The following is a 144,179-nucleotide window of genomic DNA, read 5'->3' as shown; positions in this document are numbered from 1 at the left end:
AGTTCTTTTTCTAGTTCTAGCTAGTTGCTAAATTTTATGTTTTTTTATGTCAGCGTTTACGCTTAAATTTAGGGTGTCAAAAGAGGTGGAAGTTTTGACGCTACTTAACAGCTATTTCGTTACCATCTATTCCACTGTGACTGGGTAACTATAGATAGGATATGTATATTCCTTTTTGACATGCTTCATAGGTTTTGGATTGGATTTGATTGTATACATCGGTTGGATTTGTTGATTTATGGATACTTAGAGGCTATACTGAGAGAGTCTCTAAGCATTAAATAGTTATTATGTGTTATTCCTTTATTTTTGATTGTGTATTTTACTGCTTTGTTTACTGCTAGTGCATCAGCTGTATAAATAGAGCATTCCTGTGGAAGTATGTAGGAAGTAGTTGAATTTTCAGTTATTATTGGCATCTCAACGCTGTTGTCTATTTTATATAATGTCGCAGTATAGATGTGTTTGAAGTTATGGTATTTTTGTATTGTGTTATGGAAAATATTTCTGTACATATTTGGGCGTGTGTTTTTTTTTTTTTGTATTATGGTATATATATTATTTAAGCTTATGTCGATGTACATTGTCCACGGGGGAATGTTCAGGCTCGTTCTTTTTACTTATTGTTGTAGGTCTTTTTGTAATTCTTCAGCTTCTTTTTTCCTTTTTGCTAGATATTTATTTGGTAGGTCGTAGGTTGTCTGCATTTTAAATGTTCTGGTTGTATAGAATACAGTAAATTTTATAATAAGTTAATTGTTGGTAGGAATGCGACAGAGACTAGAAAGGTGTGTTTTTGGATTCTTTCATATACATTTCATTTTGATCTCAGCCAAAAAAAAAGCATAGCCACAGCATTATACAAACCATTAACGTTTCATATAATTATAGCAACAGAATATCGCGTGAACGTAAAACGCTATTCATAAAAAATATGGGTATAATAAAATTTTCTGCAAACCGAGCACTGTATTATAGTTTCAACAACGATTGTTTCAATATTTTAGATTCTGAGCGAAGCGATGAATATATTGATTTTATAATGATGTGTGTTTTTTTTTTTGTGTGTGTCTGTCATCACATTTTAGGACAGTAAAAGTGCTTGGATTTTCTTTAACAGTAACTTTTCTGATAGGAAAGTGAATCTAGTACTTTGGAGATCAAAAGTAAAAATTTCCCAGTAGTTTTCAAAAGCGACATGAAACACGAAAGAAAAATTAAGGAATAAAAACGGGAATTTTTACGCAAAATCTATTTTCGAGAAAATCTATTTTGGTTTTTGGAGTAACTCTAAAAAAAAGACCGTAGGTACATGAAATTTTGACTGAATTTTTATATTAGAATTTTCTATACACCATAACATTTTCCAAATATTTTGACTTATTTTGAGCTGTTTACGAACATTTTCAGTTTTCATATTTTTTAGTTTTTTTTTATACAAATATCAATAAAATTTTATTTGTTGGGTAAAAAAGCTTGAAACTTTAATACAAGGCTCCTACTATATTATTGTTACAATGACATTTGAAAAATATTAAAAATCCTTAGTCACAGTTTTTATTTATAAGCATTTAAAGTTCAGATATTGACAAAATACGAAAAATCACGAAAATTAGCAAATTATTTTGAGTTGAGAATTCAAAAAATTTTTCTTTTTAAATCTAAGATTTGAAAATGTAATACAAGATTATCCATAAGTTTGTCTACCTTTATCAAAAAAAAATGTCTACAAGAAAATCAAATTAAATTTTTATGAGCGTTTTAAATTCATATTTTTACAACATTTGATATTCACTCGATATTTCATGTCACGATTTTCTTATTTTGTTGTAATTACAAAACGTATGACTGTAGATACTTGAAAATTTCACTGAATATTTGTATTAGCATTTTCTATACACGATACAATTTCGAAAATAATTTGACTCTTTTTGAGCTGTTTACGAACATTGTCAGTTTTCAATATTTTTAGTTTTTTTTTCTATAAATATCAATAAAATTTTATTTGTTGTTTAAATAAGCGTGAAAATTGAATGCAAGGCTCCTGATATATTGTTACAATTACAGTTAAAAATATTAAAAATACAGAGGCACAATTTTTTTTATAAGCATTTAAAGTTCGAATTTTGACAACATTTATCAAATTAAAATTTAATAATCATTTTGTAGTTCAAAATGTTCAACATTTATAGCTAAGGATTGAAAATTTAAAACAAGGCTCCACGTAAATAGGTTATATTATATAAATTACTTTATTCACAATAATATCATCAAATATACTTGGTAGTATTATAGGCAAACTGACCGTTTTCAATAAGAATCGTTTTTCTTATACAATGATATTATTATATCATTCTTTCATTATCTATTCACTCTTTTCATTCAATGTTGTAATATGTAATATTATATGTTAATAAAATTATTGTCGCTGGATATTAGCATTGCCGTAAACGTGACAAGGACTGTTGCGTAGAGGCAACGTATAATAATTTCAGCACCTGAATATATTTAATATCGGTTGTCGGTGGATTGTGTTAGAAAGGAGTGAAAGAGACTGATTCTCCAACTCATTTTTCTTGGGATAAACTTTAGTAACGAGCTTTTTTTTATTAGTTTATTTGTTTTATAACTATTCCATAGTATGAACATAATATAGCATACCTTTATAGTTGTATAATTATTGTTGATGGAACATTTACATTGTTGTATTATTATTAATAATTTGTCAGTAGGTAGGTAATAATAATCAACTATGCTAAATGCTCTGCAGAGGTCGAAGTGGCTCAAAATAAGTGGAGGGATGCTCTTTGTTCTCATATATTATTATGGCTTAAACAGTCATACACGCCTTTGTGGGAGGGGAGGTAGTTTAATTCTTGTATACCTTTTTTTATAATACAATTTTATTTATAGTATAAGTACATCCAGAAAATATGAAACAAAAAATAGAAATTCTACATTTTTTTTAAACATGAATTGTATTTATTAACTTTTGTAAAAATTAATCAAAAAAGTTGTAACTTTGAACTCTAAAACCGAAAAGATAATGAATATTATATCTTATTATCATCATAAAATTGTAAGAAATTACGTTTAGATTTATTAGAAATAGTTGTCATATGACCCAAGCAAACAAAAAGGCAATATTGTTTCTTATAAAAAAAGTAACAATATTAATATAAACATCATTGTTCATTGTATTATTGTAAAACTGATTAAAAAAAACAATCGTGAAAATAAACATTTTATGAAAAAGTCCAATACCTAACCTAAATCAATAATATTTGTATATAATTATCAGTGGGATGTATTATTTTTTACAAAATAAGTGGAGGGGTGAACCATATCCCTATCCCCCAAATACTTCGACCACTGTCTATGAAAGAAAACAAAACATAGCTAAGAGCATAGCTAAAAGCATAGATATTATTTAGGAACTAGATCATATTATATATTATTATATTATTATTAAATTATCGATAAATTCGAATGTACAAATAATAATTGTTTCTTGATATTTGACCAATGAGGCGGTGCATTTTGAAAATTGCAGGGCAGCATATGCAACATCAGCTTCTGCCACTGTATAGTCAAAGAGGTCAAACTCTATGGGAAAAACGCACATTAATAGCAAATAAGAGCGAAACATTTTTTACCATAATTCAAACATAATATTATATTACTACATGCGAGGGGCACGTACTTTATTAGTTATTACTACCTATAACATAAAATATTATGTGTTATGTGTGAACATTATCTATATAATATTATATCGACACAATAATAATATAAAAACAAACACAGAAATCCTAAACGTCCACGCGAATTACGCGAGTAGAATATCATTGGATGCGCACAGCAATAATACAATAACACACGCTGTATATAATTATACAGCGGGATTCGCGTCAAGTATGCTCACCCACATTTTTATCTTCAACCATGCGCAGTTCTTAAAAATCTGATTTTTCGAATTTTTAAACATAGTTAAGACTATATTTTTAAATTCTTGAGATATATTGTTTGTACAACTTATGGAGTGCACTGTATAGAGATACAAATAACATGTTTTTTTCAAATGAGAGCCCCCCCCTTCCATTCTGCTGTAAATTTTTTAGCAGAAATTTTTATCAAAATATTGAATCAAAATTATAAATTATTGGTTCTCATTAGAAAAAACAAAAGTTTTTATCGCCATAGAACATTCCTTAAGTGTAGTACAAAAAATCTCAACAATTTGAAAATATATTCTTTAGTATTTACGAATTCTGTATATCAGAATTTGAATAAATTTGTTACAAAAGAAAAAAATCAGACGCATCATTATAACAAATTACAGCTCGATTTTCGAGAATGGACGGTCATCCTAATATAAATCTTTGGCATTGACAAAAGGGATACATACATATATATATATTATGTGTCATGACTCACGGACTGCGGTAATCCGAACGCATTTCTATCAGGCGGATAATAACAATAATTATCATTATTATTATATTCCAGTAAAACAAAACAAAAATTTAAAATGCACAGCCTAATGATGCAATATTGTTCGTCTTTCACGGGACAGCAGTCAGCAGCAGCTGTGGCGTACGGTGATATTACATTATAATATATCATTATATGTTTCAGTGTGTTAATAACAGACCACATTGTGTTCGTTTGTGTACATTTACGCGTGTCCGTGTGAACTATTGGCGTCCCTATACGTGATGAGAAATCCGAATAAAACTCTATGGGTACGTGTTTTTCCGACATTTCCTATAATATTCCGAGATTTATTTCCCGACGTCTACCTGATATTTTGCCGCTCACTATACTTGTACGCGTAATTCGAAAAACGTGCGTAAACACACCTTTTATGGAGGGCTGCCGAAATGATATCATTATTTCCACTCGGATTACATGACCTCGATGTTCAGTGCACACTCACTCGCTCTTGGGCATTCGACGATTGTGGTCCACTGTCATTTTTAATGGCATTTAAACAACTAGTTATTTCAAAATAAAATTGCCCTAAATTTTGGTTGTGACGTTGTACTTTACATTTTAAAATAAAAATACAAATTAGTGTTACATAATACGTAGAGATGCAGCCGTCCAGGTATAATCGCGGTGCAACACTCATCCAATGCCCGAAAACTCTGATCAATTATATAGGTATTGAAAACCTAACGTAGCACGTTCTATTCGTACATTAATATTAATATCTATTGTACAAGCACATTTGAAGTATGTGTATGTTTTGTGACAGAGTTGTAAAAATACATTTAAAATACTCTCGATGCTGAAAGTATTAAAATAAAATCAAGAAAGTAAAAAGTATTTGGATGCTATTTTACTGAAATTCACAAAATTTATTTGTGGGCGTAATTGCATAATTTGATATCTAGGCAACATTTATTTATAATATTATAGTTATATTTGTTCATACAATGTGGTCATTATTTTTATCTATTGTTTAATTTTTTTATCACATTATGACACAGTTAAAAAAAATTTACTAGCAAAGAAAATAATGTACTAGGTTTAATAAATCTTTGAAAATATACATATAATATTATATACATTACTTTAGATATTAATCTTCTATACTGACATACAGTAGGTATAGTGTATTATATAAAATGTATTAGGTACTATATACATTCCACCTATTTAACTAAGTGTATGAATAATAATAACTCATTTGTATGTTTTTTATGTTTTTATGTTAATTTAATAGCAATTATCTTTCTAATGTTTTATTTCTTTACAAAAATACCAGAATTATACTATAATAGGTACTTAACTGTAACTCTGCCAAAACAAACGTAAACAAAATGTCTATTTCAATAAATTTTACTTTTAAATACGCTTTTTCAGACGGCGAAAATGCGTGAGCCTTGCGTTGTTTTTATTATTTTTATCAGTAACTACCCCAACTCGAGTAGGTAGGTATCTATATATATATTATATACTGCTCGCCAGGGCGTGACCCAATATTGTCAATTATTGTGTTTGAGCGTTAGACATGAGCCAGTCGAAAATATCCTTAGACTCAATTATGCTGAATCACCAATAGATAATTCACAATATAGTTAACAAGCTATAAGTTATTACAAATACCTATGTACATAATATTATAACTCAGTGGCGATACAGGATTTAGAGGTTTTTGGTGGGCTGATATTTTATTATAATATTACCGTTTTATTATATTATTAGAATTATAGGAGAGACTAAACTAGAATCTCTCGTAAGTTTTCCATGCCCGTAGTGGCGTAGTCACATATAACATTTCAGACCTTTGCAGCAATCTTCATACAAAATACAATTTTAATACATGGTTACGTCTTACGCAATAAAATATTACGTAAGAATGAAAGTATTTTTAAATTTTCCTTTAATTTCTGGGAAGATGCAGTCCCTTATTGCCCACCCATCGGACTAAGCCACTGATGCATGTATAGCATATTGGATTTCATTAAATATAATATATTAATATGATGTAATAGTAATATAGTATTGTGGGTGGTTGAATAAGGAATAAGAATAAAATCGCAGAAACTCAACAGACGTAGGTATAATCAGTAATCATGTGCATTGGTGTACAAACTGTCACTTTTAAACTCAACCTAAAGATATCTTTTTTCATTTTTATGAATTTAATTTAATCGTCCAAATATAACTGCAGAGATTGATTTATTTGTTATTTTTTTTTGAGGCACGACGGATCTACGAAACGCCAGTGGATAAAAACAATATTATACGGTGAACGTCATTACTGTACAAATACAAAGCTTTCCACGCAGTTAACCTGTTTTTGTTGATAAGAATCCATACAGTAGAAAAGAGTATATCAGTATATACTATTACATAGGTACTTATTGCATAAAACTTTTTGTTTTAAATATACGAAATACGAGTTTAACGTAGAGGTGCAAACGAAAATGTCGAAACAAACATCGATGCTGTATACAAATCTAAAAAATATAGCATTTTATATAGTATAACTTATATCTTTACTATATAACTTACTATATTGTACTAATAGGTATATGCGTAGAAAAAAAATGCACGAATTCCCGTTATTATATAGAGTTATTCGCCAAACACGATAAATCCTATTTTTTATTTAATAATAAACTTATTAAAATATTTTAGATTTTAATTATACCTACTTAATGACCTTATAATCAAATACTTAGATTTTTAATGCCATTTAGGGAGTGTCCTCAGGCGATTTCAATTTCTTATTTTCAAATGAGTATCACCCTTTTTCTTGCGAGTTGTTTAGTCAGGTAAAGTACGGTGTATAAAATGGCAATTATTATTCAAACTAGTACTTATATACTCTGACAACTTTACAAACTATAAAAACTTGATTGATTAATTCTAATTATGTACTTTAAATTTTAAATCACCTTTAAAATATCCTTGTACCATTGATTAAATATACATTATACATGTTTATTTAATCAATGCTTGTACTCCCAAAGTTATAAGACTCGAAACTACACCTACGAATTTTGATTTGGATAGGTACATCAACATTTTCAAAAAAGTTATCTACTTAACAATTTACAGAAAAAAGTATGATTCACAATAAAAAAACACACCTCAAGAAAGAAGTTTTACTTCAAAAAAAAGTTGGTATCACCAAAGAACACTGCTTAATGACATACAACATATTAGTGTTTATTTGAAACTATGTTCATTAAGACGTCGTATATGTTTAAAATACAAAAATCAGAATATTTGTATGAATGTATTAGTTAAGTATTTATTATAAAGGAAAAAATGAAAATAAGCATTATCAGTGAATCACTCTGTAGTCTGTATAAATAGTATGGTATATAGGTTTATTAATCGTGTGTGTGTGAGAGAGAGTGTAGACGAGAGGTGATTTAAAGCCTTAAAGGTTACGATACAATATGGTGTATACCACGCACCGTGTATAACTTGGTGCGAAAAAAAAACGAGAAAAAATAATAGTCGCGGGGGCGGTTGCCACCGAGTGGTAGAAATAAAGTGATTTAAGGGTGTGTGCGCGCGTATGGGCAAAGGGTGGAAGAGACGGTTCTACGTCGTGGCTTGTACACACACTAGCATACATAATATAATATATTGATGACGGCAATAATGGAAAACGAGGAGAAAAGGGAAAAAGTCACTTTTGTCGCGTGGGCGAGCATTCAATTTGGCGCGTATGAAAAAAAAAAACCTATATGGGCGTCGTGAACCGAAACGACAAAGCTCCAGTAGCATATCGCCATATCGGACACAAAACAAATATTCCCAAAAACATATCATTATTATACCTACCGTGGGTTTATATCGTAAATGTTTTTCGAGTGTTGTAAAATAATAAAATATAAATTCATTCCGTTTTTAGCGAGACCGACCATATAATATCTGCACGAGTAGATGTCAAAAGCTCTTTGGTGAGTAGGCCACCTACCGAGTTACCGTAAACGTTTTCCACACTACATACATAATATTATACAGGTAGGTACATGTATTGTTCGAGAAAATGTTTTTTATATGCTATATGTTGATCTGTTATTTTTTTTCTGATGTGTGTATAATAATAAACCATAGTAAGGTAAAGCGTTCGATCAAAAACCATTCGTAAATCTCAAGGGAAAAGCCGGAGATGGAGTGTATGTGTGCGTGAGTGTGTTTCAAATCACTGTAAACATAAATGTGTTCATCAAGCATGCTCACTCCCATTTTTTCCTTTTAATAATAAATTTATTCGAATTCCGATTTTTGGAATTTTTAAATATACCTTCTTAAATAGATAATAAATAGTTATATATTATGTTATATAATATTTAATCTAGTTCCTACGAGTACTTACTATACAAGGACAATTTTTAAAAATTACTAATTTTTAATATTATATAATTACTAAAACAATTTTCATTTCACCACAGCTCCCATATTTTCCAAATCCTTTTCATGGACCGATAGATAATAATTTACAAAATTTACAGTAGAATTGGGGGGTTCTCATTTGAAAAACAAAACATAAGTTTTTGTCTCGACAGGACACTCCTTAAGAAGAATAAAAACTTTCATGAAATTTAAAAAATAGTCTTAAGTGTAATTAAAAGTTTCCAAAAATCAGATTTTTAATAACTGCATTATTTAAAAAAAATGGGGATGCTCAATTTTTAAATCATAGAGAAAGAGAGAGAAGGTACCTATTATTTCATCCGAAACGCTAACGACCAGCAGCTTAATACCCAAAAATTTTGATCTTCACGATTTGTCGAATTTATCACATCGCACTAAGTTACTTTTGAGCGCGCTAAGTCTTTTCTATTTTATTTCGTCCACCCCAACCCCTTTGTCGTCGACGAAAACTCTTCTTGTGACGCCGATCTCTTTTTTACTTCATATTATATACATCTACTATGGTACATGTATGCATCATAAACATATATATTACACACTCACGCACACATACATACATACATACATAGACACACACACACATACACGTCTCATATAAGTCCCTCCGGTTGTAGGTGATTTATGACATCCGATCTTGCGTGGCCGTCATTCCACTTATTTTTCACTCCGGGCTTCGCGTCCGAATTTGGTCATTCAATGTTCTTTTTTCTTTATATTTTCTCTCTTTTTTTCTGATCCCTCGTCGGCCGCTAGAAAACCTTTTCCGTTGTCGGCGCCGATATTTTAGTGACCTACTCTGTAAATCACATTATTATACGTATATTGGTATATTATTAACATTTAATAATAATAATAATAATATATACCTAATATGATTTACAACCTCTTCAAATACCTGGTAAATGGTAATAGCGTTTACTTTATTACATTTTATAATATTATTATATTATGGTCGCAATTTGTAACAATATAATATATACTTACGGGCGAAAAATTATTTCGGTCTTATTCTACATTATATTATAATTTTGTATTTTATAATAACCGTACTCCGTCGTAAGAGCGACGTTCCAGTTAATAACTTTTTTTAATATCGAGGGCATGAAAATAAGTCGACATCCACGATGTACGGGTTCTGTTCGTATAATAATAAATTAATATAATAAACGTACACAACGATTCTCCACTACAACGCACGACGTGCTTTTGCAGCGTGTGATGTTGACAGCGACCCACCTAACCTATATAATAATAATTACGTGTTATAATATATTTTCTCGAACGGTATTTATTTTTTTTCTTTATCGATCAAAAAGTTCCGACGTCTCAGTCGTTCTTATAATAATAAAGCTGTTCGACTCGGTTACTGGTATGTATTTACATTTCTATAGAATGTAAAATGTAAATTATCAACCAACAATAAGGCGTCGAATGTTATTGCGCCATTGCGGTTCCTATCGAACGATAGTTATAAAAATAATTGGTTGACGATGGTTTATAAAAAATAATTATGCTGTGTAAATTAAATTTTGCTCGCGCGCGTGTTGCATTTTTTTTTACTTCCTGTTCAACTCTTTAGTTCAGGTTTTGTGTAATCTATACTACGTATAAAGAAAATAACTCAGTATTTTATTGAGAAGTTTCATTTGCAATTTAGTTAGTACCTATAGGTACCAATGGGAAATATAATAATTATTTAATATATTATATTTCGTACACGTGCAATTTGGCGAGAGAATAATATACTTTGCCCCGCGAGAGGTGCGTAGGTATGTCAAATGTGTACGATAAACATAAATATAATATATTATACAGGGTGATTGACGAAAAATTCTCACCCTCCTCCCCCCCCCCCCTCACTCTTTTCTCCTTAAATAATGATTTTATTCAAAATTCTGATTTTAGAATTTTAAAGTAAGTAGGAACTATACTTAAAGAAGATACTTTCAAATTCTTGAGATATTTCCTACTACTTGCAGGAGTATTCTGTGGTGATACACACTTCTATTTTTCAGATGAGAAATTTTTCTTATTTTACTGTAAATTATTTGGTGGATAATTGTTTTGATAAATGTTGATCACCTTATTCAAAATGTAAGTGAGTATTCTTCCAGTTACCTATTAATATGATTATATTATGGATAATAGTATTTAAATATGATTTTACAAAAATATAAGATATACCTAAATGGCTAAATCTATGTAATATTATTGAGTACATATTGTATTACTCAATGTTAATATTTAATCTATAACTTACAAGTTACAACACTGTGCGCAGACAATTATTAACAATTATAAAGTATTACCTAGTGTATTAATATTAATTACCACAGTTTTAAAATCTGTTTGCCAAATGAAATCATACGAGAACGAATAATTCGTCACACAAAAGGTATAATGTTAAAATGTCGTGTGTTGAGTTTAATAACGATTTCTCGATTATTCACCGCAAAACAACTGTACAACTCACTCTTATAGTCTTATTTTTATGCTGCACTGCAACAATACATTTTGATTAAAGCATATTATAGGTACAGTATTTTTCTAGTATATAGAAGATATTTACTATTTATAACCTAGTCTGCAGTTTGGTTGTCTGTAACTGTATTTTGTTTTCCCGACAGTAGGTAGGTTATCGACTTAACTTTTATGTCATGCAAGTCTCGAATATCGGGCAAAATAATAATAATAAGGTCCTATTATAATATCTTACGGAAGTGACAATAATATACTTTTAAAAGTTTTTTTAAATATTTTCAAATGTAAAACAAACGAATCCAAACAGCGTTAATGTAGGTCAAATAATATATGCTTATATGTCCATATTTTACTATATTAGTATAATATATTATATGGGTTACATATGGGCGCGTACGTTTGTACATAATATAATATATACTTACGCTATGATATTACGCTTCATGAGCTTTCACGAGTGTGTTATATTATTTTATTTTTTTTAGTGGTTATCTTTACAGTGAAAACTCACTGTGTTAAAAAGTATATTATTGACTTTTTGGACGATTTAAAAAAAAAGTTCTTACTTTTTAAAATAACAAGACGTATAGTTCATTGCTAAAATAATTAGGTACTCTGTTGAAACGATCTATACGTGTTTCCCGTACAACGAATAATACTAATAAGATAATATTATATTATATATAGTGTATTGTGCAGTAGTATAAAATATATAATAATAAGGGTAAGTTGTGATGTAATAAGAAAATATTACTCGTATTTTTTTTTTTTTTTAATTAGGTACCCAATTTAATCGGGTAATATCATTACGTATATATATATACTGTAAATAATGGTTTTTTGGGATGAAAATTTCCTCCGTTAAAAATTAAACATACATTGGAGGTATACCTATAGGTACCTGCAATTTAATAACACTATTATACTGCAGAAGAGAAAAAAACCACGACGAAAAATTGTTTGTTGATTATGATACCTACCACTTACTACGTCCCACCCCCCCCCCCCCTGGAACTTTTTATTAATAAATATTTATAGTAAATCGGTCTACATTTTTCTTGCCAAGCGTAGCTCTTTCTCTTTGTATATTATGTAGGCACCTGCTTCAAACCGTTTCATCTTTTTACGTTCCACAAACCCGAGGATCGTTTTTACAATAAGCGAACGATCTAAAGGTTCGCATGGCAATAAACTTAAGAATGTAGATTGCATCATATCGGTATAATACCTCTATATATACGTATTTGTACAGTATATATATATAGAGCGTTGTGCAGTGTATTACCAACTAACCCAAATAAAAGTCATCGGTGTACATTTAAGGAGAGAGGAATCCGTGGCTTGTTATACCGAGGTGAAGATCGCGTGTTTTTCGAGAGTTTATAATGTACAATACATATATTATAATACCTATTGGAAGTACGCTTTTCTTCTAGTTGTGTCTTGTGCGCGTGTGTGCGTGGTCTTATATATTGCAGTCGGTGGGATATAATCGCGGCTAATGGTATATCTTTGCATGTCATAAGTTTTCTCGTAAGTCTTTTCGCAGTGTGTAAAGTGCAGAAACGGCTTATATTATATTACACCAAATTATACGTCTAATTAAAACAAAATTATATATTTCTAATCCTGTGGTGTATTATTGTATAAATGTTATGTTTTATTGGTTCTAAACAGAACAGGTAGTTCTCACAACGAATGACGCCATTACAATAAATATAAGTAAGCACTCGGTAAATAGTAATAATGCGAATTATAATGTAATATAAAATAAAATGTTAAAATATGTCTTTGAAATATATACTATTATGTGACTGTCGGTGTTCATGATTCTTAAAATATCGTTTATCGAGTTCATTTATTTTAATGATGGTGACATTCAATACGAAACACCTTGCATTATATTCTACAACATTCTACTTGGCCTTTTACGCTATTATTATATCGTCGTAACAATTATCGTATATGAGTATACCTAGTGTGACATTTTCAAAAAAACTTTTGGGTGGTCGTAACTCATAACCATTATTGTTCGGATTAATGTGGATTAATACGGTTTAAGTAGTTAAGTTAAATAGTTCAAGAAAAACTGCTTTGGAAACCATGTAGTTTATCTAATTTTTAGATAGTAAAATACTTTTTAAAGTATTATTTAATTTGATAGAACACTCCTGTTAGACGATGCTACTAAATGTATGGATAAAACTTGGCATAATACATAAATGTTAAAATTTGTCGATAACAAGAAATAATTGTAATAATTCATACCAATTATTGATTGTAAAATCATTCATGTCAATAATTATTACGAAACAAATAATTACAAAATCGAACTAACCGCAAAAATTACATAAAATTTATAAATTAATCGAGATTCTGTTAATTCAAGTGGGTAGTTTGAAAAAAAAATACCGAAATACCGAAACAATACACAATGTATGTGTTATTATCACGCAAATAGGTAGGTAGGTACCGACGCTTTTGGATAAATAATAGCGACTAGCCGAATTGGTTCCCGTTCGGAAAAAAGTGTTTAATTAAGTCAAGCCTAATTTGTTCCCGTTTAAAAGGTATTTTATTAAGTTAAGCCAAATTCATTCCTGTTTTTGTCTGACAACTTCTGAAGTCTGAAATTATTTTTTTAACTGCCCTTATTATCAGTTTTATCACTCGAAGGTGTCGAAGACTGTTTTTATTATGATTTTATGGCCACGAAACCACATGCTGTCCAAAATTGAATCAATTCTTTGACTACGTTCATGATACATATACATAATGACAGACAGTTCATTTCTACCGACAATTTGGGCCGGATTTGACAAAAATATTTATAGGCAGACTACAAATTGTTGCGAATTGTTCAATTAAAACACTAAATAAAGAATTTACTCCCAAAAATAAATCCCATTCTAATATTATGAAGACATTGAACAAACTTTAAATTTGCAAGGTCGTTTAACCTAACCTATCACCTTAACGATTTTAAATTGTAGGTATTATATTTTATTATTTCTACTTTGTAACTTAAGTGTTGACTGGTTGACTTCTACTTCAATGATCGCTAATGCACATTTGTAACCAAGCCTATACTTTAAAGTTGACAGTCCTAATCCTGAAAAATTGAGAAGGAAAATTTGCGGTTTAATTAAACGGGAACCAATTCAGCTTAATTTAATATAATACCTTTTTCAAACTGGGACCAATTCGGCATGTGGTGTTGGGGCTCGGGAGTCAATTCTGTACCAGCCAAATAATAATAATAAGGATTTATTGAGCGATGCACAAACTTCCATCTGGACCAACAAAATATGGTATGATGTTTATAATTGAAATTTTATTTGGTATGTATTGACCAGTTACTGCAGTATATTATTATTTGTAACAGACGTATATTAATATCGATTATTAATACGAATATATCTACGACGAAATAGTTGTCTGATGTACGGTTTGTAAGTATCTATAATACATTATTTACACATCAATAAATCATAATTCATAAATTCATAATATTGTCGGAATAAACAATATTTGTTTAAATCCTGTTCTTTGGTAAATTAGATATGTATTTCATTTACACTCAGTCTTCATAGTCGAATGTAACATCACGCAGACCATTATACTCATATTTATCCAGACAAATTTGTTTTAACTTTATCATTGATGATAATGAATTTTTCCGAAAGCATGCAAAGGTAACTAGTCAATAATGTTATGTATCATGCAACTAGATGTGTTATAATATTACACACATTAAGTACAATGTACTTATGTACATGCTATTTAGATAGTACCTATAGTCTATACATAATAATATAATATACAATTCAAAACATAAATTATTTACTATTATTCTATAATACAACCACAGTGATAAAACGAATATTTTGTCAATCGAGATAATAATATTAATATTATATTTTAACCTTGTCATAGCTATAGGTGACTACTATATCAATCAAAGTTTGAAAAGTTAATGATAAAAATTAATTTGACGAACGTTAAAATATACCAACTTAATTTGATTGTTAACAAACAATGTGTTTGAAGATTAAAGTTAATGTACCGAAAATTGTTAACTTAACCCAGTTAAAAAGAAGTTAATTTTTATTTTTTAATCCCCGCCTGGATCATATTATGTTTAAGTAATTGTAGTCTAACTTTAAATTTTTTTATAAATATTAACTAAATATTTAGGGAAATATTATGCAATCTACTATTTCCTCTTATTGCACTACAATGGTTTGTACAATAATTATTATAAGTTAGTAATACATTCATAAAGTCGACTAAATTGTTTAATCTAGGAATTTATTTTATTTGCTTATTTTTATTTAAAATTATTGTGTACCTACTACTGCAGATTAAGCAAATCATAATTAATACATTTATTTAAGGAATCATTATTTAAATTAACTGGAAAAAGCTAAGTTATAATACAAGAGATATACATATTAAATAACAGTTAACTTTATAGAAAGTTAAATAAGTAAAAAAAAATAAAGTTAATGCTAGTTAATGCTCTCTTAAAAAGTTAGCATTAAGTTATAGCGTAAAATAAGTTATCATACACAGATATCGGAAATAGATCCAATTTCGATGGTAAACTTTAAAGTATTTAATTTTTGTATTAGCTGTGTAAGTAGTTTGTTATTTAAAACTATTTAATAAGATTATAGCCGCATTGCACGGGTTACACATACGTACATTTTATAATTTAAGTAACTTTGGAGAGTTATAGATACTATATAGTCATAATATAATTAACGTAAACAAAAAAATAAGCCAACTGCTCCAATTGAATTCAAAAGAAAAACCCCAATGGTTTCTATTCAAAACAAAAATTATTTCTAAAGAAAAGTCAAAATCCGTGTTATGTAACTATCTATTATCTGTATTTACCATAATATTATATTATATTCACAAAAGTTACTTCTACACTTTAATGACAGATCATGTATCACCCATGTATTATTATTATTATTATTATTATGTTATACTTATTGAATTCTGCTGTTTCCAACATTTTACATTTTTCATTCGGGTAATTATTTTTTATACTTTTCACTTTTCATACTCCAACTAACTTCACGAACCTCAATTATCACTCTATCGTCTATACCCATGAGCCTAGTATGTAAACCTGATACGTTGGCGTATACTGGCGCTTGGAAATAAAAAAAATTAATAGTCCATTAAAACTGTTAACGACACGCCGTGGGACTACGGGATCAATTGCCCTCTCGAATCCAAAATGATTGATTTGTTACTATTATGTTAATTAATCAGTTTCTATACATTACCTACTCATCCTCTGTAAATATTAAAAATGTATTGTAGATTATTGTTAAAAATGCGCAATATCCTATACTATCCTGCAGGCCTCAGTCTGATCTTAATTTGGCTTGCCTCCTTTTATCGTTATATCTGAATACATCGGCGGAAATCCATTGAAAAAGTTGGGGAGACTACGATTTTTCTCATCAACGAAAGTCCCCCGCACCTCATCATAAATAATTCTTAATAAATTTTTAATTTTACAATCAAATATTTGTACTGTACCAAATATTTAAAATCATTTATTAACCAAAATTTTAAATTCCCAGTAGTTTTCAAAAGCTTGCCGGGAAAAACAAAAAAAAATTAAATTAAGGAAAAACGGAAATTTTCATGCAAAATCGATTTTGGTTTTTTGATGTACCTAACTCTAAAAAAATAACAGTACCTACGTCCTACGTACATGAAATTTTCACCGATTATTTATATTAGCATTTTCTATACACCATTCAAAATATTTTGACTCTTGTTGAACTATTTATAGACATGTGGAATTTTTAATTTTATTATTTTTCATTAATGTCGATATTCATTTGGTCAAAAAACCTGAAAATGTAATACGAGGTTCCTCATAAGTTGTCGTAAGTGGAAATTAAAAATAAAGTTGAGCGTAAATTCACAATAATTTTTTACGAGCGTATATAATATATAGTAATATTATTGAGTCTTCGCTTAGAATCGTATTTTGTATACAATGGTTTTATATCATTAAATTCAAATTTAACACATCCAGTACAGTAACTTAAAATAAATAATTTGTTGATTTTTAAGAATATATATGAAAATAAAACTACAAAAATGTCTATATACTTTTGCAATAACTTTTTTGTGGGGGGGGGGGTCTTAGCCCCTCTCATTTCTGTCTATGTTTGTATACGTTTCGCATAATTATGTCACCATTATAAACAAGCATGAAGTATATTATTTTCGACATTCTATTATTTTGTTCGATTACGGTGACGGCAAAAGTAGGTAAGTAAAATATTTTTGGAAAAATCCTGTTTTAAAATTATAATCCAAAGGTACATTGAATAGGTAATATAACGCTGATATAACTCAATATACCAATATCAGACAAGGGGATAACGGATATGAATTAAAATGACATTTGCACGCTGTAATATACTAATATATAGGTAATACCTATAGGATATTTAATGATGGGTAGCTAAAAATGAAAAGACTAATATTTATTTCATTTTATTATAATTATTTTTAATTCCAACATTTTGAATAATTTATTGCTAATGCTATATAATACCTGAATAGGACATAGGTACATGGTTTGTAGTATAGCCTATTGAATTGCATCGCATTAATTGATTTTAAATACAATTCGATGACGGTTTTCCGAAGACTTATACTGTAGTAATAGTTGAAAAAAAATTTTAATTAATTGACTCATAAAAACACTAAACACATTTTGGAAATGTAATATTATACTGTTCAGTAATTTAAATTCGTTTAATATTGACCAAAAAGTTAATGAAATTAATGGAAATTTGACACGATACAACAAAAAATTAAAACATTTTGTACCTATATGAATGAAAATAGGTATGTTTACAATAGTCTCTTTTATGATTAACAATATTAGTATATAATACGAGAATTATAATAGAAAAACTGTTTGTTTACTACCGTGTTCTCAACCGTCGGAAATCGGAATGAAGGTTAAGCTTTTCGTAGTATTCAATTTAAATCAACCCTATTTCTATACATAGCTATAATATTATACATTAAACATTAATGAAATAATAGTGTTATGAAAGGATTGACTGACACGTGAAGCTTTACTGCGAAATAATACTGTTAAAACCAACTCTTTCATCAAAAATGTAATTAAAAACGATACCTGGCTACTAAATTACACCGTAATATTTAAATGCCAAATTCGAACGATTGCCTGATATTATATACCTATATGCCTACTTTCGTTTTTAAATCCTATGGACACGCTAATATGTATATACATCTCTCCAGCTGTATTGTGCTCGGGTCCGATACCATAGCTGCTTTTACAATATAATAATATATGTTCCTAGCTTTAATAATATCAATTTGATGGTAATATTTTATGGCACTTTATCTTACGAAATGTATTTATCATTCGTGTAATAACAATTATATAGGTAATCTGTTTCGGAAGTGAAAACAACGTTACTATAATAGTACTAATAGTAGGTAGGTAACACAGATTATGGTCCAATAATTGTATTAGTATTATCGTTGAGAATATAGTATATAGTATTACTCAATGGTATTATTTATTTATTATTATTATTCTTTATTGACGGAAAAAATTCCATTTCTAAAATATTCTATGCATAAATACATTGAATTTAAAAAAAACTATAACTAGTACCAATAGTTGGTACTAGCTATAGTTTGTTTGCATTAATTATTGCATAAAAATTAAATTATTCATAAACATACAAATTATATAAACATATCAACACATAAATTGATAACCGTAATTTACAATCAACTAAAATTTACTTCTGCAGTGTTTCCTATGGTGATCAGCATATCGGCGGCCGATACAATATAACAATATAAATAAATAATGCACGCATAGCACACGGAGAGGAGTTTGTTACGATATTATTATTGTTGTTGAATAAATAATCCATTTAAAATTCACTAAATTAATATAGATAATGACGATAATGTATGTAAAATATAAGCTACCTATTGCCCATCAATAGCGTATTTGATGATTTAAACATTATAATATTATGCGTATCATAATACTGTTGTAGGTATTATATAATACTATTATGTTATGCAGTATACCGATTCTATGAATAATAATAACAATAATAATATCTGATCAATTTCCATCGTACTGCAAGCTATTATAAACGCGAGCGATGAAACACAAAAGTGAAGATTTTCAGGAAAACATTAAACGAGTATCGATCGTCGTAGTCGTTATTACAACTTATTGCGAAACGGCGATTGATTGGGATGGTTATTCAAATACTCTATTTTTTTTTCAAAGTTTTGACTTCTATATTTAATTAAAATTGACGAGCTAAAAATCAATTTTTCAAATTATTTACTCTAATCAAATCGGATATTACAATGGAATAAAAATATCAATGGAAGTACAAACGATTCATAAAAATGACAAACAGTTTTCAATTATTTGTTAACAATTTATTATTATTTTAAACGTTTTGAATTATTTATAACTAACGCTATATCAAGTATAAAATCACTAAATTGCATGGCATTAATTGATTTTAAATAAAACATTATTATGATTTTTCTAATACTTTTAGGTATAGTTTTATTATCTATTAAGAAATAGAAAAAAGTAATAAAAAATAACAATAATAATTGACAGCTGATACAAACATTACACATATTATGGAAACTTCTAGTTATTTTGGGTATGGTTCAATAATTTAATTTTTTTTAGTAAATCGAAAAAAAAATGTAAGTCAGCCATTATAACCATTAACATCGGTAGGTAAAACTGTAAGAGAACCATTAAGCTTTCAATAATAAATTACAATACAATAAATTATGTCTCTATATTATTATTACAATTTAACATTTACTTTGTATTCACTTTTAATTAGTTGCCAAAAACAATAAATTTATTAGATTTAATAAAAACTAATTCGATTTTTAAAAGTTTTTTTTTTAATATTACTATTAAGTCTTAACTAATAACTTGGGCTTGATAAAATGTACAATTAATTACTGGGTTGAAAAATGAAATAACAATGAAAACGGGGCAGATAAAAAACTGGCTGAACATCCAAAATATAATTCATTTATTTACTATTGTTTACTTTAATTTTTTTCTTATATCAAAAAATATATTTCAGTAAAAAACGATCATAATTCATAAATACGAAAATAATGCTAACATTTAATATAGTAGTATAATATATAGGCAATGAATATTTATCATAATATTAATACTATCTAAATATAGTATAAACTATTAAGTAGCATAGTAAATATAGTTAAACACGAGAAATGTGTATATGGTACATAACACAATATTTGTCTGTTTAGGAAAACTTTTAACCAAAATCAACTCTCTATACCCACTGAAAAGTCAATATTTCTCGATATTCGCATAAAGAACACGTTATTATAGAGAAGTAAAAATATTTATTGCTCCTGCAGATTTCATTAAAATCGGTCCACCAATAAATATGACGGTACTACGCACTATTAAGGCAAGCGAAGAAAATTTACTGATTGGAAACACGCCCTTCTATTATTCGTGTACCTAACTATAAAATGTAATAATCGTATTACGTTGTAGGTATCCAATATTACGGAAATACGGGGCATGGTGCGTTTTATTTTCTATAGTCGGAAAATGTTGTGACCTCGTCGTTTCTAGGCTACATTAATAATTACTTATTGAAAACGATTAACCAATGTCAAAAGAGTTTGGTATCAGATATCACAAAATTCTCGACGCCTGAAATTAATATTAATTATTTTCAACCCCCGAAAGAGAAAGTCAACATGGTATTATTTTTTACGTATTTTACGTCAAACATTATTTATATTATTTTCAAAACACTGGCTGTATCTTTTATACGATATTTTTGAGAATTTATCAAATTATTTTCATGGGGTTCTACGAATTGAAATAATCAAATATAAAGTTGCAAAATGAATACAGGGCACCGTTCAGAGCATCGTCGTAAATGTTATAATATAGTTTTTAATTAATTGTATAGTCGCGACTCGAAGAGGCTAGGTGGAAGAATCATCTACGGAAGGAGATCGCAATATTTGATTATGTACAAAGTAACTATACGCAATAAATAGTACCCGTTATATATTTGTGTTTGTGTACATAGCTGGCAATTTATTGATTTCAATAAACATATAAGACATTTTAATATATATCATAATAATATTAGGTATATTATATTATAGCCCTATACTAATATAATTTGCCTTACTTTGTATAATGTGCGTGGACATCAATGATGTGGCCATACGCCATACAGATGGACTTAACTGCAGCTTACTACCTACTTGAATGGTTCGCAGACTATCGCTCTATATGGTGGTAAATTAAAATCTATTACAATACATTTAAAATTAAAAGATCAATGGGCATGAATAATTTCACAAGTATAAAATACGACGAACGAATTCGTGTTCAATAATTCGTTAATTTATATATTATGATGCAAAAGGGCAAATTCACGTAAGCTAATACAATGAAAAAAAATTGTTTTCTAATCGTACGGGTTTCCAAAACACATATAATGGATGGGACGCACCTCTAGGATCATATTATTAGCTCTGCGGTGTTGAGTCCGTTGGTTGCGTTGGTTGAGTCACGAATATTTTTTTTAAATATCTCAAATCATGAAAATAAAAAATAAAACTATTTTCTTAAATATTATTTTTGGAATCCAGTATAGGTATCAATTAAAAGTTCTGTACTAAGCTGATGGAACCGAAAAAATCACACTAACAAAATCAGTTTAAATGAGTGGGGGTTGCTATTAAAATGTATACTGCTTCTTCGTGGTTTATTTGTTTGGGGATAAAAAACAAGTCGTACACATTTGGAAAATGGACATGTAAATCACATACTAAATACTTCAAAATTAAAAAATATGGAATACGTATTTGGGAGTGAATTTATATTACATTGACCTACTTAATAACGAGGTGCTACACCTACTATAATTAGCAGAGTGACTTCCTCGGTTTTTAAATAGAAATGTGTAGCTAATCTTCTAGAAGCTTCTCCACCACTTATCTTTATTATTTTTCCAGTCATTTTAATATGCTATCTACCTATTTTTTTTATTAATGTTTAAAAGCCTGGCAATTACAGCCATTAGCTGTTTGTAGGGGGAGGATTGGAACACGTGTGTGTATTTGTCACTAAAAACTAGGGTGGTCACCGGGAACTATAGTGACACAGACCAGTGCTTGCACTCAAAACACGTGATGTAACTGAATATAACCACCGCGCCACACCAAGCCACAATATGATACCTACCTATTGTTTTATATAATATTATACAAATATTGGATTGCATCTACTCGAATACTAGCCATCGTACACAAATATCCAAATTTATATTTTTCGGCCGTATACAGAATTATCTAGTTGCTTTATTCGTTTTGCATTTCATATTGTACCATTGCTTAGTTACAGTAGTTTAATAAAACGTACCTACCCAATTAGTTTTAAAGAGGATGCCACATCCGGATATTTTGTCTCCGTCTTACATACGCACAACATAGCAAATGTTCACAATTATCCATTTTACTCTGTTATTAAAAAATTTCAAAACAATGTGCAAAATTATCATCTAAATAATAATCTCGGAGGCTAATATTGATCATTTAATTTTGAAACAAGTTATTATCATTTTAAAATTTAAAATTTACAAGAAATGTAGCTTTAAAACGCTTATATAACTTGCTTCTTAATAAAATATTAATTAGCCTCCTTGACACTTTAGATATATTAATTTTAAATTTTTCAAATCATTCACTTTAATTTTAAAAATAACAGAGTAAAATGGATTATTGTAAACTTAAAATTTGTTATGTTTTAAGACTACGGAGACAATACATCCGGGTGTGGCGTCTTCTTAACAAGCTTATATTATTAAAACTTATTTGTTCTTTATTTTTTTTTAACAATACAGCGACTGACTCAAGACTGAACCATAAAGCTGATTGATTTGTACAATAAAATTAGACTAATAGAATACACAAGTTTATAATTCAATATAAAAGGTATTACTATACTTATTGTGCATTGTGATATTGATTTATTATGTACATTGTACATGAGATCATAAAAGCGTTAAAGTAGTTGTTTCTTTATGGCCTGTAATTTTATGTTCACATATTTTTCTTACATAGATATTTGGATTTTGTGAGCCTCATTAAAATAGTTACGATTTTGACTGAAAGGTTTCGTGAAAATCGAAACATCAGTAATTGAATTATTGAAATGTTCTATATGGTACCCATTCATAATATTGTGTTCTGCAACTAATACTGCAACTTAATGCAATTAATACTCGGTTAAACGTGAAAGTGACACGTCTATTCCGTTTGATGAAGTAAACCAATCAAATATTTAAACAATATATTAATAATTATTCTGCATTGCTAATAAAGATAATAATATTACACTGAGAACTATAGGGCTATAATAGACCGTATTATAATAATTCTTAAACAAAATGTAATTATATTGTACTGATTTAATACCGGCTTGAAAATATTTTAATAATAATAATAACAATATAATTTATTTACCTAATCCGTCCAATACATTCTTCGAAGTCTTCTGGTGATAATAAGAGCAGTCAGAAAATTTGTTTCAGAAGTTATCAGACACAAACAGGAACCAATTCGGCTTAACTTATACAATACATTTTTTAAACGTGAACCAATTTGGCTTAAATTAATTAAACACCTTTTTTCAAATGGGAACCCATTAGACTACTCCCTATATTATTTATCCGAAAGCGTGGGTACCTACCTACCTATATGCATAATAATAACACATACATTGTGTATTGTTTCAGTAAACAGGTGATTCATTTTTTGTGATACAAAAAATATATTTGGATATTCTGACCTGAATATCGATCGCCGTTGAATGAAAATAAAAACGAGAGTGAATTTAATTTTATTCGTTGTCTTATATAATAATTTAATATTATAACGTAAAATTTAATTTTACAATCGAATAATAATTCGTATCATTAGTTTTATTTGAACATATAGATATAATAATATAGCAAACATTCATCACGTTAATTTAATTTCATTGGTGACTTTTTTTTCAACTGTAATTGTATGAACGTCGTAGAAAAAAATTATTATTTTAAATAAAAAGAAAACGAGTTCCTACAATATTAAAAAAAAAAAATGTTTTAAATTGATTGTTTGAAAAAAAAAGTACCATTAGTTTTCTTTCAGTTGTAGTTTTTTGTAATACAATTATACTTTCTTCTCATTTTTGAAATATATATTAAAATATAATATATGAAATGTTTTAAATAACAATAAAACTCTATATTATATGTTTTTAAACAAGTCATAATGCAGCAAATATTCTAATTTTGTACTATTTTTTTTTCTTTTTCATAGTAATTCATGTTAGTAAATTACATAATATTACCTATAGGTACAAAGATCAATAACATAAACCATCATCGTTTCTTTAATTGGTTTTCAATTTCAGTTGGATATCTTGAATTATTTATTTATTGAAAATTGTTATACAGCTGTAAATAATGCGCATGACTTAGTAACATTAAAAAATACAAAAATCGTTTTTCCGCGCTTAATGTACTTACTTATACACAGTGTGATGATCTTCATATTTATACGTTCATTGAAACGACGGCTTTAATTATGTTTTACACCGATATGTCTACTTCAATCGTCGTCGACACTATCATTGTAGTCATTGTCCTGCATATATAATTATTAATTACCGTGTACGCACACACACTCGCACAATCACTCTGACACATTCGTTTGTAGTCACAATGGTGTCTAAATTGACTGCGGTCGGACTTATATTATATTATATTATACGCTCGGATACCATATTATAATATATAACGCACACGCACAGACTACTACATAGAACATAATATTATATACTATGTGCATGCAAAATAACGTATGGTGATGCCTATTGTTGACTTAACCATTCAACATATTATTATTATTGTATCATTCGAGATTGTATCATATCTCTTATCAATACCAAATACATTATTAAGAAGAAGCTTACGGCGCAAGGTCGTATCCAGAATTTTTTTCCGGGGAGTCTGGATACGGCCTTGCCACGGCGGATAGACGATATTATAGCATATTAGCATCGCACACAAATCCTAGCCAAAATTAACATAGTAAATAATACTTTTGAAAACCGCAGACATGCCCTTTGAACTCGTGCAGCTTCGTCTTAGATGCACGCATGTTAAACCGTGTAATTTCAATACCTACACAATAATAATATCATAACGTACACGAATATCCCAGCTTGGAGACGTTGATGCCATCGCAACTATATTATAATATGAGTTAGGTGATAAAAAGCAGAATAAAAACGCGTTTTCTTCTCCTCGTCGTCCTCCTCGCCGTTGCAAAAGACGTTTGTACCGTCGAAGATAATTTTATGACGACGGTTGAAGTCCTCGTCGCACATAAACGATCGCTGCCGGCGAGACAAAAAAAGGCGGGATATTATTTATTTTTTTTTACGTCTGGCGATCAACCCTCCCACCCGATTTGTCCGTCAGCGACGGTATATGGTCGTCTCTGTGTGTTCGAGTTTCCGCGCGCGCTTTTCCGATCGATATTGCGTTTTGTTTCGCCGCCGCCGACAGCTATTACGGCGGAGGGCGGCGACGGTTTTCGTGAATGTGCGGCCGTCGTATGGTGGGGGGGGGGGGGGGGTAGAGGAAAAAACACGCACGCCGCGCGCGCACACACACACGCCGACGCTGCACAAACGTATATATCACGCGAAATCTTTCGCTACCGTAATCAGTACTTCCTTGACCGCCCACGCAGCAATATCGTCGTCGACGTAGCCGCCGCCAACGCCGCCGACGCCGACGCCGCAGCAGTCGTCGAACGGCACCGTCTTTATTTGCGCTGTCCCGGTAAGCACTACTCGCATGATTTATTATAATAATAATATAAGAACAAAAGATAATGATAATAATATGTTAGTACGGTATTTGTATGGACCTATGTATATATTAGGTACATTGTATATTAATTGTACAACATTAAAATAATAAAATATCGTCGTAAATATAGCAATATAGGTACATGCCAATATTACAGCGATGTATTTTATATTATTATTTCCACGGAGGTATTGAAATGCAATAAACATTATTGTATTATTGTTATTATAATATTTTATAATATGCAATTAAACTATACAGCAGCAGCGTACGCGATTCTATAGTGAATATTTTTTCGTTCGATTTTCGTCGTGTGAATAGGTACACTAATAACAGACAGATAGATACGGGTGCGTGTAGTAGTCGTCGTTATCGTAAACGGTGTTAGTTCGGTAACATACAATGTGTAGATAGGTTATTTAAATTTTTTTATTTTATATAGGTCCGTGTAGCTATATTATATTAATCAAAGGTGTAAATAATGTATACTCAGCAGACGTTTTGGCGCGAAATACGATCGGTTTCCGTTTCTAACGTGTAATAATAATAATATAGTATTTGGTGTGTAGTATGATTGGTGTAGGTCGAATGTTTTTTTTTTCTTTTTGGGTGGGGTGTGAGACTTTTACACGTGTGGTGCGAAAAGTCCCGTCGGCCAAAGTTCGTTATATTTAAACGATCGTTGAATTATTCACACTTCCGCCTTAGCTCCGCCCTAATTTTGTTTAGTATATAAATTATACAGTGTATGTATTTAAATTTAAATTAATACTATAATGAACGTTTTTGAGCTTAAAAATAGCACCATTTACATTTATATATTACTATTATTTCCTGTGTTTTTTTTTTCGTGATACCGTCAATAATATAATATGATATAATAATTAATAATACGAGACAAAGAAACCGTTAAGGCGTGTTTTAAAATATAGCAATAGTTGCGTTCTACATCTTACTAGCTATTGCAGGGTGATTCACCCGATATGCTCATTGCTCACCCTCATAATTTATTTATTAAGTACCTAATGAATTTATTTGAATTCTGATTTTTGATATTTTTAAATTTACTTTTATAGATCATAATTTCAAATTCTTAAAATTGTTTGTATTATACCTTCTTCAGGAGTGTTCTGTGATGGTTTAAACTTATGTTTTTTAAATGAGGATCCCCTTTTCAATTTTTACTATAGATTATTTAGTGGATCAATTGTTTGATTCTTAATGTACATAATTCAAAATTTTAGTTTCCTAATTATTAAAATGTCTATACTAAGGTTAATAGTCCTTAAAAATGGTTTTCCGAAAATATAAAATATATGTCATAGTATTTATTATATTTGGACCATTTTTTAGAAATCATAAATTTTGTTAGATTTAATATTAACTGTTAACATTTTCAAATTAGTTTATTCCCCATATTATATATTTAATCATATTCATTAACTACACATGTACCAATTTCATTCAGTTCACAAAGATAAATAATTCAAATACTATACTCCTTTGAAATTTAATTTTGATAGGTACGTCAACATTTTCGAAAAATTATCCACTCAATTATTTACAATAGAAAAGAGGATTGTCATATTTAAATTAGGAGTTTTATTTCCACAGGATACTCCTTAGTAATTAAATAATATAAAAAATCTCAAGAATTTGAAAACATGGTGTTTATCTTTAAGTATAGTTTAAATTTCCAAAAACCAGATTTTGAAAAACTTCATTGACGACAAAGAAATAAGAGGTGAAAATCTTTGACAAATTACCCTGTATATACGGGTAAATACTACGTTCCTATTAAATAATTCTTGAAATTATCTCGATTCTTGATGAAATTTAATTTCAACCATAAACTTGATACCTACCTAATTCGTTTCATTACTTTTTGTTTTTGATAATCGTAAATATTTTCAGGGTTCACATCCTGTAAGAATTAGATAATTGTTGTAATTTTGTAAATAAGTAAAAAGTCAATTTACTATTTACTACCAATACTTACGTAGAATTTCTGAGTAATTTAAATTATTATTGGAGTACCTAAGTACCAACTGAGTATTACATTTTAAATAATGGGACCTCCACTCAAATTGGATTTTGTTGTTACTTTGAGGCAGTATAAAAGTGAAAAGTTCCCAGTACTTTTCAAATTAATCTGGAAAAATAAAAAAATACGAAGAAACTGGAATATAACGCGAAACAAGTATTTACGACTAAATACATTTTTTTTTTATTTGTTATAATTCGAATATGAATAAATATAGAATTCAAAGAGTTGAATTCTTCACAAAATATTTATATTTAAACTTTCTAGACATAAGATAATTTTCAAAAGACCTGTTTTAGATTATGTTTATAACACAGACATCTAAGAAAATATTTAGTCGAAATTTAATCTCTTTATGTGTATCATAATGAACCTATTCACAACGTTCTATATTACACGATGTTGCCTTATAAATCAATAACAATTATAATATAATATTATGATAGGTATAATAATATTAATATTATTATTATGTAACGGTATGAAATTTCTGGAAAAATTTGTTAACCCTATCGTATTAGGTACTATACTATACAATAGTATTAATTAAATTACAAATTTGAATATAAAAAAAATTATAAAATATCCTAATATAGAAATAGGCCGCCTCGTAGTTTATCTCAGTGTCGTTTTTCGTAGATATGCAATGATCTATCATTGAATTAAAATATCCATTACACTATTACAGACCTACTCAATGCATACAATGTACACTCAAAAGTCAACTGTACAGCATTAGCTATTTCTCCGGTTTTTTATCTTATTTTAATAGGTACCTATACGTAAACGAAAGTTTTGTAATATTAAAATATCATAAATACTTGATATTATTATTGCAACAGAAGTCTTTCCGAGTAAATGGTAGAGTACAATTATTTAAACTATAATTTAAACTAAATAACCAATAATAATTAATAACACATACCAGATTAATGATGTCTAACAGCGGCTTAATTATATATAATATAAATAAAAATAATGATATAGCCTGCGTCACTGTGTGTTAATATAATATCTCGTATAATATTATACCTGGCTATATTGTATGTTATATACTCTGGTGATTTATTGTTTGCTATAGTAAATTCAAAATTTGAATGTATAAATTTATCACAAAGAAAAATTGTAAGATAGATTTACATTTTTATGGTTATTTAAGTTGTATGTTACACCTTTATGTAGGTATGAAATTATAAACGAACCTGTTTGTACTGCCGGCATATTTTAAGTATATGGGTATAATATGTGTGTGTGTTACCCTAGGGGATTGGTATATAGAGTAAATTATGTATAATCTGTATAGTATATATGTGCCCAAGGCTCCAAAATGCTAAACGCACTGCTAATTAAAACATCGCAAAGTTGATTAATTAATAATCCCTCTCACTTGTTTAATATAATTTTAATTATGGGCGTGTAGGTAATTACTAATTTGTTGTAAAAAATAAAACAGATATAGGTATGTTTAGTTATATAGATATCTAAAAATCATAATAATTTCTTAAATTATGCGTTAAACCATTATAATAGGAATTTTATCTGTCTGACTGTGTCTGGGGATCAGCGGCTGTTTAAACAAAACAATTTTAAATCATTCAATATTATTCCAATGCTATAGGTATGTAATATGTATATTAGAATATATTTTGTAATATACCATGTGAGTAAATTAAACATCCCGAATATAAATTTAAAAAAACAAGTTATATATTTTATACATATAATTTATAAAATCTGCATAATGTTAAATTAAATAATTTTTTTTTTAATCCTCGGAAATATTAAAATTAAAAAAAACTCAGCTAATCCTCAGTCTGGAGGTGCTTGGAGGTTGTGTTTCGGTTATAATGTAGCGTCGACCGTACATTTTGTCCATTAATGTTTATTAATGTATTTTTTTTTTTTTTTGACATTTTGCATAAAGATCTCACAGAATAGTCTTTGTGGCCTATAGGCGAATGGGGAGAATAGATATTGTCGTGTTAATATACCTACCTCATTAGTCATTAGTCAATTTTCTATAATCGGATAACTATGTAATATATTATATAGGTACATTTAACACACTAAATAATATATTATAATATGTGGTAATATTATAAGCTTATGCCACAGTCAAACAAAATTAATGATTTTGGGATTTTAGATGGGTAATCTCAAAGTGATTTTACCAATATTTAAGCATTAACATTTAAAATTGTATACTATATATTTTGGTTTATATTAATTCCAAAAAAAATATTGAATTGATAATTTAATTTTAAATTTATTAAATTATTTTAAGTACCTACCTACACTGCAAGTACTTTAGAACTATTGTAATATTTTGAATACAATGTACGTGTTCCTTGAATATAGTTATTATTGTTATGTATTTAAATAACTTTTTCATTATATAATTTTCGTATTGAAAAATGTAGATTGATCACATCTGATTAACCAATTTTATTATATAAACTTAACTATAATATTATATACATGTTATATCATGACGTGTATGTTATATTACATACATATTATTTTTGAATTATTATATTTGATACAATATAATTAGGATACTATGAATATAAATTTATTATATAAATAAGATAACTTAAATACATATTATACTATTCCATTCATATTAATACATTTCTCATTGTTGTAGTATTCAACACATTTTTAAATTATTGTTCCTCATCGCATCAATTCATGTAAACAAAATATTATTATTAAGTAAAGAAAACTAATAGCTTCCAATTTGTTTTTCAAATTCAATATTAAATTTATCATTGCTTTTACCTATAAATTCTTCTTAATTATACACATTTTAATATTTTATACACTGTTATTTTCTGTTATTATCTCGACATATCACTTCAATGTTATTACGATATAAATTAAACACCCGCTTGCATTGGTTAGTACAAATTGTAAACAATGTTTATGATTATTAGATTCTATATATTCTATTCAAACTTTTTTTGAATGGCTATTTTTAAACAACACTATTAAAATACACAAAGTTTGAAAGTTCAATGTTCATTAAATTTAGACTTTTAAAATAGTAAAATTAATTACTTATGACAAAAATTCAAAATTTGAAGCAGAAAGATTATAAAAGATATTAACAACTAATAAACTTTGAACAATAATTAAAAAATATAATTCATACCAATACTTATATTTTTATAATAACTATTGGAAAAAAAAATAGGTAGATATAAATATATAATTTTTGATTAAAGCTTTATGCTATAATAATATGTTTATACCACTCCTAATTTAAAAATAAAATAGAAAAATCTAATTCAGTAAAAACATTGATCATTGTTAAACCATGATACAATCACAATTTCTTAGTATTTACTTGACAAAATAAATTGAATAAATTAACTTAAAATTAATTTTTCCCAGGGTTTTTAATAAGTTAATTATTGTTGTTATTATGTTTTGAACTGATACAATACATAGTTTTATAATGATAAATTAAGGAGAGGTAAAGGTAGGCACTTACTATATTGGATGTCATTTCTAAAATGTTTAATTATTTTATAGTGTTCACTACATTTTATGTCATTGACTTATGTGAATCACATAATGTGGTCAATGTATTTGTTTTTAATTTTTTATTATTGTTTTTATTTGTAGATACGTTTGTGAAATATTAAATGCTCATTTTTTATATGCTTAAATAACTTAATGTAATATCATAATTGGATGAACCAATAATAACTTCTAATGAAATGATGTTGTTGTTTTTGAAACGATCGTTTATTAAAAACAAATACACAATATTCATGTGACATTGTATGATTGTACATATTTAGAGTAACATGAAAAAAATTATCATAATTTCTGATAAAGTCGATCAAATTTTATATTTCAATGTAACTCGAATGCAATTATAGTGCTAACATGAATTAATTTTTAAATTTCTTCTCTTAAATACTATAAATAAGCAATTTCTAATTCCAAAGTGATGTTTTATTTGTTTTGGTACTACTATAGTTTATAAATTTAAAATTATATTATGAAATATAATAAGGTGTATTACTCAGTACTCAGTAGTCACTGGTCAGTATATTTATTTGTAACAATTTATGGTGTTATTGTACTGGTAAGAATATAAAACGCAGCATCTTAGTTGCGTTCCGTTAAACTATAATATTGGATTTTTATTTTATTTTCTGGTGTTCTTCATGGTCCATTGAGTAGGGTCCTGACTTTGATAGTATATGTAGCAAGATATATCACGTAATATTATAAATTCCGATAAACATGTATGGATTTTGTTCTTGATTCCTGGTTGATAAACAATAATGTATAAGCAAGTTGTCGGTTGTCATCATCACGGTCAATAAAAACTTATTCCAAACGAATATTTTAATTGTTTTTTCCGATAAGCATTAAATTCCATTGACTGTAACACAACAGAAACGATGTATTTTTGTTTTTAAATGATTCTATTAATGGAATAGTAATGTTAACATGCAAATCAAAATTAGAAATTTTAAGTAAAATTAAAACAATGGATGCCGATGGCACATTTGAATATTGTAAAAAGTGTTTGCCAATTATTTACAGTTCGCGACCTTTTTAACAATTTATTATTATTTATTACATGCTTTTAATATATTTTTTTGATACGAACAGACAATTACAGTGAATTACCTATACTGAAGTATTAAAAGCTATTGGTTTAGAATTTTAAATGCGTGCCAGGATTTTAAAACTGATTTAATTTATGTTGACTTCGGAGTATCTATTCACAGGGCAATTCAGAACATTTGGCCCCTTGAAACTCGTATTAACGAGTCCGTGAATCGAGTTTTATTCGACGTTTTGCATTTTATTAGATCTACGCTCATTGTTAATAACAATTACACCTGTTTACGGGAATATATGTACGTATTATTATATTTCTGATTTGCGTTAAGATTTGAACGATAAATGACATAGAAACATCATAATATTCATAATGTTAGTATAGCGTGTATCCTAATACAACCAATGACTATATTATTATGGTATTAACATCAATGAATTAATTATTTAATATTAACGAGAAATAAACCCAATTTTATATTTTTCATAATAAACTTAGGATTGATTAGGAGCTACGGTGAATATAAAACTACCTGTAATCTATACTATAATATAATAGAATCCAATAAAGGTCATATGAATTCGATTATTCGATTTTCATACATCGAATTATTTCTATCCACCCTCGTTGAACACGGTCGTGTTTATTTACCACAGTTACAATCATACCAATAACCATTTTTGATCTCTATATATAAGACCTTAATAGTTAAGACATAATATTATATTATAGTTTGTCGTAACGCAATAAATTGGAACTTGAGAATAACCATGGTTTTGTTCGAGGGAAATCAAACGCAGGCACACATTTGTCGACAATTGTCGGCATTTTACAATATTCTTATTTACATAAAATACGCGTAATTTATTCCAAGTCGAACTACGCAAATAAAACACTCCGTGTGCAACCCGATGCGAATTTAATAGAACACTTTTTCCGAACCACGCTTTAGTATTATTTCCGTTAATTAAAACATTTAATAATATGTGAAGTTTTTTAGTCGGAGTAAAATATCAAAACACGTGCTGTTTCAGGTTTTCAAACAGTAGTAATATTTACATAAAAATGTATGAATAATCAAATGCGTTTAATGTTTGCAAATAATTACATTTTTTTTGTCGGCAATAATTTTCATAGGTTATAAAACTCCACGATGGTATTGAAACTGTATAATATTATAATATAATAACTATACATATACTGTACGTAAAAATAATCAAAAAATAAGAAAAAATACCAAAAAGATAAATGAATGGTGTATTGATTTTAAATTATCGCATAAAACAAAATAAGTAGGTATTAATGTTTTATATAATATTCTTTATATTGAAGACTTTATATTGAATTAATATAAGGTGTTAATATAGAGTGTAATAACTAATCGTCCACTGCAGCATTATTTATTAAAATATATAGTTATAATTGTATAAAACATTTTACCTAATTAAATATAAATAATATTATTAACGTTATAACATATTGATACGTTTTTATATAGTAACAATTTAGATAGGTACTTAGGTTTAAGTTTTAATTTTATCGTAGCCCATGACTCTTAGATTGGTACCTGCTAAATAGGATTTAGTGAAAATAAAGTAGGTAATTTTTACTGTAAGTATAAGTACATCATTTGTATTGAAAATATATTAAAAGGACGCCACTCGGGAATTTTTTGTCTCCGTCTTACAAACGATTATTATGGCAAATTGTACGTTCACAATAGCATATTTTGTGGCGCGGTGTTTCCATTCAGTCACGAATGTGCTCTGAGTGCACGCACAAGCCAGCGTCACTAGTTCCCGGATAGGTGACAACCCGTGATTTTTAGTGCTAATCCTTGCCACACATACACATACGTGTTCAAACCAACAGTACTCTCCTCCACAGTAGCAGGCTAATGACTTCAGTTTTCGAAGCCTTTATGTCAAAAATAAAAATTATTGAAAAAATTGCACATTTTACTCTGTAATTTCTAAAATTAGAGTAAATTTACTTCTCATAAGATTTAAAGGTAAGAATATTATCTAAGGCATCTTGGAGGATTTTATTTATATTGTTATTTTTAATTCCTAAGTAATAACTATGATCATTTTAAAATATACAAAAAATGTACGGGTGAAAAATGATCATAAATTGCTTCTTAATAAAAATATCAATAAAAGCCTTCGAGGTGCCCTAGATCTTACCTTTAAATTAAAGTGAACGTAAAATATGCCACGTTGTACGTTTGTAAGACGGAGTCAACAAATGCCCGGGTTGTGTCTTCTTAATCACTCTTCCTATATGGACCATCTGTAACTGATGTATAATACCATATTATATTCCAAAATTCAATTTATGTTATTAGGCGTTTTATGCCTTTAGATTTTCTTCCAACTTTTTTGTTTCTATCGATTTAAAATATTTCTTTATTCCGATTGCAATTGGTTATTTTTTGTAAAATATATTTTCATTTGCACTAGTACAACTAATTTTTATTTCTTTTTTTGAACAAATTCGATTTACAGCGCATAATAATCTTTTTAAGTTTGTTTTATGTTATATATTTCATTTTTTGTGTCAATTGATATAGCTACGTATTAAACTGATACATTTTCAACACTGTATAGTATTTCGATCTGGAGCACATTATTATAACGTGCTTAAAGTAAAGTCGAGAGGATTTGTACAGAAGAAAATTTAACAAGGAACAGACTTTATTTTTGCTGTTGTAGTATCAGAGAGGCGGATAAAATAAACAACAATAAACGACAACGGGGACCCAAGAGGCCAAGAAAGTTTGCACACCGCGCTGAGCTACTGCTTCCAAAAGCCACGGCGGGTGTCCTGCTCAGGCGACGGTGTAGTTTTCGATTTTCATTAAAAAGTACGCTTATAATTCTAAAATTTGTGCGCACGTTAATTAATGTGAATTAATTCCCAAACCAGCCATGAATACTATTTTATTTCAAATTTCGACAATTTGTTTTAACTATATTTTTTGTACAAAAGTGCAGCAAAAAACAACATAATTTACGACCAAAAAAAAAAACTATTTAATTTCTATTTTTAATTGGTGCGGCGTTTGCGTATTGTAGGTAAACGTGTAGGGCCTACACGTATACCTATAATATATACAGTGTAGGCATACATTTTATAATAATTTCGAACAAGTACATTTATAAATACAATAATATATATAAAATGCATGTAAAATATACGACATCGGCGACGTGAATTGGAAACGCAATACTTTTATTTGTGCTATAAGCAGAAGTTCAAACAACACTCGTGACCTTTAAAAAAATATATATTATATTATTACTGTTCTAAGTTCTTGTTAACGCCCAAATATTTTTTTTCCGCCCTTCGCTACGAACACGTGCCAAATGCGCTAATACGCGTTGCTTACTTAGGTACCTATATTCAAAAACCTGACTTTGATATGATTATAATATTGCATTATATTGTAAGCAATTATAGTTATATGAATTTAAATTTAATCATTTTTACTTAAAACTTTCTTGATACATTTTTGCAAGATTTAAACTTTAAAAGCTTTTAACGCTATTTTATAATTCCAACATTTTGCTAGAATCAAGTGTCTTACAATTATTATTTTTCGTATCTTTTTGCTGTATTATATTTCTAAAAATATTTATATATAATGCCTATATACAACAATCAATAATGGTTTAATAAATAATTTATAGGTAGGTAGGTACTAATCATTTATTTAATAATAGACTTAAGTTGAAATGAGTTTGTTATGATATAAATTATAATATTATATTATTGGTGCCTTTCAACACAAATTATCTTGTTTTAAGTACCTATAATAAATGCTTATAATACCTATAATATAAGTTATAATTTAAGAATAATAATATCAACCGACAATATTATTTTGAACGTCCTGAGACGATAAAATTCATAAGTCTGGTAATAGAATCGATGATTTAACCACAGTCTGTACAACATATCATACTCTTTATATATTATAATATTGTTATTATGCTTGTGCATTGAGCAAACCGCTTTGTAGCGCCCGTAATACTCGCGAGTATTACAGCAATATCGTCATTAGGTGCGCGTGCATAATATATTACGTTATATAATTTTCGACAAGTCTGAATTCTATTTCGAATATAATAATATATAACAAAATGATACACACTATAAAAAATATTATGCATAATTTAATATAATATTCTGTACGTGTCTGTATTTGTCACAACCACGGGACCCCTTATTATTGCATGCAATGACGCCCGATGTTAACAAGTTGTTTTCGCGGCACAGAAAATAATATAATAATATACGAAATTATAACGTATTTCCCGAAAGTTTAACGACAACCATATTATCACGTCACACACGAACGTTATGCCAGAATGCACGTTTTAAAATATACGTTTATATAATATTTATAATATATTATGTGAGGAATGAATGACGTGTGTAGTTCTGAACGGTTTGGTCTTCGTAGGCTGCAGGAGTGCAGTGTACGTTAAATTTTATACAAATAATATGATAACTGGAATAGACAATAATGACGTACTAACTATAATAGGTTGTTCAGAATATCCCTAGTCCTGCGTGGCTGTGTCAGCCTATCAGAAGATGGCTATGCAGGTGAAAAACAATGTGAGTTCCTCAATATCGTAATCCATAAAAATAATTCTAATTTAATGTCAACAGTTTAAAAATGAACCATTTTTCTCATAAATATCGAAGACTTGAAATGCGTTTTAATTTGGTTGGTTTTTATTCAATTTTAATTTATTGTTTTTAATTGTTTGAAAAATTAGGTTTAATAAAAATGACATAAAAACTAATTTAAACATTTGAATCTCCACAAAAAATATATTTTTTTTTTTAACGAACATCATTTTTGATATGAATTACTAATTAGTGAAAACAATATAACTAATATTCAAACACGCATTGATTTGTAACCGAGATGCACATTTCACATTATTATACGGGACTATGATATGGGACATACCTATAGTGTATAATATTATACTATTATAGGTACATAGGTACATAATACTACATTAAATTGTATCAATGGCGACAGTAGTTATGGTTTGATCAGCACGTGTAAACGTCGCCGTCCTCTACATCCGCAAAATATAAAACTTCCTGTGCGTATAAATATCGTTTAATCATTATTATAATCCATTTTATTATAATATATAATATCGTCGGATGCAAAAAGATCGAATTCTCTTAGGTTTCTCGCGAGCACAATAATAATATTATATTCGTATCATAATATTATTTTACCTACGGGTACAATCACATATACGTTTGTATATCGCTTAATTATTCTATAGGCGTGCGGAGGAGGCGCAGCATGTAGGATATATTGGGGCTTTGGGGTATTTTGAGAATAAACTGAGTTTTCCGGTTACGAGCGGTGGGCAAGAACGCGTGTGTCGCGTGCGCTAAATACCGTATTTTATTATTATTTCATACGGTATACATTGATAGGGGAGGGAGCGGGGAGGTTAAGTGAGGTTAGGGTTATCATAATATAACATACACGTAGTACCTATATATAATATTATATACTGCAGGTTAGGTTAGTATATAATGATATTTTTTTAACCGTGAACGCCCTCTCGATAGGTAGGTAATATTATAATAATATCTTATCCGAGCTACATTATTATATACGGCAATTTTCCTTTTGTTTTATAAACTTTTAAGGATATCGCATCCGCGATATTATATACTAGCTAGCTATATATTAGTACCTATATATATATATATATATCTGATATATATATATATAGGTATATTTCCTTTATAACTCAAACACGTTTACTTTATAAAAGTTATAAAAAAATAAAATATATAGTAGACAGTGATAATAAAATCATAATAATAATATAATGCCCGGGGATAAGTTATCGCCCTGTTCGCGATAAAAAAAAAATAAAAAAATATTTATATTATAATATAATAGGTAGAGGGTTCGGAAAAGAAAAAAATGAAAAAAAGGTACATACCGGCGGCGGGTGTATAATACGCGTAGCCGCCACTAGCCGGTGTTTTTGCAGTGTGTAGTGTGTACAAGTAAAATACATATATTATGCATATATATATATTAAAATATATTATGAAGAATAAAATATTGTGTTGGATGGAAACATTCGCATCGGACAAATTGCATGTAGTTCGTCACGGCACGCTGACCAAACGATGGTGCGATGTTTAAAACGATATCCCGTCGTCGTGACGTCGTGTCTCGCGAGCTCGAAATATATTATAATATTTACATTTGCCCGGTATGATAATTTATCTATCCATATATTATATAATATTGTATGAAGACGCAGGCATTCGGATGTTTGCTCGAGGTAATTTCTGGAAATGCCAGTCGGATTCGAAAAATTATTTTTGCATTTGATAGACCAATTTATTCTTAAAGAAGGTTATAGGCTATTTAATATCACGCTACGATCCTCATGAACCGAGGAAAAGGGCAAAATTTCAGATGTCGCGTGGCCGTGATATTAGATACGGTATAGTTTTTTTTTTTTTTTATAAATAATTGCCATTGGTAACATCTTACAGACTATAATAGTAATAAATAATAATAGACATAATATTAGTAGACGTAAATATCAACTCTCAATCTCTTCTGTTGCACTGTTTACAGCGGAATTGCCATTGGTTGCGCGGATCATAATAGTAATAGTATGAATTTGTATTATTTAAGATTCTGAACGAAGCGAAATATAGATGTTACAATGATGTGTGTTTTTTTTCCTGTCTGGCTACATTTTAGGTAGTAAAAATGCTATGATTCTAGATCAGCATCTTTTCTAATAGAAAAGTGAATCTAGTTGCTACTTTTGGAGGTCAAAACTGAAAATTCCTAGTAATTTTAGAAAACGTCAAGAAAAACAAAAAAATAAGTGAAAAACAAGTGGTAATTTTTATGGAAAACAAATTTTTGAAAAATTCAATTTAATTTTTTTGGTGTAACTCAAAAATAAATAACCATAGACCCTTGAAATTTTAACCAAATATTAATATTATCATTTTCCATAAATAGCATAATAATTTTCGAAATATTTGAACTCTTTTTGAGCTAGTTATAGCCTTGAGAAATTTTTCGAATTATGTACATTTTTTTAAAATTATTCTGGATAAAAACTTTTTCACTTAGTAAAAAATCTTGACAACTTAATGCTAGGTTCTTTATAAATTTCAATAATGAAAATTCAAAAATATTAGAGATACAAAGGCTCAATTATTTTGTATATGCATTTAAAGTTTAAATATTGACAAAATTCATCAACATTTTCAAAATTTTCAAACTATTTTTCAATTGGAAATTCTTTAAAGTTTTTCCTTTTATAGCTAACATTAGGAATTTTAATAGAAGGTTCCTAACAAGTTCTACTATATCTATAAAAAAGAAAAAGTACACCGGAACGTTACGCTATTATAGGCATGAATAGATGAGATATTTTCGATTTTTATTAATTTATTTTTGTAACTATTAAATTTGATTATTTATACAAGTATGCTCGGCTGACACAATATCCCAGCTCAGAATCGTTTTTCTTATACTATGATTTATCATTGAATTCAAATATAACAGATCCATTACAACGACATACTTGACAACTATACTGTATAGCAGAGCGGTATCCACTTATCCACCTTTTTTGTTGTTGTATATACATTATTAGTAATTAATGTGTATATAGTTGTAATTTGTTTGTATATTAACCTGTTTCAAATTTTATTGTTTGACAAAATTCTACTACAGTACCATCGTTGAAAAATAATAAGTGTACAAATAGAGTAAGAAAAAAAGATTTCATAATTTTTTCCCGGACGATGAAAAAACCACCAGATTGTTTAGAATTAAATTATACACGTACGCACAACGCACCTCGCATAATCACAAGTGAATCTAACGGGCAACGCCGGGTGGTATGGATATAAATTATAATATAATATAATTTACACTTAAAAAGACATTTCTTCCACAGCGATGTAAACCCAAAAGGAGTTGAACAATCACAATTTTTTTTCCAGGCAACGCCGGATAAATCAGCTACTATGAAAAACTACCGGATTGTATCCGTTAATATACTGCTCAAATGTTTCAAATCTTAGTGTTTGACAAAACTCTACTAAAGCATCATCGTTAAAAAATAACTTATCATGTAAAAAAAGAGTATGAAAAAAAAATTTGTCTCAATTGATATTTGTTTTCCCGGACAATGAAAAACCACCGGATTGTATCCAATCCGCTGTGGGTTGGATTAAGTAAAACCGACAAACTTGGTACAACTTTGTTACTTTACAGTTTACAGTTATAAATTATATGGGTCCACGCCGGGCGGGATGGCTGTAAATTAAAACATAATATGATTTACACTTAAAAATACATTACCCAAAAACAATAACAATTTTTTTTTTCCGAGAAACGCCGTGTAACTCAGCTTGTAATAATATACAGCAGGTATAGGTAGGTATATAGATACTACTGCGGGTATATACCGGCAGCTGCTGCAGGTATATTCGATCGCCATAATTTTTTTTATTACTTATCGTTTTGACGGCTGCAGCAGTATACTAGGACGATTTCAAAACGCTTATTATTGACTTTTCACACCCAATCACCGCCCCCGGTCCATTTCCACGCAAACTGACTACATGTGTGTGTGTGTGTGTGTGTGTGTGTGTGTGTGTGTGTGTGTGTGTGTGTGTGTGTTGTGTGTGTGTGTGTGTGTAGAATACATATTATATATATGTATATTATACACACACGAGTTGCATTAGTTTTTGTACGTATGTAAATGGTGTGTAATGTATATATTATGATAATGATAATAATAATATTATATTATGCTGTTCACGACCTCGAGCGGACAATTAACACGCCGCTAAAATTCAATTACGAAAAACCGACAGTAGAACGCGAGAGCGTTATACCAATTCGCAAATCGTAATAGGTCTATATTATCATTATAATATTAGAAGTACGTTATATTCATAGACCTTATACTATGGTTATTATACTTACAATTATATGATTATTATATTATAACGTGCGTTATCCAATAATGCGTCGCCGCGCAGACAATAATACAACCACAGAATATAATAATATACAACTATCTGTATTCTGTGATGATAATATTATTATAGTATTATGCGGTTAAACTATGATGGTTATGCGCTCGCGAGTGTGTGTTGGGTCTTGTTTATGTTTTTTTTTTTTACACCAACCTTTAAGTCCGATCGCTGCAACCGTATCACGATTGTTTTAACACCAAAATTAAACACGGTAAATATCGTGTTTTACGAATAACGGGGTCGGTTATTATGTGCATATTATGATAGTTCGTGACAAATTGTATAATGATATAATCGCATATAATATAATATATCATAATAATTATGTGTACAAGCACAGCTTTTAGTACTTCCGATTGTTTCGTGTGTTTCTATATTATATTATAAAATACGTCATGTATGGTGGCAACTATATCAGTTTCGGTGTTGTGGTTATTATTTCTTCGATATTTTTCACTCTCTCGCGGCGGCGCTCGTTAAATAATGTATCTATTCCTCAATATAGTTAAAGTTACATAATATTGTGGACGATCTCTTTATTGGCAATTACAATGTATAACCTCATTCGAATTCATTAATAAAGTTAAGAAACTAAACTTAGTATGTGATAAAGGATTTTTTCATTTCGAAAATATATTTGCTGTATACTCGTACTAGATACTCGAAAAATACAAAAAAAATATATAGAAAATAAAAACTCTTAAAGATTTATTTGTATATAATACACTTAAGCTTTATTAACTGAAAGAAAACACTGAGAAACCGTATTAAAAAAAAAAAAAAAAAAACAATGGCATATATTTTTGGAGTTTTCTTTTGTATCAAATTTTTCAATTTAAAACTTTTCTTGTTATTTCTTTTCTAATTCAGTTCTTATAATTTTTTTTTTATCCTTCTTTTTATGTTCTATAGAACTCCATTTATATCAAACGATCATTATTACAAATTTTATAAAAAAAAAAGGTGAAAAAGAATATGTATTAATAGCATTAATTTATTGTGCCAAAAAAACTAAATAAGAACACATAAATCTTTAAGATTCAATGATAGCTAAGTTACTACTGAAACTTTATAGGTAGTTAACATTTACACAAATTTAATTTTTATATGGGGTGGAATGCTAAAATATTTTACGCCAAACAAACAAGTTGTTCTCTCCCCACAATCACTTAAGATTATCTGCTTACCTTTAAACCTTTAACAATATGTTATAACTGTTTTAAGTTTATCTCGCCATGTTTTATTGATACATTAATACATTACCATTATTATATACTCGAATCCGTCCTCAATTGAAGATTCAGTCTATTGGTGTAAGGGTTGTCACATCCACAATAAAATAAATGACAATATCAAATTATAAAATATAAGGAAATGGTGTTAGCTAAATTAAAAAAGAAAAAAATCACCAATGGATATCATAAATTAAGGTGATGGGTAGTATTATATATTAAGCCTTTTCTGCTATACCATGTATAACAGTGGATTTTATTTTGGGGGAATCCAGGGGTACTTTCTCCGTTCTCCCTGAATTGAAAAACATGAACGCCTTCCAAAAAATTCTTAGACATGTAACTGTTATAAACTCTGATACCCCCCTCCCTCTCACACCAGAAAAAGTTTAAAATATGCGAAAGCAGTGTGTGTAGAGACTAGAGTTGAATATTATATTCAACTTGTGAATAATATGCGTACCTTAGTTACCTACGTTACCTACGGTAGGTAAAATGGGAAGTTGCAGGCAAATTTTTAGGTAAGTAACGTGTTACTGACATTTTTTTAGCAGCTAGGTACATAATTTAAATTTATGAAACACGAAACAACATAGAAACCCGGCTTTAATCGATTTTTAACAAATAATATAAATAAATAACGGTTAACCGCAATTTATAATAATATGTGTAGTTTACTGCAGCTGGAAGTTGATGAAAAGTTGACAAAAACATAATACGTCTTATGCATTTTGAAAATTGAATTATGAATAATTATTATGTGACAATAAATTAATTTATATATTACAAACATTTTATAGAAGACTAAATGCAAGTTTTGGAGAGCTCAGCCCCCCCCCCCCCCCCCCACCCACCAAAACACACAAGTCACACTAATTTCACTAATTATCGAGGGTCAATCCTTATTTTATATAATTTAGATAGTCTCTTTACATCAATATTAACCATATTATAATATTATATAACGTATTATTCATTTATATCAATTTTAAAATAGGGTTTGATGTAATCGAACTTTAAACCACATAATGTATATTATTATAGTTTAAAGAATTAAAATCATGTTGTATTTCAAAGACATATCACATTATTCATCAACTCTAGTATCTACACCCAACATATAATTGCTTGACTGTCGAAGTATTTATCTGCATACTTAAAATAAATTAATTCGTCCTCCAAGTAGAATGTTTATGGCATAATATGCTTTCTTCACGGGATTTAAAACACTACAGGTAATACAATAATTTATAATTGATAAATATTAATTCATGAATATTCATAATTTATTAAAGGACAATTATTATTGTTAATCATTTTTAATTATATCATTATATCAATTCAATATTACATAGTTATTTATAAAACAAGTTTTTACACAAATAATGTTTAAAAAGTAAAATGCATTCCTATTTCTGCTTTCGACGGATTAATTAATTTTAATTATACATAATATATGTACATTATCAAATATTTATAGGTTATAACTTATCTATTTATTAAATTTTTTAACTTGAGTCCATTAAAATAAGTACTTATTAAAATAAGTAATTGCCTGATGAATTAAATTTAAGCTGTTATATTTTTTTTTAATTCCATAATGTAAATACCATTATAATATATTATTATTCATTATTAATATCAACATATTTTATGTTAATTGAGTTTTTTTTATATAGCGGATAAGTTTACAACGTGATCTCGCAATCATCCTCAACCTAATATAAAAAATTTACATAAATTAATACTTATCTACGAGTAACTTAGTATAAAACAATAAATTAGTATGTTACGGAATAATTAAAATTGTAATAATATTAAATGTCTAGTACAAACAATAATATTGTAATATAATAATATAATAATAACAATATTGTAATATTATAATATAGCCTCAATTGAATCTACAATTTTAAGAATATTTGTTTTTTTTTTCAATTACGATTAAAATCTTTCAGATAAAATAAGTTCTACGAATGTTTCATTTATACTTCGAAATGGAAATTTAACGCATTTAGGTAAGTACCTATGATATTTTAGAGAGGTTAAAATTTTCCAATTATTTTCGAGATTTTTAATAAAACTATCGCTGGTTTAACAGTAAATTGTTCAGATTATTTGATTGTTTTTATACATCAATGGTGTTAATGGCGTGATATAACATTCAGACGTGGTCAAATGGATAGGTACCTAGATTATATTTCAAAGAGCTTAAACTGTAATACAAACCATTAGCTAATCTGTAATATAATAAAATAGAGGTGATTTCAAAAAACTATTTTTTTAATAATAAAAAACATAAAAAGGACACTTTTTTGAATTGGCATCAAATTCAATGATTTAATTAATGAATTGTCTTATATTTATATTAGTTCAATAATAATTTATTACATCGCTTTCAAATGTTTAGTAATAATAATAGTAATTATTATAATATTACAATAAGCTCGCGTTGAGGTGAGCAAAACGAGACATTTGACTAATTACACGATAAAAATTAAATCTGTTTCAAATGCTTGTTAATTGTTTTTCAAATACAATAAATTAAACAATTTGACAACCGTATATATGTGTTGTGTATATTATATTATTAATTTGTTATACTTTATACAAAAATACAAAGTATAATATCGCTCACTTTGTAACATATACAGAAAAAAAATAAGAAAAAAAGTATTTGCATTAAAATTATATTACTCATTGTCCATTGGTGGGTTTGAGACGATACCACGACTTGTACAGCAAAAAACGCTTTCAATTTGTATGGTTTCTATACATATGGGTAGGTATAAAGCCTAGTTTATAAAAACATCAGAATAACGTTTTAAATTTTACCTCATTATTTTCTCTAAACATTTAATAAGAATTTGACCTATAGCAAGTACCTAACTAGAGTGTATATAGTATTTAAGCCAACATTTTTTACCGGTATAATAATTAGATTCGATCCGTTGAAACCTTTGAAGTTTTTTTTTATGATATTATAATGCATTATATACCACGGCACGTATCGGGTCAAAACTGGCAGTATTAGCTGTAAATGGAAGCCATGCGGACGAACTTTCGACCAACAGTACGTCAAAGTATTTTAAACTATATTATATATTATTATATTGTCTGTTATACAGAGTGGTTTTTGAAGTATGCTCACCCACATTTTTTCCTTTAATGTACACTCATTTAAATTCTGATTTTTAAAACTTTTAAGTACTTAAAAAATAAACATCTTTTAAGACGATATTTTCAAATTCCTAATGTTTCTTGTACTATACGAAATGCTCAAAATAAATATCTGCTGAACTGTGTGAAAAGGAGGGTTCGTATTTAAAAAACAGAAGACTTTACTGTCACAGAATCGTCCTTAAATGGTACATAAAATCTCAAGTTTTCGAAAATACCTGTGGTCTTCAATATTATTTATACACTTGGCGTAGGTATTTAAAAATTCAAAAAATCAGAATTTTAATATAATATGCATAATTTAAACATACATGTAGGATGAGCGTGCTTAAAAAATCACACCGTATATTATATTTACTATCGATTTCAATTATTATTTTCTGTTAGAATTTACATCAGATAAATTGGGTTGAACGATAGTATAGTTTGAAACGTATAATATTATGTGGTAGATATTATTATGTTCGCGTTCCGTGTGGTTCGTATTGTTGTTTCAATGACTATAAGTACGTATTATTGTATACGGTAATAGTTGTGGCTTTTTTTTACAGTGGTAAAATAAAGGGTTGTTTTTAAGTTGTTTGTTGCCCGAACAATGATATAATCAGAGCGGAAATTTGGGATCGTCCATTACTAAGAAATATAAATTCGTATTTTTGTTTTCATCCAAATAAAAATACAATGTGACGCGTGTGTTCCGCCAAAACTACTCACCATAGCTAATGACTTTGAACACCGATTTAGTGACATTAATTCTTAAACGCGTATGGCTCGCCTTGCAGTATACCGGGTGTTCCATTTAACGTAAGCCACACATTATTTATTTCAAAAACTCTTAACGATTTTGAAAATATTTTTTTTTACATAATTTTAAGTCGTTAAAAATAGAGTTTTTACCGTTTTTATAGTTATCATTTTTTTAACGACAATAACACGCACTCTTTATTCGTTATTCCAAGGCAGAATATTATTTGGAGTACTTTGATGAAGAAAAATCGAATTTTATACGAGTAGTTTATGAGTCATAATATTATATAAAGTTTAGATGAGTGGGGTGTTCAGATAAATATTGGTCCACTACTCCACTCATCTAAATTTAAAATACTTATAACTAATAAACTACTTGGTTCTTTGTATATATCGATATAATCCGAATAATATTCTGCTTCAAATACGATATTAAAAAAACATATTTTTGTCATCCAGAAGAGTAAAAAAAACTATTAAAAAAATGATGATTATTAATATTTGAAAATATTATAATTTTGTGTTGTTTTGTGTAACGATTTAAATTGATAAAAAAATAAATATTTTCACAAACGTTAATAGTTTTTAAAACAATACGAGTGTCTTACGTCAAATGGATCACTCCGTACACACCTTAATATTATGTGTATTGCACACGAAAGCGGTCTGAAAACCATATTTCAGGTTTTTGTTACGGGTTAATCTGCGAGCACAAAAGCGGTACAAAGTTGATATTTCGCAAACTTCGGTCGTTGAAACAAACGAATTTCGTCGCGACGAAACAACGCCCGTGCGACGTAATATAATACAAAATATTCATTATCATATTTCGTATTTATGCCACGAACGGTATATTGGTAGGTAGGTATGGTACCTATATAGTATAATAATATATGGATACCTGTATACTTGCGCATATATAATATTAGGCGACCGTCGTCATATTATGTTTAAGAGTTTTGAGCGGCTACGTTGATAATAATATAATATTATAATCTAGTCGAAAATCTGTTTGCTGCAATGCTACACAGCATATCATACTCAGTAGACAACTACAAAAACGTTAGGAAATATAATGATTATTATATGATCGTAGCTACAATAAATGTATATGGATATCTACGATCTTAAACATATATAACAGTGGCCTCGTTTGAGAGGGTGGTACGGTGGACTGCATTTCCCCCGTCTGGTTATAAAATAAGTCCAATTGCTGGTTGTTGGTGAAATAACAAAACTATAATTTTTTTCAATTTTTATCAAACATAATTAATATTGTGGAAAGTGTAAACACTATTGTTAAACTAATTAATATTTATAGATTTTAGTTCAAACAGATTTATAAAACAATATTTAGAAATTCTAAATATTACACATAAATTCATTCATTATTTCAAAAAAAATTCTAGAATAGATAGTATCAGTGAACTATTTAAAAATTTTTGATTTTTCAATTACGTTTTAGTAGGTAGTCGTGTTTCTTATTGTAATTATTTAATTATTTCGTTCCATCTAAAAAAATATAATATAACGCATTTGAGGTAGGTATATCGTATACCTACCATAATTTATTCGTACCTTAACGTCTTTTTTGCTATAAAATGAGACTTTTTTTGCTTTAGACACATATAAATTTATGTAAGATCGGAACTGTATCGAGATATAAATGTAAGTTGAAATTAGCTTACGAGCGAAGCTATCTGATATTTTTTCATCAGTTATATGGGTTGGTCAAAACTTTTGCGCCCTCTTATTAAACACTGAAATTACGCCACTGACTATAATATGAGAGTCCGTGTGGTCCGTGAGTTTTTCTGTATCTCCTATCGGTATTGTTGAAAGTACTTATTCAAATCTTTCGAGTAATAGGAGTAAACTATTTTATTGGTAATACCTTTTAAAAAATCTGTTGGCCGATTTTTTAAAATCGATTCAAAACCTTTCCGTATATCATGATATTTTATTATGACTTTTCGAGCCCGCGAATCAGCTACCTATATTATTATGTCCGTCTGCCACGCGACGAAACGGCGATGTTTTCCACGGGTCATTCACTCAGAACAGATACTGTAATATAATAATATAAAAAAATAAATATACTCTATATACGCGACCTATTATATTGTGTACCTATACATATAACAGCTGCGGTAAATGCATATCATAAGATATATATGCCACGCGTATAATATATGCTATGATAATAATAATATGTACCTAGATAACTATAATATTATATAGAATCATCATATTGCACATTTGGCGTCGTAAAGCCGACACGGGAAAACGGCGACAATACTACACCGGTATATACGACCCGCCCACGACGACGGTCAGTTACATATTTTTTTGTTATACCTAAATAAAACAAAATACATATTATTGCAATCGTATTATTTACAGTAACTGATTTATACAGGTTTGGCCGGGCTGGCGTCTGATTCTTATCGCGCGCATATAACTACCTATCCCATTATAACCCGTCCGCAGCGATCGGTCATTCGCGGTTAGTGGTATATAATATATAGGTACCCGCCTATATAATATTACGCGATAGTATGCATCACGAGTCGCTATTATATTAATATGGCGAGGTCGTGGCCGCGAGTTCTTCTGCCTCAGAAAATATTATGGATAGGTAGCAGGTGCGTGCGTATAATGCGTAGTAATCGGCCTAAAAGGTTTACTCGCGAGGGTCGTTATGATATTATATTATGATGGTGTGTATAATTATATTATATACCTATAATATACAATCGACTCTCGATAGTTCAAAGTTGACGGGACTTGTCAAAATGTTCGAATTTCCGAGTGCAAAAAACAATTCTAATTACCGAGTTATGAAAAAATATGTCGTAGGTACTTACGTACGATAATAATTCGATAGTTATTAGTTAGGAAATAATAAGTTACATTAATACACAATAATTGTGAGGTAAATTATAAACCTTAACACATTTACATACATTTTGGTGAATACACTTCTTTACATACATTTTGGTGAATACACTTCGATTTGCCAAGCCTTGAACTTCAAATGTTCGTGTGTTGACTGCTAGTTTTCCTTAAAATTTTACTACGAATTATCGAGGGTACCTAACGCATAATTTTTATTCGATTGACAGCGAGATTTTTAAGGAAACGATAATTTATTTCAAATTACCGAAGGTTTCGAACTATCGAATGTTTGAATTATCGAGAGTTTGCTTTATATATACAATTTTATATACACATACACAATTTATACGATGATGGTCGATAATTTTATTATTAGTATAAATCATAATATTATCCGAATGCACTTATAGTGTATAGGTACACCTCCCCACTCGTAAATATAAAATACAATATTACGTCGTCGTCGTATCGCGTGTAGGAACGTGTTTTACTGGCACGACTCCCGTACATCGATGACGTAGGTACCTAGCTATAGTAGTTATAACTATATTGTGGAACGCGTGCAGCATACACGGGGTGGTCGTCGGGACCATTCGCCAACCCACTTCGATCCCCCGCGGGGAGATTTTCTCTCCGGTCGAGTATGTAAATCATATTATTTTAATATATTATGTGTATGTATATATGTGTGTGTGTAGGTATTGTGTATCATATAGTGGAACGAACGCCAATACCGTGTCTACCCGCCGCCCACCCCGAACGGGTAGTGTACGTGTACCACTTAAAAATATATTGCGTGGTTTAACACACCACTGCGTGGGCGCAAAAGTCATATATTTTAAGGACGTGTAGAATATAGGGTATACTGTATAGGGATTGTATTTTCCTGAAAACCCCATCACTACAGGGGCGGTCTCGACAAGCCCCGAGATGAGGGGATAGGGGTAAAAATAGGTTGCGTACACATCTCACATTTCTTTCCCATTGATATGTAGCTGCCTACCTATACACATGAAAAATGTTTGTGGTGTACACTTTATACTTAAATATATTAAATCATTTTTATTTATGTTTTTATGACCGTATCATGATGAAGTCGAGTTGTTAGGTACCTACTACGTATTCACACAGGCCATGCAGGGAGGGCGACTCACCCATCGCCTCTCCTGTAAGACCTCCTCTTCATCGCTATCGCTTAACCGAACGCAGTTTACAGGATTTTTACACTCATACATTATACAGAGTCTGAAAGTCCATATATCGTTTGCGTAGCACTATTGTTCATTTCGGCCATTTTCGTAAGAGGGTTGCGAATCGTTCGATTTTTGGGTCATACATCATGTGCGCACGACCGTTCACCTTACGTAAAATCATCGTACATCAGCATATATTTTAACCATAGAACTGGAAGAGATTTGAAATACTTGCCCAAAAGTCGTTTACTATCAGTTTAACATATTTGGCGATCATATAATATTTGATTTTCAAATATTGAGTAAATATATTTCTGTTTAAAAATATAAAAGCTCCTGTCCCGATTACGACAAGATTAAACAATTTGGGTGTAAGGGTGACTCGTTACCACGAAAAACTCGCAGATTTTTATTAGGTCAATTATGTTTTACTATTTAATTATGACTATTGTTTAAAATTGTATTATTGAATATCCAAACAATTATTTTATTTTTATACCAATTTATTACACTATATATTATGTGAGTTATAACAATAATTTATGAACTTTCAAGTTCAACCAGAATTTTGTATTGGACATTTTTTTTTAATACTTGATTAGTTTGTGAACTTTTCAATATTCGTTGTACCCTTCTATCGTTCGATATAATAATATATGTTAATTCGCAAACGATGTACGATATTTTGGCACACAAACAGACGATGCGCAAACGATTACCGTGAGGCATGGAAATCTGACGCAACTGAATTGTATATAGATATAATAATGTAGCCTGTATTAGGGTTGGGTTTGCCGGGCGCCACTGGTAACCATACCACATGTACCTATACACAAAACTCATCGACTGCTTTGGCATAGGTAATCGCGTACACCTATATAATAATGGCTGTAATATCATGTTACCGTTCAAAATTAATATGTCGACTTTTTTTTTCGATATTTCACGCAGCTGTGAGAACCGACAGTGATCAGCGATCAGTCACTGTCCACTGATCACGCTCGACGTCCGCTATTACCTATGCCTTTATGATGATAATAATAATAATATAGTATAGTAAATACATGGTATATAATATGTATAATGTGTGTGTGTGTGTGTGTGTGTGTGTATGCGTGAGTGTGTGTTATACTGTTATATACTGAAATATTATAGCCATATAAGGCGTGTACACCATGGACGGAATTCAAATCTATTTTGAATATTTTAATATATTCTACCAAAGTGTATATTATAATATAACAAATTACGAATAATTTTAACCTATCCTCTAGTAGGTACCTATATAAGTGGTGGTTTCAATAATATATCGAAAAATAGATACTGCATTTTTCCGATACCAGAATATGTTTCGGTTTTATATTTAATCGGAAAAGTATATAAACATTGTTAGTAGGTATAATATTATAACATAGATATATTAAGGTTTATATAAAAGCTAATTATATTATCGGTCGATAATGAGCGTGAGACATATATATTAGTTACGTGCCCATTATATACTATGTAAATATTATTGTAACTTTCAACTTAGTAAATTATAGTAAATAGTATAATATCTTCAAAGTTTAATAAACTTGTGTGGCTATCGGTTATTTAGGTAGGTATAATATATGAGTTTGACCTATACCACGATGATATAGAGATATTATAAACACAGAGAGATTGTAAGGGAAACACTATATTTTCGAAAAGTTTTAACGTCTTATGAAATATAATATTTTTACAACATTTTAAGTTATTGTATGATGGTAGTATGGAACACATTGTTTTTATTTCATATTCCAAAACAGAATAATTTTTAAAGAATTCCAATAGACCGAAATCAAATTTTGACCGAGTAGTTAATTACCTAGTTATATTAGTTAATTAGTTATATTAATAACTTATGATTAATTATTTAAAAAAATAGTAAAAAAAAGGTTTATACTTTTCTAGAAAAATATTGTTTGTTTTACTTTTAAAGAATCGCCTTGTATTTTATGGTATCGGATACGCGTTATTATATGAACATCGCGTATAACGTATTATACGGCTGAATCCCATATAAGGTCGATCGACTGTTGTGCGTGGAAGGTACCTACTCGCATTTATCAGTTTTCATTTTTATTTTTTAACCTCCTGAAAAATTGAGTGCGTTCGATATTCTGCAGACTTATTCCAAACACGAATAATAGGATTGATTTGCATGTAGCTGATGGATATAATATTATTATATCCCATAAATAGGTACACGAAAAAAAAAATATAGATACTTCCTATATCTATATTATATATAATAGTATAGGTAGGTACATATTATAATAATATGTTATTTGTGCCGGTTTACTCAGTATACTTAACTAAAAATATTCTACTTTATACTATTGTGTTTTATTCCATGTGTTTAATTAACACGTACGTATTCGGAAGACAATAGCTCCGTATATGCGAGTATATGACCTATAATGTGTTTTCATTTTTTTCGGACGTATATTAAAGAATATTATTCACAGCATTGGTACTGACTAAAATGAAACATGTCTATTATATGTTTACAATATTATGTGTTCAACTTTTTAAGTTAACACTAATAATTATATGTGCTATTACTGCATGACGTTGCATTTTATTCGTGGCTTTTCCAATGGATAGAAAATGTTCAAATACATGTTAATTTCATAAAAAAATTAATTTTTAACCCTTTTTTAATTTCTCTGCGCAATAAAATGAAATAAACGTATAAAGTTTTTTTACACCTTCGAAATTTGCATTTTTGGTACAGCCAGCTTATACACGTAATATTATTTTTATCTGTGTAAGTATTTTCACATTTCCATGTATTTTTACGAAATTCGTAGGTACAACTTTTGACGGTCCTAAAAAGTAAATTTTGAAGGTATAAAAAATTTTAGAAGTCATGTTGCTTGGAAAAAAATGTTGACCTTTATGCGCAGATAAAAAGAATTGAAAATTAATTTTTTATCAAAGTAGGTATTGTTTATGTGGTAGGTTTTACCGTCCTCTCTTCTGCCTGGTGGAAAAATCCCAAATAAAATGCAAGGCTAAATAATTCACGGTGTTACCTTAAAAGTCGAACATGGTATAATATATTATTTAATACCAATTGGAAATGAGTAATGACACGACGTGCCTACTGTATACCAACAGGCTACAGTATATAAACCGATTGTTCAAAGATAATAAATTATTATACATATTTTTAAATAATTAATAGACCAATAATAGTATTGAAAAAATAATTAAATTAATAACACAAAAAACGACTTGACAACTCAATTTTTAATTGAAGTTATATTTATTACAACATCCAACATCGCTATAGGTATGTTATACATATACCGAATAATAAATTGTTGAGTACTGTTATTGTTAGAATAATAATTAACGACAGAAACTGCTAGGAGTTGCATATATACGTGTGCATATTTTTCTTAAGACAATTCATTTTTATAAAATATTATACAACATGAATATAATATTATTACAATAATATATTATTTCTCCGTGGAAGATGTTTTATCAGTCACATTTTTCCCACGAGACCCGCGATCCGCACTTCACAAAATTATTCCAAGTAACCTATATTTTCCATGCATAAGTAAACCATATTTTACTGTTGACTTTAAACTACACAGAATTCATATTATTATTTTAACCTAGAACCGACAGCGGTTTTTCACCTGTATAATCACTGAAATTAAAGTAGGTACCTATGAATTTTAATATTGTTGATTTTAGTTCAAGAACTTAGAGCAAGTGCAATTTGTATTAGGTACCTAGGTTTAGACAGGTACACAGCAAACACATTGCACATTATAATATTATGTACTAATATTAATATATAATACACACGCAGTTGTACAGCTAAAATCGAAAGCGTAGTTATAGTATACTTAAATTATTGTGCTTGATTTACCTCATTTTCAATATTTATAATTAACCAAAAATCTGCATTTTTTAATTGTAATGAAAAAGTAGTGCATGTAATATTAAATACAAAAATAATTAATGTTTGATAAAAAGTTCATAATTATATTATTTTCATTATATAGTAAAAAAATCATTGAAAAAGCAATTGTAGGTAAAAGCTATTACAATTTATTGTTCAACACGTCTTATTTAACGAGAGAGGAAAATAAATATTTTGTTAAGATTTTTATTTTCAAAAAAACAAATTGGGTCAAATTCAATTCTTACTATACTCGAAAAACTCTAACGACTATAATTATAAACGTATTTTATGTACACAATTTATATTCTACAGAAAAATAAAGTAAATAGTTTGTTGATTTAACGTGCGATGTTATTGATTATATTATTATGGTTTAATAACAGTAAATTACTAATTACCACATAGTTATGCTCATCAATCATGCGCGGAATAATGAATCATTAATTATGAACCAAAACAAATTAGGTGTGCAATTTGTAAAATCTAAAATTATACGACACAAAATTTAATCACACTTAGTTTTCTAGGTGCGCCTAAGTAAGTACTAACGTCGAAAGTCGTTTGACGATTTGAAAAATACATTTTATTTATAAAACAAACAAAAAATGTATGCGTACCGTCTACATGTGAATCAACCGAGACTAAAATACGATTGTTGGTATATTAAGTTTGTTTGAAATAAAAAAAATAAAGTGATATTTTGTTTCTATTTTTACTACTCGTCGCACTATAAACTATTGTGGGTTCTATCTTGGCCACTTTGCGTGTTTTTACACGAATGATTTTTATACTGCGGTTATATATTATAATAATATGTCAACCGTTGACCCGTGTGATGTTATGTAGTCTGACGAATTTTAATGTAGGTATTAAGTAAAAGGGGCGGGATATGTTTCTGTGAAATTTAAAAAAAATGTATATGGTGTACCAAAATAACCAATAGGTAGGTAGGTGATCAAATTTCTAGTTATTAAAAAGGAAATTAACTCACAATCACGGACGACGTACACATGGTGCAATGGCGTATATTATTAGTATTTTTTTTATATTATAACTTATAAGTATGAAAATTGCAAAATATATAAAACGCATACAAATAATAAACAATATTTTACTAACTTAACGAAATCAAATTTTCAGCAGGTATGTAACGATTGGAGTTGATGAATGATGAAATATAACAATTCTTTCGACCTATATGTACATATTTTAGGTACCTACAGCGTTGTAATGCAACTAACGTGCCAACCAATAGCATTTAATCGGTTCTCAACAGAAATCAATGCACAACATTATCGCACAAGCATTAAAAAATTTAGGTGTACCTACAACTACTATCGTATGAAAAACTCCTCATTAAAATTGAACTGATTAATATAGCATTCCATTCAAAATATTTTATCTCTTCGGTGTGTAAATAAATTATAGTTCTCTCCTTAGTCGGTGTGGAGACGGACTTGCATATTATAGGTACAATACTACTACTACATTACTATAGTAGGTACCTACTCTTGTTCTACCTGTATATGGTAACACGAAATAATAATATGTAGGTAGGTACATAATAATGTATATTACACTCGAGTAGGTACATACCTAATAAATGAACAAAACTGAAGAATTGGTTAATGATCAACAAACATCATTATAGTCGAAACAATATAATAATAATTAATTGGTACCGCAATTGATATTTTGTTAATTTTTAGAATGCGCTTTCTAACAGTTAAAAATTATGTGGCCGATTTCGCACTGAACAAAAAAATCATTGTGTGTACATATACACGCATTGTACGCCAATTATGCTAATTAGTAATTAAGGTCCTACAGGCTTCAACAGTACCTACATTATTAATCAACACACAATTCAGTATTTATTTGGTTGTTATATTCATCCAATAGAAATGTAGAAAAATATATTTTATTTAAAAAAAATTTGTGATCGTTGTAAGGATACAGATTTATCATTTATGTTTTATTTTAGGTACTATATGTATTATGTTATATTACACAATTTTTTTTATATGCAATTAAAAATATTTTAACTTTTAAATTATCAAACATATATTATTATATAGTCTATGTTATAAAATAAAAAATGTCCCAATAATAAATAATATTTTTGGATTGCAACAAAATAATTAAAATTGTTATTCTTTGTTTAAATATCTAATTTAGCCGGAATTCGGACTTTAAATGACGATAAAAAAAATTGTGTTCAAATATATTTTTAGATTTTTGGGTTTAAGAATAATCTACTTATGAGGACCCTGGTATTGAATTCTCAAGTATTTCAATCGTGCGAAAAAATTGTTATTCACGTTTATTGAAGAAAAATTAAAAGAATTAAAAATATCATAAAAATAGATGAAAAAGAGTCAAAACATTTGAAAATTATAGCAATTATGTATAGAAAATTCTAATATTATAAACATTTGGTGATAATTTTAGATATATGGTTTTCCTTTTTTGATTTACAACAAAGCGAATAATTGATTTTATCAAATACCCACACTGGTTTTGCGTAAAAATTTCAGTTATTCCCTTAATTTTTGTGGGCGTTTTTCCAGTTGTTTAGAATAGTACTGGGAATTTTTACCTTTGACCTCCCAAAGTACCAACTAAATTCACTTTTGTACTAGGAAAAATATTCTAGTCGAAAAAATGTCTTCAGACACAACAAAAAAACATTATTGTAAATCGAATGTATTCATCGGTCCGCTCAGGATCCAATATGATAATATTATGTAGGTTTGTATTCTTGTTGAAAAAATAACCAAAAGCCATTAAATAAATGGACTTTCTTTCCCTTTTCAGAGGTAATAATAAAAGGAACTTATTAATTATTCATATTATGATAATATTATACAATATTCTATAAGTAATGTACTACATTATAATTTTTCATATAGTAATATGTATATAGTTTTATCAAATTATATAAATTGATTTGTTTCAAAAACAAATGGTATTTTATGTTCTCACACGTTAAAAATATAATGTCTTATTGTACGAGTATAATAGGTACGTATCACATACTATTATTATGTGTATAATATTATGTTATACAGTGTACGCGTCAGATATAATACTCGTTTTGGCCGTCTATACAACCACATGATAGAACACACGTGTATGATAATAATATTAGCCTAGCGTCGACGCTGTATCGAATCACTAGATATACGTTTAATAATATATTGTCATTTCAATAATATACGAGACTATTTTGCGCGCTAAGCATTGTTAATTGCAATTTATTGTTTTGACTATAATATGTTTGCAATAAATTATTTAGTGAACGCATCCTGCAGGATGTCCAAAAAGGTCTAGAAACTACATACTTTAGTATACAACTAAACACAATATATTATAAATTGTATAATATAATATTAAGTGTAACAGGCTGCAGTTTTCAGAAGTGATGACATTCAGACGAAATTAACGCGTGGACGCGTAGTGTAATTGTAACGACGTTACTTACTTATTTGTTTATATAATGCGTTACGTAATTTCGTTGGAATTTTTCGAGTACCTAAAGAAAATGTTATGGAAATTATTTTTGATAAGTAATTCCTAAAATACAAGGCGTTACCGTTTTGAGTATCAAAAATTTAAAAAAAAATTCGTTCCTAGATAATATATATTATAAGTAGCATGCTACTAGATATTTTTCATCTGCAAGGAAAATTGAGGAATTATATAGATATGTTTTTAAGTACAGAGCAGTAGAAAAATATCTAGTAGCATGCTACATTTTGTTAGGGATTTAAGAAATTATTTTTTTTTATTATTGTTGTTGATTTTTTGTTCTTGTGGCAATATATAAACAAAGCGTAACGAAAATCAGTTGGCAAAAAGTTGTATCCAGCCCAAAAACATATATACCTACTTATATTGTTAAAAATATTAAATAATCAGAAAATACTATATATTTTTTTTTTTTTACAAGAAATTTACAATTTGTTCTTAACTAGAACAATAAGCAAATGTGCATAGGGTATTTGCATATGAATTTTTTGAGGGAAGAAACCAACCATTGGAGATACTACCTATTTTGTGTTCTTAAGTTTTAAGTTAAGCTAATTTTAATTATTAAACAGAAGGTCTCGACACCATCTTCGCTTAAGCCGTCTAGGTGGATTACCTGGAATAGACAAGTTTTTTAATTAGAGGATTAGGATGAAGAGGTAGTTTGGTGTGAAATCTTTTTTAGTAGCATTTTGCTTCGTCAAGTACTGTTGTTATTCTTAGATCATTATGAAGCGTAAGATTGAATACAAAGGTACAAAGGGGCATCTGTGATTTTTCTTAGGGCAATGTTTTGAAAAGCTTGAATTTTTTGAATATTTGATTTTTTGCACTACCCCAGAGCTGGAGCCTGTAGGTCCAGGGTAGAAAATACTATATAGGTAATAAATATAAATATAAATATATCTATAAATATCTTTTTATTACTTTCAAGATTTTACTCATCAAAATTCAGTTTTCAATGTTTTGGAGAACATACATTTTACTTGCACATTATTTAATTAACTCTTATCGAAGTACATTTATTCTTTTTTTTGACATCTCGTTCAGACTATTCCTGAACACTATTCCTACTTGCGTTGGTTGTCGATAGCCATTTGATGACAAAAGAGTGTACTGTGTACTGTTTTTTTTTTGTGATACACTGATACCTAATAACGAAGTTTCTTTTCAGTTGTTTTTATTGAGTAAGGTTATTTAATAACAATTGTATTTAAGTACCTTATACTCATAAGGTAACTTCATTACAATTTAAAAATAACATACTGAACACCGATAATAGGTAGATTCACATGGACTATGGAAAACAAAATAAAACAAATATGGTTGACACGCGTATTAAAAAAATGTTGTTCTCTACAAACTAAAATAATACTGTGATCGTAAAACAATCATAAGTGGAATTCCATCAAAATTTCAACGGGGGCTAACCTTTTCCACATCAATGTGGCTTCGATACCACACAACTAAAAAACTGTATATTTTGGGGACTAACCCGAGTGGTTGAATAATTGTTGCTAAAACAAAAATATAATACCATTTACCTAATAATATGTGGATTTTAAACAAATTTATTTCATTATTTATTCGTATATTGACAATGGCCATTTATAGAAATTAACATCTATAACACTTTCTATTTTTGAGACTTTACTCGTCAATGACTTTATTTGGCATAATTTTGATACTCCGGTAACATATATATTATTATATAAATAAGGTTAAAATGTAATTTTATAATCACAATTATCTATAGTATTATAATAATACGCCAAACAAATAATTGTATTTTGCTGGTGCCGAAGTGGATGATACTATGTATCTATAAAAGGTATATTATGAAATTTGAGAAATTTTAGGCGCCGGTAGAGTTATTTGATTGCGTTATGTTATACCGACGGTGTCGCATTACGAAAGTGAAAATTTGAACTTTGTTCAATGTGCCCATTATATGGTGCAGATAATAATATATATGTATTTATATTACCTATATATCATACTAAATATAGTCCAGAGACCTGTGCGAGCCCCATCCATATTCTCCATATCCATAGGTAATATAATATTATATGTAGGTATTTAACTTCCGAATAACTATACTTATACGTTCCGAACACAAATGAATAAGTGAAAAAATCCAACCCAAACGTACGATGTATGTAGGTACAATAATATACAAGAAATGATACGTTTTTAACACGGACGTGTGAGGTACAGACGATATAAAAAGGAATATTACATGAGTCGCTTCGAAACTGTCTTTTGAATATTGAATGCTTACTGCAGCATTTGTCTCGAGCCCCACTTGAAACGCCATCGCTTAAATTATTTATTCCGTCGAAATATAAGAAAAACAGGAACAAGTCGAGAATGAGTTTATTTTTCACGGTAATAATAAGTACCTAACGATAAAATATATATTATTAATAAGCTTATAGCGCAACATCTCTGCATTCGTATTATATATAAACGACACGACAAACACTGATAAACATGGTACCAATCAATATTAAAATTTATATTATAGGTACAGGTAGTATAGGTAGGTGCAGGTCGATTCTACAGACAAACTAATTGTATCAGTCCACTTTGGTATAGTGACTGTCTATAATATGCCTATATATTGTAAAAGTTATTCTTTAAAAAAAGCATTTTTATAAGATGAAACGTTTATTTTATCGCTTGTACAACAATAGTAAATAATACTACAACTTTACTGTACACTTTACGCTGTTTAAATTTAATATTTGAAGTCCATGTACGTATAACCCTACTATTCTATTCAAATTGTTGATTTTTTTTTTGTTTTGTTAACATTTTTTTTAACTTTTTCAATCGTTTGAAGGCAACTCATATTTACAATTTCATATATTACCTGAAGACTATATGAATATTTTTCTGAAAATTTTACAAAAACATCAATTGTTGAGTCAATTGTCCGTATAGTTATTATTTAAATATTATAATATCATGTAAATTGTAAAGTTTAGAAAAAGGAAGTCAGTTGGCGGTCGAATTCAAATATATACCCTTTAAAGTTTTAAAATTCTACTCACAGGTCACAGCTTTTAAAAACTTAAAATTCTTATAAATAATATAAGTGAAAAAAGGATCAAGACATATACATGCTTAATTATAATGTTTTTGTTAAGGCATCTCTAGGTCAATTTATTTTTATCCTTCTAGTAGGATTTCCTGGAATAGAAGCGAGGGGATTTGGGAGATAAGAGGATTTTCGTAATTTTACTGTTAAGTCTATTGTTGTATTGATGGTATAGTCATTTGAGTGTGGGGATATGTAGGTCGTTGTATAAATTAAGGTTAGAGACATACCACGGGCATTCAGTAATTAGTCATAAACTATTCGCCTGAAATTCTTCCAGTGGGCGACAGCTTTGCTAGACCCCAGATTTGGATGCCGTACGAGCAAATATGATAACTATTATAGCTTTATAGACGAGCATTTTATTTTTGGGACAAGGTTTGTACTTTAACCCTCAATGTTGAGTGTAAAATATTCTGGTAGGTAGCAAATTCGATCTGGTTATTAATAGTATTTTAGGAGGCCAAAAGTGAAAAATGCCTGGTTTTTTCCAAAATAATCTGAATAATCATAATCATAATTAATTAACGCCAACCTTAATCTATGTACTCTTCAGATAATAATGAAAATATATTTTAAGTTTCATGAAGATTGGTCCAGCAGTTTCGGAGGAGATAGAGATAACAAATTGCATTGAACTAGGAGATAGATGGGCTACCCTTCACGCCATCCAATTATTTACAGTTATTAATTCATACAATTAGATAAATAATTTTATTTTTAATGATTTGAGATGTCTTATGTTGAGATATATATTATGTACATAATAAATTAATACTATGCAAATTATATCAGTTTTCAAAGTAAACGCATCATTAGTTTTAATTAAAATAATATTGGAATAAAATATTTATTTTTGATGGTATCTATACCTAGCCACCTAGGTATTCTAAATATGAATGAATGAATGTTTTTTTTATACTTATGAAACTATTCGTGATAACAGTTTATAAAAAGATATATAGAATAATATTAAAAAATAATAAAAAATATATATATTTATTTTTAGTAAATTTAAATACTATAATAAATTATAATACATATTATATTAGGTAATACCGAACTAAAAATAAAAAAAATAGTGGTCAACGTTTTAAAAAATATAATTATATTTTGACATTGGTTCAACTGTGTGTTCTAGTAGTTTTAAATTATATTTAAAAAAATTGACCATAACAATATGTAAATAAACAAGTATTTTTCATTTTTATTTTGACTCCATTTAATTTATCCCCTATTTTTTTTTCTTTGTTACTGATGATTCTTTTTTTTATAATCATTAAAAAGATACTAGACATCAGTAAAAAAATACTCTTTACATGAGTATAACAATGACATAATATAACAATAATGTAAAACGTCCATAAGTTGTTAGTTGCAACTTATCATAACAAAATATACATAATATAGGTATTTCTTTTCTTTGCTCTGTTTCACATTATAAATATAATGTACTTATGTTTATAGTGTAATGCTAATGACCAAGTTGTCGAAGCAGAAATTGTATAAATTTCAAGACCAATAAACAAAAAACAAAATATAGGTATGTACAAATAGACAATAAATAATATATAATGGTATGTAACTAATATTATAACTGCGGCGTACATTTCTGTGATTTTAACACATATAGTCGATGCTATAACCACCAGCAAAATAAGAAGTTTTTAGACTCTGCGTTACTTTTTAAAAAATTGATACGGTTTTTGAAATAATTTTGTCTCATTATTTGAAGTAAGTACCTAATTGATTATAAAATTTAATGTTTGAAAATATTACATAATATTTTCTATGTTATATCGTTACGCCTTTTTTAGGCTTATTTTTTCTTAAACGACACGTTTTTTAATATGTCATTGAATTATTCTAAAGCTGTGAATATTGCGAAAACTTGTATAGGTTCTATTTGAGATAATGATGATGAAGAGTGATTACTGATTAGATACCTACTGATTACTGCAGCAGTTAAATGAATCACTTTACATATGCATAATGTATCCTATAGGTACTGACGTACTGTACCTACCTATCAACTGTATTATTTACACGTTTACATATTATTATTATTATTAATATTATATTACTACGTTGTGCTATTGTGTGGCCCAACTATACGGCGGGTATGAAATATGAATGGTTATGAATGTTATGATGATGAATCACGTGGAGGAGAATACCTATCTGAATATCTCAATAATAATGTATATTATAGTGTCAGCAACGACATGGACAATGGATCGCGATGGTATTATAATTTATAATATAGGGATATAATTGATATAATATATAGTTAGGTATAATACATCTCTGAATGACAACATAAAGCACGTCTTACCTATAACGAGGAAAAAATATCACAGACTAAGCGTATCTACTCGCGCGTATATCATAATATTATATTATAAAGGAATACGATTGAACGAATGGACAATTGCGCTTGTGTTCATAACCGTTTGATAATATTTTGAAATTAAATTGTTTTAAATAATATTAATATAACACAGGAAGATATTGAAAATATGTTTCAAATCCGTTTTTTGAAACATGCTCTAAACGTGTAGGACACTGACACACTGTAGGTAGTTAACACATATAATCATCGATAGGTATACACGAAAAGAGCTAAATGTTAATTTTGAGGCCATAAACATTATTTTTATTAAAGATAATAATATTGACACAATGATAATAAACAATTTTTTGCAAATCATTAAATTTGTTAACATAGTACCTACGCCGCCGAAATGGAAATTGTTTCAAAATTATGTTCACATACAGTCAATACATGTTTTTGTCCAGCTCTTGCTATTTTAGAAAATTATTGGTCGGAACGCAAAAATTCAGAAATTGTTTTTTTTCTGAATTGTATAAATATTAGGTATCTAAAACTATATTTATTTGGAAATTTATTTATTCTGAAACGTATTAGTTTTGAAGTAAAGTCGTTTGAAAATATTATTTAATTGAAACTTATTTCGTAGGAAAAGTATTTATTCGAAGCTGTATACCGTATACAGTAATATACATTTCCAGCGAAATATTTTCCATGTTAATAAGCTTCTGAGCAAATACAATTTCGTAAATATTAATAATAAATAAATTCTTCAGTGGGTATTACAGTTCCACCAATATGGTTTATAGTTTATATACGTAACACGTAAGTATTATGTTTCCTACTGAATATTACGTTTTCCAAGCGCGTTTGTTTCCGACATGATATATACTACAAACGGATTACGATTCCAGAGTAATATGATATTGATACGTATGGAAAAGTGCGGGTGTCGCTCTGATGTACAGACGTACAGTATAGGTTACAATAGTGCAGGGTCATTGTAATGGATGGTGTTAAATTTGAATTCAATGATATAAGTATAACCCATCATTGTATACGAAAAACGATTCTGAGCGGAGACGTTTGTCAGCCAAGGATATTTTAGAATATAATTTATATTTAGATTATTATATATTATTGATACGGTAGATGGTAACTGGAATTGATATTATTTGACATTTGTATATAACAATATACCTACTTTGGAAGTTTCAAGTACCTCGAATACTATTTTTAAATTATAACAGAAAACTAAAATCCTTCTTCTTCGTTTAAATACCGTCCAAACTTGACTTAAACTGAAAAAACTGTGTCTATAATATCCGCCACCGTGGTCTATATATTTTTGGATTTTTTGATTACAGTGTGAACTACTTACATGGAATCTTATTTTAAATTGTTTATCTTTAGCTAAGTATACACATTTAATATTTTATACATTTTTAACTGCAAAATACTTTGTACATTTTCAATTTAATATATTTTGCCAAAATTTAAACCTTAAATACAGGTATAAAAACAAAATCTTGCCCATGTATTATTAATATTTTTAAACTGATAATGTAACAATATGCGAGGACTGAGGAGCCTTGAATTAAATTTTAAAGCTTTTTGACCCCACGAATTCACTGATATAAGAAAAAAAACTTAAAAATTTGAAATATTCAAAATGAGCCAAAATATTTTGAACATTTGATTAAGTATTGGAAAATCATAAAATAAACATATGGTGTAAATTTCAAGTATCTACGGTAATTTTATTTAAAGTTATACCAAAAATCAAAATCAATTTTTACGAAAACCAACTATGAGTGAAAAGTTAAAATTATTTTCCTTAATTTTTGTTTTGTTTTACCTAGTGCTTTTAAAAACTACTGTGAATTTTAAATTTGTCCTCCCAAATATTCATTTTCTCATCGGAAAAGATATGGAAGCGGAAAATCAAAGCATTATTTCAACTACTTATCGTGTACGAACAGACACAAAATAAATTTTAAAAAAAACACACATAACAGTGTGATTGAATCTAAAACTCAATTCCAGTAGACCACAATAAAAAATTCCGTCGAGTAAAGTCGGGATAAGTTTCCGACGAGATATTTTTCAACAAAAACTGTTCTAACGTATTGTGCTGATCTATTATAACATTTTGATATTTGAATATTTGATGACTACCGCGGGTGCCTCCGCAGCTGAAACGCGCGACAGTGGTACGAAAAATGGCGCGACCGCGGCCGGCGACGGACGACCACAACTTACTGATTGCGGCATTCACTGATAAGATCGATAACAGCGGACAATAGTTTGTTGTTATTATGGTTCCCCGAGATTTCGTTTGATGTTTTGTTTTTGAAAAATATATACTATTGTTTACTCCTCTCGTTCGCTTCACGTTTGTGTTGTTTTTATTTCTCTCACACAAACTGTCCGTTCCACTTATCGCGGTTGTCACGACGTCCTGTCAGAGTCAGACGCACGCGCACACCGATCGATATCCACCGTTGTTACGCTACATTATCGTTAAGCATTATCATAGTCGTCGTCGTCCCGTGGCCCTCCGAATCGCCGCCGAATGACGGCTGCCACACCGGCGGTGGTGTTCGCCGACGGGCCTGCTGACACGGAACGTCCGACGGCCATTAAAACTGCTGTAAGATTTCCGGGGCGCCGGTGCGGGTGACGGACGGGACACGATTGACGTCGTACCCAATTGCTTGTGTCGTCTGTAGTTAGTGGATACTTGGTCGTTGTTGCCGAGGGAAAAGGAATACCTACGTGAGTAATAATACTTAGGTTCTACACGTCGTTCGTTTACCGTAGGCAATAATATCATGCCGTAGGTACCCCAATCCTGCGATGACTACTGACGGCCAATCATATTGCGACCTATTGGTTAGACGATTCATACGGCTGGAACTCATAGATCCCCATTTGCCTGCCCGGACCTCTTTGGATTCGACCAATGACACTTTCTAGTCACTGCTTAAAGTACCCATAACATGCCATACCTATAATGTTACTATAATTTTATATTAAGTATGTTTACTCAACATTTGGAATTAGGACGATCATTTTCACACTGTTCACTTAATTTTATTTATTTTTTGTTAATTTTTATACCAATAAGTTTGAAGTTAAAAGCACTATCTACCTACCTACTGTATTTTGTCAAAAATCACTCCTAACATTTTACAACATAATATGGTGCTTAAAGAATACTTAGGTACATTCTTAAATCTAGCCACTAATTATTATAATATGCATTATGTTACTAAACCATTAATTTGATTGTCGATAAATAAAATCAAATACCTTTATCTCTCAAATTTGTGTAGGTACAGAATTTAATTAAATATTTAAATTGAATACCCCCCACTTACCTAATTAAATCATTTTTTTTCTTGTTACAAGTTTTATTTTCATAAAGTTATTACTAAGTTATGTACTTAGGTATTACGAATGACAATTTATTAGTTATTCATAAAATATAGGTAGATGCATCTTACTAATATGTTTTCATGCTTAGATACTCTTCTAATAGCCATCCCTACTAAAATAGGTATAGATACCTCGTTATATAATATACCTATTTTTTTATAGTTAAATAATCTCACTTTTAAAACTGAACACAGATATAATACTAGACAAATATATAATCTCAAAGTACCAACCATGCACAGAAAATTAACATAAACCATTACTTATGAATCGGTCTAAAAATGTACAGTACCTGTATTATCATTAAAAATTAAACATAGCACCTAACTTTTTCAAGATTCTTGAAAAAAATTGCACTGGATACTACTAGAACAAAATATAGACAAACATATAGTACATTTTAGGGCTATTTCATATCTTAATGCATTAATTAGATGATGACTTTGGTAGTTAATGATAAAGTTTTATAGCTTTAAATTGTAATATTTAATTTCAAGATTTTATACATTATATTACATTATACCAACATAAATATTGTAAAAAAATGTATATATGTATTCACTATTAAATTATTTTGTATTTAAAATTGTGAACTCATGGGTACTCATAGCTTCTTGAAGAGTAAATATAAAAATAAATAAACAAAAAATTAGTCTTAAAATACCTATCTATGTTTTTAAACTAGTAAGTTTTACACCTATAAATTATAATTAATCTGGTTGTTAAAACATATTCTTAGGTTATCTATTAGATACATCTCATTTAGTCTTATGGCATAAAAAAGTACATTTCTGTTATGTCTATAATGTCTCAATACCTACCCAATTTCAATTTTAATATCATTACATAATAATAATAGGTATGATATTAAATGTATTGCATCCAAAAATCCATCTCAACCTTAATTGCTCTTTAATTTGTTACTTAAAAACCCATTAAATTTGTTTTTCGTAGTAGTTGACTCTGATTAATTACTCACTTGTTTGTTACAATAGTCCATGAACACAACGTGAACATAACGGCCAATCGGTCGCAATGACAAAGAAATTTGAGTTCAATTGGCAGATCCCAGTTCCTGATGTGTTGCTACAGGGTTGTTTGTTCGACCGCTGGTCTGAAGAAAAAGATAACGTTGAAATCGAAAATGGCTGTTTATTTAAGGTTGACGAATATGGATTTTTCATCTATTGGAAAAGCGAAAATCGAGTAAGCAATATTTTAAAACAATAAATACACAATAGTACTAACATTTTTTTAAAATTTATTTGAATACTTTTTCTTAAATTTTTAAATATAATATTTTCCTCAAAATGTATTTTTTTATTACAATGATTTTAAATAACTCAAATATTTATCTAATTGCATTATTATTTTTGTTATTTAATCATTAATAATTAAGTATATTTATAATTGTAATTTAGATTTTTCTAAATATATTTCTCTATTTTTAGGATGGGGACGTCATTGAGTTGTGCCAGGTCAGTGACATACGCTCTGGAGGATTACCTAAAGTAAGTTATTTTTAAATAAAAATTGTTGACTTTAAAATTAACATTATGAGGCCACAATTTTTTCACTTGTTCTCTGGCCTAGTTTTGAACTGTTCCTTAAAAGGGTGCCATACTCGCATTTATTTTCTTCATCTAACAAATGTAAAGCACAACAAACCCAACTTTTTGTTGTTAGCTATAAATTATGAATTGACCTAATATCAAACTTGAAAGTAAGAACAAAGAACATTATCTATGTTTATGTGTGAGTTTTTCAATATTTCAATTTTTAAGTAAGGAATAAGTGTAATAATGAAAATAACTAGCTTAAAAATTAGAACATCATAGAAAAAAACAATATTTACGTATAGATAATGTTCTTGCCAATAAGTTTTCTATTAGGTAAATTCAGTCTTATATTAAAGCAAAGTACACTATATTGGTTCTACTGATTACAAAATGTCTATGTTGTACTTTTACAAGATAGAATGTGTGTGTAAAAATGTGAAAACTCACACTCAATGTAAAATACTTGTATTGTTTTTAGGATACCCGACAACAGCAGCAGTTGATAAATAAACATGGTGATACCTTGGAAGAGAAATCCTTAACTATATGCAGCAACACGGATTACATCAACATAAATTATCAGCACGTTATTTGTCCAGATGCTGCTACAGCTAAAGTAAACAATACTGAATAATTACATCATTTAACACTATTTAATTTATAAAATTATGTATTAATATTAAACTACCCAACAAATTATTCAAAATTATTTTAATGATAATATTACCTAGAACCTTACTACGCACTTTAGAAATTATAAGTTAATACAATGCAAAACTATAGTGTAATGAAAACACTGAGAGCTGCATTATATTACTCAACCAAATCCTTGCAAATTGTTTGAAAAAAAATGTATATCAATTAATATCTTAGTATTTTAATGGTTTTTCTATATATTTCTATATTAGCAACGTTTAACATATACTAGAGTATATTATTCATATCAATAAATATTAAATAGTAACTGATAAATTATATTACAGTTCTTTACCAAATATTAACTTGATAGGCTTCTTATCCACAAAAAGCAATAGATTTTAATTTAATATATTGGTTGCATCATTCACCTTGCAAAAATAATTTTAACGGGATACAAGATACCTTTTCAAGTTGTACAATGCACAAGTTCCATTTTCACAAATGTGTTTTGGAATCATCCACATTCGAGTAACAGTTATAACTGTATAACTTATTAATTCCACAGGGAAATAATAAATAAATCACAATTATATTACATTTTTATTTACCTTACTTAATATTACAATACTGAAGCGAATAAGCTAGTAATTTATTGAATATGTACCAAATGATACAAATAATTAGTTCATACTACCAGGGCCGCATTGGACAAATTCAGCCCTCAAAGTTTTCTGTACTTACCAGCCCACTTACAAACTGGAGGCCCTTGGGTACGTTCTTATTTCATGCATAGTTTTTTATTTTATAGTCTATTTCTTCAACTTTTAACTCTTAACATATTTTCAGTCCGCGCGGCCCCTCGTGATTTGAACGGCCCATAATTGTTGCGGCCCACCGAGTTTTACTCGGTAACTTGCAGGGCCAATCCGGCCCTGTATACTACATTTGAAATCATTTTGTAGTTAATTATTGTATGTATTATATAATTCTTCTTATGTGTAAAAATTTTGTCGAAAACCTTATCGAAAAGTTAAATTATTTAACTTTATTTAAATATTAATCTACTGAATTGAATTATTATTTTTATATATTCGTCATCATCAATTTAGAAATCAACATTTATTGTTTATGATCATGTCATTTTTATTTTTGAATTAAAACAAAATATAACATTATTTTAAATACAACTAATATTATAAATCTAAAAACTATAATAGTACAGTAGCAAGTAAAATAGGCAACAATTTTCCAATTTAAAATTGATTATTTTTATTAATAAATATAAACTATTAACTTATAATAATTTAATAACTAAAAATGAAACTTGAACTAATATAGATCTTTGATTACTAATTTTATAAATTAATTTGCTTATAAATAATAATGTTATTAATATTTTTTTATTTTAATAGTTTAAAATTGTAATGAACAATTTTAAGTATATGAATTTGTATTTAAAATATTTTACGATAAGTATTAAATAAATTCCTGATTATTATGTATATTTTATTTCAATAAAGCAATGGCAAGAAGGTCTTCGTAAGATTACGCATAACAACAAAATGAACAACGTTTGTGTACGGACCAATCTTATGAAACAGTGAGTTTATAATACTTTATGTTACATAGAATATACATTATTAATATGAAATAAACTTATTTTGTGTTAATATTAATATGTTATAGTTGGATGCGATTAGGCATGTTGGTGGATCCGAAAGGTAAAGTTCCTGTAAAAGTAATCGCTAGAACATTTGCTTCAGGTAAAACTGAAAAAATGGTTTACCAGTGTCTGGCTGATCTCAACTTGCCTAGTGGAAAAGTATAGTAGATTGAATAATAATTAAAATAATAACAATTATATCTGTATTAATTTTATTAATATTTTAGAATGATACTATTGAGCCATCAGATTTCACATTTGATAAATTCTATGAACTTTATCACAAGATATGCCCTAGAAATGATATTGAAGAACTTTTCCAGTCAATGTAAGTATAAAATTATAAAATTATTTTTACAGTGTCAATATAAAAAAACTTGTTACGTTTTTCTTTGATTTATTTTTTTTTCACTTTGATTATTTTATATAAAATCATGCTACATTTTTATATAATACAGAGTTTAATCTGGAAAACTACAAGGACTCAAACATTAATTTGACTTTTGTATTTTGTGATGAGTACAATGTATATTATGTGATGATATTATATATTAATATATAGAAAATTACACTTATTAGAACCTCCTTAAAGAAGTGTCATTTTAGCATCAGATTAATTGAAAATTTGAAATTAAGTGTCTCAGGGATTCTTTATCAAATTAACTTTTTTTACTAAATAAATTAAAAGTTAGAAAAAAAACAATTTAATTTTAATTTTAAATATTGTTGTTTATCTATTTTTCAATACTAATTTAGTGTTTACCAAAACTCTACAGTACCCTCCTCCACAATTTAAAAAAAAACCATCTAATGGCCTAAAGTTTACCGTTACAACTATAACCCCCTCAATAGCTAATGGCCATAGTTGCCATGCTCTAAATCAATAAAAAATAAAAATACTAATATAATAAATTTTTTTTTAGCACTCAAGGAAAAGCTGAAAATATTAGTTTGGATCAGTTTATTACCTTCCTAAATGAGAAACAACGAGATCCTCGTTTAAATGAAATATTATACCCTTTGTATGATGAAAAGAGAGCACTTGAAATTATCAACGATTATGAACCATCTGAAGAGGTGAAGAATGAAAGTAAGCAATTTCAAAGTTAATATTTTATTGAAATAATGCAAATGGCTATAATATTTTAATTAGTAAATTACATTTTCTGAGAATGAAATATTTTAACTGGATTACTCGAACTAATATAATATGTTTATTTTCAGGCAGATATATTTTATGATTTAGGTATATCATATTGTGTAACATTTATTAAGTTATTTAAAAACATACAAATAATGAACTGTCATCATTCACATTTTTTTGAAATTCCTCGTTGTCAATACTTTTCTTTTTCTGCGCTCTACTCATTTTTTCCATTACATTTAATACTACACCATTCTGATTGGGGAACATGATTGGTTGGTTATTTAACACTTCTTTTGCACTCTCTGCTGTCATAAAAGTCACAAATCCGGGCACAATTTCTGTAGTAGGTTCCGAGTTTTTCTCTGTGGTTATAATTTGTGCGTTCACTACTAAACCCCACGTGCTGAAAAATTGTTTCAACTCATCAGAATTCACATTAACTGGAATATCACCTACAAACAACTGATGACTAGTTGGAAGATATTTGTTATCCTTGTATTGGTATGACTCCTTCTTCTCTTTGACGACTAACCACACTCCACTTTTATTTGGGTATGTTATTGGCCGGTTTTGTAATACTGCCTGTGTGGACTCTGAAGAAGCATAAGTTACAAAACCATAGTTCACATTTCTCGTCATGATTCTCAGGCTATATAGTTGACCATATTGTTCAAAAAACTGACTCAGGTCTTGAGGATTTGTATTGGCTGGTATACCAGACACAAATAACTGATTACTTCTAGGCGGATATAACATTTTATTATATTGACACACAGAATTCATTTTTCTATTATATGTTTGATTTTTCAATTTTCTTGTGCATTTTATTACATTGTCATTGCCTATATTGAGCTGTTCTTTGTGATTTAAATAGAAAAGTGTGTCGTTTTTTATTATATATTCATTTTTAGTATTACGATCCAGAACGATTGTCTGTGAAAATTTTCTCTCGTCACAATTGTGTTTAGTCAGGTTACCAACAACAACTATTACTATATAGTTATAAAGATGTTGAGTGTTTACTGAAAATATATTGGTTTTACATCCTTTGTAGTCCAGTTGGACAACACAATCATGTATATCTTTTTTGCCAACTACAAATTGAGTTTCAGTGGTCACTTTGTGGTGCACAAATATTGAATTTTTTTCATAATATTTACTTAAATTATGTGGACATTTACTAAGTGTTGTGTAATACTTACGTACAAAATTATTGCCAAATGTTTTGAGATCTAAATCAGCATCCATATTGTGATTGGTATTACTACATAATACTATATTTTCCATAAATTATAATAATAATAATAATTATTATTATTATTATTATTTTAATATTAGTGTTTATATGGTTACATTCAATATAATATGAATTAATACTTAATATTTAATTCAAGCCAGCATAAAAGTAATAATAATTTTTTTAGAGCAATTATCAAAAGAAGGTCTCATAAGATATTTAATGTCTGATGAAAATGCACCAGTGTTTTTGGATCGATTAGAATTCTACATGGATATGGACCAACCTTTAGCTCATTATTATATTAATTCATCTCATAACACATATTTATCTGGACGTCAATTTGGCGGAAAGTCTAGTGTCGAAATGTACCGTCAAACACTTTTAGCTGGATGCAGGTGAGCCTATTTCTAGAAAATTTAAGTTTTTATTTTAATTAAATTAAATTTTGATTTTTAATACCTGCCTTGAAAATACATAGATGTGTTGAACTTGATTGTTGGGATGGTAAAGGCGAAGAAGAAGAACCAATTATTACCCACGGGAAAGCCATGTGTACAGATATCCTATTTAAGGTATGACTATTATTTTTAACAATGCAATGTATGTTAGGTATATTTTCCAGAATAAGCAGATAGTGCACAAAACAATCTTAACCATTAGAACTCAACATGTCTTAATTGTAATATATATATTGTACAATGATTGTTTTTCTTTTGGCAATATTTAAAGTAATGTAAAAAAAAAAAAATGAGCCAATGTGAATTAATTTCAAAATGCAAATTTTTAAAATCATTAAAATTAGTGTTACTACATTTTTTTTTACCTAATCTAGCTCTAAAATAAATTCCAAACATGTGTGATCGATCTTTGTTACTTTTGTCAAAGTTAGGTTAACAGCTTAGTATAATATTTTATATAATGCTTAATTCAAGGCTACCTTTTCTTGTTAAAATATACTGAATAATAATTGTTTTAATTTTGTGTTTTTCCAGAATTAAATTATTAAAAAATTGATCTTATTATTTTTGTTTTCTTTTAAAAATAATTTGAGTTCTATGTATACATAAAAGTTAAAAACAATACGATAAGCATGTTATGAACATTATCTTATATTATAGCGGACACCATTTCGTAACGATAATAATTATAATAATGTTATACTAATATTATTCATGATTATAATGTTATAACAATATTATTAAACAAAAAATTTCTGTCTGGGATATGATTATGACTACTTAATTTTAGATGATTAAAAGTATTTTGTTTGATTACATTTAGGATGTAATTTATGCTATTCGTGATACGGCATTTGTAACATCTGACTACCCGATTATTTTATCGTTTGAGAATCATTGTTGCAAGAGTCAACAATACAAACTTGCCAAATATTGTGATGAAATTCTTGGTGATTTATTAATGAGAGAATGCTTACCTGATTTTCCAGTAAGTAAAACATTTTTGTTTTAATTCTTATCAATCTTGTTTTAATAATATTTTATTTTTAAGTGTGATCCTGGAGTGGCATTACCTCCCCCATCATTACTTAAAAGGAAAATTATGATTAAAAATAAACGATTAAAGACAGAAGTTGAAAAAAGTGAGTTAGAGCTGTTTAGAAAAGGTCAGTTTGTCATTGAAGATGAAGAAAAAGAGGATGCAACTGCAGTGACTTCAAATCCACCTGAAGAAAAAAAGGTAATACAAGGCTTCAAGAATAATTGGTATTATATACTTCTATTACTATTTATTATTATTATTATTATAATTATCATTAATTATTGCCAGTATCTGATGATCATCATATGATATAAGTCTTTCCTAACAAAATATTACCGGGCTTATAAAATATTTAACTCATTTTTAAGTAGGTTTAAATTGTTCTTGTATGTTATTCATAAGATCTTTAAAGGCCGTTGTTCAAGCTGACAGTATGTCTGAGAAGTTTGCTCTCTTCGTGAAGTTGCCGGTCTAATAATGGGATTGCACCATTTGTCTTAATATTATATTTAGACTTCATATGTCACCAAAGACTTAAGATTGTTTGACTTGTGTGTTCTGGTAGGAGTGTATATAGCAGTGTTGATATAATTCCAAATTTACACCTTTTTCTGATCACTAGTTCCTGATACTATTTCATTTTTTTTTTGTAATAAGTAAACACATACACCCCTTTCTCTTTTCTTAATAATAAATGTAATACAATATATAAGTCAAATGTGCACGTTGCATACTTAACACATTCAACGCTGCTGACGCGTATACGCGTCAACAGAGTTTATTCCAATGGGCCAGTAACTCGTTACCGCGTAAAAAACGTATGTTTATATATGCTATAATTAAATCGGATTTTTTTATAAACTGAAACTAAGATAGGCCATTGACAGTGAACTCTAAATTTAAAAGTTTTAGTTTTTGTTTTTTCCGTCGTTTCTGAAATCACGGGCGGCGTTGAACGTGTTAACCACTATCAAACATTATTTTTTGATTTCCATATTATATCATTACATTATTTTTATTATTATTTTTCAAACACAAGGTTGAAGTACCCGATGTGGGAACAGGTACTGAAGGTGCCGAGGCTCCACCGCCAATACAATATACTGGATCAACTACAAATGTACATCCGTGGTTATCTTCAATGGTTAATTATGCTCAGCCTATCAAGTTTCAAGGTTTTGATGTAGCTGAAAGTAAGTTTAATAAATAATGTAGTATTTTCACTCACAAACTATCGTATTATATAAATGCTTTTTATTTTTAAAGAAAAGAATATTCATCATAACATGAGTTCCTTTGCTGAAAACACCGGACTTGGGTATTTGAAATCTCAAGCAATTGAATTTGTAAACTACAATAAAAGACAGATGAGCCGTATATATCCAAAAGGAACCCGTGCTGATTCTTCAAACTATATGCCACAAGTAATATTACAAATTTTTTATCATAATAACTTAATAATGTCAAAATTATGTATTTCAACTTTTAACAATTTTTTTTATCATTTTAATATTAATATAATGTTAATTCTAGGTTTTTTGGAATGCTGGTTGTCAAATGGTATCATTAAATTTTCAAACTGCTGATTTGCCTATGCAACTTAATCAGGGGAAATTTGAATACAATGGTAACTGTGGATACTTATTGAAACCAGATTTCATGCGCAGAGCAGACAGAAGCTTTGATCCATTTGCAGAATCTCCTGTGGATGGGGTGATTGCTGCCCAGTGTTCAGTTCAAGTGATTGCTGGCCAATTTTTGTCTGACAAGAAGGTTGGTACTTACGTTGAAGTTGATATGTATGGCCTTCCTACAGATACTATACGTAAAGAATTCCGTACCCGGATGGTACCTAGCAATGGTTTGAATCCAGTCTACAATGAAGAACCATTTTTATTTAGAAAGGTAATTTGCATTTTTTTTACCATATTACATACATAGTGTAGTATAAAGATTTGAAATTGTTAAATGTAATATATGCACAAAATGTTTGATCATCAAGTGTATATATTATATTAATTTCTATAATATTGTATTTTAGGTAGTGTTACCAGATTTAGCAGTTCTGAGGATTGGCGTGTATGAAGAAAATGGAAAATTACTAGGACAAAGAATTTTGCCTTTGGATGGTCTACAAGCTGGCTATAGGCATATATCATTAAGATCAGAAGCCAATTTCCCAATGGCTCTTCCTATGTTATTCTGTAATATTGAATTGAAAATTTATGTTCCTGATGGTTTTGAAGGTGCGTTAAATAATTTATTTAGTTATAATTTTTTCCCCAAACGGGAAGTATAATAATATTTTTTAAATAATATAGTTACTATAATATATTATAATATATATTAATACTTAATATTTTACCTAAATAAGCTACGTACAATTATGAGCAAATAGTATGTCTTTAAACGCCTATTAAGAGGACGTCACAACATGCTGTCTGCGTCTTACACTTAATGTAAATTGTAAAACATAGCAAAAACTGTTTTTCGCGAGACAATATTTTACTCCCTCTGTATTTTTTGTAGAATTACCAAAATTCCATAACGCATAAGAAAGAACTTTATTTGTGCCGTATTGTTTTAATTTTTTTGATAACACTAATCACTAATTGTTAATAATTAGTTGAAAAAAAAAACCTAATGTTCTTAAACCGATAACTTGAAATGTATATTTTATGTTATCCAAATAATAAAAACACTACGACACAGATAAAGTTTTTCCCTATGTGTTGTGGAATTTTACTATAAATACAGAGTAAAATTGTCCCGCGCAAAATAGTTTTTGCTATTTTGTACATTTATGAGACGGATACAACACATCCGGGTGTGACGTCCTCTTAATATTTAGAACCTAGGATAATAATATTATTGTCGTATCATTATTTTCGCGGACTCGTTTCTCGTACAGCACTACAGCGCACAAACGAGTACATAGGTATAGGTAGTTTAATTATGAAAAAAAAATTGTGCGCAAAAAGCGACCACATCTCAGCCGAGAATTAGATAATATTGAATGCAGACACCGATAATAGTTTTATTCGTCTTTAGTACTTTGAAAACCTGTTCCGCGATACCGTTGGCCGGTGGGGATGACGATAATATAATTTCCAAGCGAAGCCGTTTAGAAATTGCACACCCATGTCCCATTATACACTCCACAACCACCATCACCAGTCACCACCACTCTTACACCAATAATTATTATTACGACGAGTTAGGTACATTATTATAATTATTATTAAATGAATTATGATAAATATTACACGCAACTTTCCCGCCGCCGCGCATGTAATCTTATACCTACGCAAAAATGATTATCGAAACCAAGAAGTTCCTGTAGGCGCTGCTGTTGAATTCGTAGCAACAGTTGTCCACGTTTTCACGAAATCGCGTAACATTCGTCGCGTTGAAATTACAAAATAGGTACCTACAAAAATAAAGCCGCTCATATACTGTCAATATTGTCATTTGCCAGAAGGATTCACCGGTAGGAAATTTTTACAAATTTTATAATCTAAATTTTTTTTTCTTTTTCGAATGCTCGTAGGCATCTTTTATGTGTATTGTACATTTTTATCTATTAGTATATTGTAGCATGTAGCGATTTAGGAATATTCGATGTGTACCTCGTTTTTCCCATTTATCAAGCCAACGCGTTATAATTCGAATGCGATGCATTGAGTATTGATGCATTGATGCATATTCATTGAGTATAATATGATTTTAAAATGAAAAAACATCTCGTTTTCAATTTTTGGGTGACGCCCGGGGTTTTTCCAGCAAACCAGAGAAGGTACCTAGACGTTTTGAAAACTTAATTACTCTTTAAACATACAATTCGGACTATTATTTTTCAAAATCAATTTAAATCATTACTTGATGCCTATAAAAAAATTAGATCGAGGACAGTCTGAGCATTTTTCGAGTATATCGGAGTTTCGCAAATTTATTTTCGTTGTAAAAATTATAAAGCTTTTATATCAAAGCTCTAATAATAAACACTAGTACCACAAGTATGGTAGAACAAATAATTTATTTTGACTAGGTACATATTTGAATATTTCATCAGATCAATTTTAGATGGCACAATATTAAGTTTTGACCCCTTTATACAAATTTTTATTAGATTTTATTTTTAGCCCATCACTATTCATACATTTTAGACTTAAAGTTTAATTTAGATAAATTATTAAGAAATAATATGCAAATATTTTTAATGTTTTTGATAACAACAGTTTAACATGATAAATCCTTCAAATTTAGTAAAACTAATTTCAAATTGTATATATTATACCATATAAAAATAAAAAATGTAACATATTATTTACCACTTTTTCGAGGTATACTTCTGAAGATCAAATTTTCTTCAGACACAAATGCATAATAAATATATATATTTAATATTCATATTGACTTTTATCATTTATATATAACATTAAGTCTTCTTTTTTTTTTAAATAGGGTTAATTGTCACTGTTATTTCTTGTACAATTAATTCTGATATTATTATGTTTAATGGTGAATAATTATATATTAATTAGTTGGAATCACTAAACGTTGTATTGTGTGTAATTGTAGATTTCATGGCTGCTTTATCTGATCCAAGAGCATTTTTGTCAGCTCAAGAAAAGCGTGCGCAACAGATGAAGGCAATGGGTATCGAAGAAACCGATATAAACACCAAAGATATTTTAGCTGGTAATGCAGGAGAAGGCGAGAAGACTGGTAAAAAGGGGAGCAAAAACAAAAAGTCTGATGAACCAAAGAAAGGTAAATGTTAATACTCAAAATATCTTTTTATTATTTCACTCCTTTGCTCCCAACTATATGAGGTAGGCAACTCTTCATAGAGTTCCGTTCCTTCTTTACTCACACCAGATTTTGTTTTTGTCATTCTATATTCTGTCTATCCATCTCTTATTTAATCTTCCTCCCCCTCTCTTTTCTTCTATATTCATTTCCATAGCCACTCACACTGCCTCCGTATCATCTGTTCTACATTGTAACATAATCGAACCATCTCAACCTATTCTATTTAAAAATATTTATACTCAAATAATGTTATTTTTTTCTAGAGGAAGAACTTAAATTCGAAAATATAAACCTTGAATACCTGAGAAATGACAAAGGGTTTCAAAAAGCAAGACGAAAGCAAGAAAAAGAATTAGAGACTTTACGCAAGCGACAAGCTAAGGAAAAGTCTGCTATACAAAAACACCAATGTACATCTGTGGAAAAGGCCGTTAAAGGCAAAGAGTGAGTGACAAGTTGTAACATTCAATAAGAAGAGTTTTCTTTTATTTCATCACATGAAATTATATTTTAGCAAAACTGAAGTGATCAATGATGGTGGTGTTAAAAAATTGGTGACTGAGCAAATGACTCAGTGGTCTGAAATGGTTGAACGTCATAGGCGAGAGAAATGGGCGTTACAAAAACAGCAAGCTACTGAACAACAAGATGCCCTTATAAAACTTATGGAGAACCTCCAAGCTGCACAAATGAAGCAGTTGGAAGTTCGTCACGAAAAGTAGGATTCAACTTACACACAGTGGTACTAAACAGACATTGCATTTAAACATGTTGGACATTTTATTATTTACAGAGATTTGAAAGAGATGAACACAAGACAGGCAAAAATATCTGTGGAAGTGATGAAAGAAGTGATGAACGATAAAGCATTGAAGACTAAAGGTGATAAGGACAGACGATTAAGAGAAAAAAAACAAAACAACACTAAAAAATTCATGGACGAGAGGAAATATGCTCAGGTAAAACATTTGACTTGATTTTCCATAAAAATATTAAGCAAATTTGTGGTTTTATTGTTAACATTATGCTTAAAATCGATTTTTACAGATTAAACAAGCTAAAGATAAGGATAAGTTGCAGGCGAAACACGAAAAGCAAAAGCAAGAGTTGGTTAAAGAAATAAACAATGTAGGTTTTAATGTTGCCCAGTTTAAACTCGACTTATTGTTGTTGTCTTTTCATATAATCTTAGATATTCGATCTGTACGTTTTAGCTTTTGGAGATGTACAAGAACGAGGAGATCGAGTACGAGCTGAGCAACAAGACTGAGTTTTTCGTATGATGCCGCAACGACAACGTAACGAATAATGACTCTCGTGTCGTTGCTACGGCTATCGTGCAGGCCCATTTTATTATGATTTATTATAATTTATTATAATAGATTAAATTGTTTATACATTTTTCACATAGTAACTAAAATAATTATAATATTAACTTTACTTTATTATTGTTTAGTATAAATAAACATTGCGGTAGACCCAGTGTAATGTACAATATTTTGAAAAGGTCAACCTAGTCAATCCTTTCTGACCGTTGTTTCTGTGGCCTAGAATAATAACAATTTTCCAGTGGACATTTTTACATGTCAATATAAAAATATTGTTTTAGTTATAAATTATAAATTCTATAATTATTATTATTATATATTATATATTCTGTGGTTAAAACTATAACTTTTATGTATGTGTTTTTCCTTTTATTTTATAGTTACAACATTTTGTTTTTTTTTTTTTTATTTTTGTTCCGTACATAATTTTAAGTCATTGATTGTATTTTATTTTCCTAATTTGATGTTTACTTATTTGTTGGCTAGTGTTTTAATATTATACTATATTATGATATAATAAATATAAACTTTGTTTTGTAAATAGAACCCTATACTCCTAAATGACAATGCCCAGCTTTTATGATTAGGAACCATTGAGTCATGACCTACTTAATTCATATACTAATTTGACTATTACATACAGTGTTACTAAACATACATTGCAATTAAACTTGTTGGACATTTTATTGTTTATACAGAGATTTGAAAGAGATGAACACCGGACAGGCAAATGCGTTAAGGATAAAATTACATTTGAAATTGTCGTAGTGTGTATAAAACTTTATAATATACTCTAAAAGTTTCATATATCTGAATAATATTTTTAAATTTTAACAAAATATCTAAAATTGTTATCTTGATTTTAATATGTAATTTCATCCAAATTTGAATTTAAAATGTCTGCACAAAATAATTTTTATGCAAAATTGATTTTGTTTTTGGTGTAACTCTAAGACAAATGACCGTAGATAGGTACATGAAATTTTCATGTTTAATAATCGTAATAATATCAATACCATAAATATAATAAATACAATATCCTAGGCTGACAAATCGTCTCCACTCTCCACTTAGAATCTTTTTTCGTAATTTCATATACAAATATACAATAATATTATATCATTGAATTTAAATTTAACACTATCCATAACATGTCGCCCACTTGTAACCTACTATTCAGCAGTGTGTCTATCAATTTTTTGTTTTTAATTCACCTCCATTTTTTATTTGAATCCTGGTAAACGAGTTTTGGACAAGTACCTACCTACATCATACCTAACTAATAATTCGTATTGTAACCCCCTCCCCTCCGTGCGCACGCCTGTGCAATACCTCTATATGCTGTGGTGTTTCCTGTGGTAAGCGAAAATCGACAAATATACTCATAATGGGCTGTCAAATTTACTTAACTTACCTTTTCTATTTGGACTTGAACTACTGCTGAAAAAAAGGCAAATGTACCAAACATTTTTAACCACACTTGCAGACTGTAACACGAAGGTTTCGTGATGGTAGGCACCATCAGTGGATTAATGATCGTCGTTGATCGAGTAGAATAAATAATTAAATTAATAAAAATAATACATTTCAACGATTTCAGTTCTTATGTACGTTTCATTATTATAATTTATAGTCATTACATAACAATTTAAAATCATGTTTTGTGTTTCCTTAAAAATTGTTCATGATTGTTTTATATTAATTTTAATAAACTATTTGGATATTTCGAAATAAAATATTTTGTTAGCGTTTAATGTATAGATACATCAATTTGATGCACAAAATATAATCGACTAGTTACTGAATTAGAATGTGTGTGAAATGCTATGTGCCTATGCGTTGGCCGTTGATTGATTTATATTTATATTTTACTTAAATTCAAATAGATAAATAATACATTGTTTTATAAAAAATTCTTTTTGCGTATTTACAGATAATTGGTATAATACAGAGACTTGTCGCTAATATGTGCTTCAAATTGTAGCGGAAATGGGCCCATGCTCAGTGTGTGATCTAAATCCTAAGGTATAAATTCTGAGCGTAATATGAAGGGCACTCAGGTTTTGCATCTAACAATAAACCCTCGTGATAATATTAATTATTAAAATACATAATATAGGTATACACAGCATATGGGTGTTCCACCAAGCATGCTCGCATCCATTTTTGCCACTCGTTAATGTGGACCAGCAAAAAACGATGGTAATAACAGGAAAAGCGGTGAAGCCCGGACGCCGTTCGATATGGTCGCGAATTAAAAAAAATTTTAGGCGTGTATTGTGCTGTGGATGTGCGTAGGACCGATAAATTGGTGTTGCTGTTGTATACACTTTATGTACCATAATATATAGGTACCACCTACAACTCTTAAAATGTTAAAAATATTATTGTATATTGATTATAATATAAAATGTAAAAATGATGTGTTTAAAATATTGTATGTTTATGTAAAAATTAATTAGCCTGATTAGTAGTCAAGTGCTGTGCATTTATTGCAATGATTGATAAAAATAAATGTCTGTGTTGAATAATTCAATTGGTTTTGCCTGCAGGCGCCTACACCTCACTTTACATTTTTTTTTATGAATTTAACTCTAGTTAATTTTTAATGTATAGAGGGCCTATTTGTTGTGTTCGTAATTGTCAGGAGAAGGTTCTTATGTAAAACAATTTTAGGAAAATCCACCGGAAAAGTAGAAAATTTGGATGTCAAAAATACATTTTATATTTTACAATTTAAATTATGTTGAATAAGGTTAATATTTTAATAAAACACGTCTTGTTTGGATTAATTTTTGTTGTGAGCTTAGGAAAATTGGTCGAAGAATTCTTACTCTTTTTGGAGTAAGAAGTTTCATCATTTTCTATATTACAATCTTTCGATTCGTATTTTTCTGATGAACTGATTGCTTTTAATAGTTTTGATTCAGTTAACAAAACATCATAAAAATCATAATAGGAATATTTTTTTAAATTTACTTTGAAAATTATAATTGCTTTGACAGGTACAAAAAAAACCGATTTTTTTCGTTCGTCCATAACACGTTTGTGATAAAAAAAATATTCTCTCTGTTGCTGCATTAGTTCCTAGAATTGCTAGAGAATGTTCTACAATCTTCCAAATATTGTTGATAAATATATTTTTATTTTTTAAAATTGTGTAGATACCACAGTATCTTTCTTACCGTTGTTCTATATTATATTGTTTTGTGTTTATTTCTTTAATTAATTTTTTTTTACAAATAACTATATTGAATATAATATTTTGGAGATAACGGGATTAAAACGGGATCATCTTCTAAAAACGGGACAAAAAGCGTCCCGTTTGATATTTGTCGGGACAACGGGACATGATGTTTAAAAAGGGGACAATATAAAGGCACAATAACGGGACGTATGGTCACCCTAGTATTATAGGCCTATGAACATTGATAACCTGGTGCTCTATGAATAATCCTTCTTTAATGGAATTAATTATTGTGAATAGTTTTTTCTGTTTCCAAATATGTAGATTGTTGTTTGCTTTCTTTAATGTTTGTTCCCACTTAATAATTTTTTCTAATTTTTTTTGTTTCCTAAAATGCATATGCCTGCGGGCACCTAATTGATTTTTTTCGTAGATTTTTTAAACATTGATATCCTGCAGGTGGCTTCTGAATAAGTGTTAGTTGGATGCTTTTTTTTAAAACTTTTTTTGATAATTCATTCAAGTTAAGATTTAATAATATCTATAATATGATGCGTGTGATATGTGAACGTATATGTGTGTATTTATAAGTAAGTGTATATTTCTACAACTATAAGTCTATGTACCTATTATATTCTTGCAGTCAGCTAATGTCAAATATTAGTTTAGGCGATACCTACATCGGAAGTATACATTAGGTAATATAGACCTTCAGTGAACAATACTACAATGTACACAATATTGTACACACACATATATATATATACTTATATCATATTATATTGTGCAGTTTAACTGATGACATAATAATGTACAACGTAAAAACCTACAAATATTGGGTAATTTGCAAATAATTTGCACCAGAGACTGGAACCTCACCGAAAAGAACCGGTTTTGAACCGGAACCCTTTGAAGATTGCAAGGAACCGAAACCTCACCAAAAACCCTTATTTAAATTAAAATTGTAATACCGGAACCTTATCGGAACCATTATTTAAATTAATTTGAAAACCGGAACCTTACCGGAACCGATACTTTTACTTTACACATTTTTTTACATAAGTATAAGACAAAATCCGGTAACAATTTTTTTATTTTTTAAGAACCGAAACCGTAAATATTAGCTTTTTTGGGAACCAAACCGGAACCGGAACCGAAATTTAAGTTTTACTGGGAACCGAACAGGAACCGGAACCGTAAAAATCGTCAAGGTTCCAGTCCCTGGTTTGACAACAGTTGATCATCAATGTATAACGGATCGACCATTATTAATTAAATATGATATCGGAAAACTAGTACATTTCTTGATATTTGCTCTGGTTTTTCTAAGAGGTGGGGAGGTATATATGACTAGTGACTATAGTGACTACTAAACTAAACTATAAAGGCACATAAATACCACATTACGTATACCTACTAAACCTATTACTATGCAACAATAATAAAGCACGCATGTTTAATAGAAAAAAAAACAAATAACTAATTAGATAATACTTTGGTTATCATTGATGAATGGACTACCTTGAAAATGAAAAAAAAATCGTCTTTATCGATATTTATTCTGCGTTATTCGACTGCTTGGAAAAGCCATGACTCATGAGTCTAACGCATGATATATTTTCAATCTTAAATCTTTAAATTCTAAATGCATAATATGATAACCAAGATGCAAGACCTGCAATACTTTAAATCTGGGATGAAGTTCAATTAGATTGAATAAGTTAAGCAATGACTGACAAATAAATATATAGTACATTAGGTAAACATATTGTACATTTGTATAGCATTATAATATTATGTTGTACATGTTTTGAATTCTCATTTTCTTAAATAATTTTTCAAACGTTTGTGCATCGTTTGTGCAGAAATGTGCACCAGGTCCCGACGTTTGAGCACAAAAACTCCCAGCGCTATCTAAAAAACAAAGTGGGGGGGGGCATTGAAACGAGACACCCTCTTTTTGGAAAATTGAAATTTTTAAGGTGCCAAACGTTTGTGCATCGTTTGTGCAGAAATGTGCACCAGGTCCCGACGTTTGTGCACAAAAACTCCCAGCGCTATCCAAAAAACAAAGTGAGGGGTATTAACACGAGGGTCCCCCTTTTTTGAAATTTTAAATATTTGTCATATTAATAAATATTGTTTACGTACCTAATAGGTTTAATAGCATTTTACTATTGCAATGTAAACGTATGACAAATAAAATCTTCAAATATTTTTAATTTATCAAGAAAGCATTATCTTGTTCTAATGTTTTTGATTTCAAAATTGTATGAATAAATACAGTTTTTTCTTTATGCATTTCTTTACTTTATATTTTATATTATATTTTGCTGATGAAAATGTGTTTATGGACAGGTACCTCAACTCGACGTTGCTGTATGTCCGGTCCAATAATGTAAGTTATAAGTCATTGTGTATATTTTAATACAATAAAAGCATAGTAAAAAAATAATTAATAGACTATATTAATATAGTAACTACTTAATTAATTTAATATACCTAACCGTACCTATATACATATAAAAATATTATAGTAATATATTATTTATGTTTGAATTCATTAGAACAATGGAAAGTTATTATTGGATCGGTCATAATATTACGTTGAGAAGTTATCTGTCCATAAACTTATTTTCAGATTTGTAGGCCAATTCCGTTGCCATTTTTTAATCATTCTTTGTTTTTATTAAGGTTGAGGCGTAACAGCATTTTAGGGGCTATTGTAATTCCCACTTCCAGGACTTTATCATACATACAGCCGACAGCCCAATGACCTACATTTTTGTGTATTCTGGTCTACCCTATGATGGCCGCGAAGTAACGATCACGTCACCGTTTATCAGATTGCCCAGTTTGAAAGAGTCTCCAACAATTTCATCGGATAGGTACGCCATAAACCGTGGCATAGCGTTGGGCCAGCATCATTTTGTCCTGATCAATATCTACAAAAATGACGTCCCAATTATAAGAAGCTAATAATATAGGTACTTACTATTTATTGTAATATAATATAATATTAAACTCATTATACCCAGTTATTACGATTAAGTAGAAATAATATTTTTCAAATAATATTACAGTGTCTTTATCGAACAGTCAGCTGTACGAAGTTTCCGCTGTGCCACAAGACGGGTCGACGCCGGTCGCTGAACATGGGAAACCTCAAGTCCACCCAGCATCGTATTGATGAATCAACAATACATCTTACATCTTACATCTAACATCTTACATCTATCATTTCAATCTTATAATTATTCACCTGAATGCATGTAATCCTGAATGTACAGTTAATTTATTACTACCCATCTACAAAGTCAACACTGTATTAATAAAAGTATTTATTGTTAAAATAAAATTGAGTTCTATATTATTTGTAGGTACTTAAAAATTATTTGGGTATAAAGGAAACATATTTTAATCATACAAAATTAGATAAACTAAAAGACAAAAATAATAAGTAAATACGTCGTGTTAAAAATAGTTTTTAATTAATATAGGTAGGACAGGTACCTATTATGTAGGTAGGTACTTATCCAAAACTCGTTTATCAGGAATTAAATAAAAAGGGAGGTCAATTAAAAAAAGCTGGGTAAGTGGATGTCGCTCTATTGTACAGTAGGTTACAAGTGGGTCACTGTAATGGATGGTGTTAAATTTGAATTCAATGATAATATAATACCATTGTATAAGAAAAACGATTCTGAGCGAAAACGGTCCGTCATATTACCAAGTATATTTTATGATATTATAGTGAATAAAGTAATTTATAATATATAACCTATTTACGTGAAACCTTGTTTTAAATTTTTAATCCTTAGCTACAAAAGTTGAACATTTTACAAATTTTTAACTACAAAATAATTATTAAATTATAAATTTGATAAATGTTGTCAACATTTGAACTTTAAATGCTTATAAATAAAAATTGAGCCTATGTATTTTTAATATTTTTTAACTGCTATTAGAACGATATATCAGCAGCCTTATATTAAATTTTCACGCTTTTTTACCCAACAAATAAAATTGTATTGATATTTATAGAAAAAAAAACTAAAATAATTGAAAACTGACTATGTCCGTAAACAGCTCAAAAAGAATCAAATTATTTTCAAAATTTTATCGTGTATAGAAAATGCTAATATAAACATTCAGTGAAATTTTCAAGTATCTACAGTCATACGTTTTTTAATTACAACAAAATAAGTAAATCGTTACATGAGAAATCGAGTGAATATCAAATGTTGTAAAAATATGAATTTCAAACGTTCATAAAAATTTAATTTAAGTTTCTTGTAGACATTTTTTTTTTGATATAATTAGGTAAACTTATGGATAATCTTGTATTACATTTTCGAATCTTAGATTGAAAAAGAAAATTTTTTATGAATTCTCAACTCAAAATAATTTGATAATTTTCGTGATTTTTCCGTATTTTGTCAATATTTGAACTTTAAATGCTTATAAATAAAAACCGTGACTAAGGATTTTTAATTTTTTTCATCTGCCTTTGAAACAATAACCTAGGAACCTTCTATTAAATTTTCAAGTTTTTTTAACCAACAAATAACATTTTATTGATATTTATAGAAAAAAAAACTAAAATAAAATGGAAACTGAAAATGTCCGTAGCCGGTTAAGTTGAATTATTATTATTTGTTTATTATCGTATTTGTGTATGATAATATATTTTAGACGTTTCAATTACCCACGAATAATATTTTTAAAATATGCCTATTTGTATATGTATATATTACAAGTAACAACGAATTAAGAACGATATTGCAAAAAATAATTGCCGGAAATCATTAGTTTGGACAAGTACCTACGTCCTACATAGGTAACTTATTCATATTGTAAATTAATTAGGTACCAAAAAAATATAACTTCTCAAACACTTTGTCTATTGGCACTGGCGGGAGAATGTATTAGAATGTCTATAAACTTGCGGGCCAGTTTGTATAGTTAAATTTGGCATGCGAACTATAATAAATTGAAATAGAAAAACAGAATAGGTGCATTGCAGATCACAAAGATTTCTGTAAAAGAACATACGATTTATAAATATACCGTATAGGTATACTGAGTACTTATATAATAATATATAAGTTCTTTGGATTTATCATAGTAAATAATATATTTTATGATATCTATGGCAATCGTCAATTGTCGGAATTCGTCGGCGACGGTTAACAATTCTAATAATTTCAGCAATACTATTGTATTATAAATTATTATAAATTCGCAAATTTCGTTTGATCAGGTTATTTTCATAAAATATTTCGATACTTTCAAGTTTCAGCTCATCGGAGTGAGATGATTAGATAAAGATGGATGAAGATAGCTGTTTCTTCGGCGATGGCGGCACTCTAGCTACGTTTCACCGGAAGAGTAGATGTTTACGAGTAAGTTTGTTTTCATTTTATTACCTACTATTTTACATTTACTTTTTAGACTTGAATTAAATATTTATAGCCATGGACAATCTGTTAACTACGTGACGTAGAAGCATTTATAAGTTTAATCCCAATAGCGCAATGTATAAAATACGCGAGACCGTCTTCGTTTCACCACGTCAAGTTTAATACGCACCTTTTTGCATGTTATCCTATACGCCGGGTATCACCTTAGGTTTCCGCAAAGTATTTAAAACAATATAATGTTATTAATCTTTATATTTTATATTTTTATATACATAAATACATTATACACCTCATATATTTTATTAGCATACTTACACATTTTTTAGCGTAGTTTATACCCTAGATGGCTATAGATATAGGTATTAAATGTCTTGCAATTATATATTTTACTATAATTATTAATTTCGTTATAATATAATATAACAATACACTCTAAATTAAATTAGTTGTTATCAAGACAGACAGTCTTAAAACAAACTCTTTTCTGGACGTTTTCAAAACATATTAGGTATGCTTAAAAAAAATTGCACAGTTGTCGTAGCAGTCAGTTGCTAGAACAACCTGTGTGACATCAAATAGGAATTATTCTTGTTTTTTTAAATAGTTTTTTCGAAAAATATATGTAACATGTATAGCTCATACAATTATGAATTTATAGTTAATGTAAATGCGGATGTTTATACTTCATAGATATTTTTTTAGTTAATAATCGTGTAAATAATTTGATTAAACAATCAGTTGCTTACCCACTCATCACTAGTATCAATTTTATTATATTATATTATTTTATTTATTATATTAAAATATAAAATAATGTTGTAGTAGAAGCTGGAAACTATAGTTTATTTTAATTTATAATCCAATTAATGTAACCGAGAATGTAACTATTAAATTCATCATTGAATGATTATTCAGAGATCACTTTGGGATAAATGTAAATTAAATTAAAAATAATTAAAAAACATTTTGTGAAAGGAACAAGATTGCTGCTAATATTTAAGTCTTAATTATTATTTACAAATAAATACAAATAATAGATTTTTTAATAGCTTTTTACTATTAACATTCAGTGTAAATATAGTTTGTGATCGACTTACCAATATGTAATAAACCTATATGTAATAAAATAATTATTCATATCAAATAATCCTAACAATTTAATGCAAGGATTCTCATAAATTGATCTTACAGCAGCCTTAAAACACCAAAAATACATTTGTACATCATTTACATAATTTTAGTTCCCTATTATGGTGTAGGTATTAATACAAACAATAAATTGCTATTCGAAAACACAATTTCGTATACCTATTATTATTTACTAAATACCAAAAATTAAATTAAACTAAAAATAAACATATGATTGCATACTGAGTACCTATAATATAATATTATATATGAAAATTGAATCTTTATTACGAATACTTATCGTTTACACAGACCATAAGAAAAAATAATTAAAAATATTAAAAAAAAAAACACACATCATTGTAAAAATATAGTTGGTATTATAGTATTTGATGAATTTACTGTATACGTTTATGGCTTTATGTTAACTCTAAAATCCAGAAATCACATTTTTATTTAATAATTCATAAAAAAACAATATGCTCTTATAAAAATATTCTTGTGCTTCTGATATCTATTCACCACCTCAATCAATAATTAAATTGATAAACGAAAATAATAATTTAAATAATACCTATATCATATTATTATAATTCAAATTCAAAATTATAAACTATTTTGGTTTATTGTCTTATCAAATTTCAATGAACAAATTGGTCCTTAACACAGAACTCTTTGATATAAAAAGTTGCATTATATTATATCCGTGGATTCATCATATGGCCGTACCTAGTATAATATCTATCATTTATTTATTTAATCTATGGCAAATCTCAAAGTCGTTGCAGAAGACACAGTCGATTAAAAATTCTAAAATTTGAATAAGCAAAGAAGGTATGAGCAAAAAACTTACTGTGTTTCGTAAAATTTTATTTTTCATAAATCACAATATTCTAAGTTCTGGCTGTATTCTGGAGCGTTTCCTCATGGGCGTCGCAGTTCACACACGTCACGGATTCCGCCGAAAGAGTCGATAATTAAAGTAAGTTTATTTTTATATTCTTTTGGGGCTTAAATTTACTTTTAAGACATAAAACAAATATTTAATGTCACGAAAAATGTGGTATACAAGTGTTGTAGGCGCATATTTTAGTTCCGGACTAGAAATGTATAAAATACGCGAGATATAAACGCCGTCGTCGTTTTTCCAGTCCCTGTTTGTAGAATAATTATAATTAATAGGTGCATACCTATACAGGGTACTTAATATAAATGTATAAATATTTTGGTTGAATTTATAGAAATATATGTTATGACTTATAACTGATAATAGTCATAAGATACAATTTTAATTAATAACTGGTAATTTTTTTTCCAAATACAACGTTATAGGTTATAGGTAACTATTAATTTAGTGTCACATACCTAACTTCTATTGTTCACCTAATATCTATATTCTATATCATAGGGATTAGGGATGTATAACCATGTACACATAAAAGTATATTCACGGAATGGTCAACTACCTATCCTGACGTGTGCGCACTTATGAATAATATACCTACTCATATACTCGTATAGGTATATAAATATAACTATATAAATAGTGTAATACTACATACACGAATGTGTTACCTATTATGTCCCTAAAAGTTCAACAGTTATTATTATATTTATTTATTTTTTAAATATAGGTAGGTACATTACAAAACTCTAATTAAAATCACATTTTTTTTTTATTTTTTTGAACACAATGTTTTAAAAATTATTAATTAATATATAATTTATTGGTATAGTACTAAATAAATTAATGAAATAAAACAAACACAACTACTTTAATTATTAGTAATAATAATATATCCACGTATAAATTATTAAAATACAAAACGAACAAACGAAAAACGATTCTGAGCAAAGATATCGTTGACTAATAAATAATATTGAGATTAAAGTAATTTATTTTTTCGGTAGAAAATCGGTATAAACATGAATTATAAAAATTATTTTATTTTCATACCATGACGCGTGTGTAAACAATTGTTTATATTAAGTGTTTAAGATGTTAGATTTCGGTTCGGCTGATTGACCACCCCCTCACTCTTCCGCAGCAATGCATCAGAAATTATTATTTATAATATTTAAATATAAACTGCATTTTCTGAATTTTCTAAAACATTGCTTTCCAATCAAAGAATTCGTTTCATATATTATCAACGAATTGAAAAATGAAATTAGAACATTTATATGGGATAAAGTCAATTTTATAAAAACTTATTAGAAAAAAATTAAATACAACTAAATAAAGGTAATTTTTTTTCTTATATTTCTATTTTTTTACGTACCCATTATGTTCGATAGGTAACTATAACTATAACTATAACTTCAGTCTTCAGTTATAGAAAACAACACTTGCCAATATGGAATTACTGTCGAATCATTTTATTTTAAAATATTAAATAGCATCTGATCGACTGATGTGCTATAATGAAACTCAAAATATAACGAATACACTACCTATACACTTGTCTAAATTCTATTTTATATTCGTTTAAATTGGAATTTTTCTGGCCATTTTATTAAGCTTTGTAATATAAGTGCTTTAAATCGTATTTTTAAGGCATTTTTCTTATTTTTAATGCATTTAAATCCACGTCCTATTTATAACTTAACGTTATTTTGTATATACCAATCGATTAGTGTACACAATAAAAAATATAATATTATTGATGGGTTAATAGGTTGATAACTATTATGTAGGTAGGTACAGTTTTGTACGTTCAATGTATCATTCTTAATTCATAAAGTAGCTAAATGAGTCAAATGATTTTGTCAAGGGGGGGGGGGGGGGGGGGAGGATATGGCTGATTTTTTAACGAACAGCGATTCCAGTACGTACTCACATATTTCGTTAGGTGCTATTAAGCATATTAAGCTAGGTGCCTATTTTTATATAAATGTCATTTATCTCAATACTTCCCGACTGAACTTTTGGATCGGATATATGAAGACGCGCGCTGCATTTTCCTTGACGGAGACGCACAGCTCTGACACTAGACAATATTATACACTCAAATGGACCGCGTTTCGCCGGAAGAATAAATAATTACGTAAGTTTTGTCCTACTACTCTGTTGACGCGGTAGACCTAATGTAAATATTTATTGTCAGACAAACTTATATACCCGCTAGACGTAGAGTAGTTTTTAAAATCCAGTTATTATAGGTGTACAAAAATTAGGATATTATGAAAAATACCTTAAATTATAATACTTTGCCTACAACTGTTAATTTATTGTTATAGTAGAATAATTTTTAAAATTTTAAATCAATGATTAGGTAATGTTTTTATATGTAGGAAGGTAGGTTTTCATACCTTCCTAACAAAATAAGAAAATACATAATGTTTAATGTTATTTAATATGATTTGTAAGTACATATCAGATTATACCTATCATTTGGTGACGATTATTTTTGTTTTATACGTTCTTCGTAATTCAGTTCCGTCACGATAGTTTAAGTTTTCGTTAAATGTGAAACATACATTTTCTATGCATACGGGATACGGGCATTAAATATTTGGGTTTTAAGAGAACACCTCAAACGTACGTTTTATTTTGGGGGTTTTACGGGATATACCTATAGAAAATTTTCTTCAAATTTTCACATTTCACTATTTGATATTGTGATATTATTTGTACCTAGGTTAAGTTTCTGTTTTAGAATCGATCGATATGTTTCCTAGGTATATCACATTCTTTAATTTAAATTCTGGTAGTCGAGTATTGGACAAGTACCTACGTAACTTATAATTCGTATCGTAATTTAATTACTAAAGAAATATAAATTCTCCAACAGTGTCTAAGGCCACCGGCAGCAGAATGCATTATAGAATGTCTATAAACTTGTGGTCTAGTATATGGTTAAATTTGGCATGCGACAAAATCTGTTAACTAAGTAACGTAGAAGCATATACGTTTACTACTGCCTACCGAAGGCGCAATGTATAATAATAATAAATAATACGCCAGTCCGAACAATCCAAACGCTGTCTTATTCGTAGTCGAGTTCTAGTTGATAACTGACCTCTGAATAAATGTAATTTTTGTTAGGTATAAAAAAAAAACTAATAAATCCTCGAATACAACATTTAAAAATACAAACTCTGTGGTAGGTTTATATAATATCTGTAGACTGTAACGCATAGGTCATTAGAATATTGTAGAACATTTTACTGCATAAGATGCGTGTTATTTCAGAAATGGTATTCGTCAGTGAACATTTTCAAACTGGGAATAATATATGATAAGCAGATTGAAATGTGTGAACGTTTCAGTGTTTCGAAGACTAAGTTTCGTAGCAGATTTTGATTCCGTCACGGGGTATGTATTTTCTTTCTTATTTCTCAGTAGGTTTTTTTTTATTATAGTTAATTGATCAGGGGATGTATTGCCCGAAAATTTTCAATATTTGTATTGTAACTATACTGGTATAACACTATTCGGGCTATCAATAAAGTCGTGTTCAAAATTAGAAAATTGGTGAGGTATGATATTTTTTTAAGCAATTCTTTCGAGTAGGGAATTCGCTCAATGATATTTAAATATTTTCACCGATAATCAAGTACGATGACTTGTAGGTAACTAGAGACTGAGTGAATAGGAATCAGGAAGTGTGTGATATGGCGAAGATAAGGAAATGGGTCAACAGGATTTCAGAATGTTTGGTGTATGAAAGGGAAAGATGAAAAAGAAATGTAAGGTTAGGGTAGGTAAGTGGAGTGAGAGTAGCAGATATGAGAATAATAAGTAAGGTGTTAAGGTACAAAAGAGGATAGAATAAGAAATTAATTAATTAAGGGTAGTGTAGGGTAGTGTACATATTGTAGTGAAAACAAGAGAGAATAGGTTTAGGTGGTTCGGTCACTGTATGATAAGAGATAGTGAGAGTGGCTATAGAAGTTAATTTAGGGGAGAAATGATGGACGAGAAGACTGAAGAAGAGATGGATAGACAGAATACCGATCATATGGAGGTGTGGAATGAGAGTGGCTGAACCTGTATATAGCTGTGAGAGACGGGGGAAGAAAAAGTGTAAAGGTAGAATAGTTATGTTAACAATGCCGAATACGTAGGAAAAGATCTTGAATTGCAAAGGCCCTATTGACTCTTTGGCTTCAACTAACCATAGGTTTACCTAACTAACCTTCTTATGACTCATTAGGATACTTTGAATAAAAAGATCCTGAGTTGCAGGTTGCCGAACTTAAGTGTTTGATTATCAAGTTGATTCTTTGATTGTTGACACCTTAATCCATGCTATGGATTACTTTATTTGGCCTCAATTTATTGTTCCCCTCGAAGACCGCTAATAAGACCATTATGTCCTATCAAATATCTTAATTATCTATGATGGAGCCATACCCAGCTCACTCGTGTAAACTTGTTGCCGGTTGGGATGTCAGCGCACTATTTGTTTTCCATCTTTGACCCACGCGTAGCATACCAAATGTACGATTAAGAAAACACTAAAATGATTGGGTCAGAGAGAGAAATAAATGGTGCGCTAAAAATATGACATCCTCTTAGTGTTATCAAGTTGAAAAAGCAGTTGATTGTTGACAATTTGACATTTAACATTAACTGTGGTAGGTATTATGATTGGAAGTAAAAGTAATTAGCAGGGCTGTGAATTTAATGCAATGAAAAAGTGTTAAATATTTGCCTGCATGTATGCACTAAAAACAAGCAAATATATGCACTAAAAACAAGCAAATATATGCACTGAAATATTTAAAAATATGCACTTAAAATTCAAAAAAATACTGAATGAAAACATTTTTATTAAAAATTTTTAAATTAATAAATTATAATTCAAATTGGTTTACAAAAAAAATTCTTTGTTAGGTAGGAATGTAGGTAGATAACGGATGAACCGAAAATATAAAAACATTTTAAGAAAATAAGCATAAATACGAAGAAATCATGAAAACATGCAATTATATTAAATAACCAAAAAAAAAACGCATATTGGTAACGGTGTTGTAATAATAGGGATCTCCCAAAAAAAATACGTACTAATAGTTCAAACAAATCTTAAAAGCCAACTGTAATAAATATTAATTTATGAAAAAGTATATTAAAAAGCATTATCATTATAAATGAAACAAAACTGTGAACTATGGACCGTGACATAATATAGGTATTTCTATATTTTTAGCTCCATAATTTCTGTTAAAATATTAGGAAAATGTATTAAGTACCGTAAAAGTGCTAAATTTGAGCTATTACTTAAAATATTATATTCATAACAAATTATCATAGAAGGTTATGTACTGTTGTTCCACATACTTATTATAGTTTAATTTAACTACAACATTCTAGTAGAGTCTGATAATCTTTGGTTCCACGACTTTGATCATACAAACTTTAAATACTAAACTATGGGTCTGAAATTTAGTTTATATAGATGTAAATAATCCAAAGCATATATTGCTTCAAAATATAAAAATAAAGTGTCTTGTAGTAGGTGGGTACATTTCAAAAAAAAAAACTAAAAAAATCATACTTGAAATCTATTTATACTATACGTATATTGTAATAAATGTTCAAATGTTTACTATAGTACATTATAAAAAATTAACTTAAGTTCAATATAATACATTATAACAGGTGTTCAAATAAACATTTCATACCAAAAATTTTGTTAATTCACACAGTTTCTCTTTAATTTTAAATTTTTCTTCAAATTATCTACAAAATATAAATGTTTAGTAATTTGGAAGACTAAAGTTGGTCTCAGAATAAATGATAAAAAGACAGAATATATGAAACTAAACAGAAAAGACAGGACGTATCGCCACGGGGAGAGTTGCTGCTAAAATCAAGATCAATATCTTTGAACTTAAAAATAAAAATATACATGACATTAATACGACCTGTCGTCCTATATGGGTCAGAAACATGGGCACCAAGAAAAATAGAGGAAATAAAACTAGACACATTTGAAAGAAAAATTTTAAGACGTATATACGGACCCTGTTTCGACTCAAGAACCCAAGAGTGGAGAATTCGAACCAATGAAGAACTACAGAACTTGTTTCAGAGACCATGTATTTGAAACGAAACCAAAAAAAGAAGACTGTTGTGGGCAGGCCACGCCTGGAGGAAAAAAGACGCTATGATTAACACAGTAATCAGGGAAGAACCGAAAGGATTGAGTGAGATTGTGTGAGGAAAGATGTTAAAGATGTTAAAGAGGTTGATACAGGAGCAAACTGGAGAGAAATAGCAGAAAATAGAATAAATTAGAGAGAAATTTGTTTTGAGGGATGGTCTTAAAGGCTGGAAAAACCCAAAAAAAAAAAAAAAAAATTGGAAGACTTGATTAAGTATTTAATCATTTATCTAAAAGATATGCGCCGGGTTGCCACATTATTATATCGAGGGGCCATGGTGCAAGTGCCGTCCATATATATCATAACATATATTATATTAGAAATACAAACTTAATATTTTACTAACAGTAAATATTATAAAAAAATATTACGAAATGTACTATACTCATATTATATTATGATTGTATTAGTTACAAACTCTTGAAATAAGAGTTATGTTTGAGGATTTAATTAATTTCTTAAGGTTGCCTCAGGAAGTTGAGGGACCGTAGTTAAAGTGCCCGAAAAAAAAACGATTAATAGAAATATAGAAGGTACTTATATCATATACTTTTATCAAAGTATGATTGTGTTAGCCACAGTCTTGTGTAAATTATATTGTCTTATGTCTTCCCAATCTAATAATACAAAATACTGAAAATTAATGAAATCACAAATATTAGTACAATAGAGAGACTGTGCATTGATTTACAAATTTGTCTTAAATTTACTTTTTGCATAGAGAATAATATGACGGTGGGCTGGGCTTTTAATATCAGAGTATGAGGCCCAGACCCACACTGTTAACACGAGTGAGCTGGGTATGGCTCCATCATAGATAATAAAGATATAACATAATGGTCTTATCAGTGATCTTCGAGGGGAACAATTGAGGCCAAATAAAGTATACCTTTATCGAAATAAGAGTTATGTTTGAGGATTTAATTAATTTCTCAAGGTTGCCTCAGTAAGTTGAGGGACCGTAGTTAAAGTGCCCGAAAAAAAAACGATTAATTCAAATATAGAAGGTAATTTATCATATACTTTTATCAAAGTATGATTGTGTTAGCCACAGTCTTGTGTAAATTATATTGTCTTATGTTTTCCCAATCTAATAATACAAAATACTGAAAATTAATGAAATCACAAATATTAGTACAATAGAGAGACTGTGCATTGATTTACAAATTTGTCTTAAATTTACTTTTTGCATAGAGAATAATATGACGGTGGGCTGGGCTTTTAATATCAGAGTATGGGGCCCAGACCCACACTGTTTACACGAGTGAGCTGGGTATGGCTCCATCATAGATAATAAAGATATAACATAATGGTCTTATCAGTGGTCTTCGAGGGGAACAATTGAGGCCAAATAAAGTATACCTATATCGAGTATCGACTATCAGTATAAAGGAGCCTCAATTGCCTTCCGCGGGTACGCGGACTAAAATTTATTTAACATAGGCGTGGACTATCGATATCTTTATTATCTATGGGCTTCATCCATAGCATGGATTAAGATGTCAACAATCTTAGGATCAACTAAATAATCAAACACTTAATTTCAGCAACCTGCAAATCAGGATCTTTTTATTCAATGTGTCCTAATAAGTCATAAGAAGGTTAGTTAGGTAAACCTATGATTAGTTGAAGCTATGGTAATGATAGACGACTATCATCACCGGTCGAGAGCTTTGCGATGATCTTTTCCTATTAACTATCAAGGTATTCGATATTGTAAACATAACAATGAAAGAAAATATTTAAATATTATTAATTTGGTTAGGTTAGGTTAGGTTAGGATAGGGCAGGAAATTAGATGTTAACTAATCATCATGGTTTTTAACACGGTCTTAAAGACTGTCAGTAAGAGTTGTACCAGTATAGTTATTAAAAACTTAAATACAGCCAACAATAAATTTTGATTTTTTCACCACAACAAATTATAAAATGTATTTTAAAATATAACAAAATATTATTTTATTAGGGTTTTATAAGGTTTTCAATACTTATGAGTTTTTGTAAATAGAAAATGTATAAAATCAATAGTTTTAATTTAATATATAGTTTTGTGTTTTAATATCCTATTGTCAAAGAATTCTCAGGGTTTCCTTTCCACATTTTTTTACATTGTACTAAATCTAAATTTTTTCCGCACATATTTACAAAGACTAAAACAGATATCTGACTATGTTTTTATTTGCATTTAGACTTTATAGTTTGTAATTTAATATTGACTGTAGACCCACCAAACACAATATTATTTTAAATTAAACATTTTATGTCCTTCATAAATTACAATCCCATAGTAGAGTCCGTGCAGGACCTTTTCTCATTTAATTTCTTTGAATCCTTTATAATTTACATTCATTTTTATACATTTTCTAATACATATATTACCGTAATACACCTCTGATAATAATAACTGTTCGCATTATTATAATGTAAACAAAACCTAGTTTTTGGATTGTAGTTAATATGTATTGCAGTATTTAGCTTCCAGCGTATTCTTTTGTTTAGTGTTATTTCACCCAGATTTCTCAAACAATTTTTTTTTTCACTTCATTGAACTCTAGTAGATTTTTTTGTATACAAATTTTTCAAGATTAACCGGCTATACCTGAGAGTACGCTGAGTACCTGTGTACATAATATATAATTTGAAAAGAGACTGGCTAGGTTCCCTCACGTTCTCCATTCAATTAATTTTTTTTATATATTTAACTTTTTTTGATTCTTTTATATATATCTTTTTTTAAAATATTAACAACCTGGTGCCATATGATTTTTTTAAAATTTTTTATCTGCTTCTTAAAATGCGTTTGCCTTCGGGCACCAACACCCTCCTTCAATTTTTTCTTTTTAGTAATGTGACTCTAGTTGAATATTTTGTATTGACTTGAAAATTGATAACTTGGTGCCCTGTAAAAAATCATCCTTGAATGAACTCAATATTTTGAATATTTTTTTCTGTTTAAGATTCTGGGCATTTTAGTTTGAAGTTTGTAATGTTTATTCCCACAATATAATTTATTTAATTTTTTTTTCTTTTTTAAAATGCATTTGCCTGCGGGCGCCAACACCCTCCTTCAATTTTTTCTTTTTAGTAATGTAACTCTAGTTGAATATTTTGTATTGAACTAGAAAATTGATAACTTGGTGCCCTAGTTTTTTTCTGTTTAATATTCTGGGTATTTTAGATTGTACTTTGTAATGTGTAATCATACAGTTAAATATATTCAAAATTTTTTTTTGGTTTCCTAAAATGCATTTGCCTGCGGGCGCCAACACCCTCCTTCAATTTTTTCTTTTTAGTAATGTAACTCTAGTTGAATATTTTGTATTGAACTTGAAAATTGATAACTTGGTGCCCTAGTTTTTTTCTGTTTAATATTCTGGGTATTTTAGATTGTACTTTGTAATGTGTAATCATACAGTTAAATATATTCAAAATTTTTTTTTGGTTTCCTAAAATGCATTTGCCGGCGGGCGCCAACACCCTCCTTCAATTTTTTTTTTTAGTTAAGTAACTCTAGTTAATGTATTAAATTGAAAATTGATAACTTGGTGCCCTATGAATAATCATTCTTTAATGAACTAAATATTTTGAATAGTTTTTTCTGTTTAAGATTCTGGGCATTTTAGTTTGAAGTTTGTAATGTTTATTCCCACAATATAATTTATTTAATTTTTTTCCTTTTTTAAAATGCATTTGCCTGCGGGCGCCAACACCCTCCTTCAATTTTTTCTTTTTAGTAATGTAACTCTAGTTGAATATTTTGTATTGAACTTGAAAATTAATAACTTGGTGCCCTATTAATGAACTAAATATTTTGAATAGTTTCATCTGTTTAAGATTCTGGACATTTAAGTTTGTACTTTGTAATGTGTTGGTATTCCTAGAGTTAAATTTTTTCAAAATTTTTTTTAGGTATCCTAAAATGCATTTGCCTGCGGGCGCCAACACCCTCCTTCAATTTTTTTTTATGATTTAACCTCTAGCCACATTTTTTATACATTGAAAATCTGGTACCCTTTGAATAATCCTTGGTTAATGAAATAAATATTTTGAATAGTTTTTTCTGTTTAAGATTCCGTGCATTTTAGTTGGTACATTGTAATGTGTATTCCTACAGTTAAATTTTTTTAAAAGTTTTTTTGGTTTCCTAAAATGCATTTGCCTGCGGGCGCCAACACCACCTTCAATTTTTTCTTTTTAGTAATGTAACTCTAGTTGAATATTTTGTATTGACTTGAAAATTGATAACTTGGTGCTCTATGAATAATCATTTTTTAATGAACTAAATATTTTGAATAGTTTTTTCTGTTTAAGATTCTGTGCATTTTAGTTTGTACATTGTAATGTGTATTCCTACAGTTAAATGTTTTCAAAATTTTTGTTTTGTTTCCTAAAATGCATTTGCCTTCGGGCGCCAACACCCTCCTTCAATTTTTTTTTTTTAGTAATGTGACTCTAGTTGAATATTTTGTATTAAACTTGAAAATTGATAACTTGGTGCCCTAGTTTTTCCTGTTTAATATTCTGGGTATTTTAGATTGTACTTTGTAATGTGTAATCATACAGTTAAATTTATTAAATTTTTTTTTGGTTTCCTAAAATGCATTTGCTTGCGGGCGCCAACACCCTCCTTCAATTTTTTCTTTTTAGTAATGTAACTCTAGTTAAATATTTTGTATTGACTTGAAAATTGATAACTTGGTGCCCTATAAATAATCATTCTTTAATGAACTAAATATTTTGAATATTTTTTCTGTTTACGATTCTGGGCATTTTAGTTTGAAGTTTGTAATGTTTATTCCCACAATATAATTTATTTAATTTTTTTTTTCTTTTTTAAAATGCATTTGCCTGCGGGCGCCAACACCCTCCTTCAATTTTTTTTTATGATTTAACCTCTAGCCACATTTTTTATACATCGACAATCTGGTACCCTTTGAATAATCCTTGGTTAATGAAATAAATATTTTAAATAGTTTTTTCTGTTTAATATTATGGGTATTTTAGATTGTACTTTGTATTGTGTAATCATACAGTTAAATTTATTCAAAATTTTTTTTTGTTTTCCTAAAATGCATTTGCCTGCAGGCGCCAACACCCTCCTTCAATTTTTTCTTTTTAGTAATTTAACTCTAGTTGAATATTTTGTATTGAACTTGAAAATTGATAACTTGGTGCCCTATTAATGAACTAAATATTTTGAATAGTTTCATCTGTTTAAGATTCTGGACATTTAAGTTTGTACTTTGTAATGTGTTGGTATTCCTAGAGTTAAATTTTTTCAAAATTTTTTTTGGGTATCCTAAAATGCATTTGCCTGCGGGCGCCAACACCCTCCTTCAATTTTTTCTTTTTAGTAATGCAACTCTAGTTGAATATTTTGTATTGAACTTAAAAATTGATAACTTGGTGCCCTATTAATGAACTAAATATTTTGAATAGTTTCATCTGTTTAAGATTCTGTGCATTTTAGTTTGTACATTGTAATGTGTATTCCTACAGTTAAATGTTTTCAAAATTTTTGTTTTGTTTCCTAAAATGCATTTGCCTTCGGGCGCCAACACCCTCCTTCAATTTTTTTTTTTTTAGTAATGTGACTCTAGTTGAATATTTTGTATTGAACTTGAAAATTGATTACTTGGTGCCCTAGTTTCTTCTGTTTAAGATTCTGGGCATTTAAGTATGTACTTTGTAATGTGTAATCATAGAGTTAAATTTATTGAAAATTTTTTTTTGGTTTCCTAAAATGCATTTGCTCTGCAGGTGCCAACAACCTCCTTCAATTTTTTCTTTTTAGTAATGTAACTCTAGTTGAATATTTTGTATTGAACTTGAAAATTGATAACTTGGTGCCCTATTAATGAACTAAATATTTTGAATAGTTTCATCTGTTTAAGATTCTGGACATTTAAGTTTGTACTTTGTAATGTGTTGGTATTCCTAGAGTTAAATTTTTTCAAAATTTTTTTTGGGTATCCTAAAATGCATTTGCCTGCGGGCGCCAACACCCTCCTTCAATTTTTTCTTTTTAGTAATGCAACTCTAGTTGAATATTTTGTATTGAACTTAAAAATTGATAACTTGGTGCCCTATTAATGAACTAAATATTTAGAATAGTTTCATCTGTTTAAGATTCTGTGCATTTTAGTTTGTACATTGTAATGTGTATTTCTACAGTTAAATGTTTTCAAAATTTTTGTTTTGTTTCCTAAAATGCATTTGCCTTCGGGCGCCAACACCCTCCTTCAATTTTTTTTTTTTAGTAATGTGACTCTAGTTGAATTTTTTGTATTGAACTTGAAAATTGATTACTTGGTGCCCTAGTTTCTTCTGTTTAAGATTCTGGGCATTTAAGTTTGTACTTTGTAATGTGTAGGTATTCCTAGAGTTAAATTTTTTAAAAAGTATTTTTTCTAGTAAGTAATATATTAATTGTTAAACTAACATTCTAATAGGTTATAGATTTAAATTATAATTTCACAACTGTGTTCCAGAATACAGAATATAATATATAGTGTATTATATATGGATACATTTACGACTTATGTTACACTTATAAGTTATAATATATTTACAAGATTTATATTTATTTATTTGATTTTTTGTTTAGTATAGTCAACAAATAATACCTTTTGGATAAATTAGGTATTCACAGACTTAATTTGAAATTATGGTAATAAATTATAACCATTGTTATAATTATTTGTTGTGTTAAAATAAATTAAATTATTTATCTAAGTAATCACTGTAGCTTATGAAAAAAACAGTCTGTTGTGGCATTGTTCACGTACAAAATGTATCTGATCCACTCAGAACACCCTGAAAAAAAGTTCTAAGGAGGTGCCTGATAGTTATTAATATAGTACAGTGCAGCGGTTGGCAACCTTTTGAAGAAGGTAAAAAGAAAAAAATAACCGTTTAAAACTTTAAAATAATAGAGCATAAAAATTACAGTTTTTAATAATATAATAATTATAATATAAAAGTATAGAAATTACAACTGCTTTAGGCTTAATTTGATTTTTGTTATTGGGTATTGTTTATTATTTTTTAAATTTCCATATTAAAATTTCTTGTGCTGGCTCGAAGTACATGGTGGAGATGGTCATTAATTAAACGTGAACGGTATGGATTTTTAATTTTTTCATATGAGAAAAGGCCTGTTCACACACGTAAGTGGATCCAAACATACTGAAGTATTTTGCAGCTATATTTTTAATTTTTGAAAATGATGCCGGAAGTTCAACGAAAAAAATTAAAGGAGATGCTTTGAATGAGTCTTTTAAGATATCTTGTGACTGCAAATCTATTATTTCCATTTGAAGCTCAACATCAACATCTTCATAATCAATATTAAATGGATTGGCGAGTAGTTGAAATACGCAACGTTTTACTTTACTGAACAGAATAGAAAATTAATTTTATAATCCAAATACACTCGTCGTATCTACTCTAGGTATCTTATCGGTAACTGTCAAGGTATATCTACCATTATAAAATATGACTGATAGAAACGTTCAATTATATATTTTATACAATATGATTTTTTTGATATAATATTCGATTAAATGTCGTTGTCGTAGAATGTAAAGCGGGCCGCCGGTTGCTGACCACTGGTATAGTGTGTACTGAAAGAATTCAGATTTGTTTGTTTAATTAATATAGTATTAAAACAATTTTGTTAATTTACAACAAGAAATCGATAATATTTTTAATATTTTTTAAAAAAATTAACTTAAATTATAAACTTGCTGTATATTTTATTATGATTGCTTCTAACAGTAATTCCAGAAAGATAATGTGTTTAGTGGTGCAAATGTATGTTTTCTTGCCAATTATAAAAATATTGAGTGCTGAGTGGGTATAATATTACATATAAACAATAATGTTTATTTTAGTAACAGTAAAAAACTGTATGAGGGATACATTTTCAATTCAGAATTAAATTAAAAGTGTAAAATTAAATGTTATACCCAAAATACGTATTATAAGATGTAACAACTAATAGTTATTAGGTTAAGTTGCGTTCGGTTGTATACGACTTAAGCAATTATTATATTAATTTATAACTTTTTATTTTTAAGTTAGTATTGCTAACCTGTGGTTATAATTTATAAGCGGTAGTTATGTTTTTAGATATTTTAAATTAAGATTTTTGTATTTGTAATTTAGAAACGCTGGTATTTAATTTTTAAATAACCTAGGAATATTTAAAGCATAATATTATTATATCATTCATATTATAATAACACAATATTTAAATATAATATATTATGAACCTACTGCCCTACTATTTCTAGACGTTTACATGGCAATAGTAAAATTCTATTAAACCTATTAGGTACGTAAACAACATTTATTAATATAACAAATATTTAAAATTTCAAAAAAGGGGGACCCTCGTATTAATACCCCTCACTTTGTTTTTTGGATATCGCTGGGAGTTTTTGTGCACAAACGTCAGGACCTGGTGCACATTTCTGCACAAACGATGCACAAACGTTTGGCGTGGTCAGAAGTTCAAATTTCGAAAGTGGGGGGGGGGCCATTGAAATGGACCTACGTCTTTACACTAATTAATATCATAATTATGCTGCAAGTATTTATTTTTATCGCAGTGTTTACCCGTAAAACGATAGTATTTCTTTAATCGCTCGATTTACGACTTGCTAACAAACATGTAGGTATAGTAAATTAATCGGTTTACATTTTTTTTTTGTCAGTTATGACTTATTATTTATTAGTTATTAGGTTCATTATTATTATTAGCCATACGCTTAAGATAAGTATACACGGAGTGAAAATATCATGTTCTCATGATGGTGCTTTGGTGGTTTAATCATGTAGAAATAACTATTGTAAGTAAAAATCAATAATTATTATGCGCATATCGCATAATCCTATTATTTGTAAAGGACATAAACTTCGATTTTATTAAATTAGGTATACATTATCATTATATTATAATATGTTAATATTTATTTAATATTTATAATAACGGCCAGTATATACAGTACCTAGCCTATACAACATAACAAATTATGACACGGATAACAAATATCGGCACGTTTAATTCAGCACCTAAGTTTTAGGCCATTGCGCAAAACAGTATATTTTCTATTCAACATATATGGTGTTTAAAACTCGAGTCGGACCATAAGTTTATACCGAGACCTCTAACCACCTCGTGTTTTCTACACTAATTTCAGAGTCAACTATAATATAGTCTGTCCGGCGAGAGAACACGCCATAGCCGACGAATATCCCCACGCGAAACCCTATCCTAGGGCTGGCGGTATTTTCGGTATTTCAGAATACCGGTATACCGTGATTCGGTAATTACCATTCTTACCGACAATACCGTACCCCGGCAATTACCGAAAATACCATGACATATACCAGCATTTATTATTTATTATTTTTTATATATAATGACATAATTTAATATAGTGATTTTCGTTGCCTGTCTGTTATCTGATATCATATATTACGGACTAAGATTATAAGAATGGATAGGAAACGCCTATACTGGCTTCGCAATAGGTTGCGGTCTTTTTTGGAGAAGAGAGAAAGTTCAATATCTAGGAGAGAGATAAACTATAAGAGGCCTTTTTTGAGGCGAGGTTACAATAATTATCAATTATAAAGGAACCATTGTAACCTCAAAAAATGTCCTAACCTAATCTAGGGCTCGTGGTATTTCCGGTATACCGATAATAACCGGTATTTAAAAAATACTGGTATCCGGTATTTTCGGTAATTACCGCACCTCAGTAATTTTGTTAATTACCGAAAATACCGTATAACCGGTAATACCGTAGATACCGGTAGTAAACAAATACCGGATACCGGTATCAACATTTTAAATACCACCAGCCCTACCCTATCCTATAGTCACTATAGTATAGTGGAACCGGTCTCTACAGGGCCAGATTGGGACATTTTAGCCATTCGTGCTCAAATGAACCTCCCCTTTCTCCCTCTTACATCAGCCCGCACTGAACGAAAATTCATTAGTAAATTCAATAATGCTTAATTTTCATTTATTAACAAATAGTAATATATTAAAATAAGAATTATTATTTTAATTTGAAAAATATATTATTGAGTTAAAAAAATGTATAGGTAAAATCAACTATTACTATCAGTATAATTAGTTATACACATAAACATTAATTTAAAAAAGAAATACATTGAATTAATAGACAGGTCATTCAATTTAATTTATAAAAAGCATTTTTAAATCAATAGGGTTTTTGTTAATTTTTTACAAAAAGTTTAATAAATTTAATAAACATTACATTGTACAAATTACAAAATATTTTTATCGAAATAACCATACTAACATTTATTATTAACAATATTAATGTTAAATTCAACATAATATTATTAAAAATAAATCCTATATAATATTTTGATACCCGTATTTGTGCAGTGTACCTTCCAGTGTAGACAACATTTTTTTTTACTGTTATGTGATAAACATGGAATTTAGACAAGTGGGATAGTTTATTGTTTTATTTATAATTTACCTATTAATATTCAAGGTGATTGGTGAAATGGAGAATCATAATATATTAATGTTACTTATTATTTACGACTATCAAACTTCAAAAGGTAAGTACTGGGTAGGTAAATATAATAGTTTATCAATAATATTTTTTGTATTTTTCGTCGTAACATAGATGAATATCCTAAGCATACAACTTAATATATTATATTATATTATAAATATTATTATCGATTAATAGGAATTTAATATTTAACCACTTTTTGCTTCTAGTTACTGCAGTGGTTCTTGTTTTTAGAATTTCACTACGTATTCTAATTAATTGATTGTGGAAATCATAATGATTTCCTAAGAATATTTTCCATAGGTAACTGCAGGTACTTATAGACTTGAAATAAATATCAAGAAATATCAGTAATATTACTATTGGAAAAACTGTAAAATACTCGGAGATTCTGTTGATATTTGGAATCCAAGGGCTACAATCGTGTATTGTGTTCTTGAACTAATAATATTATGAATATTATGATTTCTATACCTATCTTTTTTTCATATTTTGGACACTTTCCTTCTTGATTTTGACGAGGAATCATCTCTCCTCAATCTCTGCCGAGTATATTATTCACTGTTTCACCGTTTTAAATCGTGTACGTACTTTCGGACTTTCCTATAGTATAACTTGCATTATATATCTGTTGCCTGCAGTTAATTAATTATTCATTTGTGAATATATTGTTTTACCCATTGGCTGCTTGTAATTCGTAAGTACCTACCTATGTGTCTATCTGTATGTTCCAAACTTTTATCTACACCCCGGTGGCGCAGACCCCCTTCCATGACTTATGTATTTTTGTATATTTTAAAGCTTCCCTAATGTCATCATATACAATTATTTCTAATAATAAAATAAAGCATACACATTTTTGACATTAGGAATAATAGATATCAGTAATATCATGGCTAAATATATTATATAGGTATGGTCGCAACTTTGTGATACGCAGGTGTGCCATGGCCGCCACTGGCAGTGAATATTATCACTTCGATTTATTTGCCAACAAAACCATACAAATTATAAATTTCTTGACTAAATAAATCCAAAAATCACTGCCAGCTGAGATTCCTTTCCATGCTAAAACATGCAATAATTGTACGTGCGCAGCCCATAACGAAAATACGTCTCAATGCGATCATACCTATATAAATTATTTAGCCATGAGTAATATAAATTAAATAATAGATTGCTATAACAATATAATATTATAACAAAATTTTTTTAGTCTGTAAGAATATTATTTAGGTTTACAGTCTATTAATAAATAGAATAAAAATATGACGTGTGAATATAATTCACTTTTACAGCAATCATTGTGGAAATTGAATAATTTTACTGACTTTACCATACCCCCCCCCCCACAAAAAAAAAAAAAAATCAAAAATAAATTAAGTGTTATTACTTGTGCACGTGGCGAGTTGTAAAACTTTTCATAATATTGAAAACAAGAAATCATGGACGAGATATTTTATATGTATCTCAACTCTTATAATATATAATATACAACTCGTAAGTGACGATGACGTTAAGTCTAGAGTTAAGAGTTGTCATTTTTTACGGGCAACGAAGTGCGCGGATCAGCTAATTATATTATATATTATAATATGTATATTAATGTCATACTGTTATAATACTTATGAGACGGTTTTACGACATCAACGAAAGTATAATGTACCTATACCTGATTTACCGAAAATAATGTTATAATAATATGACGTGATGCGACCATCTAATTTCAATTCCGTTGTTTTTCCTGACGCGTTCGTAAATCCAAGTAATAAAATATAAAAAAAAAAATGGTTTTTAAAATAAAAGTAGGTACGTTATAATATTAATATGTGTGTATAACATCAGGTTAATGCTGTACCTACCTATAATATCTATATACATAATTACATAATGCATACAACATGTACACGTAGGGGCGTGCAATGTTCGTTGTTTTAAAATTATTGCTTTATTTGAATTATTTTCATCTTTATTATTGTGAACGCGTAGACCACATATATCATATAACTAATACATATATATACATATGTATATACGCACACATGTCATAATAATATATAACTATTAGTTGCACGCATCGCAATAAAACAAGACATTTTATGGTCTAATAATACGCACGTTCCCGTTGTTAATATAGATAAATATTATTAGGAAGTATATTATATTATAATATAATATATAAAAACGTAAGTAATAAGCATAATATTATTATTATTATAGCCATCTCCGTCTTATCTGGGCCCTATTATTACAGAGACATATACATGAAACGCGGTCCGTGTGTGCCGGACCAGTGGCGGCGGCATCGGTAGCCGCAGTGGCATCGGCTGCAGTGGCGGCGTTATATTATAGTACGCATAATAATAATAATCAAGTATCAACTACCGCGCACTTTACAATATTATTATTATACTACCTTGGCGTTATACCGATATTATTATTATTATTATATTATCATTACTATTAGGTATATAATATTATTATGTTATATCGTGGAGTACCTCGCCGCACGGCCACTTAGATATACATATTTTCGAGCTACTCGTTTTGACGGCGATATCCTGCCACAATTACCGAGTGTTTTTTTTTCAAGATAAGAGTTCAATACGTGTTATCGGTGCAACCGCGATTGTGTGACCTGAAATCGAAAATCTATAAACTAATTTTTTCCTTCAAATTTCAATTAGTAACAGTAATCATAATAATATAACAATATACATATGGCCACGTAGGTATAATATTATGTACCTATATTTTCGTATAGTTACAGTGCCGTGTTCGTATATTATGATGATAATACGAGGTTTGTCGAATTATTATTGTTATTAATGTTTGTTTTCGGCTGATTTTTGAGCAGGTGCTGGTGACTGGTGATTAAAACATTATAGGTAGGTACTTACTGGCGTTTAAAATAAGATAATATGAATTATAATAACAACGGAGAAGAAAACATCTTTAATATTGTGAGATTTCCTTTGTACACACCCTGATGGCCTTAGATATACGTGAGGCATCCAGAGCACTAGAGCAGGTACCTATGAATATTGCACGATATTCGTTATAGTGGCACAAGGTCACGCGACTTTAATAGTTCAATTTAATATAAGTATATAACATTGTAATAATATGATGGTATGTAAATTTGTACACACTAGCTCTACTGTATGTACACTTTGTAACACACACACACACACACATACAATTTTATAAGACTTGAGGCCTAAATCAGACTATAATACACTACATAATACTTTATAAATATAAAAAGATAGTATTAATAAATACGAGTTTATCTTTCTGCGAACGTCATTACAATAACCATGTATCAAAAATAACAAACACTTTGACGGCTCTTTCGCGATTGGCGAATTCGTTTGTTTGTAAAGACGTATAGTAATAGTTCTAACGTATATAGATGATCGAAATGGAGATATGCTGTTATGTTAGTGTTACGCTTTAAAGGGCAGATCATACAGGGTGACTGGTGAGTGGCAAAGAGATTCATCCAAAAAACGTTACTAAATATTACACAAAATTTGAATTTAAATTTTAAATTTTAAATTTTTTTGAAGGTTTACGCACTAGTTGTTGTTAGGGTCGGATTTATGGGGGTTTCCGTTTTCCACCAAAATGACCCTCGTTTGTTTCATTATGACCGTATTCCATCAAAGGTTATATTATTCCGATTTCCGCCAAAAAAAAATTAGTTTTTGGGAGCCCCTAAACCTAAATCCATAAAATAGTAATGATTACGATATACGCACCTCACCTTGTATCACAGACAACAGATATTGATCTTATTAAAATATATTAAATACAATTAAAATTAAACGAATAGTATTACCTATACTACAGCAAAATAAAAATATTAATAATTAGAAACCTGATAAGTTTCTCGTCCAAATAATACATTACATATTTTAATGTATTCAATATTTACAATATATGAAAAAGAGATTTGTTTGACAAATTCGAACTTACCTAGTTTAATGCCCATAAATGTGTTTTTAATGTAGGTATTCTTAACTACTTATTTGTCTAAAATTATTTATATAATAACAATAACGCGAGATATAACTGATATTAGGGGTTCTCAAAAATATATTAAATAATTTATTAATTTTTTTTTTTTTGTGGGAATCGGAATATAATCTTTGGCGGAAAACGGTCATAATGATAACGGTCGAGGGTCATTTTGACGGAAAACGGTTACGCCCGGATTTATAGCATATGAATTTAAATGCCCAAATCCACCGATACTAAATTAATGTAGATTCTTCCGATATCATAAATTAAAATTAAAACTAAACTTTCAAACTTTATGATTATGTATATTTGGGATAATTTAGTATACGCTTTGTACTCTTAATACACTTTATTCGCTTTATCAGAACAGAAAATCAACTTTAGAAATGTACCTAATAATATCGCATTTCATAAATCATAATATCTACACTATAAAAAAAATCAAATATTTAAGCTATAAAAATTACAATAGGTATATTATGACATCGACCGCCGCGTGCAATTAATTTTAGCCTTAAACTGGGAAGGAAAATCGAAAATGTGTGTCATTATTATAATCAAATTGAGTCTTAACTTAAAATTAAAAAATATGAACGGTGGATCTTAATATGTTTGTTTTATACGTTAAATAATAGTAAGTAGTCTATACCAGTGGAATAAATTTGGGAGCATACTACTTGCGTCCGAAATTATTATCAGTAGGTGAGTTGCGTCCCGCAAAAAAAGGTTCGAAAAAAGGTCATAGTCTATTTGCGTCCCGGTGTACCTTTTTTTATAACCTAATTGCGTCCCAAAAATATCGATTTATCGATATCAAAATTTAAATAAAAAAAATTCATGTTTTACATTTTGTCATGATATCCAAACTTATAACCATCAATTATATAAAAACCAATTTAGAAATACACATTTTTTCCATAGCTTGAAAAAATTTAACTATTTAACTATTAAATTAACTTTTTTTTTTTTAATTGATGAGTGGTATTTTTGCAGAAACAACTATTGGTCTAACAAGACGAATTGTACTGAATAAATGTAATATGTGAAAATATAATTTGTACGAGTAAAATACAAAAGATTATCGACGTAATTGCTATATCTTATCGAATCTAACAAGTAACAACCAATAAGTTGTATTACCTATGTATACATGTTCCCATACCTTTTGACTTCTTCACATAAATTAATACCCACATAAGTTATTAATATAATAGTTATTTATATATTAGGTAGGTACCTAATTATTAAGGTTTATGAACTATCGATTTTAATGACACGATATTATCGATTTTAGTGATTTTATTAGATAATATCGATAATAATTATATAGCCGACTTGCGTCCCACAAAGGGGACGCAAGTTACCGGTAAAATTTAATACCTGAAAAATATATCTTTTTTTGGGACGCAAGTAACATGCAGCCATACATTTAACACAAAAAAGGTATAATCGGTGTAATTTACAATCGCCCGCCAAGTACATCTATATACACACTATATACATATACCATTGTCCACTAAAACTGGGTACACTCTGTCACTCTATAACTCAGTTTTTACCTACATCAATCAGTTCCCTAAACATATTTTAGTAATTCTGTGGGAGATTGACGATATAAAATTTCATATCCCGCAGACAGAATTCAAAAATATGTATAGTAATATGGGTCATTTAATTATACAGTGGACCCTGTATTCGCGGACACCGCGGTCCACAATATATTCCCTGCAGTTACAGGGCAATTAAGTCAAACCGAACCGATTGATTTTATTTTAATAAAAAAATAAAAATATTACCACTATTGAATCCAGCTGGTTCAACTGCGATTTTGATACCCATATCAAACTGATCATTTAAGTATTATATTTTGTCTGATGCCCGTAAAGCCTCTCTAGGCTGCATAATATAATCTCGCTTAGCTCCAGCCAAAGGATACCAAATTAGTTGCGGCACTGCAGCCTATAACTCTGTATAATTAGCTAGGTATATGTTATTATTGCGCTGTAATAACATCGAAAAACGTGCCATTGACAGACGTTTGGTCGTTTTGACCAGCTCAGATACATCGCATAACCAATGATTATTGCATTGTGCGGGTACGTGGGGAAACCGAGTACTTTTTCTTTTTGAAAAAAATAAATGCATTAATAAACCCCTTCTAATTTGTTTGCAACTCATGCACTGCGTGCATAATGTAGGCATACCTTTGTCCATTAATAGCTATAGCTATATGTATCGAGAAAAGAATACGAAAAAGAATATTAGGTACCTACTTGGCTGGTTAGTGATTAGTGTAAACTATAAACCCAAATGTATATACACACGTGTGACGTCGTACTTTCGGTGTAGAGAATAAATGACTAAAACCTTTGGCGACATTCGATGATTATATAAAAATAAAAAATATAGTGTAGTCTTCGAACACACACACACACTTATGTGTACACTTGCATGTGTGTACAAATACGCATTGTGTACATAACACTCTCACGCGGGCACACACACACACACACACACACACATCCATCCAAGACATAGATATCCGTAAGGATCCGGTGCTGTGGATAAGAGGTCGTCTTATCTATATCGTCGCCGTCGTCGGCGTGGCGTTTCGAATCGGTCGTTCAGTGCGTCGTTGAGCCGCACAGCGACAAACGCGCGCAGTGTGTTCGACTGTAATCGATTGAATATAGATCGAGAAACATCTAATAGAGAAGCAAACACCATCGATCGGTCGATAACCGAGAACGAGACAACCGCGTTCGATCGTCAGATACGGACCCCACGGCGTCGACATGTACCACGGGCACCACGAGCACGACGTCTTGACCGGAGCCGACCCGATGGTCTTACAGCAGCACCATCACCATCACCAGGACCATCACGGAACCACGTTTATGCCGGTCATGAACGATCAGCAGCAGCAACAACAACATAACCTTCAACACCAGCATCACCATCACCTGCAGCAGCAAGACCAACAGCATCACGAAGACCACATAATTCTACAACAACAACACCACCACCACCACATCGAACCCACCGATTCGGGCGGCGCCCTGGTCCCCTTCGGCCCCCAGGAATCTGTAGTCGGCGGTGGTGGTGGAACTCAAACGGTCGGAGCTTACGAGACCAGCTGCTGGCAAATACTTCCACCGGACTACCCGTACGACGACGACCTGAGATACGACAGGTAAGGTTCATAAACTTACGTAGTCCATATTATTATATATATACATTATACACGTTGCAGTTGCATGATGGTTAGTATTTTGTGTACACATAATATTATAATAATTGATAGTTTGTCGATCTCGTGCACTAGACCGGGTCGTGGCGGATAATTGAATTACGAGCTTACCGCGGCTTTTGACACATTAACACAGATTAGTACATGCACCTCGCCTTCTCGTCCGACTCGTTCTGGCAATACGGTCGCCTCACATCCTCCACCCCTATAGATACCAAGCCCCGCAAAAAGTATCTTATCCATATCCCTAATACTACATAACAATAATATTATATACCTATATGATATCATATCCATGTAATATTATATCTATTTGATTGGTACAATGTTAATATTATGTAGTATATACCGTTCGACCACATAATGACATAACTCATACCTACTATAATGTCGTGGTTAAATAATATTATTGAATTTAATATATAAATATACACATATTATTATTATTACAAATAATTGTCTTCGTCTTAATTCGATACGCGACCGCGGTCCTCCCCCGCCAAACGCTCAACTTAAACAAAACTAACCGTTACCACGTATACCACGACGTGTTGCAGTTGTGATTTATTGAGCGAACGGTTTCGTTCATGGCGTTCGGTTAAAGTGCACTCGTAACGCTATGCGTGAATCGAAACGACATCGGCGCGTGCAATGTGCCCCTCATACCGAGTGTACCGGTATTATACAGTCACAGGAACGAGTTGTACGACTTTCCCCGTTTTCGGTCAGGATTTAATGTGCGACATAATGTATTATATTCTATTCTAATATATTATAATCGAAATGGGAAAGCTCTCGACGAATTTCGTTTGAAATGCTTTCGTGCTAGGTCGTCGAGAGTCTATATCATACAAGTATAGGTACGTACCCAATATGATATATACTACATAATATACTATTATTGTTATACCCCGTCGCATGCGAGTATTTATAATAATATAATATACCAGCTGTGCAATATCGAGACGGTCGGGTGAATGTAGGGATGTAGGGGGTGAGGAGGACTTTGGATAATATCATGACGAGAGACACTGGAAACCGAAAACTTGTTAAAGTCGTTATACGCCGCCTGGAGAGAGAGAGAGAGAGATACACACACACACACACGTAGAAGCTCGCGTTCGTTATAATGTTTATTGCGCCGAGTGGATGGCCCCTCGAAGTTTGCGTTTGTTGTTATTGTTATATTCGTTATAATATACCCTCCGTCGCGCCGACCGTATAATATACTTAGCTGTGGGCACACACTTTATGCCGAAAGCACACGAAACGATCTAAAAACCGAAAAAAAAAATAAAAAATTATACACGATATAATAATATTATGACTATATATTTTGTGCATAATATATATAATAAGATACACCGAGCTCCGTGAATGTATTATTACTATATTATACACGCAGGTCTTTATATATATAATGTAACGTAAACGTACCTAAACCGACGACGGAAAGGCCGAAGGAGGGCGTGAGAGAAACCGTCAGCTGCGGCCGATGATTAGACGTGCACAACCACGTGCCTGGCACTGCAGGTTTTCTTTTCCTTTTTCTTTTCCCGACCGATCGTCCGCAACGTGCGAAGATTGTCGTGATTAACGCGCTGAATACCCCCCCCCCCCCCCACCGCAACCGTATAATAATGTCCCGAAACCATTACCGATAGTATTATATAAATACGTGGCGTTATTGCTTTGATATATTATAATATTATATCATATGCGTGTAACAGCTGCAGTGGGTATAATATATGTACTTACGTCAAATTCGAACGGGTTGCTGCGGTTCGTTTTGCAGTTTTCAGACGACTAGACGGGCTATGTTATAATGTACTATCGTTTATGTCCACAGGAGAATTTATTTTTAATTATTATCGTGTATAGGTGATCGCTTGTGATCTCTGCAATATCAGCTGATTGTCTTAAAGTTAATAATTGTTTTAATAATTATATTATACGATGTTACACATAAACGTACGATGCGATCGTTGTTATTAATCTTAACGCGTAAAGTCTTAAGCGTACCATACACGATATAAATACGGCAGTGGCGGATCTAGAGGGGGTAAAGGGGGAATTTGCCCCCCCCCCCCAATTGCCGTAGATTCCCTTTGTTTACACTAATCTATGTTTAGCCAATTTTTGTACTTTTAGTACTTCACCCCCCCCCCCCCTAAAATTAAGCCCTGGCTGCTACTGAAATACGGTGAAAGACTTAATCGTACGACAAATCGTACACCAGTTGTATGAACTATAGTCATACGTACTAGCAGTACGCTAATACCGCACTCACATTCGTACAACTTATCATATCTACTAGAAGTTGTACAACTCATCAATCAGACCTATTAGTAGGTACCAAGTTAGTTGAATACAATAAAATTTACATCGACGTATATAAATAACTGTACATGATGTAGGTACCTACATTAATGATAATATGTCCTGTGGAACCTCGCAATATTGTATTTGATTACTTGATAAATAAATTATTCGTTGACCCTTTATTATAATATAGGCACAAATAAACACAGCACTGTGTTGTATGTAGGAGTGCCTACAAACAATTATTAAAGTAGGTATAACTGAGTGGATTTTGAAAATAATATATTTACGAGCAACGAAGAGTTAAAAAACATAGTCACGCTATAATATTTAACCTTCAATCACGTTTTTATTTTTGTTATTATTTTAACATTCTTTTTACGAGTTTTAACTTTGATTTACGTTTTAAAGTTAATTAATTAAAACAATAATTCTAATGAAAAATGACTCATACAAAAGTACCTAGTTCCTTTATAATATGTATTATTTATATAAAATACATTCACTTATGTTATTTCGTCACTCGTTACGATTACCAAAAAAAAATTATATTATTCTATTTTCTACTGATGAATCCGAATTTGAGCTTATTAACTACATTACAATACTACTAGCTATTTATCATTATTAGATTACCTACCTACTTGTTAATTGTTTTGATTTATTCACATATTACCACATAATTTTATTTTTCGATCACTTGTCCTATTCCACCTATTCAAATAAAAAATTGAATTTATTTTTACTTCAGGAATACAATTTATATACATCGATTAATAAGTCTGTATTTATTTTATTCACTATACGAGGAAAGTAAAAACGATTCGCCACACGTATTGGTAACACATATTTCTATCACCCCCCTATTTTATAAGAAATATATAATATTTATATTATATTATATTACATGCGATATTTACCTATATTGTATTGCATAGAGCATGTGTATAATAACCAATTACTCTATTTTTTGTGCTCACGTGTGCTCTTCTAAATAAATTAATGAAAAAATATACATAAGTTCGTTTTCACCTGCTCCGGACGGGGTTCGGCCAGTCATATTAACGAAAAACACAACAACAATAACAACAAAAGTAGCAACATAGTCATAATATCACCGATCTTATATACTTATACCTGGATCAGCTATGTATACTATTATGGAGTGTCGTGCACACGTGTACCTGTATAAAACTAAAAAAAAAAATACGAAAAAAAGTGACGGGGTATGAAGTATAGGTAATAAAGTATATACATACATGCATAAGCGGGTGGCGGGGGTGTTGTGTAATTAAGGGCAGATGAGCTTCGGTCGGGTCACGAAGGGAGCAGTCTAATTGCTCGGAACGAACGCAATTTGTCGGTATATTAAAACAAAAATAATAATATAATAAAAACCATATCGCTCGTCCATTAGCGCTCCGCTGCCACACACACACACACACACACACACACAAACACACGCACTTGTGTACTATTGCCGTCGATCAGGCGATGGGTTTAAAAAGCCTTTTTGTCGCCCGCCACGCGGGTTAGGTATAATATAACAGCGATATGGTTATATTGCATTATGCTCGTGCGAGTATATTACATTTTGTATTTTTGTATTGTATAATATTATATTATTATAAATCAATGAACGTCGGTGGTTTTTTTTTCGGTATTATAAACACGATTAAATCAACGCGAAATACAGTGTTACTACAGCCTTACAGGAGTTGTATGGATATTATAATAGGGCGATGTCCTTAAATTTGAAAGCATCAATGTAGCCCGCCGTAATTTGACGGGCACTTATTATATTATTAGTAATTTATCTGGAAAAACTCAGAAACTTTCGAAAAATCACCGCTTGTGAAGTCAAAACATCCGCGTTCGTTTTGTATACAGCCCAAAGAGGTGCTGCGTGAAACTGTTTAATACTAATATACTATATAATAATATTACCATTTATGTAAGGCATAATAATAATAATAATGATAATAATAATATATAAAGGTGTATAAATTATAAGCACGCTTGAAAAAAAAATAATGTCGGCATTAATCCGATTCTGTAGGCACAAACTACAAATCCATTTCTGCGTCTTGATATAATATAGGTACCCTATATAATATACGATATAATTTCAACATTTGCATAAATTCTTGCTTATGTGGGCAAATATGGTTATATAGTGTTAATTGTCTACACAACGGCTATTTTTTCGGACACGGTATGATAACAATATGTTACATACCTACTTATATTAACTATTAAGTATCTACAATTATAATAATTAATAGGAATACGCAGTGATTAATCCATAGAATAACACTTATTACCTATTTTAAAAGTCGTTATAAAATGTTTTTTTATATAATTTTAAGTCGTAGCAAAACAACGTTTTTGAAAAAAAAAAATTGTTTATCGATAATTTTTTATTACTGTCGGGCATGACAACATGCACGTATTTTTGTATTTCATATCCCGGAGGAGCGGAATATACCCAATTTCGATGTATAAAATCATATTTCGGGCGAGTCAGTTGTAGCTATATAATAATTAGTTATAAGCAGATAGGTATTTAAAGTTTAGATTTGCGTACACAATCGGCTCATTTGAACTTTAAATGGGTGCTTGTGTATAAACTATAGGTACTCGTCCGAAATTTGTTGTTTTTTAGTTGGTATATCGAAGTACTCAGAAAAATATTTTGCTTTTAAATTAAGAAATTAAAAATGCAGAATGTCAATCAAAAACGTAAAAAACTTTAAAAAATGTATAACTATAGAAAAATACAGTTTTATTTGAAAATTTTGTTTTGTAACGAGCTAAATGCGCAAAAGAAAAATATTGTCGAATACGATTATATTCGTTGGAATAATAATGAATGCGCTTCGATAATAGAACCAATCGGGCTTAATAATAATTATATTGTATTATATTATCACCGAATATTCACCGATCGTCAGAGCAAAGGATGTACAGTGTAGGTACACAATATGTGAGTGCAGCAGTTAAACAGCGCGCACGATATCGCCAACAGCAGCAGAAAAAATAATATATATTATAAACGCGTCCCATTGTACACGATCGGTGGTATTTGTATACATCACATATTGAATCGGGGCTTTGTGCAATAGTATAATAAATATATATAATATATTATTATATCGAACCGCCGTACCGTTTTGATAATAATATGTAACAACGAAGCCCGGCGTCGTGTGTATTTGTTCTGTTTTATTGCGTTTCCCGCGCTAATTTTTAGTGTTATTAATCCCCGTCAGTACCTATATGTATTATACACACACATAACGTTTATATAAAGTTTTGTATTCGCACTCGATTTAAGTGTTATTGTACGACGTCCGCGCCCACGCGACACTATCGCACCTATATGTAATAATATGTATAGTCCGGCGGGGTGAATAATGTGTGTGCACTGTGTGTTGTGCAGTGTTTGGCCGTTTAGCCGTTTAGGCATATCATATTGCGTATTTCACATGCTACAAACACTGCAAACGTTAATAATATTAGTTATTACTTTTTAGTTATTAATAAGTATAACATATTAATTTTGTATATTATAGGAATAAATCTAAATTGCGCATAACGTCGGTTGCGCGCACCGTTTACTGCGCACGTAGGCGGCGGATTAGGATACCGAACCGAACGTGCGACACGTGCATAATATAACAATACGTGGGGTAATAAACTTTATGGATATTTGACCGACAGATATACAGAGTGTATAATATGTGTAACATTATATAATTATTTATTATGTATATTATAGATTATGTATATAATACACCTATGGTTGTGTACAGTCTTGGTATACTCGTATTGATAAAGTGGTATATATTAGCTGCGGTTTATACCTGCACTGTATCGTATAATATTACTAGTACAAATCGTATTGGATATAATTATAATCGTCGCGAGTTGGTTGATGTCCCGCGGTAAACGCTGACAAAACATTGTTATATGGTTGTAGATTTCAGAAATTTAACGGTAAATACAAAATATTGGCAACAAATTGTGTTTCTATTTTATGCGAATTTCAATAATTATATTGAAATCTGTTATGTAGTCTATTCTGTATAGAAACGAGCTGAAAAGCTGCAATCATTATTATACGACCATTATAGTCACGTGATGTGGATCACATTTCTGCTGGTCTCCAAAGAAAACCAAAGGAAGAAGATTACAAAATAAATAATTTAGGTAGGTACCTGTAACGACAAAATATAATAGCCCATGTTTTTATCAGCATAAAGTGTAAGAATATGGAAGAAAATACATATACTGTATGCTATACAGTACAAAATAGCATGTAAACGCATATTATAATATTATATTTTAAGCATCGGACTTCCAAAAAACGAAAAAAGGCTTGTTGGCGATGTCGTGGAGTCCTCGAACGGAATTTTTCGTTACTGTTATTATTATTATTATTATTATTATATTTTTATGGGTCTCTTGACACGCACACGCAGTACAACGAATATTTATGTATATATATATTTTTATAATATACTCGTCTGCGAGCACATGCGAACGGGTTCGAGGGGCTGTTGACGTCCATCGTGTTATTCGGAATTCACCGGAACAAATCAATGTTAGACACTCATCGCCACCGTTTAGTTTTGGAGAGACTCTAGAGAAATGTTTATAGGTATTCTTAATTCTTTTACATAATATTATTAGCTCGCTCTTCATATTATTATTGTATGTGGTAAAACGACCACTTGTGAAAACGTGAGGTGCACACAACACACGTATCGCTGCTTAACATTACATACTTTACGTTACAACAGTGGATATTATAATAAATTGTAGGTACATATTTACAAGGTTCAGTGTTAACGATGGTTAAAAAGTTTAAGTTTAGATACTTTTAACTAACTTCAGTCCTGACAAGGTTAAAATCAGAGCATTATGTATTATAATATTATGCAGTTACGAAATTAGTAATTTAATTTTGATAGTCACGTAAAGTTAATTATTTTTCTAATAATGTATATACTTTTACCAAAATTCATAATTGCAGACGATAAGCATGTATTGTAAATATTCAATTATAAAAATCAATGTATGTAATTGATTTTTTAGTAAATTTAATATAGGTAGTTACTTTATTTTTCTTTCATTTTTCTATATTTAACTATAGTAACTTTAACAAGTAAAAAAAAAGAAAAGTAATTTTCAACTTTAAAAAACTTTCATATTTCTATATACCTAGCCACCTAGGTAGGATATTAACTTAGTTTGATGAGTTAAAATATTAGATAACTTGACCCGCCTTGCATGTATATACACACAGTGAAATGATAAATCCACGTGATCTATTCTACACTTACGCGTTAAAAAAAATTTGTTCCGAAATATTTTAAGTACAACTTTTTTAATTTAACAGTTTTTGGTTAAGACGTGGTACTTATATCTTACGGGCTTATATTCCTACAAAAAGGTTTTCAACAATTTATTATGTGTGTCTGCCACGCGCATTAAACCCATCATATACATATTAGTATATACAAATTAGTAATTACAAAATAATAATATACATATACCTATAGGTACGTTGACATTTTAATAAACGTGCTTACGTATCATTATTATCCACTAATCATGCACTAAATAAAATCGATTAATGTACATAATAATAATTCTCTGTCTTTTAATTGGTTTTCAAACAATATTATTTACATTCGTTGTGGTATATAATTTTTGACGAGCCTTAAGCATAATAATATAGGTACATTATCTATATCCAGCATGTAAACAGTATTACAGTATTATCTACTATATATACACGAGGAATTAACTCGCATAATGATTTAAGCAAGCATAGATTAAAGTTTTTAAAGCCACACGTTTAAAGTCTCAATAAGACATTAAGCGTATAGGTATAGACAATAAAATGTATTTCCTACGACTTCGTCTAGGAGACTATACAAATAAATTGATGAATTTATCTGGCTATTTAGTCTTAGAAAAAGCAATTTTTCACCACAAAAGAGAAGATCTTTGTGTAAGTGTTACCTATACGTTTTTATTACCCATAGTATAATGTTTATTGTCAATATAATATATAAATGTAGGATACGAGCAATAATCTGAGCGAAGAGTTATGGCTGCATTTATAGAAACGTTTATAGGTTATAGTGACCTGTATTCGTTTGCTCTCGATCGAATAAATGGGTACATACTTACTAGTTAAATTAGTTTTGTATTTAAAATTAAGTGATAAATCAATATTGTTTTACTATACCTAATATATTATTATTATGATTCAATTTGTAATGTTTTTTTTTTAATAGTAAAATTTTGTAATTTAAATATAAGCATAATATATAATATTACCCATATATGATACCGATGGTAATTATTGAAAACATTGAACCAGTTGATTATAAATAAAAATATACAAACAAATATGACAATAAATGAGTTAAATCTGAACATTTTTATTCGTAAATATCGTAGTTTATGTAATTAATTAATGTACCCGTAGTATATTAAAAAGAAAGACCATACTTGTATGAATAAAAATTAAATAAATCCCATTTATGTGAATCATTTCATTTACAATCATTGTAAACCTAATATGAATTGTGTAAAAAATTATTAAATCTACAATAAAAAAATATTTATGAGGATCATTATTTACATGTAGGTAGTAGATTCCAAAAAATATATAATAAGATACAATATGCGTCGTTAGCTGCCGTGTACCTCATAACATAGATAATACAATACGTTAGTTAATCCATTTAACGAAATACATTAATTATTATGTTAATATTTTTTTTTTTGTATTATTTGAAGTCATTAAAACATAAAATTTTTCTAAGTAAAATATACTTATTATAATTTTTTACCGTTCTAATTATTTTTACTTTTTTTAATGACAACTTCAATTTTTTATTCATTATTCTTAGGAATACTTCGATGGTCAAAAATCGAATTTTGGACGAGTGGTTTATGAGTAGTTAAGTATTTAAAGTTTAGATGAGTGGTTTGGAGTGGTACAGGACATGACTACAGGAGTATTCCACAAGACCACAAAATATTGGCCCACTCTTTTGATTAAACTTTAAACACTTATAACTAATAAACTGCTTGTTCTAAATTTTATCATTATAAATCGAAATACACCGAAGAATTTTCTGCTTCAGAATATGAAATTAGAAATATAATTTATTGTTATTCAAAAGAGTAAGAAACTAAAAGAAAAAAATAATAACGATAAAAATTCGTGCAAACTAAAAACTATAATTTTCCCCCGAAAATGTTGTGTTGTACTGATTTTAAATTATGTAAAAGAAACATTTTCTAAAACGTTGGTGTTTTATGAAATTATAAGTGCAGTCTCTTATGTAAAATTGATGACCCCGTATATATTATAATTACCCGACACTATTAAACAGCTAACCGCCGCCGGAATCGATTTCCACTCACACATACATACATACACACATACACACACAGATAATAATAATAATAATGCGATGATGTATCCGACGCGGCCGGTCGCTGTCGACGGACAACGGTTTTTAAGGGCGCGCGCGCCGCCGCCGCCGTCACTTTCTACCCCCTTCCACCGCGACCACGCCTGCCGTCCAATCGCCGCCCCGGGCCACTCCCCCTTCGACGAGTTTTTCGCGCCCTCCCGGCCAACACTGCTCCGCCGACGGGGTCGCGGCTAAGGCAACAGCAGCACCAGAAGCAGCCGCAGTCGACTATCGTTCAAGTGGGTTGCTCGTCGACGACCACTGCACCGACGACCCTCATCGCGTCTCGAGTGTCCGACGCGAAGACCGCGTCTCTCTACGATTCTCGACAGCTCTCGTCCGCGACCGTTGTGTACGATTATTATAATAATTATTACTGTTTACTATTATTATTATTATTATTATTAGCACAACTATAGCACATAACCACCGCAAACGTGATCTATGTACGCGAGTGTGTGTTATAATAATATTGTCTTTAAGTCGATTTCATGTACGTGATAAAAATCGCCCGCGGTGTTCACGGATAATAAGATTTTTTTTCTAATAAAACGATTTTTATTTTAACATAAACCGCGAGATCGTTCTCGCCCGCGGACCGCCGGGCACGTGCGACGCTGCCCCGGTCTCTCGATCACAACACGTTACAATATAATACTAATACTACCTATTTTTTATTCGTATATTACGTTATATACGCCTAAAACGCAAGTGCGACTATATTTTGCACGCGACCGCGCTCGCCAATCATGTCTGACAGCGAAAGCCCAAAACCCGCGGAAGAGGTGCTCCTGCACCATCACCATCACCACCACCCGAGGATACCGCCGTCGCTGCTCGCGTGGTGCCCGGCCATCATGCCACCCTGGTGCTCGCTGCTGCCGGCCGCCTGGTGCAATCCGGCCGCCCTCAGGTCCGCTTTCCCGGGGTCAGTATATTATATTGTTGTTACTGTCGCACAAGTTAGATAGGTACCTAAAAAACCTACAAACGTATATAGGTATCACAATATTAGTATTTTAATTTTACATCGCATGTTCGTAATGGACGATGGTGTACTTACACGGTAACCCTCCCCCACGTAACCAACGTATACTGCACTTTTACAGGGTTTTCTGTATAGAAATTTATACCGATACGAGCAGTATTATATGTATATATAGGTATCTATAATGAAATATGTGTAAATACAATACGTATCAAATAGGCATATCACCGGTATTCATATTTCGGCCTTCGTTGTTAGATTAACGATATTACCTATAAAATAACATATGAATGACTTGTTATATACCCCGCAAATTTTAACACACAAGACGTCGTGTATATCCGGTATATGTGATATATATTTGCTACCGTAATGATTGCGCCGTATTTAACCTTTCAACATTAAAATACCAGTTTATACAAATTTGTTGTATCCTAAATATTGTGTTTATAATTTGAGTAGGTATACAAAAATAATAATCAGAACAGCCGATGCATAATTATGAAAACAAATATTATTTCAGAACAATTATTATTAGATCACACGCACAACGTATTACGAGTATATAATACATTAATACATTATAACAGATATTATATGTAGATAATTAAAAAAAGACAAATATATTTTATTCCAATAGATAAAACTGAAATTCATTATTATGACTCAAAAAAAAAAAAATGATTTTATAATAAAAAAAATCCAAGAAGTTTTATCATTATTTCTGTAAACGAATAATTTGTCTAAAATATTTTCAAAAAAAGTAGGTAATTTGCTGTTAACTAACACTAAATATTACTCTGCCTAAAAATTATTTATTTACAAATTATTATTGCAATATAAAGTCGAATTATTGAAATGTGTTGGGTAATGGGTTTTACAAGAAACTGATTTTTATCTAATTTTATATCATTCGCTTAAAGCTAACAACTGCTCTTTATTTGCTTTTAATTTGTTCGTAAGGGGATGGACTAAACGATTTGGGGAGGAAATCGTTTATTCCTTCCCTAAACACACGCCACGTTAATTTAATATCAACAATTAAAACGATACGTAAATACACATTATATTATACGATCAAGTAATTTTATTGATGTGGTCGGGTATTGCAGTCTCGCGATGATAATATAATTATAATTTTAGTACCATATGTAATTTATCTATAATATTAACATACAATCTAATTCAGAGTGGTTTTGTAGGTATTTTTTGCCGAAAAATACAAAAACCATTGAAGGGTTCATCCTATGGCCCACGCTCTATGTCCCCCACATAATTGAACTTACATATTTTGGTCTTTTATTGTTATTGTCATTAATATTAAATAAACTTTAGAGTACCGAATGAACTATATATGAATTAATATGAATATATATAATTTATACTACATATGAATTAATAAATTTGTAATATTCGTAAATAATGATCGAAGTAATAGGTGAAAAGGATGAACTAAAAAAATTAATTAATTGTAAACCATTCAACTACACAACGAAAGAAAAATATTATCAAATACATCATGCAATTATATACGGCTTTTATTTTTTTCTTTCAGTGATCAATAATTATCAATATATTTTTAGTCACCATTTATAAATTAACAATAATAATATATACAATATACATACTAGGTACTGTACTATAGTTTTTATTTTAAATTGTAATATAATAGCGGTGTACTTACCTATATATATATTATATATATATTATATTATATTAGTTATTCAAAATTTAAAATAAGTATATTTTTCACCAAGGGCGTTATCTCTATAGGATATACAACAACTATAGAGATACCAAATATTTATTGCAAATGTCAATCGTGAAATTAATATAATGCATAATGCAAAGCGTTCGTTCTCAAATCATTATTTGCTGTTTTTATGCGTTTTTAGACTTGCAGTATAGCCTTTTTATGTATGGCCACAATCTTCTCCAAAAATTAAAAAGCAAAACGCATGTCAGTATTAATTATTATAATATCATAAATCTCTTGGTGTCCTATATAATAAGGATTTTTTTTTGTCGATGACCTAATCATGTATTCGGCGAATTTATGTGCAGACTGCGTTTAGGGTTATATTGGTATAAAACGCATACGGCACGACTTTGGGGTACAAGTGTACAACTCACCGTTGGTAAAATATTCAATTAGTTCATGTCCAAATATTTCGGTATGAGTTGGCGCCACATATGTAGCCGGTGTATGATACATATTTCCATCGTAATATAAACGCCGTATCACCCATCGATCTGATATGAAATACGTAAAAGTGTAAAACATTATGTTATTATATTATTATTATTATATATCATCTGCAGTGGATTACTGACGAAAAACAGTGTTTTAAAACAACGAGTGACGACGCACGTGTCGAGTACATAATATATGGGCACATTAAGGAACGAAAATATATAACAGCCAATAGCTGGTAATATAAAATATTATTATATTATGTTATGCACACATTTCGTCGACTTAAAATTTATGGCGAGAAAAGGAAAAACGTTAAAAATCCGTGTGTATTAAAAACGGACTAAGATCGAAAATATTTTATTTTATTTTTAAAAACCGGTAACGGCGCGATTATTTCACATTATGTTTCTATAATATACCAACCCAGAGTACCTACCTAGGTAATGGCTGAGGGGACAATCGAACGGCGAAGCGGATGGGTCGGGGCGTGGCGGTGTCGTAAAATAATAGCTTTTAGTGCATCTCACACACGCGCGCACACCAACAACAACATAATAATAATAATATATGTGATACATTTATTATAATACATATTAACATCATGAACATCGTATATATATATCGGTCGAGCTCGATCGGCGGTTGCAGTCGGTTTAGTAATAATAATAATAAATGTATACCTATACATATATATATAGACGTTATACGACGACGTGTCGGCGGCGGTCCGTTTGTACGATGATGATAATAATAATATGTACCGGCTATACCTATAATGTTATACCGTTTTATTGGTGCCGCCGATCCGCGCGCTAAGGCGATATATTATACATATTATATTATTATTATATTCGTGGAGCAAACGCGCGCGCGAACGGGTCCGGTACGTGACTTTGAATAAATTTCGGCAATATTGCTGCCGCCGCTCTCCAAGTATTATATTATTATTATTATATAGGTACGGTCGTAAATACGACGCCGCCACCGCGGTGTATGTTAATTTTAGTGCAGCCCGGTTTTACGCACTCAGAGTGGACGATGCTTACATAGGTATAGCGTCTCCGTCGCGCCCGATGTATTATTTAAACGGGAGCCGAGGACCAAGTCTCCCCTAAGCCGATTCTACCTCTGTATCGGCATTTCTGTCATTTCGTTATAATATTATATCTCTTGCAGCAAAATCCGATTTCAGCACATTAATATAATATTATAATTTATAAAGTATAATAATATTATGTAGATTGTAGGTACTTGTCATTTCTTAGTCTTCGGCAGACTACCACTTACTCACAGAGAGAGTGTTGTGTACTCGAGTAGATTTTACGGTTGTTTAATACAGTCAATCATTTGGGGACAGAATATATTACCTATACTTAGGTCCACCTATACTACCTACAAATTATCCTCCTCAGAAGTGACGCGTACTTACACCTCGTATGCTGTGTCCATTACTTTAGTATTGTACACTATAGATGCCCGTGCTAGGAAACGCGGTATTATAGTAAAATATTATTATGTACGACATAATTACGAAATACAGATACCTATATTGTATATACTATATAGGACGGTAGAATATCTATACTGTATCCGACGGAAAACTTGATTTTTAATTCAATTTACCGTCGTACAGTTCGGGAACCCGTCGTTCAACATCGACACGTAGGGTTTTAGACCGTGTGGGCATAATATTCTGATGTACAGCGCCTTTTGGAGACGCTTTTGGCGAGAGCCACGGATACCTACCTACCGTATATATTTTATACGTCATGCACCGTCTCGCCGCGGCGTTGCACGGACACACATAATAATATTATAATACTCTGTACACGCAGTTTCGAGTGTGTGGGTGTATAGAGCGGCGTACAATAATATTACAATGATAACAATAATAATATAATCACAACAGGTGTCGTTTCCACTTCACCGTCGACGGAGAGGTGATAGGAGGGGAGGGGGGCACACAGGAAGAACGTGCTCGATTGGAATTCCCGAGGATTTTCCGACGACCGAAATTACCCGGTGTCATCGGAACAGAAGGGTACTTACACACGCACGCACGCACGCACACGTACATTTATTATATGCTCTTTGATGTATCACTCGCGGTTCGATTGTATACAACTCACCGCTACCGCGATTTAAACATATTGTAATATACCTATATATTATTGTTTTTGGGAATCGCGCGTGGGCCGAAGTCGAGTGTGAGTACCTATATAATATAATAGGTGGTATCTGCCTACCTACCTAGGTACGTGTACATACCTGATAATGTGTCCAGTGTACGGTACTCGTGTCGTATTTATAATGAAAACATTGCTTTCGTATCCGTCCAACAGTCGTCGTCTTATTATACTCGCTGCCCGCGGCATACAACACTTTACACTTTACACGCAGATATCGGCTATACCTATATGATATATCTCCAATATCGCGTACCCTCCTCATGACTACAAGGACCAGCTGTCGTACGAGTTCTAAGTTCTACTGAATCCTTCGTATAGACTGTACAGGAATGACGTAATAGTTTTGGTATAGGTAAGCGATTTGTAAGCTGGGACTTCAAAGTAACCATATAGATGCCCCACGTATTTTAGAACGACTCGGCCACCCGGTTATACCAAATAGAAACAGCTAGGTGACGCCCATTGCATTGTATTATACTTTGTACATCGACTATTTTCACTGTCTTTAAGTTTTTTTTTATTTATTTTGTTAATTATCTTGTTTTTTATATTATATGTATATGTAATTGTTATTTTAACCAAGAACCGTTTGCCGTTCAACATAAATCGGGTCGCATGAAAAATGTATTAATTTAATGGTTCAATAAAATGTAATGGAAAAATTATGGGCCACTAAATCATGTTTAAGCGATTATTACTATTGATTACTATTGATTTAAGGGATCGTTACTATTGATTACCTCACTATTGATTCGTTAAATTTTAAGTGATTGTTCATGCAACCCTGCATTAATATAATAATAATATTGTTTATAATATATTATGTCCCCGACCCTCTCAAGTTTTTGGTCCCCAGCCCACAGGGTATGATATACGCATATACCCCGTGAGCACGCCTATAATATAGCCGTTTTTCGAGCAATAGCCATATTTTATTATATTATAATAGTAATAATTATCATGGTAAAGTTTATTTAACAGTTTTTTTTTTTGTGTTGCAGACTTTTGGACAGTATAAAAATGCCGAGCAGTCAAACGCGACCGTCCGGTTTCCACATATGCGATATACTGGACTTGAACGACGGCAAAGTCAACTCCACCGACAACGCGAACACGACTCTGAGTTCCCATATCAACGGTAAGATTCTTAAAATGTACGACCTGCAGATACAACTGCAGTGTTAAATATTTTATATTATCGTCGGTCTCGTATCGGATATATTAACTCGACTTATCCGCACCTCGCGTGTATTGTATACAGATTCGCGAGTAAAGAAAACCTTTTTATCGTTTTTTTTTATTTGTTTGTTTGTTTTTGACAGCTCCGGACGTGCACAACGTGAGCACGGGCTTCCAGTTTCCCAGTGTCCTGCAATCTTCCGCCGACCTGTTACACCACTGGCCCACGTCGCTCACCGAACTCAGAGGTAAGAACGAAATAAAATATCCGCATATCACAGTAATTCAGTTTAATGTTTATAATACCGTGGACTAGGTGTATAATATAATTACAACGTCTAAAAATGCTGATTTTATTATATATTTCGTGCGATTTTTACGTCATCGATATGACAAAACCTACCATGTAAAAATTTGATTATGCCTACGATTGGCGGTGATATGGATGTAGGTACCTACCTATATTATATTATCATACGCACTTCTCGAACCTATACCTACGTATATAGACAATATATAGAGACCGAGTGCCGACGACAATAGACACCAACACTCGACAGTGTATAATGTAATACACTACCTATGTAATGTAATACTATGTCTCTACATGAAATTATGATAATAATAATAATAATAAAATATTACGTACAGGCCGAGTGCCGCTGCAGCGGTATAGGTATATTATATATTGTATGGGTACCTACGCACTATGTCGCGTCCTAATAATGGCGGTCGGACGGACGTTAAAATTTAAACCCGTTATAATATTATACCGTCCCCGATGGAGAGCTCGCGAAAAGGGCGGCGGCGGTGGCGGCTTTGTCGGGAGGGGACGGTGTGGCGCGCGAGGAGGTGTATACAAATTAAATGCATAGGCTCCCCCGTCGTCGTCGTATCGTACTCACCCCGGATGTATTATACGTGTACGTATATATATACGCGCTTATATATTATATAATATACGCGAGACTCGTGTACCCAAAGCTCCCGGTCGCCTCTAAGTGGATTAAAACGCGCTCCCTCCCGGTGCGAGCAACAGATTTACAGCGGATTTTCCCCGCCGTTTAGCGCGCCGCAGCCGACAATGGTTTTTATTAAAAACCCAAGTATATCATATACGTATACACTTGCGTGCGTGCGTGTGGGTGTGTGCGTGTGTGTGTGTGTGTGTTTGTGTGTACACAATATATATATATATACGCCGAGGGCTTATTGTGTACATGTGGGCTGTAGTGCTCTCTAGTTTTTCGACCGTTATTATCGAACGCGGCTCGCTCGCTCTTTACGCGGTGAAACTCCAAACGGCCCGCGGTGTTCGCGATGATATACCCGGCGGGTTTTGGAGAAAATAGAATATCAGACGTGCCAGTATTATTATTACCTAAACACATATATTATATATTATGTCATGAAGCTTTCCGAGACCGTACACGATGCCATATTAACATGGCAGTTTCCAATATACATAAAACAAGAAAACCACATCCTAGTTTCGATATAAACCGTTCCATATTATTATATAGTTGTACCTAATATTAAAATGTTTCACGATTTCCGAATCGATTCCCGGACAACCGATCAACGTCAAGGATTTTCACTAGAATAAAATGTTTTAACCGAATACCTATAATTATAAGTGTATGCGTAAGTTGTAGTTGAAGTTAGACACTCCATAATATACACCTACTCGTAGATACTCCAGTATAGTGTAAGATGGCAATTATAGTTACCAACGATATTTTAACGTCGGAACTCAGTGGCGTAACTTGGTTTAATTTTTTCGGGGTAGGGGACAAAATAAATTTATTTATCTATTTTGTCTAAAAGTATAATAGGAGAGCAAATCACACTTTTCTACCTCTCTGAAAATTTACCAATAATTACGTCGCTTGTAAACAGTACATTATATATAGCAGTTCTTAAAGTTATTTTTATTGAAAATATAGCAATAGTTACTAGTCTAAACACTCTAAACTGTGAAGGTCTAAAGTCTTGAAAAATACAATAGAGCAACAGGCAATTACCTAGAATAGGACGGCAACCAGTTGGTCAATAATGATTAAAGATAAATTGTAAATATCAGTATAACACCCTATGCCCCATGGTCATTTAACTAGAATTTAGTATTCACGAGTAGTATTTTTAGTATTTACTATTTACTACTTACTAGTTAGTAGTTAACTGTACAAGAATTTAAAGGATTCGTCGCTAAAAACTAAAAAGTAAAAACCCGGATGGTTACACATATTGTTAGGTATATAGTATATACTATATACCTATGCGCGGGTATACGAGTGTGTGTCTAAAAACGAACGGGCAGCACCGATTCGGACATTTCGAGTCCTTTTCCCTTTTTTCTCCAGATTAAACGCTAACTATATTTTATCGTCGCCTGCTGGTCAAAATCGGCGAACAGCTGCAGCTGTGGTATCGTAACTCATCGCAACTCAGCGACTATATTCCAAAAATTCGGCGTTTTCTAACGAGCGGGCGTATCGCAGCGCACAATTATATTATAATAATACTAATGCATAATAACATTATAACGACGATAATCGTCGCCGTCGCGTCTTATCGGCGAAAAGATGTGGCAAACAAAAAAAACGTAATATGTACGGTGTGACATTCCGTTATTGTGTAAGTAATATAACGTCAGAACGGATATTCTACGAGTCAGTATTGTAACTTATAGGACGTACACCGCACGTACCGAACGAACTGCAATTTGAAGAAAACTATACGGCGGTTGGCTTTTGTGCGTTCCTGACAAATAACATATATTATTATCATTATTACTGTTGTTGTCGTTGTTGTTAACATACAATATATTATTATTATTATATTACGCCGAGCACAATGCTAATGCGGTAAACTCGCGCGGCCGTGTAATAATTTAAACAGATTGTCCGGCCGCCCGCGAGTCTGTCGCGAGCGCGAGCGCGCGCCCACCGCGCCCAAATACGTTTCGTATGACGTTTTAAAAACTCGTGTCGAACATCTGCGACACGATAATGTCATACATCATATTATACCTAACATATTATGCCATTATACAATACGCGCGTATCATCGGTGTGAGATAGGTGTGTGTATGAATGTATTTTATTGTAATATTATACACGCGCGCTCGGGCGAGAGACAGAGGAGAAGTGTGAGAGAGACAGAGAAAGAGAGAGTTGACGAGAGGGAGAGAGAGAGAGTGACCGAGAGACGATCGGCTCGAATGTGCGTGCGATGCGGTGTGTACAAAACTGGGTGGAGTTTGGCGACAAAAGGGCGTGACACGACGGCCGTTCAAAGGTGACCATTGTGCGAATTACACGGGGGCTTAGACGCACAAAAAGAAGAAAAAAATTATATATATGATATTATATAAAATCTCCGCGCGGGGAAGTACACACCATGTACGCAATACGCGTTTTTATAATATGGGGGACGGTTTGGGGTATTTTTTTTAAACTAAACAACATCAATAGGTACATGGATAATCTGACGACGGTCTCGTGTATATGATATATATAATAATATGTACATACATGTTATAACAAAAGAACGGACAAAATGGTTGCTGGCGGCCCCCGTCTGCTATTCACATATTATTTATTATATTATTATAGGTAGAGGCGCGCATACCGCGTCACGTCATATATAATATAATAAAATATATAGGAACATCAATTGTTTCGCCCTACCACACGTACGCCGTCTATACATAATATAATATAACATATGAAATTACAATATAATAATATACAGAGAAAGAGAGCTGCGAGAAGACGAGGAGGCGCGAGGAACTTAAGAAAAACGATCGACACGGGATTGTATTATATAATAGTAATAATAACAAAATAATACGCGTATTACATATTACCTCTATATGCGATCGGAATGATATTATAGAGACCGGTCGCGGCAGATGCGCTGCGACAGGAATCACGGTGACAATACGATTGGCGTGTAAACGATTAGTGTTTAACGACTTTTCCGTTGTACGAATGACAGTGCACACGCTGCTACTGTAGGGGTGGCTGTTAAGGGGATCCGGCGTGTAACCGATACCGTGGTTAAGTGGAGACCCGCGATGATCGTAATGTATACTGCAGTCTCTTCTACGATGTACCTATGTATATTAATAATAATTTAGCGACGCGCGTTGTTCTCGCCATCGTATATACACTTACGTGTTTCGTATCCGGTTTATGTATTAAAACCAGCTCATTTAAGGTGTTGATGGGCAGCCATCGTGCTATTAATATAATCTAGGTCCCGATAGGAGCCACCAAATTTGCTTAGCCTAAGTTATCCAAAAATTATCAAAATTTGGAATCAACCCAAACTCTGGTAGAATCGAACCACTTTGAGTCGTCTCGAACATCCTATACTAATACACAATAATAAGCAGCGAGTTAAAAACAAATAACTACAAATGTTTAAAATCTTTGTAACTGTTTCGAAACATAACATGGATACAATATTATATAGTATACACATCGAAGTTCTTTCGAAATCGAACCGAAATAATCGGCGCCGTTAACGTATTTTTTGAAGAGCGGAAACCCAGGATAAGAGTAAAATTGTTTTGTGTTTTTATTTTTCGAAATTTACTTTTTCAAATATTAATGTTCTATGATTATAATTACAATTGCCTAATTTTTATTATATTTTAGAGTAAAAGAGTTTTGTTCCCCGCTGTTGTTGCTATCAATAATACACTATAATAAGCATGATACAAAAATATAATATACCTACCTAATAACCGTATTTTTGGTTTACTATACAACATGCGTACGATATTAACGAACAGGGTGGTGTTTTTTGTGTTTTAGGGTTCGGATTGAGCCACCACGGGGCTCAGCAAGCCAGCCCGGACAGCACGTCTCCCGGAGTGACGGACCTGACTGACACGTCGAGCACGCCCAGCGCACTGGCGGCCGACACTTCGAACGCGAACGCGAACGGTGGCGCGGTCGGCGGGCCCGGTTCCGGGACTGGCGCCGGCGCCAAGGACGAACCGTCTGAGGCGGACGGCGACGAGATGGACGACGATTTCGACGACGAGTCGGGCGCCGCGGGCGGCGAACACGACCGGTCCGGTTCGTCCGGCGCCGGCGGTCACCCATCCGACGTAAACGGAGCCGGCAGCGGCGGGGCTGGGGCGGTGCACAAGAAACGCAAGCGCCGTGTCCTGTTCAGCAAGGCACAGACGTACGAGCTGGAGCGCAGGTTCCGGCAACAACGGTATCTGTCGGCTCCCGAACGCGAACACTTGGCCTCAATCATCCGGCTGACTCCCACGCAGGTTTGTTTTTCATATTTCGTATTAAATAATAATATTATAAGCGCGTATCAACGTCATAATATATATAATATTAGGCATTTATGATTGACATTTGTATTATTAGTGCGTACGGTAACTGTAGTTAGAGAAAGGACTTTCGCGCATTTCCATATTTTTTCCGATTAATTATATCACATTATGTCGATGACGGGTAGGTAGTGTATAAGTACAAAACAAAATTCACATCGTATGTGCTCAAGTACTGATTGGGTTTAGAGGTCATATTTTGATTTTTTTTTTTTGTGCATATTATTTTGAATGTATGTTGAAAACCACACACTTCCACAAATATTTTATCGTTAATCATAAACTGTGTAATTGTCATATTACATTGTTAAAAATAAATATCTATAGTATGATTTAGATGCCTAATTAAAATAAATATAATACACGATTTTTGAAACCAATTACCTAGTCATAATTTTAATTTTTTTATTATCCTAGAACTTTAAGGATTATTTTAAAATTAAGACCTTATAAGTATATTCAAATTTATAAATGATTAAGATTTTTCCAATACAGTTTAATACCATCACCTTATGCTCGCTATAGTCTTGAAAAAATATAACATTCATGGATTATATTATTATAATAGCCAATGTAAACCTGACAGTATAATTTATTCTTCTGCGTTCTGCGACAATAAATATTAATATTGTCAGTTACGGTGGTTATTTTGTTTATAAATACTTAGCGAAAATACCGTGTGCAAGTAATACTATAAGCAAACTTACCGTATAATATGTGATCAGTTACTGCCTTTATGCTTAGTATCCATTCTATATTTAAAAAATACGTATATGCATAATCACGTTCATTATAAGATCTATTGCAAGTATGGCATTAATGCTAAGAATAAAAAAATTCACATTAAAATAATTAATATTTTGATATAATAAACTCATTTTTACATTTTGTCACTTATTGCCTTTCGGCTAACGATGGAAATTAAATAATCATGTAATATAATTTTATTTCCTCATAACAATATTATAAAATATCAAAAACTAGTCGCACAGACCCGAGACCGCATGTTGCATATTTTATGATACATAAAATGGCGTTAAATTCGTTCCGTTTTTCGTAAACTGTTTATAGCAAATAGGCAACATTTTGTGATGCTGCATGCTGAAAAATTCTATTAGATTTATATTATACGCGTATGTGACGAAAGTCACGCGGGAACGGTGATTTTTGTACGTCGTTGTGAAAACGATAAGGGGTGCACAACGGAAAACTGCAGAGGGTAACACCGAACTGGTATTTAAGCGGGCACACACCCTCATATTGTTTTGAGATTTTTATTCGAAAAGGCCTCTTATAGCATCAGCATAATTTCAGTGTTCGATAACTCCATCCAATACGTCTAGGTTGCACGAAATCAATAATAATATATTATATATTGTCTGATATTTTTTCCCTTTTTCGTCCTATACCCTGATCAAAATTGCATAATACATTTATAAAATACATATATGAATATAAAATCTTATGATCGAAAAGTTTGGTCTCATATGTCTCACGAACAGAGTTCAAAAATATGCATATGGGGTACTATTAGTAGTAGGTATAAGTACCTAACTGAGTTATATATAGTGTATATATACCTATACCCAACAATATTATATACACGTATAGTATACCATCCGCTGTGCAGCCGGACTGACTTTCCCATGTATTGTTTCAGGTGAAAATCTGGTTCCAGAACCACAGGTACAAGACGAAACGGGCGCAACAGGAGAAGGGCATGCACGTGGAACATCACGCGGCGGCCGCGGCCAACGCTCTGTCCTCGCCGAGGCGGGTCGCCGTGCCCGTGCTGGTCCGGGACGGCAAGCCGTGCACCAACCAGCAGCCTGGCGCCGGCGGCAAGGCCGAACAGATGGTGCTGCCGTCGTACTCGCATCCGCTGATGCACGGCCAGACGCCCAGAACGTGGTGGTAGTTGATGATGATGCATACCACGACCGCGGTATATAATAATATATTATAGTGTGTGGTCATCGCGACCGCCAGTATTGTCTTCCTATGTAATAATAATGATTATGTGTATCGTATAATATAGGTTATAATATTATGTCCAACAACCTATTTTAGGTAGGTACCTACCTGTCAAAAAAAAATGTATATCTTCCGACCGCCAATATTATATTATACACCTATTACATATTATATCATAATTTAATATTATTGTGTGTAAAATATTCGAATACGCGAACTCGGGGTTGGCCAAGTGACGAGTGACGATACGATACCTATTGAAAAGCTGATCGATGTGTAATATATATATATGATATTCTTACCGTTCGCGTGTGGATATCACATCCACATTATTATTATAATATTGTAATCACGATATCGATTGTACGAAAATATTACTATTATGCAAGTGACGTGCCTCGACTGCGGTGAATTCTTGATTTGTATACTATTATAGGTATATTATTATACATTTATAAACAGGGCGTTTAATTAGGAAAGCCATGGGACTTTGCGAATCGAATATGAGAATAAAACAAAAACAAATCTGATTTACTTAATAAATTGTCCAATATATATATTTTACACAACATATATGTACATTCGTTATACCTCGGCTAATAATAATAATTATAATTAAAATAATATAATATTATGAGGCATTAATGTGTTTAAATAGATTTCTTCGGTCCCTATCGTTAGCGCGGTTTCATTCGGAAGTTAGCGGCGATCACGCGCTGCGACTGTGTCCCCCCTCCCTCGTTTTTTTAAAATAAATATTTATATTATAATTATTATTAACGATATTTTATCGATCAAAAATACAGTAGAGCATAGCGTACGCATGTATATTAATAATATTATTCGGAAATAAATAATAAATTTATAAAATGTCCATTTGTAAAATATTAAAAAAAATTCTTAGACTAATTGTATTATTATCATTATATTATATTATTATTTATTTATTATTATTATTATTATTATTATTATTATTATATTACTTTAATAAGAGTTTAAAAAAAACAAAAGACTAGTCATTACGTGTATTTTATTTGTTTATATATTTTTATTGTTAGAACGTTATATACGCGCCCATGGGTTGCATATTGTAATTTTTGTAATTTTTAAGTTGTACATAGGCAAAATCGAAAAACACATAATTATTATGTTTGTTGAAAAATGTTATTCGAAATACAAAACAAATACGAATGTATGAAAAAATTTACTTGATCATTATATAGATAAATAAATAATTGTTACGATATATATATAATATACCAATCGTGTAGTGATTTATTTCGACTATATATCCCAACAAATAACGACGTTACAGATTTCGCTCCGCGGAAATGTGTTCGATTCGATGATCAGTACGGATGATACTCGTCGATCCTTAGGGGTGCAGGGTCTAATGAGCTGGGGCTTGGGCTGGAGCTAAGGCTTTTTTGGGAAAGAAAAATTGGATCGCCCGCAATGGGTCCAGTCGCAGGTCTACGCGTATACCCGCGGGTCACCGAAAACGCGGTAGCGGTATGGAAACCGCGTTTGTGGTACAAAATTAACTCGCGCGGTACCACGAATAATCATAATGATATTTTGACTTAGGACGTCTCGTGCACAGTATTGTTTTCACATCGATGGTGATGGCGGCAGACGAAACACACAACGACGATGATAATAATGTGACGCAATAACCAAACGGGTAATATAATGTGATATAATTATTATTATTATCACTACAATATCACTATTATAATTTTATATGGAAAAGAGCGCCGCGGCCTCGCCTTGTTGACAAATCTGCACGCCTTTTTATCGATCGGTTTGTACACACACACACACAAACCGTAACATATTATTTTGTTATGACTTATATATATAATATTATATCCTATGTGCCTTATGCCTATACGTATATTATAGATAAAAAATGTAATATAGACGAACGATGTAGAGGTGTAATACCTACACCTGCGATGACGTAGACGCGCGATGTTATATTTTATTATTGTATATAATATAATATAATATTGTTATAGTGAAACGAAGAAAAAACCAATAATAATAATTATTATTATTATTATTACCGATGCGTGTGTTTGCGTTACGGATACCGCCGAGTCGGCCGTGCTCGTTATTATTTGTACGCGTTTATACGACGGCGACGATTTCGTGCGCGATCGGACGATTTTTCACGTTCATAAAAAATTAAAAAATATTAATATATATACACACGTATCATAACCGATTTCTCTTATCTGACACGACCGCGTTATCACAGGCAAACAAAACCGTGTCAATAAAATAGCGCCGCCGCAGCTCGTATATCATAATGTACGATGTATAGGTATATATGTACCTACCTGTTATGCGTGCGTGTAATATTATTATTGTACAATATAAATGATTTGTATAATATTTGTTCGGAAAAATATATCGATCACTGTTTAAACACGTTCGATCTAGGATCGACGCACGTGCGTCAGACGTGTCGCCGATGCCGCCTCAGATTATCTGTGACAGATATTAAACTATGTATATAGCTTATACATGGTAGGCACCCGATATTATACTTGCTGCCAAGTCTTGTAAAATAGTTACTTTTTAAAAGTGTTCAAGTATACAGATATAGATACTTACTATTACTTTGAAAAGTATTGAAAATACTTATTTGAATATGCTCGGTGAAAAAAGTCATTGAGTTGACAAAAATACAAATACCTATATACTTTAAAAAAGTATGTGTACGATATACTTTAAATTTTTTCATAAAGACATTCACCATAAAATGTCCATCTGATTTTTTTGTCAAACTATTGGAACTATCGATCAAACATAATATTCACAGTAAAAAAAATATATTATTATAATATTTTTAAATTTTATTTCAAGTTTTTATAATAGAAAATATATAAAATAATTACAATAAATATTTGATTTTAAATGCAGATACTTTGAGAAAGTATTTAAAATACTTATTTGAGTACTTAAAAAGTATTCGAATACTTTTACACGAATAATTTTACTCAAGTAGGTACTTTACAAGTTCACACGCTCGCTTCATGATATTATATCTATATAATATAAGTTACCTATATATTGTATTAATTTATTATGGTATATAATATCGCCGTCGACGCGGATTTCGATCGGATAGCAATTGTTGCTGAAAATCCAAAGGCATAAATCGAGCCATTATTATTTTACAATATTGTCACGACCAATGCGTTCGGTGATGGCAAATTTTTGGCTATGGCGAATTTTTTATTGGCCATCGTACCCAAAAGTATAGGTAGCGTATAGTATATCATAACTATTAAACACATTTATTAATTATTCGGTATTATATCGTCAAGTATTTAAAAAAAAGTACAATATATTCGTTAACTAACTTTTAGTGATGTTTCATTTCCAATCATTAGACTCTACTGCTCATTGGGGGGGGGGGGGGGGGGGGCTAATGCGTTTATAGACACCAAAAACTGCTCATACAACTACATTTCCCAGGTAATTTTTAAAATGCCTTGAACTGCTGCAGCTAATGACTAAAATGTATCGTTTGTATTACAGAATTTCCGTAGTTTATTAGGAATCATTATAGGTAGGTGGTTATTATAAACCTGAGAATTCGGTACTTATTTAAATTTTCTAAATTATCGTGGCTAATGTTAAATAGTAAGATTTAAGTAGTTACCTATTCCTATGCAATGTGTATGCTATTATAACCTTCGATTAGAGATAGTCTGAGATTGACTGGCTAGTCCCGTAAGTATTACCAGACCTACAACAAAATTCGACGGTATATAGGTACAAAAGGAGATAACTCTTCAAGAATCGGTGGGTATAGTCTAGACGTCTGGCCCAGATGTATTAAAAAAATTATGTGTAAGGTAGTAAGCCTAATAAGTGTGCTTTGCCGTGCTAGTAATAAAACATGCACTTAACTCAAAATGCCACAGACAGTAGTTTGCCACTCATCTTTATTTTTATTTTGTCGAAAAAGCACTGATCATACTAATACTAATCAAAATGTATAAATAAATTATTAAAAATATTTGTATCATTTCCTACATTAATTATAGGCAAAGTAAAAAATAACGAATCAAATTATTTTTAGGGACTTAGGACTGATGGT

General features: G+C 30.2%; 2 protein-coding genes across 6 annotated transcripts; both read left to right on the top strand.

The window, feature by feature from the left end:
* The first annotated feature begins 26,247 nt into the window (after nt 1-26,247).
* Nucleotides 26,248-82,185, top strand: LOC132950362 (1-phosphatidylinositol 4,5-bisphosphate phosphodiesterase). Of its 4 annotated transcripts, none has more exons than XM_061021782.1 (22): nt 26,248-26,387; nt 68,750-68,960; nt 69,206-69,265; nt 69,792-69,929; nt 71,473-71,552; nt 71,639-71,774; nt 71,843-71,943; nt 72,539-72,705; nt 74,187-74,397; nt 74,481-74,574; nt 75,284-75,448; nt 75,512-75,700; nt 76,542-76,695; nt 76,769-76,926; nt 77,036-77,407; nt 77,544-77,748; nt 80,084-80,275; nt 80,581-80,761; nt 80,832-81,035; nt 81,111-81,276; nt 81,365-81,445; nt 81,510-82,184. In XM_061021782.1, the coding sequence occupies exons 2-22, from the start codon at nt 68,790-68,792 to the stop codon at nt 81,585-81,587; spliced, it is 3,303 nt and encodes a 1,100-aa protein (XP_060877765.1). In that variant the 5' UTR covers nt 26,248-26,387; nt 68,750-68,789; the 3' UTR covers nt 81,588-82,184. The 4 variants fall into 4 exon arrangements, with proteins under 4 accessions (XP_060877765.1, XP_060877766.1, XP_060877764.1 ...); XM_061021783.1 differs by lacking the exon at nt 26,248-26,387 and adding an exon at nt 46,370-46,447 and having other exon boundaries at nt 81,510-82,185; XM_061021781.1 differs by lacking the exon at nt 26,248-26,387 and adding an exon at nt 66,612-67,091.
* Nucleotides 82,186-115,695: 33,510 nt separating this feature from the next.
* Nucleotides 115,696-141,317, top strand: LOC132950693 (homeobox protein vnd-like). Of its 2 annotated transcripts, none has more exons than XM_061022231.1 (5): nt 115,696-116,286; nt 132,546-132,682; nt 132,867-132,971; nt 137,550-138,022; nt 139,749-141,317. In XM_061022231.1, the coding sequence occupies exons 1-5, from the start codon at nt 115,889-115,891 to the stop codon at nt 140,004-140,006; spliced, it is 1,371 nt and encodes a 456-aa protein (XP_060878214.1). In that variant the 5' UTR covers nt 115,696-115,888; the 3' UTR covers nt 140,007-141,317. The 2 variants fall into 2 exon arrangements, with proteins under 2 accessions (XP_060878214.1, XP_060878215.1); XM_061022232.1 differs by lacking the exon at nt 115,696-116,286 and adding an exon at nt 126,378-127,098.
* Nucleotides 141,318-144,179: the final 2,862 nt, after the last annotated feature.

Source organism: Metopolophium dirhodum, chromosome 8, assembly GCF_019925205.1.
Source record: "Metopolophium dirhodum isolate CAU chromosome 8, ASM1992520v1, whole genome shotgun sequence".
Classification (NCBI taxonomy): domain Eukaryota; kingdom Metazoa; phylum Arthropoda; class Insecta; order Hemiptera; family Aphididae; genus Metopolophium; species Metopolophium dirhodum.
The sequence above is the reverse complement of the archived record's forward strand: the minus strand, read 5'-3'. Positions and strand labels throughout refer to the sequence as shown.

What these genes read in the sequence shown, in the direction of transcription:
- LOC132950362 (XM_061021783.1), top strand. Translation starts at nt 68,790, where the DNA reads ATGACAAAGAAATTTGAGTTCAATTGGCAGATCCCAGTTCCTGATGTG. An exon ending in GCTCTGGAGGATTACCTAAA is followed by an intron (nt 69,266 to 69,791) that starts GTAAGTTATTTT and finishes TATTGTTTTTAG; the next exon opens with GATACCCGACAACAGCAGCA. An exon ending in TGAAGAGGTGAAGAATGAAA is followed by an intron (nt 72,706 to 74,186) that starts GTAAGCAATTTC and finishes TAATTTTTTTAG; the next exon opens with AGCAATTATCAAAAGAAGGT.
- LOC132950693 (XM_061022231.1), top strand. Translation starts at nt 115,889, where the DNA reads ATGTACCACGGGCACCACGAGCACGACGTCTTGACCGGAGCCGACCCG. An exon ending in TCTGAGTTCCCATATCAACG is followed by an intron (nt 132,683 to 132,866) that starts GTAAGATTCTTA and finishes TGTTTTTGACAG; the next exon opens with CTCCGGACGTGCACAACGTG. An exon ending in GTCGCTCACCGAACTCAGAG is followed by an intron (nt 132,972 to 137,549) that starts GTAAGAACGAAA and finishes TTTGTGTTTTAG; the next exon opens with GGTTCGGATTGAGCCACCAC.